Consider the following 121,896-nt stretch of genomic DNA (forward strand, 5'->3'; position numbering starts at 1 on the left):
AATATCCCCTAACTTCCAGGAAATCGAGCCGAAGTTGGTGAAAGTCACGATGTGCGCAAGGCGGTCTCGGCTACTCTATCAGTCTTAAAGTAAACTGGGGCTATATCTTGGCCCGGAAGCTCGAAGGTGAGCGTTCAAAAAGTTTTGCTCAGTCCATTTCGCTGCAAACCAAGGCCACCAGGACTTAGTTTAGAGTCCCCGGGACTGGAGAATATACCTTAAGTTCTGGAAATCAAGCCGAAGTTGGTGAAAATCACAATGCGCGCAAGGCGGTCTCGGCTACTATTTCAGTCTTAAAGTGAAGTGGGGCTATATTTCGGTCTAGAAGCTCGTAACCGAGCGTGCCACCGTTTTATCTGTGTCCATTTAACTGCAAACCAAGGCCATCAGGAGTTAGTTTAGAGTCCATGGGAGTGGAACATATCCCCCAAGTTCCGGGAAATCGAGCCGAAGTTGGTCCAAATCACGATGCACGCAAGGCGGTCTCGGCTACTCTTTCAGTCGTTAAGTGAGGTTGTGCTATATTTTGTCCCAGAAGCTTGAAACCCAGCCTGCGATCGTTTTACCTATGTCCATTTTACTCGAAACCAAGGCCATCAAAAGTTAGTTTAATTTCCCTGGCACTAGAAAATATTCCCGAAATTCCGGGATATGGAGCCAAAGTTGTTTAAAATCACGATGCAGGGAAGGAAGTCTCGACTACTCTATCAGTCTTGAAATGAAGTGGGACTATATTTCGGCCCAGAAGCTCGAAAGTGAGCGTTTAAAAAGTTTTGCTGTTTCCATTTCACTGCAAACCAAGGCCACCAGCACTTAGTTAAGAGTCACCCGGACTAGAAAATATCCTAAAAGTTCCGGGAAATACAGCCGAAGTTGGTCAAAATGACGAAGCGCGCAGGGCCCTCTCGCCTACTTTTTCAGTCTTAAAGTGAAGTGGGGCTATATTTCGGCCCAGAAGCTCTCAAGTAAACGTTCAAAAAGTTTTGCTGTGTCCATTTCACTGAAAACTAAGGCCATCAGGAGTTAGTTTAGGGTCCCTGGGTCTGGAAAATCTCTCCCAAGCTCCGCAAATCGAGCCAAAGTTGCTCAAAATCACGATCCGCGTAAGGCGGTCTCCGCTACTCTTTCAGTCTTAAAATGAAGTGGGGCTATATTTCGGCCAAGAAGCTCGACACCGAGCGTGCGCTCCTTTTTCTTGTGTCTGTTTCACTGAAAACTAAAGCCATCAGGTGTCAGTTTGGAGTCTCCGGGACTGGAAAATATCTCAGAAGTTCCGGCAAAATGGAGCCAAAGTTGCTCAATATAACGATGGGCGTAAGGCGGTCTCCACTACTCTTTCCGACTTAAAATGAAGTGGGGCTGTGTTTCGGCCTAGAAGCACGACACCGAGCGTGCGCTTCTTTTACCTGTGTCCATTTCACTGAAAACTAAGGCCATCAGGAATGAGTTTAGAGTCCCCGGGACTGGAAACTATCCCCAAAGCTCCGACAAATCGAGCCAAAGTTGCTCAAAATCACGATGCGCGTAAAACGGTCTCGGCTACTCTCTCAGTCTTAAAATGAAGTGGGGCTATATTTCGGCCTAGAAGCTCGAAATCGAGCGTGCACTCCTTTTGCCTGTCTCCATTTCACTGAAAACTAAGGCCATCAGGAGTTAGTTTAGAGTCCCCGGGACTGGAAAATTTCCCCCAAGCTCCAACAAAGGGAGCCAAAGTTGCTTAAAATCACCATACGCGAAAGGCGGTCGCGGCCAATCTTTCAGTCTTCAAATGAAGTGGGGTTTATTTCGGCCTAGAACCTCGAGTCCAAGGGTGCGCTCCTATTGCCTGTGTCCATTTTACTGAAAAATAAGGCCAGCAGTAGTTAGTATAGAGTTCCCAAGACTACAAAATTTTCCCCAAGTTCCGGCAAATTGAGCAAAAGTTTCTCAAAATCACGATGCGCGTAAGGCGGTCTCGGCTACTCTTTCAGCCTTAAAATAAAGTGGACCTATATTTCGGCCTAGAAGCTCGACACCAAGCGTGCACTCGTTTTGCCTGTGTCTACTTCACTAAAAACTAAGGCCATCAGGAGTTAGTTTACAGTCCCCGGGACTGGAAAATATCCCCCACGTTCCGGTAAATTGAGCCAAGGTTCCTCAAAATCACCATTCGCGTAAGGCGGTCTCGGCTACTCTTTAAGTGTTAAGATGAAGTAAGGGTATATTTCGGCCTACAAGCGCGAAAAGAGCGTGCGCTCCGTTTGCCTCTGTCCATTCCACTGAAAACTAACGCCATCAGGAGTTAGTTTAGAGTCCCCGAATCTGGAAAACATCTCCCAAGTTTCGGGAAATCGAGCCGAAGTTTCTCAAAATCACGATGCGCGTATGGCGGTCTAGGCCACTCTCTCAGTCTTAAAATGAAGTGGGGCTATTTTTCGGCCTAGACGCTCGACACCCAGCGTGCGCTCCTTTTGCCTGTTCCCGTTTCATTGAAAACTAAGGCCATCAGGAGTTAGTTTAGAGTCACCGAGCCCGGTGCACCATGCGCGCAAGACGGTTTTGGCTACTTTATGCGTCTTAAAGTGAAGTGGGGCTGTATTTCGGCCCAGAAGCTGCAAAGTGAGGGTTCAAAAAGTTTTGGTGTGTCCATATCACTGCAAACAAGGGCCATCAGGGGTTAGCTTAGAGTCCACGGGACTGGAAAATATCCCTCAAGTTCCTTTAAATCGAGCCAAGGTTGGTCAAAATCACGATGCGCGCAAAGCCATCTCGGCTACTCTATGAGTCTTAAAGTGAAGTGGGGCTATATTTCGGCCCAGAAGCTCGAAACCTAACGTTTAAACAATTTTTCTGTGGCCATTTTACTGGAAACTAAGGCCATCAGGAGTTAGTTTAGTATCCCGGCCACTGGAAAATATCCTCGAAGTTCCGGGAAATCATGCCGAAGTTAGTCAAAATCACGATGCGGGCAAGACGGTCTCGGCTACTCTTTGAGTCTTAAAGTTAAGTGGCACTAGATTTCGGCCCAGAAGCTCAAAAGTGAGCGTTCAAAAAGTAGTGCTGTGTCCATTTCACTGCAAACCAAGGCTATCAGTAGTCAGTTTGGAGTCCGCGGGAATGGAAAATATCCCCGAAGTTCCGGGTATTCGAGCCGAAGGTTTTCAAAATCACGATGGGCGCAAGGCAGTCTCGGCTAGTCTTTCAGTGTTAAAGTAAAAAGAAGGTATATTTCGGCCCAGAAGCTCGAATGTGAGCGTTCAAAAAGTTTTGCTGTGTCTATTTCACAGCATATCTAGGCCATCAGGAGTTAGTTTAGAGTCCCCGGGACTGCAAAATATCCCTCAAGTTCCGGGAAATCGAACAACGTTGGTTAAAATCACGATCCGCGCAAGGCGGTCTCGGCTACTCTATGAGTCTTAAAGTTAAGTTGGGCCATATCTCGGTCCAGAAGCTCGAAAAAGAACGTTTAAAAACTTTTGCTGTGTCCATTTCACTGCAAACCAAGGCCATCAGGAGCTAGTTTAGAGTTCCCGAGGCTGGAAATTATCCCCCAAGCTCCGGGAAATCGACCCAAAGTTGTTCAAAATCACGATCCGCGTGAGGCGCTCTCGACTACTCTATCAGTCTCAAATTGAAGTAGGGCTATATTTCGGCCCAAGAGCTCGAAAGTGAGCGCTCAAAAAGTTTTGCTTTCTCCATTTCACTGCAAGCCAAAGGCATCAGGCAGTTAGTTTAGAGTCCCCGACCCTGGAAAATATCCCCCAACTTCCGAGAAATGGAGCCGAAGTTGGTCAAAATCACGATGCGCGCAAGGCGGTCTCGGCTACTCTTTCAGTCTTTAAGTGAAGTTGGGCTCTATTTCGGCCTAGAAGCTCGGAACCGAGCGTGCGATCGTTTTACCTGTGTCCATTTCATTGCAAACCAAGGCCATCAAGAGTTAGTTTAGAGTCCCCGGGACTGGAAAATATCCCCCAAGTTTCGGGAAATCAAGCCAAAGTTGGCCAAAATCACTTTGCGGGTAAGGCGGTCCCGGCAACTCTATCAGTTTAAAAGTAAAGTTGGGATATATTTCGGCCCAGAAGCTTCAAAGTGAGCGTTCAAAAAGTTTTGCTGTGTCCATTTAACTGCAAACCCAGCCCATGAGGAGTTGGTTTAGAGTCCGCGGGACTGGAAAATATCGCCCAAGTTCCGGGAAATCGAGCCAAAGTGGTAAAAATAACGATGCGCGCTAGGCGGTCTCCGCTACTCTTTCAGTCTTAAAGTGAAGTGGGGCTATATTTCGGCCCAGAAGCTCGAAACCGAGATTGCGATCGTTTTCCCTCTGTCCATTGTATTGCAAATCAAGGCCATCAGGAGTTAGTTTAGAGTCCCCGGAACTACAAAATATACCCCAAGTCCCGAAAAATCGAGCCAAAGTTGGTCAAAATCACTATGCGCACAAGGCGCTCTCGACTACTCTATCAGTCTTAAAGTAAAGTGGCGCTATATTTCAGCCTAGAAGCTCGAAAGTGAGCGTTCAAAGAGTTTTGCTGTGTCCATTTCACTGCAAACCAATCCCATCAGGACTTAGTTAAGAGTCCCCGGGACTGGAAAATATCCCCCAAATTCCGGGAAATCGAGCCGAAGTTGCTCAAAAACACGATGCGCGCAAGGCGATCTCGGCTACTCTACGAGTCTTAAAGTGAAGTCGGGCTATATTTCAGTCTGGAAACTACAAAGCGAGCGTGCGATCGTTTTACCTGTGTCCATTTCACTGCAAACCGGGGCAATCAGGAGTTAGTTTACAGTTCTCGGGACTGGAAAATATCCCCCCAAGTTTCAGGCAATCGAGCCAAACTTCCTCAGAATCACGATGCGCGCAAGGCGGTCTAGGCTACTCTTTCAGTCTTAAAGTAAAGTAGGGCTATATTTCGTCCTAGAAGCTCCAAACCCAGCGTGCGATCATTTTTCCTGTAACCATTTCACTGCAAACCAAGCCTATCAGGAGTTAATTCAGAGTCCCCAGGACTGGACAATATCCCCCAAGTTCCGGCAAATCGACCCAAAGTTGCTCAAAATCACGATGCGCGTAAGGCGGTCTCGGCTACTCTTTAAGTCTTAAAATGAAGTCGGGCTATATTTCGGCCTAGAGGCTCGAGACCGAGCGTACGCTCCTTCTACCTCTGTCCATTTCACTGAAAACGAAGGCCATCAGGAGTTAGTTTAGAGTGCCCGTGACTTGAAAATATCCCCCAAGTTCCGCCAAATCGAGCGCAAGTTGTTCAAAATCACGATGGGCGTAAGGCAGTCTCGGCTACTCCTTCAGTCTTAAAATGAAGTGGGGCTTTATTTCGGCCTAAAAGCTCGACACCGACGTTCACTCCTTTTACCTGTGTCCATTTCACTGAAAACTAAGGCCATCAGGAGTTAGTTTGCTGTCCCCGGGACAGGAAAATACCCCGAAGTTCCTGCAAATCGAGCCAAAGTTTCTCAAAATCACGATGCACGTAAGGCGGTCTCGGCTACTCTTTCAGTCTTAAACTAAAGTGGGGCTATATTTCGGCCCAGAAGCTCGACACCGAGTGGGCGCTCCTTTTACCTGTGCTTATTTCACTTAAAATTAAGGCCATCAGGAGTTAATTTAGAGTCCCCAGGACTGAGAATTATTATTCAAGTTCCGGCAAGTCAAGCCAAAGTTTCCCAAAATCATGATGCGCGTAAGTCGGTCTCGGCTACTCTTTCAGTCTTAAAATGAAGTGGCGCTACATCTCGGCCTGAAAGCTCGACACCGAGCGAGCGCTCCTTTTGCCTCTGTCCATATTACTTAAAAATAAGGCCATTAGGAGTTAGTTTAGAGTCCCCGGGACTGGAAAATATCCCCCAAGTTCCGCCTAAGGCGATCTCGGCTACTCTTTCATTCTTAAAATAAAGTGGGGCTATATTTCGGCCTAGAAGCTCGACACCGAGCGTGCTCTTCTTTTGCCTCTGTCAATTTCACTTAAAACTAAGGCCATCAGGAGTTAGTTTAGAGTCCGTAGAACTGGAAAATATCCCCTAAGTTCCGGCAAATCGAGCCAAAGCTGCTCAAAATCACGATGCGCATAAGGCGCTCTCGGCTACTCTTTCAGTCTTAAAATGAAGTGGGTCTATATTTCTTCCTAGAAGCTCGAAACCGAGCGTGCGCTTCTTTTGCCTGTGTCCGTTTCACTAAAAACTAAGGCCATTAGGATTTACTTTAGAGTCCCCTGGACTGAAAAATATCCACTAAGCTCCGGCAAATCAAGTCAAAGTTGCTCAAAATTACCATCCGCGTAAGGGGGTCTCGGCTACTCTTTCAGTCTTAAAATGAAGTGGGGCTACATCTCGGCCTAGAACCTCGACACCGAGCGTGCGCTCCCTTTGCTTCTGTCCATATTACTGAAAGCTAAGGCCATTAGGAGTTACTTTGGAGTGCTCGAGACTGGAAAATATCTCCCAAGTTCCGCGTAAGGCGATCTCGGCTACTCTTTCATTCTTAAAATGAAGTAGGGCTATATTTCGGCCTAGAAGCTCAACACCGAGCGTGCGCTTTTTTTGCCTGTGTCCATTTCACTAAACACTAAGGCCATCAGAAGTTAGCTTAGAGTCTGTAGGACTGGAAAATATCCCCTAAGATCCGGCAAATCGAGTCAAAGTTGCTCAAAATCACGATGCGCGTAACGCGATCTCGACCACTGTTTCAGTCCTAAAATAAAGTGAGGCTATATTTCTGCCGAGAAGCTGGACACCAAATGTGCGCTGCTTTTGCCTGTGTCCATTTTACTGAAAGCTAAGACCAGCACGAGTTAGTTTAGAGTCCCCCGGACTGGAAAATATCCCCCAAGTTCCGGCAAATCGAGCCAAACCTGCTCAAAATCACGATGCGCGTAAGGCGGTCTCGGCTACTCTTTCAGTCTTAAAATAAAGTGGGGCAATATTTCGGCCTAGAACCTTGACACCGAGCGTGCGCTCCTTTTACCTGTGCTTATTTCACTTAAAACAAAGGCCATCAGGAATTATTTGAGTGTCTTCGGGACTGGAAAATATCCCCCAAGTTCAGGCAAATCGAGCCAAAGTTACTCAAAATTACGATGCACCTAGGGCGGTCTCGGCTACTCATTCAGTCTTAAAATTAAGTGAGGCTATATTTCTGCCTACAAGCTCGACACCGAGCGTGCGCTCCTTTTACTTGTGTCAATTTCACTGAAACCTAAGGCGATCAGGAGTTAGTTTAGAGTCTCCGGGACTTTAAAATATCCCCCAGGTTTCCGCAAATCCAGCCAAAGTTGCTCAAAATCACTATGCGCGTAAGGCGGTCTCGGCTACTCTTTCAGTCTTAAAATGAAGTGGGCCTATATTTCCGCCTTGAAGCTCGACACCGAGCGCGCGTTACTTTTGTCTGTGCCCATTTCACTAAAAAGTAAGGCCATCAGGAGTTATTTTAGTCCCTGGGACTGGAAAATATCCCCCAAATTGCGACAAATCGAGCCAAAGTTGCTCAAACTCTCGATGCGCGTAAGGAGGTGCGGGCCACTCTCTCAGTCTTAAAATGAAGTGGGGCTATATTTCGGCCTACAAGCTCGAAACCGAGCGTGCGCTCCCTTTGTCTGTGTCCATTTCACTGAAAACTAAGTCCATCAAGAGTTAGTTGAGAGTGCCCGGGACTGGAAAATATCTCCCAAGTTCCGGCAAATCGAGAAAAAGTTGCTCAAAATTACGGTGCGCGTAAGGCGGTCTCGGCTACTCTTTCAGTCTTAAAATGAAGTGGGGCTATATTTCGGCCTACAAGCTCGACACCAAGCGTGCGCTCCTTTTGCCTGTGTCCATTTCGCTAAAAACTAGCCTATCAGGAGTTAGTTTAGAGTCTCCGGGACTGGAAAATATCCCCCAAGTTCCGACAAAGCGACCTAAAGTTGGTCAAAATCACGATGCGTGCAAGGCGGTCTCGGCAACTCTAGCAGTCTTAAAGTGAAGTGGGGCTATATTTCGACCGAGAAGCTCGAAAGTGAGCGTTCAAAAAGTTTCGCTTTGTCCATTTTACTGCAAACCAAGACCATCAGGAGTTAGTTTAGACTCCCTGGGACTGGAAAATATTCCCCCAAGTTCCGGCAAATCGAGCCGAGTTTGGTCAAAATCACGATGCGCGTAAGCCGGTCTCGGCTACTTTATGAGTCTTAAAGTGAAGTGGGGCTGTATTTCGCCCCAGAAGCTCACAGTGAGCGTTCAAAAAGTTTTGCTGTGTCCATTTCACTGCAAACCAAGGCCATTAGGACAAAGTTAAGAGTCCCTGGGATTGGAAAATATCCCCGAAGTTCCGGGAAATTAAGCCCAACTTGGTCAAAATCACGACGATCGCAAGGCGGTCTCGGCTACTCTATGAGTGTTAAAGTGAAGTGGGGCTATATTTCGCCCAGAAGCTCGAAACCGACCGTCCAAAAAGTTTTCCTGTTTCCAATTCACTGGAAACCAAGGCCATCAAGAGTTAGTTTAGAGTGCCCGGGACTGGCAAATATCCCCCAAGTTGCGGGAAAGCGAGCCGAAGTTGGTCAAAATCACGATGCGCGCAAGGCGGTCTCGGCTACTTTACGAGTCTTAAAGTGAAGTGGCGCTATATTTCGGACCAGAAGCTCAAAACCAAGGGTGTAAAAAGTTTTGCTGTCCCATTCACTGCAAACCAAGGCCATCAGGAGTTAGTTTAGAGTCCCCGGGACTGAAAAATATCCCCCAAGTTCCAGCAAATCGAGCCGAAGTTGGTCAAAATCACGATGCGGGCAAGGCGGTCTCGACTACTCTATGAGTCTTAAAGTGCAGTGAGGCTATATTTCGGACCAGAAGCTCAAAACCAAGGGTCCAAAAAGTTTTGCTGTGTCCCATTCACTGCAAACCAAGGCCATCAGGAGTTAGTTTAGAGTCCCCGGGACTGGAAAATATCCCCCAAGTTTCGGGAAATGGAGCCAAAGTTGGTCAAAATCAGGATGCGCGAAAGGCGGTCTCGGCTACTCTATAAGTTTTAAAGTGAAGTTGGGGTATATCTCGGCCCAGAAGCTCGAAAGTGAACGGTAAAAGAGTTTTGCTGTGTCCATTTTACTGCAAACCAAGGCCATCAGGAGTTACTTTAGAGACTTTGGGACTAGAAATTATCCCCCAAATTCCGGGAAATCAAGCCGAAGTTTGTGGAAATCACGATACGCGAAAGGCCGTTTCGGCTACTCTATCAGTCTTAAAGAAAAGTAAGGCTATATTTCAGCCCAGAAGCTCGAAACCGAGCGTTCAAAAAGTTGCGCTGTGTCCATTTCACTGCAAACCAAGGCCATCAGGAGTTAGCTCAGAGACCCTGTGACTGAAAAATATCTCCCAAGTTCCGGGAAATCGAGCCGAAGTTGGTGAAAATCAAGATTCGCGCAGGGCGGTCTCGGCTACTCTATGAGTTTTAAAGTGACGTGGGGCTATATTTCAGCCCAGAAGCTCGAAAGTGAGCGTTCAAAAAGTTTTGCTGTGTCCCTTTCGAAGGAAGGAGGGGAGGCGCAGTGGCCTCATGGTTAGTGCGCTCGTCTCCGGTTCGAGCGGTCCGGGTTTGAGCCCTGGCCGGGGACATTGTGTTGTGTTCTTGGGCAAGACACTTTACTCTCACAATGCCTCTCTCCACCCAGGTGTATAAATGGGTACCGGCGAACTTAATGCTGGGGGTAACCCTGCGATGAACTAGCATCCCATCCAGGGGGGAGTGGAAATACTCTTAGTCGCTTCATGCTACAGAAACCGGGATAAGCTCCGGCCTGATGGGCCACTTGGCTCGCATGCAGACTAAGGTCATCAGGAGTTACTGTAGAGACTTCGGGACTAGAAAATATCCCCCAAATTCCGGGAAATCAAGCCAAAGTTGGTCGAAATCACGATCCGCGCCAGGCCGTTTCAGCTATTCTGTAAGTCTTAAAGTAAAGTAAGGCTATATTTCAGCCCAGAAGCTCGAAACCGAGCGTTTAAAAAGTTTTCCTGTGTCCATTTCACTGCAAACCAAGGCCATCAGGAGTTAGTTTAGAGTCCCTGGGACTGGAAAATATCCCCCAAGTTCCGGGAAATCGAGCCGAAGTTGGTGAAAATCATGATGCGCGCAAGGCGGTCTCGGCTACTCTCTGATTCTTAAAGTGAAGTGGGGGTATATTTCGGCCCAGAAGCTCGAAAGTGAGCGTTCAAAAAGTTTTGGTGTGTCCATTTCACTGCAAACCAAGTTCATCAGGCGTTAGTTTAGAGTCCACGAGACTGGAAAATATCCCCCAAGTTTCAGGAAATCGAGCCGAAGTTGGTGAAAATTACGATGCACGCAAGGCGGTCTCGGATACTCCTTTAGTCTTAATGTTAAGTAAGGCTATATTTCGGCGTAGAAGCTCGAAACGGAGCGTGCGATCGTTTTACCTGTGTCCATGTCACTGCAAACCAAGGCCATCAGGAGTTAGCTTAGAGTCCCCGGGACTGGAAAATATCCCCCAAGCTCCGGGAAATCGAGCCGAAGATGGTGAAAATCACAATGCGTGCAAGGCGGTTTTGGATACTCCTTTAGTCTTAATGTTAAGTAAGGCTATATTTCGGCCTAGAAGCTCGAAACGGAGCGTGCGATCGTTTTACCTGTGTCCATGTCACTGCAAACCAAGGCGATCATGAGTTACTTTAGAGTCCCCGGGACTGAAAAAATATCCCCCAAGTTTCGGCAAATCGAGCCAAAGTTGGTCAAAATCACGATGTGCGTAAGGCGGTGTCGGCTACTCTATCAGTCTTAGAGTGAAGTCGAGCTATATTTCGGCCCAGAAGCTTGAAAGTGAGCGTTCAAAAAGTTTTGCTGCGTCAACTTCATTGCAAACCAAGGCAATCAAAAGTAAGTTTAGAGTCCCCGGGACTGGAAAATATCCCCTAATCTCCGGGAAATCGAGCCGAAGTTCGTCAAAATCACAATGCGCGTAAGGCGGTCTGGGCTACTCTTTCAGTCTCAAAGTAAGGTGGGGCTATATTTTGGCCTAGAAGCTCAAAACCGAGCGTGCGATCGTTTTACCAGTGTCCATTTCACTGGAAACCAAAGCCACCAGGAGTTAGTTTAGAGTCCCTGGGACTGGAAAGTATCCCCCAATCTCCGGGAAATCGAGCCGAAGTTGGTCAAAATCACGATGCGCGCAAGGCGGTCTCGGCTAGTCTTTCAGTCTTAAAGTTAAGTGGGGCTATTAGTCCATGGGCCAGACCACTTTTCGGTACCAAACCTAAGGACAAAACCTACGTGTTTTCAGCTGATACTACTGCAAGAGCTGTTTTCAAATTTGTATGATAACGTTTCTGAATGAGTAGTTTTGCGTTAGATTTTTTAATTTAAAATTTCGCAAAAAAAATGGCTTCAGCATGGAAACGAGGCTCAGAAGAAGATCCTCTAAATATATGGTCACAATCGTTTTACAGTACTTTAGATATTTGAAAAAAAGGAAAACATTTGTATTTCTACTCGAAGTTGTTAGAAGTAGAAATTTGTGTCAGGATTACACGAAAAACTAAAAAACAACCAACGGTGTCATTCACATTGCATCATGGGTAAATCCAAGATGGCGGCATTCTTGACAGGTGTGTAGGGCTAATTTGTACTAAAATTTTGGTTCCTTATAGAAACAAGAAATGTTCTCAGGGGATAAATAAACAGTGAGCATTTAGGTAAACATTTAGAGAAATCAGTTAACTAAATATTAACCTGATAGTGTCGATTTTTGACAAGAAACTTACAGACCCTCGAAATATACGAAAGGTGTAGCAGTAGCTGACATAATGAGAGATTTTGAAAAATATGGAGTTTGAAATGCATCAAAAGGAAAATGATATTAAATAATAGTTTTTCTTTGATATGAGGGTCATTTCATACATTGCTAAAGATGATTTCATCCATATATAGTGACTAAGCTAATTTACAATGACCAGTGCGGATGGTCTTTTGTGCTGCTTTTGTTGTTTATATAAAATCATTTTTGGTGAAGAACGAACACCTGAATAATTAAATACAAACTACAGCGCTTAAATTAAACCGGTTTAAAAATGGCTTTTTGAAACCTTTAAGTCTTTTTATTGACGTAGAACCTTGCATGACTGAACAGTTGGCACAAAAGGAGGAAATGTGACGCCTGAAGAACAAAACATCGATCAAAAGTGATCACGGTCAGAACAGAGTAGTTGTGCATGAATTATTCACTGTACTGACGATGATACGGAACTAGTTAGACCAAAGGATGAGGAGTCCTGAACTACACTTGTAAGAGGTGAGCTGAGCTGCTGTTCGTAAACACAAACACCTTGATATTGCTGAGACATTAAATGAAGGAGAAATCCCAACATTTACTATCAAAGAAAATGCCGTAGCGTGTTTACCATGAAAAAGCTCTTGGAAACAATTTCAAAGCAGCAACCTGAACTGACGACCAACAACCAACGGCAGCTAAGAGGACCTCGATCCAACAGTCCCCTACCACCAGCACAACTTATGAGCATGTCTGCGTATTCTGTGAAAAGAGGTATCTTAAGGAACAAGAAATCGGGAACCCTTAGAACAACGCAGAGATTTGCGTGCAGATCACTCAATTAGAAAATCAGCCATGGAAAAGAAGGACCGCAGGATTCTCGCAATTGTGTCGCGTGAAATCGTAACAGCTGAAGCTTGTTACCACAGGATATGCTACAAGGGCTATACTAGGACTGAGGCAAGTCCCACTGGGGCTTCCGATGGCTCTGGTGAATCGCTGAGAAGATGAGTATGCTAATCTCAAGTCAGAAGCTTACCAGATGCTTACATCAGATGCTTACATCAGATGATTACATCAGATGATTACATCAGACCAAATGTTCTTGCAAACGAGAAAATAGTCAGATTGACTGAAATGACAGAACTACTTATATTGTGCGTATCTCACGTCTTTGGTTGTTGAAGAAATCAAGTTATCCACAAAGAAGAACACCAGACAGAATCTCCAGGCAGAATTTGGCAATGTCCTCTTCTTTGAAGATTTGTTAGAAACCACCAGTGTCTTCGTAGTTCTCGCCAATTTGACTCACTTCATGTAGTCAAATACATAACAACCCTTCTTCTGGAAAAACAGGACAATGCAAGCCAGTCTTCTCGGAGCTCAAATATACACCGGGCTGCTATTGACATTCGCGAAGCTATTCAAAGAACAGGAAACAAGATGTCATAGTCTCCACGCCCTTCAGATCTCGCTAAGATCGCAATGAATGTTCCCAAAGAGCAGGGTTCGTTCTTGCAAACATATCTGACTGAATAAAAAGAGTGCCGGGTCAGATAAAAACTGTCATCCAAGAGTGCAGAGGTTGATGAAATCCTTCGCCCAAGATCTGATGTTTGGAGTGAGCAGAGGAAAGATTAAGCCATCCAAACAGATCCCTCTTCCCTATGATGTGAACTCCCTGACAGATAACGTTGAACTCATCCAAATGCTTAATCGTTGCGGCCACGGAATCGCCTATTCCCAGCTTGAAGAAATCAACACTGTACTGTACTGCCTTAAGAAATTGACATCAACAAGTGAAATCCCATTGCCAGATAACATCCAGCCTCATGTTGTCACTACTTTGGCATGGGAAAACATTGACCGCCTAGATGAAACGTTATCGGGTGAAGGAACATCGCATAGAGTAAATGGAATAGCGGTGCAGGCGAAGCATTTCAGACCACAACTTCCCCCGGAACCATCAACGCAGATAATTCAGACCAAAAAGAGGAGTGTCGAGGCACTGGATGCAGAAAATCTTCCCATTTACAATGCAGAAGATGGTTGCGGTCCTCGTTCTAGAAGATTTGTAGAAGTTACCCGCCAAAAAGCTCTTGAAAACGCACGAAGAGAAAACCCTTTTTAAATGGGTCTTAGTGCGACTACATGGGGACGCATCCGAACACAAGGTGCAGCAGTGGAGAAAACTCCTTTTGAATCCAAAGAATAGAAAGGCCTTCACAGAGTTTGTGGTAAAGGGGTGGAGATGGGATTAATACAGAACAAAGTTGACAGGCAAAGTCACTTTTCGTGCGAAAGTGACTGTTGCGAGGTTACCTCACAAGCTGCCAATATAGTTGAAGAGCTCAACTCCACACAGGAAGAGGCTGATACCAGGCTTATTCTACATGCAGCTCATGCAGCTAAATCGGCTACAAGGCGGTGGCTGTGGCATCAGAAGATACAGACGTATTCTTGCTTTGCCTGGCGTTTAATTGCCTCATTCAGCATCCGTGTATGTAAAGTGTGGAGCACAGACAAGAACTAGATATGTCAGTATCTGCAGTGTGGTGGCAGCCGTAGGAGAAGAACTTTACAAATACCTAATTGGTATGCATGCTTTCACTGGTTGTGACACAGTGAGTGCCTTCGATGGAAGGAAAAAGATAACAGCCCTACGGCTTGTTAAGCAACAGACATCTTACCAAGAATTGTTTAAGTAGCTGGGGATGGAATGGGTTCTATCAGATATGTTTTTTCAGAGCCTTCAAGAGTTTAAATGTAAGCTCTACTGCTCTCAACCAAGAACTGATAACATTAATGAGCTGAAGTACAGGTTATTCTGCGCCAAGAAGGGTAACATCGACTCCACCCAATTACCACCTTGTGTTGACTGCTTGTTCAAGCATGCGGCTCGCGCAAACCTCCAAGCAGCCATTTGGAAGCGAAGTCTGCAAAGCTGCCAAGGGACACTACTCCCATTGGTTTTGGCTGGCGCGAAGACGGTGTTCACTTTGCCATTGACTGGATGAGCGGTGATCCAGCCCCTACAGCCGTGCTAGAACAACTGTCTTGCTCGTGTACAAGGTCATGTCAACTTCCTACCTGCAGTTGCCTGGCAAATGGTTTGAAGTTCACGGTTGTGTGCAAGCTATTAGACCACGACAACAGATGTGAAGATTCTATCGAGGAGTTTGTCTCAGATGACAGAGAAGAAGACGAAGAAATCTAACTTTAATTATCAATGTAACACATGTACGAGCATTTTCTTATATCCTGAATAATTATTCATGTTTAGCATTTGGCAAGTTTAGCCATGTAAACCATCCAGGAACCATTTCTTTAAGTTAAAACTACGTTGTTGACATAAGCTCTGAAAACGTTTGAGATTTTCAATAACTAAACACCAGTGTATGTAACATGATTGTATTTGCATTTGCTTGTATTTGACCAAAGTAATCACACTTGTACCAGTTCTATCTGTTCAGCCCAACCGAGTCGTTTGCAATTGATCACGTGACAAGCCTGGTATAGCTACTCATTTGACATGGTTATCATATACCAAACTAAGCAAGAGGAGTCAATGTAGTTTAGAACGAGCGTTCGAAAGTAACCAGTGCAATTTACACGAGCACTTTCTTTTTTTTTTCACATTTTCCGTCTTATTGTTCATATTTATAATTTTACAAGTGTTGCCATGGAAACAATTCAGGAATAATACCTATAAGTCATATATAAGTTATTGGAATTAGGTCTAAAAACTGCGTTTGAAGTTTGCAATAACCAAAAATCGATGTATGTAACATTTCAGGTTTGCATTTAACTGTTATTAGTCATCTTTTTACCAATTCTGCTTATTCAGCCAAACCGAGTGACGTCATTTAATCACGTGATAATCCTAGTAAAGCTACTCATTTGGCATGGTTATCATACACCAAAATAACCTAGAGGAATCAATGTTGTTAAAAATAAGTGCTAGAATTAGTCCCTCGTTTTGGTACCAAATGGCTCTTTCCAGGGTCCTGGCCCATGGACTATTAGCTAGACTAGGTGGTATAATTCAGCATCAGGTGTCCCCCTCCCGTAGGAATAATGTTCTGTCGCGCTTGGCAACCATAACAAACTTCAAAATGGCGCCGTAGCCCAACGTGTGAACACAGTTTCTAGAAGTTACGGAGCAGTCAATATGTCGAAATCTCGAAGAGGGAAAAGTGCATCAGCTAATGAACTAAGCAGATGGGAAACGGAGCTAATTCAAGCGCCTTTTAACGAGGTTAGTGCTATTTTAATAGCGAGTATTAACGCGGTAAAAACGTACTTGGAATAACTACTAACTAAATAAAAAAAATAAAACTACCAGCTTAACTTTGAAATTTGAGAAACCTTTTGAACGTGTAAGGCAATATTTCTGTTCACTTTTTACTGTGCAACTTTTGTGGCCTTGCAATATCTCGACTTATAACATCTAGAACAGTTCTTACACGTATCACTTTCTTTATCATCAGGAAACATGGAGATCCTGTGTTTACTTCATTGCGCCTAATAGGTTAGACGATAATGTCTTTATCGACATATTGTCAGAAGTGGTTGCTACTGGTCTCAGGAAACTGTTCAGCATCATTACATACGAAGGCCTTGTTAAAGATGTGAGTTCTCGTACTTGATAACGTGAAAATCACGTCATGTCCACTATTGAATCAAGTCGCGAATGGGGGCAGGACAGCAATTTTATGTTTTCAATAATATTAATATAAATCAGCTTAACTATTTTAATTCATGTTTTCCGAGACAGTTCTGGTCCCAACAGTGTGAAATAAATGGCCAAATAACAATTGACCAAGAAATTGCTAACGGGAATTCATAGGGGTAAGGTGTTTAAGTTGTTACATTTTTGTTTTACCTGTAGGTCAAAGAATTTGGAAAGGGGCCAGCCCCTGGAGGTAAGGGCAAAGGGGCTGCATCAGCTAAGCCTCCCCACTTCTATGAAGTCTGTGAGCAAGTCAAGCCATTAGTGGACCAGACTGAACCAATACCCCCTTCTCTGATGGCTAAACTTATCAAGTTTAAGTTGCTTCATATTAAACAGAAGGATTTGGACAGAAGAGAGGAAGAAAGAAAGGTACTTGTAATTACATTTAAAGATGACTCTAATTCTGGTGCAATGTGCAGCAGTGTACAGAAACTTCAAATTCAAGACCAAAACCACAATATTTTAGTAAAGTAATGGTACTCTTATTGTATGGCTGAACTCCTCTGTGATGAAAAGGTCAAATTTCTGTAATATAAGCGGATGAAAAAGAGCTGTTGGGCTCTCACTGTATTGGTCTCATTCTTTTTTTGCAGGTTAATCGATCTCCATAAACCTGCAAAAAAAAAAAACCTCAACCAATATTTCTCCAATTCAACCTCATGCTAGTTCAGTGACATATTTGTATTTATATACTTGTATCAATATATTCTCCCTCCCTTGACTGTGTATCTATAGATATGCATAGATGCAGTTTCTTTATAGTCACATTTTATCCTGTCAATAAAAAGCCATTAGAATAGTTATTGTCACATAGGAGCATTTTTTAGTTGAGTATGATTAAAAACCAAACCCATAGTATGTTATCATTCTAGCCAATCACAAAGGACACAGATAATCCAATGAACCAATCAAACCTTCAGGTAAATACATGTAGTTGATGCAAAGTGTGGGAAAATGTGCATAAGAAGAGCCATGTCAACCATCACCTTGCACCATATCATTGATGGTACTTAGAAAAACACTAATTTCTTAAATAAATGCATCTAATATGCAGTTAAACCAAACGAAATAGCATTTAAATTTGGCATTCAACAGTTTCCATTATTTCATTGTAAAACATGCCATTCTTCAATTGAATCTCTAGGCTGCTAAGGCAGCTGAAGCAGGGAAGAAAGATGAAAAAGGAAAGAAATCAGGAAGAAGTCCATCTGCTGGAAAACGGTCAAAGTCACCAGGAAAAAAGAAGGGTAAAAAGGAGGCAGACTTGCCACCATCTCCAAAGAAGGACACCAAACTGAAGAGAAGAGGAGATGTTGAGGATACCTTTAAGACTATTGGTAAGCTGAAGCAGACTAATCATAGATTTGGAATGGTTTTTTTTTCCCATGGACTAGGTATTTACATTTTAGTTATTCTCAGCCATTATATACATAGACCTTAGACCTTATCATGATGGTTAGGCAACACATGTCTGAATTGCAGTGCTTGTATAGGAATGTGATGGCAGATGATTTTCTTACAAGTTGAATTCTGAACAACTTATGAATGGCAAAGTTAAGATCCTAGACAAAATCAAATTTGACCAAAATTGGAGAGACTTGGCTGTGTTAGAAAGTATAGAGTTGCGTTTTAAAGTGGTGCAAACTTGTAAGCCATGTACAAGTTCACAGAAAATTAAAAACATGACCTTTAAATAATGTTTTGCTTTGGAAGATCTAGAACTTAAAATGAGTTTCATTGTGTACTTAATTCACATTGTGTGATTTTGTACAAAGTATGCCATATTTCAGGAATTATTTGATCAGATGCGATTTAAGGTTGATTATATAAAATCACACCATTACATAATATTACAAGCCCTGGTAAATTGACATTTATTCAATTTCCAGTTATGTACATTGCAATATTATTCTTGGTTACTAGTGCTAATTTAAAACACAAGTCTTCAGAGTGATTTTACAGACTGTACAATACTTGTCTCAGATGATGAACCAGATGTAGAGGGAAGCCCCCAACATTATGTTCTGATCCATGGCATCCTCACAGCACCAGTCATCTACCACCTAAATGAGATAGGTGTAAATGTGGATTCTATCATCTGCGTAAAGGCTCAGAATTATGATAGCTTCACACCAACTCCAGTTCAGGAGGATGAAAACAAAGATGGAGATAGTGAAAGTGCTAAAGTAAGTTTCCTCTTACTGGAAAAGTGCTAAAGGAGATATAATGTGAGCTTGTGTGGCCAAACTCAAATGTCCCTGTACAGGGCTGGAAGTTCAAACCCTTAATTGCGAATGAGTGTCAGACTGGTACTTGATTTCCTAGGCCTTGCAAATTCTTCTCTTTTTTTGTTGTTTTCTTCTCCAGCAATGACAAATACCTTGTCACTTCCAACCTGTGGCCTGTGTTCTTTAAATGTTCTCCAACTGTGGAAAGGCTCAATCCAGTTGTGTTGCAATGTTCCTTTAGCTGAACATTAAATAGTTAGACTGTTTCCCCAAAATAAAATTTTCCACAGTCTGCGCACTCTAATTTGTGACTTTGGCAATGCAAACTCACATGACAAATAAATTTCGGGTGTCTGGAAAACCCGAATAGTGAATAGTGAATAGTTCCGAATAGTGAACAGCGAATAGTCCCGAATAGCGAATAGCAAATAGTGCAAATAGTGGCGAACAGTCTCGAATAGTGGCGAATAGTGGCAAATAGTGGCAAATAATAACGAATAGGGTACCCAGTATCTCGCAGTTAACCTTGTAGCAACTTAGGATGGGATTTTTCCGCTAAAAAGCACAGATGCTTATCAGGACAAAAGGTGTTTCTAAACGTAATTTCTTCTGTTTTAACGGCTGCAAAAGCGTAAATAAGTCTTTATTAGGTTATCCTTGTGTTTTCTGTTTTCTTAGTGTCAGCGATGGACAGCCTACTAGCCTGAGTTCAGAGAAGAAAAATTAATGGTAATAAATCCACTGAAATTCTGTTGCTTATTTGGATAATTAATTAACGCCGGATATAAGATCCAAGGCGTTGACTATTGACGACTATTCGTCACTATTCACCATTTTTTGTGACTGTTCACCACTATTCGCACTATTCGAGACTATTCGCACTATTTGGGACCATTCGCTCTTCGTTATTTGTGACTATTCATTATTCGCTATTCGGGTTTTCCAGACACAAAGGTGCCATGATGGTGTCAAAAGCTAAGTGACAGCTCAAAAAACATGTACTCTGTTTCTGTACATTCTTTGTAGCACATTTGCCACATAGTCGGGCAACAGTATCTCTCCTTGATGAGTTTGAAATGCCCCCACCTCCATTAGTTCTGGAAGTAGTAGCTGGGGGCAAGCAATTATAACTATTTATAAATTAATTATGCAAATGGAATTGGACAACATGTGTCCAGGATAATCTCTTTAGGGTGCTTAAACAAAAGAGAGCTGGAAATATTATTTTTAAAGCTGACACAAGGGCCCCTTCTATTCCACTGTTTAACCAACTCAAGTGGCTCCCATTTTATGAAGATGCCAGAGTAAACAGATTGACAGTTGCTTATAAGAGGGTTTTCAGAAGCTTGCTCTCATATGTGAATGAACTCCTGAGATTAAATCATGGTTTACATGGTTGAAAAAAAAGTATTCTAACTACAATTTACTTTGTCTGGTATTTAAAAGAAAAACTGAGGGAGGAAGAACTTTTGTGGTCCAAACTTGTCAGACATGGAATGCCCTTCCACTTACACTGAGACAGAAGCCATCTGTAAATAGCTTTCCAGCCAGCCTATGGAAATATATTTTTAGCAAACGACAGTGTATCTCTGCTTTCTTAATTTAAAATGGCTTTTTTCACTTAAGACTTAACAATAAGTTTTTACAATTCTTATTTCAACAGCCTTTTCTTAATTTTTATTGGTAAATTTTTACATGTAATAATTTGTAGATCGTAAATATTTAGTGGGTCTTATTATTGCCATTTTGGAGGGCCAGGTGTTGTTAGCTTTTATTTGCTATTGAGTGTCACCTCCATTAAATTAAGTCTCTACTACTGCATACTACTAATAGTAATTTGTGGAAACAAGCACAAATCCAAGAGATGTGAGCTTGAATTCAAGTTTCAGTGAATGTAATGCCTCGGTTATACTACTAATATTGTAGCCTTTTGAGGAATTAAATAATAATTAGAAATATTGAGGATCCATCACCAGGATTGCTCATAATGAAATTGAATAAAGTGTTCTCTGGTAAAAGTTATTTGAAATATGAGCTCTCAGCCGCCAGTCTACTGTCTTCCTCGAATATAAATTTTTATCCATAAAAGACTGTAAGGCTGGCTGTCGAAAGCTCATATTTTTAATTGTGTTTTACCAGAGAATGCCTTATTCAATATTATTAGATAATTTATAACTGTTTTACTTCAATGTAAGCATTCTTGTGTTAATAGTGTTTACTGTCCATCTCTGCAGTACACTCCATGCTCCTTAACTAAAAACCTTACCTTAATTGAGAGCTGATCCGTAACATTTTAGGAAGATGATTCAGAGATGATGGACAGAGAATTACAAGAGTCTGAAGAGAGGGCTCAAAAATTAGAAGCAGAAGCTCTACTTGAAACATTTTGGTCTGAATCAGAGAACATTGTAATGAAAGCCCCGTCTGGTCACAAGCTTAAGGATGTAGCAAGATATGAAGTGAAAGTGAAGGAAAGCATTGTTCCAGAGGGTGATCTGCACGAATTAGATGCTGAGAAAAAGGTAGCTTTCAAGCTAAGTACAAGTTTCTGATGTTGAAGTATTAAATAACAAAATATAGATGATCTCCGTTGGGATTATACTCCAACCAAGTAACTAAGATCCTCTCTGCTTGTATTTTTATATAAAAAAAATTGTTTTATGAGAACATCCTAAAGTTTAGTGTTAGAGACACTAAGGATTTACTGTGGAAGGGAGTAAAATTCAGTGTTGTAGTTACAAAATATTTTAGGTTACCCTTGTCACATGTGTTAATATTATGCATGTATGAGAACGTTTTCATTTTAAATATCATGCAGTCCTATCCCAACACATTTCCTTGCCTTCTTTGTGTGGAGGTCAAAGGCAAGTTCCTGTCAGGCATTGAACAAACATTAAACATAAAATAATATAATTATTTTTATTTTGTTTATTTGTTTAAATGGATATTTATTCAGAGACATCCACTGTGGCTGATCCAATGAGTGACAAAAGGGTTGAGACACTTTGCAGTAAAATTTGATTTTTGAGCATCTTGGAAACATTTTCTCCCCTTCCCCCCAAACAATGTTTGTTTTCTACTTCTAATACTGCTCAGACCGCAGCACCTACACAATGTTGAATTGGAGGGGCGGGGTATCAGAGAGTTAATGCTAGATGCCAATATAATAGAATTTCAGAAGTTAAATATCGAAAAGTGTCATTTCCTAAAAGTGTCTCCTGATCAACTACTTTTGTCGTTCATTGTAAACTGTGATGATTTCCATTATATTTCCAAGCTCCAGCAAGTTTATTTTTGCAAAATCCACTAAATGTGTGGTTCAGAGTGATTTGTGACTATAAAACAAGTGACCAGTTTTTGTTTCTCAAGCAAATTCCAATACAAAGATGAAACCTGGTCTATCCCATTAATCAATTCACTCTATTTTGCCCTCAAGGTGGTGTTTATTGCCACTTTTTCACTTTTAAAGTGTTCAAAAAGTGTCTATCTCTCTTTCAATCAATGCAATTCTCACCATGACACAATGGCTACAAGTTTAAATTCTTTGTTCAGTTGTTACATTTTGATGAAAAACCAGAACTTGTTCCGTTCTACTGCAAAATTTTCATTATGTCTTACCTCAGAGCAATGGTTTACAACACATGAAATTTGATATCAACCGATGGTTTAAGTGCTTTTCAACTTTCCAACAGTTTCTCATTGGTAAATTCAATTTATTCTATTTTTAACAGTTTACCATTGGTAAAACATTGAGAACTCATGACATGAAGTTCAAAAGCACGATAAAACAAGTGGTCTTATGTAATTTTGTCTGTTGAACAGATTGGTGTTATCAGAATGGTTCAAACAGTCTGCATTGCACTGCAACACTACATGGACCACAGTGCCTACACAACATTGAATTGGGGGGCCAAGTGTATCAGAGAATTAGCACTAGATGCAAATAAAATAGAATAAGAGGTTAATCGAAAAGTGTCATTTTCTAAAAGTTGTCTGTGCTACTTTTTTTAGTCACTGTAGTTTAAATGGAGCCCTGAAATAATATAAATCTGACAAAAAAAACAGATAACCTAAAAGTACTTAATACGATATTTGACTGGTTCATTAATGAGTTTACTCAGGGTCATTGTTTCCCCAGGGTTTGATTGCCTTTGAGACACTCATGGCGATTTTTTAATGTTGTGAAGAAAATATTTTTTGCTAACACATTTATGGTGATATAATTAATATATCTTTATTATTTGAATATTTTAATTTTTTGTGATTTTTTTCTTACTTCATAAATACAAATATAGCTGTAGGTCATTTGAACCAAAAATACAAAGTTCAATTTCACTGACAATATGCATGAAAATATTAACAGTTGAGAAAAGCTACTTACATACACTATTTACAAAAGAAGAAACGTGACGATACAATGCAGGAGTTTTTTTGTTGTTAAGGGAGCTGTTTATTACATTACGTAAATTATAAAATATGCCTGTTTAAGATCAATTTTTGAACAACAGGGAACAATTGCTAACCCTCTCACGTTGCCACAAGGCGTTCCACAAGGATCAATCCTGGGTCCCGTGCTCTTTTCACTTTACATTAACAATCTACCTCTCTGCCTACGAACTTCTGACGTCGAAATCTATGCTGATGATACAACGTAATGGATTTCCGATCACTCCATTGATCATATCCAAAACAATTTGCAAGACAGCCTAAACAACACTAGCAGTTGGTTGAAGTTAAACAAAATGCTACCTAACACAAAGAAGACGAAACACCTGTTCATAGCTACACGACAGAAGTTGGAACATGCTAACAACCCAACCTTAGATCTTCACTTGAATGGCAACCGCATAGAAGAAGCCAAGGATGAAAAACTCTTAGGCGTCAAGATTGACAAGCACATTAGCTGGCACAAACACATTGAATATTTAATTGGGAAGCTGAACTCTAGAATTCATCTACTTAAAAGAGCGAAAGGCTACCTTAATCTCCACTGCGGAAAATTGTTATTTAACGCGCTTATCAAGCCTGTCTTTGAATATTGCTGTTCGGTTTTGGGGTAACACCCCTAACGATCAACTGCTGAGAATACTTAGAGTGCAGAAACGCTGTAGTAGGTTAACATTAGATGCTAATTTCCACAATAACTTGGTTCAACTGTTCAAGAAACTACAGTGGACGCCAATTGATGATGTAATACGCATGAAGAAATTGTGCATGATGTTTAAAATTGTTAATGGGGAGTGTCCGCATTATTTTACAAGTTATAGAACCTGTGTTAAAAACACCCATTCTTATAATACCCGAGCTTCTTTTCATGATCATCTGGCGGTGCTGAAATGTCGCTCCAACGCAGGCCTACGAACATTTCATGCAAGTGCCACTTACCTGTGGAACTGTCTAGACGACAAATTTAAAACTATCACACATGAAAGAAACTTTAAGAAACTTTTAGTGAACAACTTTTTACAAAGTAATTCAGACCGTGAACATCTTACCGTCTCTAGAGCGTTTTGAAAATGTCTTGTAATATATTTGAATACATTTTATGTGCATGTTGTATTATATTTTAACTTCTTCAATATTTTAACATTTTTTATCTAAATATTTTATATATATATATATATATATATATATATATATATATATATATATATATATATATATATATATATATATATATAGCCCATAATGTAAACTACTGGGTTACCAGTAATTGTGTCAGCTATTAAAGTGTTTTATTTATTTATTTAATTGTTTCAATTTTTTGGTATGAATTTCTAACTTTTTATTTCATTTGATTTATTATTATTTTTTGTAATATAACAGCGTGTGTTTGATATCACTTTGTATCATCAGACAGAGTTTGGAACAGCAATATTTGAAGATGTAGCTGATGTGTGCTACAATATGTTAGATCATCTGGAGCAGTACAAGCAATATCTGGAGTCAATGAAGTTAATTCACATTCCTTTGCATGTGAGAGCAACAGTTAGTACTTCATCAAATATCCCAACTACCACTGCTGATCAGCTTCCAGGATCACAATCTGCAACGGCTACTCAGGGTGAGTAAGAAACTTTCAGCACATGGTATGGTAATGGTAAAGTTAAGTAAAAATTGTAAAAGTTACAATTATATGTACATGTATATTAGAAGAAGTAACAAGGCTATTCTAGCCTATTTTTATATATAATTCTATTTCTCAGTCTGTGTTTTTCTTCAAGTTCAAACTGGAATTCGTATCAATTTGCTCTCTTGTTTGATGTTTTTCAGTATTAGATGTGGCACAAGCTAGTGTTCCAGTGTCAAGTGATATTGACAAACGTTACTATGATCACCTTATCAGTAGTGTCCCACCCGAGAGCCATAGTGTTCCACTCATCCTGCACTGTTTGTTAGAACAGGTTAGTGCCTGCAAACTGCAAGTGGTAAAAACCTTGAAGTCTAGAAAGAGGGTAACTCTCCTACCAGGGACAGACATTCTTGCTTTTGCAAAATAACGTCATTTTTATGTAGTTCACTTAGAAAACAAGGCAATTCGTTATTTTATTGTTTGAGATAATCACAAAAGGGGAACGGCTGAGGTTACTCCCTTCGAAGGAGTTCCTCCCAAATATCAATCAGCCAATAATAAGTTATCTTTTCCAAGTTGTTTGAAGACTATTACGAGGCTGAATTAGACGTTAGAATCACTTATGTGCATAATTCGGTTGGTTGGGAAACAGAACATTTTATTGGGATGTTCTATACATGCACATAAATGATAATGTTCTTAAAACCTTTAAAAATGTTGGATCTGACCTAAAAATTATGTAAGAGTATAAAAACTAAATTTTCGGCAACGTTCTGGAAAGCGCATACAAACCTGAGACAGGACCAGATCCTACTTTTGCTCTCCTTCGTGTTTAAAAACAGCTTTTCACGTTTGAAGGAACCTAATATCATCAAGTTTTCGGTTGTACCATGGGCTCACCCGTCAGTGCTGTCATCGCAGAGCTATCAATGGAGCAAGTGGAGCAAGAGGCCTTAGCCTGGTCTCCAGTGAAGCCGAGATGGTGGCGACGGTACGTCGACGACTCCAACGCCTGCCTAAAGAAGGATGACGTCGATCCCTTCCATAACCACCTCAAGTCTATAAATCACCACATTCAATTCACTTTGGAGATGCCGTCAACGTCCACCGGTAACCCAACAATTGCTTTTCTGGACACTAATACCGACCACAGTCATCCCCGATGGCTGAGCAGAAGTGTAAAGCGTAAGGCCACTCACACGAACAAGTACCTGTCATTTGACTCGCATAGCCCAGCACAGAGCAAGATAGCAGTGGTGAAAACTCTCATGGACCCAGCCAGGTGCCTACCATCGAGTACCGCAAAGGAGCGAACCGGTGAAGAACAACGCGTTGTTAGTGATCTGACAGCCGATGGATATCCAGCAAAAATTCATAGAGAGGGCATGCGAAGAGAAAGAGAGAGCAATAAGATCAGAAGTCTCCAGTGACACAACAAGCTTTCGCCTCAATCTCGTATATTAAAGAAAGAATTCTGCGTATCGTGGGCCAAGAGAATGTTAGGACCACTTTTCGTCCGATCAAAACACTTAGTGATGTGTTCAAGAAACCTAAAGAGCGCCCAAGCGAGAACCAAGTGACTGGAATTGTTTACAAAGTCGAGTGTGGATCGTGTTCGTTTGTACACATTGGCGAACGGCAAAAGATCTTGGAATTCTCGTGGAGCAGAGCACAAACCTGGCACAAGAGGAAACAATGAATCAGCGATTAAACAGCACGTGGAAACGGCTGGACATGATATTCATCCCAACTACGTAGAAATACTTGAGCGTGGCGTTAGCAATCGACAAAAACGCTTATTCTTAGAATCTTGGCTTTCCACGCTGAATACCGATGTTGTAAATGGGCGTCAGCCTCTCCCTAAGCCCTATTTGCCTTACCCCTTAGGGATCAAAACATGTCTTAAGACTCTTTTTTAATAATTCATCTAGTCATTTTACTCTGACGAAGGCAAACAGAACGTTTCATACTTTTACATAATTTTAAGGTCAGATTCAATATTTTTAAAGGTTTTAATCATGAACACTGACCGCCCAAACAGTATTGATAATGTTCTTATTGTATTTGTATCTCTACTAAGGTTGTTGCAACAGCTGATGACAAACATCCACTCGATCAGGTAGTTCCCCCGAGAGGAGATGGTCTAAATCATGATCTGGCCGCATATATTACCAGCAAAACCTCCAAATTAACTTTACTACAAAATAGCAAACAGGTAAACGTTTACTTTGCTCATAACAATTAACTTTGTTTGCCTAGCCCTTCGCCCTTTTTTGAAGATTAGCCGGCACCTTGTGAACTGTTTTTTTTTTTAGGTGGGTTATGCCATTGTGAACACACACGGCATTAGTTTTGACGATTGTAAAGTCCGATTTGTCAACTTCAATTATGGCATGGCAATTTGATTTATGCGCGGCAAACTGGGCGTGTTAGTTTTAAGTCCGATTTGTCAACTTCAATTATGGCATGGCAATTTGATTTATGCGCGGCAAACTGGGCGTGTTAGTTTTAAGGCTTACCATCTTGATTGTTTTAGGTTGTTACTGAACCTACCAAGATCAACAAGCGCCCAAAGCCTCAGCGATCACCACTGATACTTCATTACCATGATACGATGTCGTCACGCCTGCATCATCTCGAGCCAGCCAATGGTCTTAATCCCGAGCAGGCAGAACTGCGCATGCTTGATCTATTCCCGCAAAGTCGACCTAAAGAACTACCAGAACTTGACGAGCGGGACATGGTGGAGCGTGAGGCACGTGCAAATGAACTGCACCACTTTTGCAAATCCCTGATGAGTTCCTCCGACCTCCTGGAGCATGCGTTTAAGCAGTTGGCTTTTGAAGGGATGCCTCTGAAGGTTGCAAGCCAAGATGGGGAAATTGTGGATCTCAGAGATGTGGATGAATCGTTTAAGTTTTATTCAAATCCATGGGATCATCCATATAGCAAATTGAGCGAGTTTCAAGCGTCGAGATTCCCTAGTGACAACTTAGAGAAATTGGAACTTGCTAGTGATATCAACTCTTCTCCACTTACTTCGTATCGTAACCTCGATGGGTGGTGTTTTGTAGAACATTTTGATCGCAAAACCACGATTCAGGCAAGTATTAAAATAAAGTTAAAAGTTTATGTTAAATTCTTAAGATGTAAATTTTGTTGGCTTTACTTTGACGTATTTTACTGACTTGAGAGTTGACAAATACACACAAGGCGAAGGCTTGCAGAACTGCTTATACACTGTGCGACCACACGAACAGGTAATACGTGTAACAAAACTGAAATGACTACATCTACTAGTCCGGCAGACATAAAACGAACTTTTGTGTCCAAATATCCGAAAGCGTTCTTGGAAAACAAACTTCTTTGCTGGCCCACACTGAAGGCAGCTGCTTGCACACGTGATCTCCAAGTACTTACTTTGTTACTCAACTGTTTTCTTGTAAAACAGGTCCTAGAAGCAGCACGCCTCGCTAATCCGTATATGGACACTTACTACCACAAGCGTGACCACTCACTGTTGCTTGCATTACATAACCCTGTCGGGGCCAATGGTGTCAGCAAGTCATCTTGGAGTACAAAGCTTCACTCAAATGTGGGCTTTAGAAACTACCTTGAACATGTGGTCAGTTCAATTGGAGACTGGGTTCGAGAACAGGTATTTGCATCGTCGACGAGGAGCTTCGATTAGTGTTATATCTATGCAGTACTGTGTAGTAATGTGCTGGAACGACGTGTAACAGTAGATACAATGTACATCCAGTTGAAATCTCAGACCATACTTTGACAACAACTAGAGGTTGTTGATCTTGTTTCGGGTTACATAAGAGCAAATATTAAATAAGAGCAATTAGTATACACACACCCAGTGATCTTGGTGTTTCAAGCAATCTGATTGGATTGCTGTCTCTGGCTAATGAGCATTATTAAAAAATAGATTATTGGATAACACAATTCCAGAGTGTTCATTGGCTAAGCCATCATGGGTTATGAGCCATTCTCTACAAATGTAGTTAGTGTACGCGTGACTTTTATGGGCTTTTTTATTTTTTACTTTAGTCCAGTTTTCTATATTTTGGGGGTGTTTTTAATAAAACAATTATTCCACTCGCACTTGTTGGATATGAGGTGATTATAGCCATCTCATATCCAACGCGCCCGTGGAATAATTTTTGATTATTCACTCCCTACCGAGTGAATAATGCGTGATCCAAGCGTGATCCAATGCATGTTTCAAAGAATAATTGTTAAATATTACTTTTGTGGCTAAGAATAGCTTGCAGTAGCCGCAAGTATAGAGCAGAACCCAGTAAATTTGTTTCATTTCTAACATCAACACAACAGGAAAGACTTCGAGAACAAGCAGCCAGAACACCCACCCCTCCCCCACCTGCTCCCGAGCAGCCCAGTGTTCCACTCAAGATTGGCAGCCGTTACGGTCTAATGACCAGACAGGAAGTGGCGCTTATTAAGGCGGAAGAAGAAGAAAAGAGTAAAAAGAAAGGAAAAAAGAGTGCGCGCGGTAGCCGGAGTCCTAAGAGAAGTGCAAAGACCAGGGAAAAGAGCGCTTCACCGGATAAAAAAGAAGACAAAGGTATTGGTGTTGTTTTATTGATATATCGACCCTCCTAACCTCATTATAATCGGTACGTTGGGTTTGACTGTTTCATGTGTCTTGTCCATATTTCTAGACTAATAAAATAACGCTGACATAATACAGGTTTCACCGGTTTGAGAAGATAGCACTTTAATTTAGGTATTCATTTGATCACGAGGGAAAATAGAGAAGCTCTGAAGAGTCTAATGCAAGCGTCATTTTATTGTACCAGTGCACGCATTGAAAACAAAAACATCGTCAGTTTATGTGTAGTCACCAGTAGTAGTAGTAGTAGTAGTAGTGTACTTTATCTTGATAGCAAGAGAGATTTAAAATTGTACAACCGCTTACAACTTGGTGTTTTTTAAAAAGCAATCGCTCCTAATTTCATCACATGGATGTCAAAACATTACCAGCTCTTATCTCATCTTATCAAGGAAAAAAATTAAAATTGATTTTCTTCAGAAGCGTGCTCGTAGACCGTTGTTACAAATGATCCCTGTAAAACTGTTCGTTCATATTTCTATGTAATTTTTAGATAAGAAACGCGACGGATCAGCCTCCAGTCGGCAGAAATCGGCGACTGGTCGGAGTCCTTCAGCAAAAGGCTCCCGCTCCATTAAAAGTGCCACAAGCAAGGCTGACAAAAGAGGACTTCACAGCCGGTCGCGCTCCGGACAGTTTGAGGAACCTGAGATACTCCCAGTAGAAGAACCCGTCGAGGAATTTTACGATTTCATCGGATATGACATGGGTGATAATTTGATTCACGTTTCTGGGTCCTTGACAACAATGTTCCCGGCCGACGGGGGACAGATACAGGTTAACAAGTCACAATATGTGCAGGGAGCAAGAACCATCTCCACGTCTGTGCTCAAAGATGGCAACATGTTTGTGCTTCATTTCTTGGAACCTATTGATGAGATTTTGTCGAAAGAGGAATTGGAGGAATCGAACGGGAAGGCTGGTGTTGAAACTTTGTTAGACAAGATTAAACAAGAAGAAAACGTTGAAGAGGAAGGGAATAAAAGTGTAATTGAGGAATCCGAGAAAGAACAGAGACGTCATCCAAAACCGTTCTGTGATTTCAGCTCTTTTGTGGCTGAACTTAGTGATGGTATGGTGTTAGCTCTGAGTGGATATGGTCCCTCGGGGTCCCTTAAAGAGAAAGAACCAAAGGAATCAGAAGATACGGTTACAGGGTATTTGACAGCAGATGTTGGCCCTCCCCCTCAGCCAACGCCTAGCCCACAGCCTAAAGCAGGATCTCCTAAAGCGCGTAAGAGAGCAGAAGAAGAGGCCAAGAGAATGGAGGAGATTCAGCAGCAACAGGAGGAAGAACGCCTGAGACTTGAAGAGGAAGGTAATAGCAGGCTTGTAGAGGAAGGGAGGTCGTGGGTTCGATTCCTGACGGGGACTGAGATTTTTCCGTTGTCCCACGATCAGTTCACTTTTCACATTTCAATACCGAGCTTAAAATTCTCCATCTTTATTCATTATTATTATTATTATTATCATTATTATTGTTATTATTATTATTATTATTATTATTGATCAATAATGATTTCTTAAAACATAAGCAAGCGAATATTAAAGTTAATAGCCGACGTTCCGGTGTCATCGTGACATCATTCTCAAGGCAAAGTCAATAAATCAATGCGAAGATTTGATTTGTAAAGTATAGAAACCAAATATTCGCATTAATTTATTCAATTTTCCTTGAGAATGATGTCACGATAACGCCGAAACGTCGGCTATTAACTTTATTATTATCACTATCATTATCATTATCGTTATCGTTATCGTTATCTTTAACTGTTCGCGTCACTTTAATTTCGCGATTTTTTTTTAAATCGCTAAATTAACGAGTCGCGAAGATTTCATGTAATAAGGTAGTCCTATTACATATGCTAATTTTCTATTTTCCGGCTCCATATTTTGGTGACGAGCTAAATTAGAAATCTCTCAATAATAAGAGAAATGTCGGCAATAGTGTTGAGCAATTTCATCGTCACTTAGAGTATTTATACCGTTATTCATACATTATTCCTATTGCAGCACGGCGGAAAGCTGAGGAAGAAATGTTAAAGAAACCGTTCCAACACGTGTATATCACGTGCCCTGATGGCCAGCACGTGCAGTACTTAAATGATAACTGTTATCAGAGCAGAGAAAATAAGGGAGGAGTGATCGTGAGGCAGAGCTATCCCATCAAGCCACTAGGGCCTGCCAGAGGAAAACCAGCATCACAAGAAACCTCTCGTACTGTGATGACAGACGGAACAGTGATTAAAGTGAGTTAAAGCTTACCCAGGCTTCTGATTGCGCTCCTTTCCACGTTTTCCACGTTTCCTTTTCCTAAAATTTGAATTCTTTTGTAATTGCAAAGCCTTCTGCTGCTAAATGTTTTTCGAAAGTGTAAGAAAGAAGATCAACTAGAATCAACATAAAATCTCTCTTCCTTTGAGTTTCAGCCATACCAATCCGTACCAACGTATCTGGATAATAATTGGCGAAATCTGTGGAAAACGCGTGATCTCGCCATTTTCAGAAAACTTTATCAGAAGAAAGCAAACAAAAGAAAGAAACAAAACAAAAACAACATTGTCTACGGTCAGAGCCGAAAAAGAAATGATGGCTTTCTTCTCTGATAAATCGGCGTTTTATAATAATCCCTCATGAATAGTATCATGAAATAAGCCTAATAAATATCTCGTTCGGCCTGCCCTCGGTATGTACATGGATTAAACCTCCGTTCTTGGTACTCACCTCTTATTTTGTGTGGCTAAGGCAGTAGGCCCTTTGCAGCTGGGGTCACGTGACCAAATTTTTCCCTGAAAATTTTTATATTATGGGCTATAACTTAAAAAATGCCAGAAATGGAAAGAGCGCATCGAAAATACCAAAATGGTCAAGTTTGAGGCCCCTGGAATTAAAGAGTAAATTTATACGACAGTCCGAATTTTCGGAAAATTTAGAGGATTTGTATGTAAAATGTTGCTGGAGAGCAAGGTCTTGCTCTCCAGCAACTTTTTTCATACAAATCCTCTTATTCTTTTAAAAATTCGGACCGTCATAAAATCTCCTTCTTTAACGATTGGGGCCTCAAACTTGGCCATTTTGATATTTTCGACATGCTTTTTCCATTTCTGGCATTCGTTAAGTTATAGCCCATAATTTTGTGAAAAATAGGTCATGTGATGGCTTAGCTGCAGAGGGCCTATTATAACTAAAGCTATTTATTCATCTGTAGCTACTCACTGATGGAAGCGTCGAAGTCCTTTTTCCCGATGGTGCAGTAAGTAAGTGTCAATCTTATCCCATGAAAAGCACCCCTCCCACAAGTAAGCCAGGCAGTGCCATAGCCAGGCAAGACCCATCTATGACTGCAGTTAGAAAGAGCCTTCGTGGGCCAGGAATGAATTCAAAGCCCTCAGAGGAGCCTTCGGTGCCAGCGATTTCTCTACCTGAGAAAGTCCCTGAATGGTCAAGCACAGGTGCCGATGGGTACAGAGTTGTGAGTCTGCCTGAAGGAGGTCACGAGACTGTTGCTAGTGTACTCTGTTCTTTAGCCACTTGCCCTCAGAGTGGAAAGGTCAGTACTACTTTTTATTAATAAACTCTGAAATATGGATACTGAGGTATCCTTATATTAATAAAACAAAGGCAGTATTTGACATGTTGTACGTATCGTAACAGCGTTGTTAATGACATGATTGCCTCCGCGAAGCACACATTTTATTCATCAGTGATCCAGGAAAACTCAGGGAACTCTGGATGTCTTTTTAAGACAATAGAGAAGCTTCTGCACTCCAATCCAGTCCAGCGTTATCCATCTGGGCCTAATAACTGTTCTCTGTCCGAATCATTCGTTGAATATTTTAGTGACAAAATTGTTAAAATCCGCAATGATCTTGACAAAGTTAATGGAACTCTGAATGACGGTCAAGTTACTTCATGCAATGCTGAGTCTGAAAGCTGTCTAGCTGGTCAGCTGCTAAGTGAATTTAAACTGGTCACTGAGGAGGTCGTATCTGGTTTCGTGAATCACCTGTGTTCAAAGTCCTGTACACTTGATCCAATTCCATCTTCAGTGTTCAAAGGGTGCAGTCATTATCTGCTTCCAATGATCACTCGTATAGTTAACTTGTCTCTTACAAGTGGCCAAGTACCTGATAGATTCAAGGTTGCCATGTTGAAGCCGTTGTTGAAAAAGAGTGGAGCTGATCATGAACTATTTTCTAACTTTCGTCCTGTCTCGAATTTATATTTTCTATCCAAAGTTACGGAGAAAGCAGTTGCAGCACAATTAATGGACCACCTTAATGATAATGAAGGCTTATTAGAAGAATTTCAGTCGGCATATAAATCTCATCACAGTACAGAGACTGCGCTTGTGAGAGTTCAAAATGATATTTTGAAGGCTATTGACAATAACAGATCGGTTATATTACTATTGCTCGATTTATCGGCTGCGTTTGATACTGTCGATCATTCGATTTTGTTATCTAGACTACAGAATCGCTTTGGTATTAGGAACACTGCTCTTAATTGGTTTCATTCGTACCTTCACTCACGCGAACAGTTTGTTTCTGTTAATGGAATTGAATCGTCAAAGAAGAATTTACCCTACGGGGTACCACAGGGTTCTGTACTGGGACCCTTGTTGTATTCCCTTTATACAAGTCCGCTGGGTGACATAGCCAGAAAGCATAGCATACCGTTTCATCTCTATGCAGATGACACACAGTTGTACTTGTCGTTTACGTCCAACTGTCCTAATCATCTATCAAGCTCAAAGATGGCCGTAGAATTATGTGTTAAGGACATTGGGGACTGGATGCTGCGCAACAAACTTAAGTTAAATCGGGATAAGACTGAACTTTTGGTTATTAGTTCTAAATATCGTCCACGACCACCCCTCGACTATATACGAGTTGGTGATGAAGTAATCAAGTCTAGTAAACAGGCCAGGAATTTAGGAGTTGCATTCGATCAATGTTTGGATTTCAAAGAACACGTTAAAATAACCTGCAAGAGCGCATTTTTCCGCATTCGTAGTATAGCTAAAATTAGGCGATACCTATCCCAGAGTACTACTGAGACTATTGTTCACGCTTACATAACATCGCGTTTGGACTATTGTAACGCCCTACTGTATGGTCTCCCAAAGTATCTGATTAATAGACTTCAACTTGTACAGAACTCTGCAGCTCGCCTTGTTACCTTGACTAGAAGACAGGAACACATCACACCAATACTAAGGAGCTTACATTGGTTGCCAGTTCATTTTAGGATTATTTTCAAAATATTGTTGTTAACTTACAAAGCTCTGAATGGACTGGCCCCTGATTACATTAGAGACCTACTGCGATTTAACATTTCTGGTTGGACACTAAGATCTTCAAACAACAGGTTGCTTGATGAGCCTAGAGCAAATCTTAAAACGTATGGTGAAAGGGCTTTTTCCGTGGCGGCACCAAGGCTCTGGAATAAACTACCCCTCCAGATCAGACTCTCATCATCAGAGGCAGTTTTTAAGGCTAATCTTAAGACTTATCTTTTTAAGCGTGCATTTGATTTGTAGTTTTTACTTTTTATTTCTAGCCTAATTGTATTATATAGCGTATTTTATTCTTAGGATTTTAACTTTTAGGATTTAGGATTTTAGGTTTTTAAAGAATTAGGATTTTAATTTTAAAGTATTGTAAAGCGCCATGGACAATTAGTGGAAAATGGCGCTATATAAATGTATATTTATTTTATTTATCTATTCCTTCTTGGCTCTGAAATCATGCTAGTTATTTTGCAAGAAAGTGACGTCCTGGGCATAACAGAAATGAAAGTGGCCTGTTGCCCTTTCTGACGCATTTAGGCGTACATGAATTCAAGTCTGTTATGTTAAGCTACAGACATCACTTCAAATGCAAAAAAAAAAGAAAAAAAAAACTTGAACCAATCAGTTTTGATAACCAATCAGACTCCTCCCTGACTAGGGAAAAAGTTTGTAATTTTAAATTAGATGCTTAGAATAAACGGGATTAAACTGAAGTTGTACGTCTACTTTTATTAGGTTCTCAAAACGCGGGAAGACAACGTTGTCACGGTTGATTGCCCGGACGGAACACGAATTGTGGAACACGCGGACGGAACACGCATTACAACGTTCCACAAACAAGTTGTGTGCGAACTCCAGGCACCCGACAACGAGACAGGGGAACAAGCTGAATACCTTGAGATGACCAAAACCTATGTCAAAGTAGAGTGTACTGGGTTCGCTACGGTGATTTTCGATAGTGACTTGGGTTTGTGTGAGACTGTGTTTGGTAATGGCACGAGACTCGACACACAGGCTAATGGTGTGTCTGTTATGCACAGGCCAGATGGAACACAATTACAAATAGAAACTAAAGGTAGGAGAAAGTGAATTCATGACTTAGCACGCTTCAGTGCAAATGACCTAGCATGAAGTAGCGAGTAGTCATAGCCATAAGTAACCAAAGAAGTCACACTGAGGCACTGCATCACTTAAAAAGAGCTAGTTCACAGACTTTCAAAATTAACTTCACACTGTTATTTGCCAAGTATTATTTATATACACAAAAACTACTTAAGGAGGAAATAAACTTGAAAAAAATTCATTAGAAAGCTCACTTCTAAACTTCAAATCGAAAAGTTAGCTTAAGTTTCTAAGAATGCTGCTCTATGGCCTCCTCCCACCCTTGCCCCTCTTTAAATCAACACAGGAGGTGCTATGATATGCGATAAACAAACTACAGCATCCTTCTTTCTTTTTCGTTGCTTTGTTCTGTTTTGTGTTGCCCATATTAACAATATTAAGAAGTAAGTGAAATAATACAATACAGCCAGAGAAATCATACATTTCAAAATGCGGTTTAAGATGATTATAAGTACCGTTGTCGGCTAAAGTGCAAGAAATTAGATAAGTAGCATATTTGATAAGTGTAAACACCGTTTATTTGTATTGTTTACTAGGGCAACTGTATTGTAATTAGTGTAAGTGTAGGATACTGTAATTCAATCATTGTAAGTAGTGTTAGTTTTTTTTTCTTTTTTATTAGTGAATCTTGGTATGTTGTTACCATCCCAATGAAATTTTAAAAAAAAAACCTCAAGGGAAAACAAACAGAAAAAGAACTTTTAAGGCTTCAGAAATGTCCACAGATGGAAAACAAAAGTGTCATTATAAATTCAGGTTTAGTTGTGGTTCTATGGACATGCTCAAAAATCATTCTGTTGTTATGTGCAGTAGAGATTTCATCTCTTCCTTCAGCCTTAATTTTGTTTCCTTCGCACTCTTTGTGTTCCTATCTTTCTCTGACAGGTAGTGTGTCATACTATGGCCGTGACACTCAAACCATGAAAGAAAGCCATTGCTCCAAAACACCTGAGGGTGTTTATGTCATGCGCACTGCAAGCCAGTTTTGCTGTGAAATGACAGATGAGAGAGGAACCCACTTTACAGTGATGTCAAACGGTCACATGACAGTTGACAAGGGGGAAAGTGGATCTATAAATAAGGAGATTATTAGCAAAACAGAGGGTACTTTTGATGAAAAAGAGGAGCCGTCAGAACCGGGGCCCATACAGCAAGCATCTCTGAGCCCCATAGTGCCTCGCTTCTTCATCATTCGTGCTGATGGAACAGGCTCTGAGCTCTTACACAGTGTGGACGTGAAGGACTTCCTGCAACAGGCCGAGGAGGACCCCGCCACGGCGGTGTTAAAGAGCTCCTTGGAAGGACAAGACGATGTGACAGGGCTTACAGTCTTGAGGCCTTACTCTGGTAAGGATAATTAGAAGCGATTGTAGAACTAACATGGTTATTTTGGTTGATGATATTTGTAAAGATAGTTTAGAACAAAAGTCCAAAGGCCAGACAGTCATTTCCGATCAATTTCTGAACATATCCTAACCCTAACCCTTGGACAAGATCCCAATTCCATTTATTTCAAACCTAAGCCCCTGATTAAATTTGGCGAACCTGGTGTATTTTTCGAAGCTTCTTGATTGCCTGTATTCCTCTGAAAGGGGGTGAATCATGGAGTGTAGAAAGAAAGCGCAGGGCATCACAGCTTTCCTCAGTCTTCTCTCTTTCTCTTGTTTCCCGCAGTCTTAAAGCCTGAGTATTTATATCGCATCACGTCATGTGCAAAAAGTGTACTTACCTTAATAATGATAGTAATTGTAATTAACCATTTATATCAAAGCTAAATCCAGACAGTTGAACCAATCAGATTGTACCGTCTTTATCTTTACCAACAGGTGGGACAGGTAAGATTTGGTGCAAAGAGAAGGACGAGGAGCTCATCATTCCACAGGGGCTTAGAGAGAGGGACTTCAAAGTGATGCCTTCCAAAGAACTAAAGAAACCAGGACTTGTTTTTGGCACTAATGCTGGTAAAGAACTTCTCTGTGTGATCTTTTGGTTTGATGCGTAAAGGTTTGAATGTTCACGTTATCACCGTAACCCTGTTTTGTGTCATCCTTCTTTGATCATAAAATCATCCAAGTCGTCCATAGACGTTTCCTTTTACTGATTTGTTTTTTATAAGGTGACGGTCTTAACATTGGTTCCGCTGCGATGAAGCCTATTCCCCCACCTCACATCACATGTCCGCGGGTTCTAGAGTTCCGCCAACTAATTCAGTACAAGCCGCTGACCGCGGAACAACGACAACAGATCTCTAAGGCCATGCAGGCTTATGGGGAATACCTGGAAAAGAGGAAAACAGGATTAGACGACTTGCTGCCGCGAGATCCTCGAGATGAGAGCGAGAAGATCGTGGCCGAGGAACTGGACGCTAAAGTGAGTGTTCGTTTCTCCGTTGTAGGGGTTGTTGCTGTTGGCTCTGAATTGATTAGGTCTGTAAGTGGAAGATTGTAGAATAAGCACGGGAAACCAGAGTGAATACCATCGCGCGTATATGAATTTTCTCTGATTGATCGACACATAACACAACTTCTAAGGAATCACAGCAGAACTGAAAGTGAAAGACATTCCTTTTCAGTGGCAATCTAAACCTGAACTAACCTCAAGAATTTGCTTCTTAATCACAGGTCAGATCAGATACCGAGAAGGGAGTCACGTCACGTGAGGAACAAGGTGCAATGGCTCATTCTTCCCATTGTTTTGTTTTGTACCTATAGCTGAATGCGTTTTGTTTTACTTAAAATCAAGCGTATTTCGTGTTATGTAACAATACTTAAACTCAAACCTGTTTCGTTTTATGTAACAGGGTCTATGTTGAGAGACATACGAAACACGGTAGACAAGTTGTCTGGTAAGTTATTTAGTATAATTGTCTTGCATTCTTCAACGGTTATGAAATAATAACGTGAAGTCATTACATTTTCTCTAATGTTTGCTGCTGATTCTCGGATCCATGCTCTCCTCTCTCGTTCCGTTATTATGCCGTTCCTTTCCTGCTTACATTATTTCTTCGGTCTTTTTTCTCCCACTTAAGAACACCCTGCTGTCTTTTCCGCTATCTTCCAATATTTTGGTGTGAAGTTTCCCTGTTTCCTAATCTAGATCAAACGAAAAATGAAGACATAAGCTGTAAATACATCGATGAAATAACGCCCGATCCAGTTCCCCCGCCTCCTCCCCCGAAATGGAAAAGATCTGTGTCAGAGTGGGAGCGGGACCGAATAGAACTGGCCGAACTGGATTATGGGAAACATGCCTTGCGATACAAAGAAGTGCCGCCTTACTTTGAGACGACTCCAGGTATAAAGTGACTAGTTTAGCATTATCGTGTCCTTGTTTGCATCATTTTAACAATGTTAAGAAGTGGTTTTAAAACTATAGAAGGAGCTGATGTTAAAATATATCAGGCCACCAGGAATCTAGTTTCAATTGAATAATGAAATTGTAAAATTGTGATGCTATGAAATCATGTGAAGTAGAGTATTATTGCATTGTTAGGTCAAGAGTTTCTTAAAGGTATATATAGTCAGAAGGTCCCAGACATGGATACTTTAACGTCTGAATTAGCACAGCAAACTCGTCATCCATCCCCTGGGGAAAGTAGCCCTGCTGAGACACCAGAAATTGTTGTACATGAGGGAAGCGCTGCATCTAATCGGACAGGTAAGCTGTGGAGGCGATGTTCGAGCCGTGTGATCAATCGATTGACTTTTAACTTTCAACTGTCAGCTAGTCTGAGCTTTACAAATTATGATGGCTAACTATCTTAACCTGATGTATATAACAATTTTTTTAAGAAAAGTTAAAAGCTCTATTTATAAAAGGTTACACCCGTTCTCACTTGTGTGGTTTTCAGCAATCAACCGCAACTAAATTTTATTGTAAAATTGATTGCAACGACCTCAGGGTGAATTCAATAATTTTATTTCAAAGCAATAAGGCTTTATTTGTAAATTTTAGAAATACTTGTCAACTGGATCAGTAAGAAAATCTCTGCCGTTTGCATCGGGAAAAGATGTACTTAAGAGTAACAATAATTATTAATATTTTTTTATTGGAGAATCGAGAAGTGGTACTAAACACACGAAAAACGATTTGTCTTTCTCTCTCTCGCCTGCTTTTGGGAACGTAATAGCGTTAGTAATCTCATGTTCAATTCATTCTATTGCAGAGTGGGTTGCAAAACTACTCGAATTTCTTTTAATTTTCGCACCTCTCTGCGAACTTTGACAGAGACATTCATTATTATGTCCACCGCTGTGTACGACAGGAACGTCTGCCATGTTTTCTGTGAATGGTACACTCACAGCTCAGAAACAACTGTGCAAGAAAATAACTCTGTTCTCAACCAATAGCTTTTCAGAAATTTCTCAGCTTGTATCATAAGTGAGCTAAGAGCCAGTTTGTTTTACTCATTCCTTCCGTAGAGGGAGACAAAGTTCCAGCCAGCCCTGATGTTGCCCTCTCCACCACAAATGGAGAGACAACTTCCCTTCCTACTGGCGAGCCAAGCGCCACACCTAACGGCATGAGGCCTACTAACCCCACCCCGGCGCATGCCACTGGTAATGGTACCCCTACCCCAGTGCGTCCAACTAATCCTACTCCGTCTCAGGCCTCTACAGCTGTCAATCCTCGTCCCAGTAACCCTACACCAAGACAGGCTTCTGAGCTTCTTTCGCAAGAGTCACCCCTCCAGGGAGACTCCCCACAGTGGAGAACCAACTTGGAGTCTGTTCAAGAGGTAGACGTTCCCTCTTCCGTGGAGGAAGAAGTGAAGGGGCCAGTTGAGGCAGAAGACCCGGATGACGAAGAAAATGTCCCAATGTTCTCGGGTGAGAAAGTGACTTCTAATTTTGCCACAGCTCACAAAGTGTTCATGTATTTTTTGACAATTTTCTTAAAGCTCAGTTTAACCCAATCAATCACATTCTAAGATAACTTACTTCAACGGGTAATCGAACTTTAGCATCGTTCAACAGCAAACCCAAACTTTCTTTACATTTTGTTTTGTCAAAGGAAAAACTCATTACTTCTCCTGTAGATGTCAAAACGTTTTGCTTAACAAGTTTATCGAGTAGAAACTGTACGCCTCTAAAATTCAGTACATAAAGCTTTGTAGAAAAACAAGATACATGTAAAAACAGAGGAGGGGACGGGTAGTAGAGCTAATGTCAAGCGTGTTATACCGTCGCTACTTGACAACCTCTTGACAATTTATGCTCCAGTTTCTTTCATATTTTTTATGTTTACTTTACATTCTCTTACTTTCTGCTCACAGCTGATATGCCGCAAGTTGGTCCACGAAGTTTATATTTTGATGTAACTGGAGACGCTAGAGGAGAGAAAGTAAAACTGCCCAGTTGCATCAGGAGTTCTAAACCAGGAGCACTTCCCAACAGCCAGGTGTGTACTTTCCCTCGTCCCCCCATTTCCCACTTCCTAACACCCAGGTGTGTACCTTCCTTTGTCCCCCCATCCCCCACTTCCCAACACCTAGGTGTGTACCTTCCCTCGTCCCCCCATCCCCCACTTCCTAACATCCAGGTTTTTACCACCCCTCGTTCCCCACCTGCACACTTGTCATTCTGTTTTTGATCAGTTTAGCATCAGGTATTCCGTACTAAAGTTCCAATCTATGAGACAAGCTTTACTTCAGAATGAAGGAACTTGTGAGTTGGAATTTGGTATAAACGTATGGCTTCTGTTTCAATGTTATCTCATCTTAAATGTTATTGTTTTGGGGTCTTCAACGTTAACCTGTTGTAGGTTCTCAGGTTTATTATCTTTAAGTACTCGTTTAGTCGCAACTTGAGATTAGAACAATTGATTCTGTCCAGTCTCCAAGTGTAATATATATTTCAGTTCTTTGAAGTTGAAGATCCCGTACGGCGGCGTGTACATACAGTGTCGGTGACGGGAGGCGATCAACAACAAGTGGAGAGCCTCCGAGGCTTTGAGCTGTTCCCCGCGCAGGTGTCGTTTGGAGTTCTGAAGGAAGGCTGTACCTATGTTCACAGCGTGCTCTTTAAAAATGTCGGTATTGATAGCTGTCGCTACAAAATCAATCAACCGCCGCCATCAACAGGACTGCGTGTTCTTTATCAACCTGGTCCTGTAAGTTTACTTGTCATCATCATTAAATGTTGTTGTTGTTGGTGGTGGTGGTGGTGGTGGTGGTGCTGCTGCTGCTGTTGGAACGTGCAGACACCAACCGAAAAGACGTCAAAAGGGAAAAAAGTTTAGCCTTTTATGTCCTTGTTTTTTATTTATTTATCTATTTCTTCTTTTGTTCGCCTATTTTTGTTTGCTCGTTTATTAATTGAGTTTTGGGACATTCCTACAGTTTGCACATTATATTGCCCTGATGCGTGAAAGGCAGCGCCGTAAATGAATAGTGCTAAGTATAAAGACAGGCTGTTAAGGGCACAGCACGGTGTCAGCTGTAGTGCATATCATTGAACAAATTGAACATTACTTGGCGTACATCACACTTATGTTAATGTACTCAAATCTCTCTCCTCCAGGTGGCTGCTGGTATGAACACTGTCCTCGATGTGGAAATATTTGCCGTGGCAGTGGGCGTGGTCGGCGAGAGTGGTTTAGGTCACGTGGGCCATCATGTAGAGATAGTTACTGAGACTGACATACTTTACCTGCCAGTTACTGCAAATATCCTTTAAACGTTGTAATACCTAAATGTTAGCCTACCACTGTTAGGACAACATACAACGGGGGGGAGGGGGGGGGAGTTTTTTCTGATCAAAAAAGGCTGCTCGCATAATTCAATTCCTCCAGGAGCCCGTCACTCCTGATTCTTCAAATATCCAATCAGATACTTGTCCAAGTCAAGTAATTTCTTGCCGCGTAGACTTTGAAACATTTTTTCCGATTTCCTTGCGCTTGGATAGTTCTGTAAATCTTTTGATGTCTGTGAACGAAAAGAAGCATAGTCTGGGTTACGTTGATTGGTTAGGTAGCTGTTCCTGCGCCTGTGCGCTTAAAATGATTGGTGTGGTGCTGTTGTAGATCTTTCCTTGACTCAGGCTACCTATCATGACGGTATATGAGTACGAGGCCCGCTATGGGGATACCCTGGAGGGGCTCGCACAAGGAACACGGAGGGTGCCCAACAGGCCGCCATCTAGAGACCCTACACGGCCCCGTAAAGAAGAGGACTACGTACTATTAGACACATCTCAGTAGTGCGCTGTTCTGCCCGTGGTATAATTTATTCCAGTTGTGCGAGTGTGCTGCACGTGATTTCGGTATTCGTTTCTCGTTAGCGAGGGTTTAACAAGCACTAAATAACTACGTACACTGTTAAACGGGTGTTTGCTGCGTGTAAAAATGTAATTAAATTGTACATACGTGCCTCATATGTAGGGTGTGGTTTCTTATTATTTCCCTGTTGTTGTGACCGTAAGAGATGTGTATTGAGAACAAGATGTTGGGGCAATCTTTAACTCTTGCAGCGGAAAATTACGGGAAAACGGATTCTAAAGGGTTTATTACATAGATTATCGATTATTATTGTTAATGATACCTCTGTTCACGCCAAGCGATTACACTCATTTCTACAAATAACCCATTTATCCCAAGAACATCGTCTTCTCATGCCAAGGACAGGTTTTTTGTTCTGAAGAATGGTAAGAGGGAAGCCGCCATGAAGTATGAGGAATACAGATGTTTAACTGTAAAAAAACATTGTAATTGTTTTATGCTACTATAATCCCTTTCTATTGCAAGAAGTGCGTACCACGTTTATTTCACGAGTCCTGGCCTTACGTGTGAGTGAGAGGGTGCGAGCCACACGACCTTTCAATGATTGAAGTCGAACTGGCAAGTCTTCAGCGAGTTTTAACCATCTTTCAGTTTCACGCATCCCCACAGCCCTGGATCTTCCAACTGGAAGCCAACTTGTGGCCTACTACACAGCCATCACACGCGCACCTGATAAACCACAGAAGCTCGGGCAACGAAACTAACACTCGCAGAATGCGAGGAGTTTTTGCTACATCGGGGGCAAGTTTTATCGCCTACAGGGACCGCACATGGGGGAGGGGTGAGAGGGCTTTAGCTCCCCCTTTCAATATAATAAAAAACATAGGCACGCAAGGCGTGCAAGAGTTATTTTTTTGTGTGAAGTGTTGGAGATAGAAGCATTCATGGTACAGTAATGATTTGGTTGATTTGACAAGTTTTTTCGGTTGCGATGTTACATCGGTCATGGTAAGATAGCTAAATAGTAAGCCATAAAATGTTTGAATGAACAAACTACAGTAATCTGACACGTCTCCAGATTAATGTACATACCATCTTATTTTCTAACAGGCAATTGGATTCGTTCTTTGATACAACCCGCACTGTGATTGGTGTGACACGCGCACATGCATAACTCCCTCACTCACCGATCATAACCCTTCCAACCCCCAAGAGGAGTTTTTGCTCAAAAATACTCAAGTTAATTTAGAGACTTTTTCGCATTTTATACGAGTCGTAAGTTTACCTTTTTACACAACATAACACAACTTCACCGAAAATAGAAAGAAAGAGAAAAAAAACCTCTGACACGTTGAAAGTCTGATTTAATTAAAAAGCTCTTTGACTTGGTGCCACGCAGTCTTCAAAGAACATTTGAACAGTTTTCATACTTTTTACCTTTAAAAATATCGGACTGAAATGAATGTCATCAAATAAAACTATTAAACTGCTACTGCAGAGACGTAAAAACCGTCCAGAAACGAAACCTTTTTTGTTTAATATCCTGGAAACAATAGCCGATAACTTGTCAGCTCTAATTGAATTTACTCCCATATAAAAAACAAAAGTGTTAAGTTGCCATTTGTTACTAAAGATAGCAAACATCTCGTGGGAAAGAGTGGTGACGATTCATCCGCTCTAATTGAACTTACTCCCTTGTGAAAAACAAGAGTGTCTAATTACACTTTGTAACTAAAAAACAAAAATATCTCGTTATATTTGCATGCAACAAGAACAAAACAATCGTTACCCGCACTTACTATTGTAAACGTTAGAACTGTTTCAAATCTAAAGTCTCGTCCCCTCTAAAACATGTCCTGAGAACTAGACGCGACGATTCGTGACCTCTAATTGAATTTACTCCTTGTGAAAAACAAAAGTATCAAGTTACCTTTGTAACTAAAAATAAAAATATCTCGTTGCATTTGCATACTACTAACTCACGAACTGCTTCAAACCTCAAGGCGCATCTCGTTCATTTAACTAAACTCCTCAGCCTAACCCACAGAAAATGTCGAAGTAAACCCAATATATGAATACTTCCTCCTCTTTTATAGAAGAATAAATATGGCCGTTCTCAACTCTATCGGGATCAAATCTTCTCACATACCATTTACCTTTACAACAAAAAATTTGATTGGCTGTTTATAGTAGATCCAATCTGATTGGTGTGACATACATACATCTCTCACTGACTCACTCACTGACTCACTCACTCACTCACCCATTGACCCGTCCATAATATACCCGACACGCCGACTAAGAGGTATTTTTTTTACAAAAAAATAACTCAAAAATAAAAGAACGACACTCTCTTTTAGGAGAGTACTATTTGCCACCAAATGAATCACCAATCGGATATATGTTGCCGGATTATTCGTGGCAAGCGAAAGACGAACTCCTTTGACTTCTTTGGAGTGAGCACGGACTTTTTTTTTCGCAACGATAATTTATCAAAAGATTTACAGAAGAGAAGGTCAGCTTCTAGTGGTAATAACGAATATTTTTAACAGGATGAACCATCGGTGTATTAGACACAGTTATCAGAGGGGTCCTGTAAAAGAAACTATAGTGAAAATAAAGTAAAAAAAGGTAAAGAAGGTGAAAATGGGTAAAAAAAAAGGCGTACAAGATTAGTAAAAATGTTCACTTAAGCTTTTGCTTAACAGAAATCTCGAAGTTATGGATCTAAATTCGATTGGCAGTCCATTAACAATCTGGGCGCCTTGATAGTTAAAGTTCTTCCCAAATTCAAGGCGAACTTTAGGTAGTTTCACTGATAAACCTTTGTTCCTTGTGTTCTTTGAGTAAAGTGATCTTTCAAAGTAGGTCTTAAATGGGGTGCAAACATTATTTTGAAGACAGTCGAAAACGAACCGACTGCATTTTCTCTCCTGATGGTAGTTTTAGATTGCTGTGACCAATAATTTTCAAACTTCGTTGATCAATGTTCTTTATCAGACTCTTGGGTGTCTGACCAAGCAAGACCAAGTGATCCGCAGTATGTAAACGAATGAGTAAGCTTCAAATCATTGTATGATTTTCTTGAAGAGTAAAACATCACCCTTCCTCGACATGTTGCCAGACATAGCGCATACGCAGAGCCATCATAGCCGAGCGAACATATGAATCCATTGACGTAGTCAGTCTTAATGACCAGCAGATGTTTGTTAACTGCTTCTCAATTCGTGGGATTACCTCGGAGCGTTGTCTAGTGTTTTCTTTTTGTCGTTCAAATTGTTAATGAACAAGGTGATATTGAGAGTTGCCCACAGCAGAAAGGTACACGATGAACAAGGGAACCTAACTCCTACAGCAAGTATCGCATTTATTAATAGGACTACATTTGTCGATATTTTTCCTCACTCCCTAGCACGGGAATGATCACCAGCAATAAAATACTGCTGAAGAGTAACAGCGGATCAAATCCACACCGAGGCATTTTTCAAGTATTTTATTACGGCTTTCTTATATCGTATATATTAATTTTTTTCTGAAAAAATATCTCTCATTAATCAATATATTTGGAAACTATTGTTAGTTACATCGTAAGATACTTCGTATTAAATTATTAAGTACATTATTGTGACAGACGAATATGTTATAATATAGCGCGGTTTAGTTAACCGAAAGTAAAATATCAGACAGGTTGGAAACTTATGATTCAAGTAGGGTTGGACCATGACCATTAGATTACCGCTGGCTGGAGGGCTGGGGGCTCGCATGAAGAGTTAGCTGTTCAATTTTTTTCTTCCCCCAACCTGGAAATAATATGATATTTTGGGGGGGTTATTGAACCACCACAATCCATATGCTAATGGCCCAGCCCTAAAACCTGAACAAAAGGCACGTCTGATCAACCACATGATAAGCTCAGCGAACCAATCGAAACTCATGCTAAAGGAATTGGCGATTGGTTTTGGTTTTGCATCGTAAACTATTTGTGGTAAAATCAACACGGTTTTTTTCACCGGTTAGTTAGAGATTATAGATCACAGCAAACGCAAATTCATATATGTGAAACAAACACTGTATCCATTCTTACCATTACTCACCACAGACAACAAACAAACTTACTTCAATTATGATATCCAATAAACCCCAACCCTAAACGATTTGTCATTTCTATGGCAACCCCACAAGGGGCACCCAACGGATCGCATAATCTCCTCCGATTTTCCTAGAATTGTCCCCTCGAACTTTCGTCAGAGTGTTTACGTGATATGAGAAATTTAATGCCTTTTTATTTTCAGATTGATATAAACGTCGTTTTGGGCACTAAAAAAGGTCAGCTATGATTTAGTCCTAACGTTTTCTGGAAACGGACAAAGAACCGTAACAAATTCGAGAAAACCAAAGTTACCCTTAGAAAGACCAGATATAAACTTTAAACCGCAGCCTAAGCTTGCCTTAAGGAGCTTCAAAGGCACTCCATATAGCTTAAATCAGCGTTTTCAAGCATTTTAGAGAAAACCGTCGTTAGGTGCCCCTTCCACGCTTACCACAGCAAAACACTCGGAGGATCAAGGGTTCAGAAGGCTCAACGCACATAACGAGTGTTCGTTAAAAATGTCGTTTGGGTTATTTTCTCGAAGCTGGTTTTCACTCTCCACGGAGTCTTAGTCGTAAGTCGTAAGAGTGCTTGATACAACCCAGTGAAAATCACAAATCGGATTCGGGGTTGGAATAATCAAAATGAATGAATGAATGAATGAATGAATGAATGAATGCATGAATTTAAGACTTTATTTCAGGATCAGAACGCTTCCATTTGGTCCGATTCCGCTAACGATTCCGTCACTTTTTACGATCCAGTGAAAACTGGATTATCGGAGTCGAAATAAGAGGCGGAAAAAGCATCCGATTACAAAGCTAAAATTTCTGCTGTGGATTTGATTCCGTTTTCAATAGATTATAAGCGACGGAGTCATAAGTGGAATTGGTGTTCTAGTCGGCCATCGCTTTGATTTCCACTGGATCGTGTCGCTCTCGTAACTGGTGAAAACCAGCCTTCGAGATTCAACAATGCCAAAACCCTGGTCTCACAGCAACATTAACACACGTTATTTGGACTTTACTGAACTAGAGTCGAACCTTGTCGCTGTAACATATTCTTAAGACTCAGTCAAAAGGAATGAAATTTCCATTTTGAATGCTTAAAAAGCATGCTTCTAAAAGGTTTCGAGAAGTCATCTAGCTCGCAATCAACTGATAAATCAAATCTGCAACACACATGTTGTTCTAACTAATTTCGGAGTATAATCAACCCTTACACTTGTGAGGGCTCATTAGGGGTTCTCGGGATACGAGATAATCAGGCAAAAAAATTAACGGCATACAGGATATTTAGGGGAAACAATGGGATATTTAGAACAGATATCCCGGGGGCAACAAGAAGGAAAATTGCTAATATTTGAAATTGGAATTAATGGAGTACGAGAAAGTTGGGTCAAAAATTAACAGGGTATGGGATACTCAGACCTCCTCTCCCCCCCCCCCGCCCCCCCGCCCCCCTCTAATGGGGCCTCACTTAAAGAGTACTGTCTAGCATGCATCAATCAAAAGTTTCAACTCTGCCGACAAATTCACGCAGAGTTTCCATTGCCATGGTGCTATGTATTACTTACTTCTCTAAAGAAGTTCTTTATTGTTTTTTAAAATAATGAATCTGCCCTCTCTTGGAGTGAAAAGGTTCATTTCGGGAATTTCAGAAAGCTGCTTAACCCAGTAGAAACTCAATAACCTGATATACTGACTTAGCTAAGTAATCAGCACATAAGCCTGGTAACCACCTTGCCAGAGAAATGTTACTGAGCAACAACAATTAGTCGATTTATGAACAAGTCTTTTTCGATCAATATTTCAAGAGAACTATGGTATAGCGTTTTTAGCGCCCAATGTTAGTTGTTGTTTAAAAAGTACTTATGTTTATTTGTAACATGACGTGAGCATAAGTCACAGTTAACATGAATAAACGCAAGATATCACGTTCAGGATTCTCACTGGTGCAATAATCCTGCTATGTATTGATTGCCTTTCTTACCTTTCGCAGTGTATAAAGGAGATGCAAATGTAGAAATTGAAATCAGCATGGAGTCAAAAATGTCAATACAAAAATCAATAAATTATGTAAATAAAATCTCTGAATAAAAATAGTATGTTAAAATTGTGTTCATTTTCTGCTCTTCTCCTCACAAGATGATCGCAGAGAATTCCGCGCCTGAGAAACAGGAAGAAATGACATGATTACAAAACAATGCTAACTATAGCTGAATTTGATCGCAGCCATTACAATTTACAGCGTTGATTACAAGTATAATGAACAGTGACAATGACGCAGTTATAAAAACGGGCGACAAGGCAACTTTGGGCTTAATTTACCGTTAGAAATGGCTGGAAATAACCCATGCGTTGACCAAAGTTGATTTTGTCACAGTATTTAAAAAAAAAAAAAAAAAAGATTACCTGAATTTGAAATTTACTTTGAATCTAGCTGACAAATCTTCCGACAGCTAATCTTCAGTAATGTTTAGAAACTTATGAAAACCATTTCAATTGCCTTCACCAGTCTTCAATGTCATTGAGAAATAGTCCAAACAGAAAACAAAACGTTATTGGACTCAGCTAAGTTAGGTTTGGACAAACGTCGGATCCATGTTTTTCTTTTTGGAGATCTGATGATACCAGGTGATAATAGCGTTAATAATAGTGACTAAGTCAGTAAAATATGAGTTAGAAATTAGCAACATTACTATAGTTTGAAGAAAGTTACCACGAGCAAACAAGTTTAATGTCAAAAATTAAATCTTTATTGTCACAACAGCAGTCATCAATCATTATTACCAGTTTATGATTAAGGTATACACGATCAACATACGACATACCACAAGTCACTAAGCTACACATGACCAATGAACACCTTCAATGTTAATAGTTTTAATTGTGTAAAAATGAAAAAATCGTGTACTGATTTGCTAGAGGGGGTCCTAGTATGACACATGTCTGTTAACATTACTTTAACCCTACAGATCTAGGTGTGACTGAACCATATTATTATCCTAAATATTATATTAAATCTGTTACTCTGATCCAAGAAAGATGTCCCACATATATTATCACACTGCACAGCACTCAAACACCATATCATTTTATCTTGATGTATGGAAATGGACATGAGCTGTGGTCAACATGGAATACAAATTAAATCACTAAACTTTTTAAAGGACACTGTGTAACCCTTTCAGCAACATTTAAAAAAAAAAAACACCAATGATCTTCTACGCACAGCGAACTCTTTCTAACTCAATTTGTAGCTTTTTAAGCAAGGTGGGAAGACTTTCATGGCTTCATATCCCAAAGAAATTTCCTCTCTAATTTATTAATTATTGGGGTTTGAAATTTGAAAAACAAAACGGGCGATCAGTCGAACCTCCACAAACGGCCACCTCCCTTCAAAATAACCTCTATAAAACGGCCAGTTAATCAATGACTGACGAACAGTGCAAACAGAACCCTATTTTTATTGTAAACGTTGACGAAAATTGATCCATACCGCGTGTCGTTGGTCTCTGTTTCTGTTTGGTGACTGTTTATCCATATATTTTGATTGTGTTACGTATTTACATGCTACAATGAGCATTTTTCAAGATAAAAATGTTGCACCCCCGAAAACATTCAGGTGTCATAATACACCCCTGCCTCCCCATAATGGCCACCTCTCTACAACGCCCACTTTCTTGTCCCCAAGGTGGTCGTGGTGGAGAGGTTCGACTGTTTATTCTCTAAAAGATTACCAAAACAAACGTTATGTAGTTCAATATTTTCTGCTGGGATAATCGAACTAAAAAGAAACGTCAGTAAAAAAAAATGCATATTCAGGGTAACATTCACCTAAGCAAGAGCACGGTCGTTTGCACCAAAATAATAAATTCGTTTTCTTTGCATTAAAAATGTCAACAAGAACAGTAGTTTTGAATCATTGACTATTCAGTAATATTCAAGGACTCTTCCCTCAGCATCGCAAGTAACATTTGTTTACCTGGGCAGGGACACTAAATACCGAATATTCAAGACTCCATTGAACGTAAGATTACTTACACTGTTGGGTACTTCACATACTAATCACAAAACTCCTGTTTCGTCAACTTCAATTTGTTGCTTTCCTTGACGTAAAGTACTACTCGAGTATTCAAGGACTTGTCAACACGGAAATGCCGGTAACAATTCAAGGAGTTTTCAGAGAAAAACGAAATCATTTGAAAAGACTTTTTCAAAGAATTTTTGAAAGATTACTTCAAGGCCTATACAAACCATGATCCACTTTCTTTTCTAAATTAACAAAAATATAAATTTCTTAAGTGATCTGCCAATATTTTAAACTATCAAAACACCAAACTCCACGTTAAATAGTACGGCTATGTGCTACTATTAGAAGTGCTTAGTTTCTTAACAAACTGATCTTGAAATGAGACCACAAACATGTAGAATATGAAACTTAGGTATGACTAAAATGACCAGCAGATTATATACATTGCTTTTCACCTGAAAATATGCATTTTATGAGGCTGCATGTTTTAAGGGTTCTTCTGGACACATGAAAAGGCCATTTTATCAAGCCTTCTGGAGGCAGGAGTTCACCACACACTGCATTGTTTTATCAAAGTAATCTTGGACAATTGAAATGAAACGTTAAGGCCACCCCTGCCCCAATTTCAATGAAGGAAGAAAATTGGTATGTTTTTGTTTGAACGTGAATTCATCATTGATTCGGGGGGAGGAATTCTTCTTTTTTTCCATCCAAGATTGTTGTTTCCAGTGACCACATACACTGGCATTACACAATATTTACAGGTAGAGTGGTGTACGTTTATATTCGGTGTTGGTTGTAATTTCTTTGGAGATTATTATTCCTCATGCATGTATCTAAGGTTTTCATTTGGTTTCTTTTTCAGACAAAGTTTTCCTTTATCCAAGTCTTTTACCTCATTGCTTTTTATTCTTGAACTTTGCTATTTTGCAGAAATATCAATTCGACACCTAGCATATTGCTGAAAGGGCCACTCAACAGAACACATATGCACACCAACAACAAAAAAACACCTAAAATAGATTTCAAAATATATTACAGTATTATTAAATCTGATTGTTGATAATTTGTTTTCAAACATACAGAAATATATTAAGATCATTTGTTACAAAACTCATATTTTTTTAGTAACAGGAACTAAATGTTTAGTCCACAGTTGTGAGTGGGCTTGTAAAAGATGCAAAAGAAATCAGTTTCTTCAGACTTTGTATTTAGCCTGACAATTAGTCGGTCTTCTTCAGAGTTAGTGTTACCCATTGTCAGTCTAGTGAGAAAGAGAAGTTATGTGTTAGTATAAATTACATTAAGTTACTTGCTTCTTAGCTGCATAGCTGTAACTGAGCACTTTTATTAACACAATTTGTTTTGATTAATAGCCCTTTACAGTTTATTTGCCATTTTTAATTAACAGCAAGCAATTCCTTTGTGCATGGTTACATTTGCTCCATTGTTCTTTAAAAAATGACTGATTTCATGAGGGTTGTCTTCTGATACTGAAATAACAATCTTTGCCCCTTATGCAGATCATAAATTAATATACTTCGTGATATTTTGTATGGACCAGTGAGTCAGCAAGGTGTATTACAGCTGTAAGTGCAGTTATGGACATTAGTGACTTCAGAGCCGTGTAACAGAATTTGCTTTCATTGAGGAATAAATTTTTGCCACCTGTCTGGCATATCTCATCATCATTAACTCTAAGCACGAGTCCCCTGGGTGAAAGCAATAAAGTTAACCACTGTTGCATTGTATGCATCACATCACACTGCAGGATTCAATGGAAGTTCATCAGGCAAGTGTTTCAGTTACCATAACATTGCTAAAGTGCATGTACATGTAACTAGAACTGTGTTGACTGTATGATTAAGAAAAAATGCCAATCAATTGCACCAAGCAGGCTCAATCCCTCCTCCCTCCCCCCTAAGTCAAGACTGGTTTTCGTTAAGGCTGTGAACGCAAACAGATTTTCACTTGTTGTTTCATTCTTGCATACTGCTGAAAATGATGTCTCCAAAAACAAGGCAAGGAAATTATTACCATGAAATTTGTGAGCTTTTGCCAAGAAAAATAAAAAGCCATTTTACAATGAGGGTTAGCTGATGGTTTTAGCATATATACCTTCAAGGGTGCCACCTGGGAAAATCCAACCTGGTTTCCAGGCTCTCTCCTCTGCCTCCCTTAGTCATTGGAAGAAAGACCCTGGTTGCGGCTGGTCATGTGACCACCCAGAATCTCGGTGGTTAAAGAAATATGTTGGGCAGGAGGGGTGGCAGAGTGTTTTGATTGTTGTTGTGAGAAACTCTGTGGGTGTCAAAACCTCTAGTAGTCGCTAAAAACTACTCGCTTTATCTGGGTTTGAAGTCAAATTTTTGCCAATGAATAATGCTACATTATTTCTGCTGTCTCCCAAATAGAGAAGACTTTCATTACAAAAAATTGGCAGGCGAATGGACCAGAAACTTTTCGAAAATTAACACACATAGAACGTCACGTACCGAATCAAAGTGAAACCAGTGGATCAGTCTCTTAGATCTCTGAATTCGGAGATAATTTATTTTCTTGTTCGTGCGGTGATTTGGATGTTAAAAAGTACTTCTGTGACACAGCCGTTAAGCCGAGTATTCCGACTTGCATTTGAATTCATATGTAGCAGTGTAAATTGATTCACTGTTTTGTTGACAAAAGCCCACACTTATATTTCATCTGCATCAGGTTTATGCATGTTTATATTTAGGCAGATGTTTAAATACGGGTCAAGAATTATAGTTTGCGAAATGGTAAATGAAACATCTATAGCGCACAATGTGCCATGAAGTTAATTCAGGCAACAAGAAACAGTGAAACAGTTTTACTTCTTATTAATTCGACTGGCTGGAATTGATATCAGAGTGCTACTTCAACACACTGGATATAGATAAATATATTTCGCTTCATCTGTGTGAAGCTCAGAACAGGACTGAAGAATTTCAAAGGTATATTTGTGCTCGTGTGTGATTTAATATGATGACCAGCCATGATCGACAAAATTATTCGTTGACTCTATCCAGTGCTAAAGTTTGTGTCACAAGTGGTCAGGTGACCAGCCGCAACCAGAGTCTTTCTTCCAATGACCAAGGGAGGCAGAGGAGAGAGAGCCTGGGAACGAGGTTGGGGAAAATCTAGCTTCCTGTACAAGTTTCTTTAAAAATAAACCAAGTTGAACTTTTAACATGGCAAAACAAATAACCTGTAGAATCTAGAAATATATACTTTGCTACTTTTATTTTGCTAGGTTTGAACAAGCCTTTAATCCACAGTGTCTGATAATTAATACTTAATAATGTTCTTCCAACTTACCTACCTGCACCAAACAAGGTTATACTTAAGGTTCCACTTGAAACAAGTGCACTAAAAAACCGGCTTACTGCCCTGTTGCTCACCTTATCTCTGATATGGGTGTTCCCTGATAGGTCTCCGTGGTTTAACTGCACCTTAAGAGAAAGTAAGGGAACGTTTACCACCTAAATTGTGTCAGAGGTTTGGATGCCTAAACATGATTATTTTTCACACTTACCAATGATGGAAGGCTCTAGTCCATAGTCGAAAATAGATCCTGGTCTTGTTGCATATGGTGCAACAAGTCCAGCTGGGTATGCACTGGGAACTGAAGAAAACAAAATCATCTTTAGTTTTAACATTTCAGGGATAATTCTTTGGTTCCTAACAAATGTTCCTGTAACCACAGACTTACTATGGACAACACAAGGTACTACCAAGGGTTCTGTCAGCCATGTGAGAGACCAATATTATGTGGTTTAGACACAAAAGTCACAGGGATTGAGGCTGCATGCCTGTTTTGAAAATGATTAAGTACAAAAGTAACAACACCAACAAAACACAGCTTCTAGTAATTTTTGTCTCAAAAAGAGGAACAAAGTGCTCTATGAGCAAACCCATGGATTTCCCAGTAACTGATGACTGACATGACCTAACCTCAACGTAATATTGAAGTACTCTTTTCATAAAAAAATAGGTCCACATTGCAGACATGTGTAGCTTAGATTATTCTAGTTTATAAATGAGTTACTTTATTGACTTCTGGTAATACTCATTGCAACAGCAGTCTTCTCTTAAAAACAAAAGAGGAAAACCAAGTGAATCATTCCTTATTTTCACTTTTTTTGCATCTCAATCTCAAATGACTTTCTTTACTCAAAACAAGATGCACAAGAAAAAGAAAGTGCATTGCTCCGATGGATTTACACATTTTTGATTGAGTCAGTCTACCTTGTTAAGTTCTCGTTGCCTAATGGAAACCAATAAAGGTTGCTGAACATGTTTTTCTTGTCGCCTGAATACGAAAAGCTAGTCTGCTTTATGCACCTCAGATCACAAAATGCACTGCCACTAATGTAAGGCTGAAAACATTCCCAATGCGTATTACAAAAGCCAATATTTGGTCTTATTTGCAGTTAACCATTAATTTAAAATTGGAATTGTAATAGAAATGTCAAATGAACTATACCCAGACAGGAAACAAAACAAGTTGCCATTTTTATTGCAACAATCGCAGTCACATAATACCTTGACCTAGAAATGTAAAACAATGTATGTGCCTGCAATGTCAACTTATACAGTGATTTCATGAGCTTTATCTACTGGTCAGCAGAATTACTTCAAAAACTTTACAGATGACGGATGAACATCATTTGCATATCACTAGCATAATCTGCATCATAACTTAAACTCTGTAGATTGCTTTTGCAATCCCCAGGTTAAAAATGTAATCATAATGTTGAAAAACTGTAATTTACAACTTAAGGCACAGGTTGCCAAAAATAATAATACAGGTAGCAGCCCGGAGCTGCAAGAACCTGGTTGTATTACTTCCAAACATAAATTACTTTGGGCTCAAGAAGCTGGCTGCAACTACAAGTGTTCAAAAGGTAATAATATTATTGGTTTAGCTGCCATTTTGAAAGTAGTTACCCTTCAGGTGTTCTGTTATGTTCTAACTACACAGTATAGCTCTAATCTCTTATCCAGTTACGTTAGCTGGAACCTTTGAATCTTTTGCATTCAACATGCATGAGATGTACAACCGCTATGTAGCTAGTCAGTTTCAAGATGACACAAAATAATTATGCATCAACAGTACATGCTTTCGAACAAAATTGTTTTCAATGGCATGTCTAAAAGATAGATTGGCGCAACAACTTTCAGCAGCCAAAGTGGTGTCTAATATAGTGAAAGTCATGTCAGGGTTTTGCTCCACAACTTTTAGCAACAACTTTTTTTTTGAAGATGTACCTGGAGGTCGAGCTGCAAATGGATATCCAGCTAATGCAGGTGCAAGTGGCATTCCCAGGAGACCATTGTGTAGAAGAGTGGCATTGCCTAGGTGGAAGAAGAAAGTCCATTTCAGCATTATTCCTAACAAAGCCATTATCAGCACAGCAGGAAGGTGGCTGTTGAAACTGGTGAAGCTACAAGTCTGGTGATTCTCAGGCATTCTTCAATATGGCTACCTTGTTTGCCTTCGTTTTATTGTCAATGGAAAAAAGACAAACTGAAATGCTGGTATTGATTGCTGTGATTTCCTTGTGGAAAATAAGCAACAACATACGACCAACCCTGCCAAAAAGAGCTCTTACTTTGACAGGTACAGTGTATCAGCTCTCGCAAAATGGGGAATACAGTAAAAAATTGTAAATGAACAAATAGCAAATTTTGCTGTTCAATTTTCATGCTCTTTAATTTTCATTCAAGGATCAGGTTACAAGGATCTATGATATTATTTTGTTTCCTGTTGAATTTTCAAGAAGTCTAGATAGCTACTGGTACTACAAGTGGTTGCTGCCCAGGAGTTATTTCCACTAAATATTTATGATAAAATGTCTAGTTAATCAATTGATTGATCAATCAATAAGAGTACAAAAAGGAAGATAATAAAGTGGAGGAAAACAAACAGACTGACATTTTGTTGAATTGTTATATTGTCTACTTTGGAGAGTAAAAAAGTTTGAACAGGATGAAATTTTCATTAACACCATTTTCATCAGTCCAGACATGTGTACATACCTGCTTGTTCCCTCAAAGTGCCATTCATTAATGCTAGGTCTTTTAACTGTTTCTTTTTAAGTTCATCTTCTCCCTCATTCTAAATTTAAGTATGTGTTGTGAGTAAGAAAAGAAGATACTATTCTTGTTTGCATTATCTTGATGTACCATGTAACGAGGGTTTAGATAAAGTTTTGAATAACTAGTAGATTTATGCTAAAACAATTCTGATAGATTACTCTAGATTTCTATGAGTGCCGCCATCGAACCATTGGGAAATGGTGCTCTATAAATTTTAATATTATAATAATAATAATAATAATAATAATTATTATTATTATTATTATTACTTCTAGACTACCCTACATGTACTAGTACATTGGGTATGCATATTTACCAACTTACGTTGTAGCTTTCCACAGACAGGCTGAATGAAAGAAAAGACACAAAACAGTTCTTTCTCTATCTTGTCTTTTTGGACATGTGATAAACTTACCACAGGTTGAAGAAGGTCTTTCACTTTTTCAACACCCTTTGCAAGTCTTAATTTTGCCCTGTCCTCTGTGTCTTCCACCGATATTAACACATGAAGATCCTCATCTAGATGTTCATAGTTTTGTTGGCCTCGCTTTTCTTCCTCCTGTAATGTGTTGCAAATAAGATGTGTCATATAGAAGAGAAACCAGGGTTCCAAAAACATTAAATATTTAAAGTCTGAAAGCACTTTGAAAATATGCACAGCATGAAAATGACTTGACTTTTTTGGCTCTTGGTAACTGCAACACAGGGTCAACATTTTCTGATAGATCCTGATTGCATTCACATAGTGTAATGAAATCCTAATTCAGTCTGTATCAAGATTTTTTCAGACTGATTTGTTCGCCGATTTGGTCTCCCACAGCAAGGGCAAATTACATTATATGAGCGCATGCACACAGTCATGTATTCTGCTATTCGCCAAGAGTGTATGATTTCTGCAAAGCTGCGTGTATTTTGACTCGCTAGCCTTCAACAACAAGTTACTAAAGCCTGTGTCATCGGGAAAGAATGTTTTGTAGCTCGGCAACAGCAAATGGCCATAAGTTGTGGTGAGAAAACAAATCTTCCGTGTAGCTCAGCAAATGGCCCTGATGACCATCAGATCTGTGGTCAGAAAATAAATTTTCCAATTTGTAGCTCAGCATATTCAATGTGGCCATAATTGACTGTCAGAAAACAAACTTTCTGTGTTGTGTAACTTGCCAAAAGGCCATGTTTTGTGATCAGAATGATTAATTCACCTTTTTCATTACTGAACTGAACAAGATGTAAATTCAAGCAATGTAAACCAATACAGACACAAAATTTAAAAACATTTGGCGACGCACTGTCTTACAGGGTCACTGGTCAGAACTTTGTTGACTTGTCTCAAGAAATATTTGTGACAAGTGTTGGCGATCTGAAATTGAATTCTAAGTGTCGCAAACAGTTTAAATGCCTCTCCTGGAAAATATTTTGTCCAGTACAAGTTAAAACTTAATTTTACAAATAAAAATATGTGGTTGCACTCCTTTAATCTCTGATTACTACTAGTACAGAACAGCTTTATCTAAAAGCTGCTAACAGACTCTTGCTGAAATTTAAGCTAGTTGAAGTTTTGAAGGACAAGTGCTGTAAAGGTAGCAAACGAGCGGTTCCGAATGGAAAATGCAAAGTCAGCAAGCTTCACTTATTTACAAATAGGAGAATGCCATAAAGATCGTATTTGTGAAAATGGATAACATATATAAGCGTTCTGAAAAAGTATATTTGTGTTATCCAAATGATTGGAAGGAAGGCAGCAATCTCCTCAGCAGCAACAAGGGCACCAATTTAGAGAGTTACATGTAGTTAGTGTGTGGCATTTTATTTTTTTGAGATGTTAGTCATTCTGAAAAACTTTGTATATATATTTACATAATTTATAGTAATCCAGCTTAAGGCCACCTCTAGTCATCTGTCAGTATTAAAGCACTGAAACAATATGTGGGATTAACACCTACCCAGGAATATGAACCCCAAGCTAAGTGATCTAGCGATACAGAACAGGGCAAAAGCATGTGGCAATACCTCTGGAAAATCCACACATTAATGATAGAACTGCCCATCATTGGCTTACACACTCTAATTACAAATTTGTTTAATAATGATAAATTTCATTTATTAAAACTTACCAATTTTTTGTCTTTCATTGATCCTTTTCCTCTGACTAAAAGTTTGCATCCAGTGGTAGACTCTACTTCTCGTAATGTCATACCTCGAGGGCCAATTACTCTACCAACAAAATTGAACTGAAATGCGAAACACAAAACAACCTGAATTAACCTTCAGTTAGTCTTTTATTCCAAGGGTATGCAAAGTGGGAGTGTCCTGGATACATATTGGCTGTCAATGAGTTCATTGTCAGAATCACTAGCTGGCATGAGCCTGGAAAAACAACTTACAGTCTTCTGCAAATAATTGTAGGGAAAGCAGCTACTGTACATCAATTGCTGGTTGACTGTATTTCTGTTAGTTAGTTAGTTAGTTTGTTTGTTTGTATATTAATAACTCAATATTTACAAGTATGTAGAAGTAACTGCACAAACAAAAATGGTCCAAACGAGTTTTTTAAATCTATTTATTATAATTCCTTATTGTTTGAGCCTCTAAGTCTGTGCTATAAATAGAAAGTATAGGATAAAACGATTAGCAACTAGTTGATCTTTAATTTATTTGACTGCATCTTTAGATAGGTCATAACACCATCGTGGAATTTTGCTCCCCAGCAGGAATCTCTACAAGAATGTTAGCAGGATCCTGCCAAGCACGAAAATCCTGGTGAGGAAAATCTTGGCAGGATCCAGACAAGATTCTCCTCTAGAGCTCAGCAAGATTCCCCTTTGGGGCACAACAAGATTCCCCTTAAGAGTGCAGCAAGATTCCCCTCATTAATCTTGCAGCTATTTTTACAATGGTACCTCCACGTGGTACAATTCTGTTTCCTACAAATACATTGCTCAAGGTTTATACTCTTTTGAGCTTTTGAAATTCCATGACTTTCCATGACCTTTTCCATGATCTTTCCGAGTTTTCCATGACCAAAGTTAAGCAGTTGTTCTCAAAGTATTGTCAAAACATTATACTATTTAAGGTATTTTCCCACATTATGACACATAAAATGCGTGCTAGTGTTTATTTTTATACTGGAGTTAACTGGTTTGCTGACTTGTCTGTTGTTTTTTTCAACTTTTTATTTTTTTTTTTCCTGTTCATTCTCAAAAGTTTATTGCTTTTCCATGACTTTCCATTACCCACACTTCAATTCTAGGATGTTCCAGGCCTGAAAAATGAAATTATGAAATTCCATGACTTTCCAGGTTTTCCATGACCTGTACGAAACCTGTTGCTTACTCATACTACAGAATATATTTTTCTTTTAAGCATTAAACTCCAGTGATCATGTTCCATGCATGTATGATAGCAGCCTTACCTTGGGGTATTCTTTAACTGGTGCATAAACCTTTTCACTCAATTTAACTCTTGGCCCTGATGGTGTTGGTAACTGCAGCTCTGCGAACATTCCATCTACTTCTGCATTTTTTACCACTCCATGGAAAAGTTCATTTCTTACTCGGTTGATTTCTGTATAAAAAACGAAATTTACTGTAACATAACTGTACAATCTCTCCACCACCATCACTTCCTAGACAGGCCAACAAGTTTCAAGTTGTAAAGAACAAAAATTCACAAAATTTAAAAATACCAGTAATGAGTATGAAGGTTGCCATTTGGTTGGTAAAGAGAATTGTCCAGCTTCAATCCCAACAAGTGACAAGACTTGCCTTTAAGTCAACAACTACAACTGACTAGGACAAAACTAGTATACATGTAGTAGTTGTGTATGTCAAAGTTTGTTGAAAGTAAATGAAAATGAGAATTTTCCTTCTTAATATGATGACAATCCTTGAATACCTATCTATTAAGGTCAGACTGTTAAGAATAGCTAAATTGACCTTAACGTGTCCACAGTCAGTTTTTTTTTTCATTAGAGACCTTTAGATCCACGTTAACCGTTCGCCATTCAGACGTAAACAGATTTAGATTGAAGTCAATTGGAGCAAATAGAAATCATCTTGTCAATACAGTAGAAATTGTCAAAATAACACTGAATTTGAAAAAAGTTTTCTAGTATGTGCAGTTTTCTAAAGAACTAAAGCATCATAAAACACACATTCGACTTAAGCCGTTGCCATATTGGATTTCCACTTAGGATAGGTGCCTTTCTTCAAATAACAACAAAAGGCTAGGTAATTGCTTCTTTGCCTGAAACATTCATCCGTTTTGTAGAAAACGGGTAATTTTATTCGATTTCAGTATTTGTACGTGGCATAGTATACAATTCAAGGCAATAAAGCTTGTGGTAAATGACTTACGTGAAAACCTACTTCTTGATGTTCTGAACGCGAGTCAAAAACCTCAAACGTGATGTCTGGCTTCAGTCATGTGATCCCTAGTGGTTAGCCGTTCGCCGGAAACGTGAATCTAAAAGTCACATCGCTCTAAAAGACTTGTGTGAAAACACTTCTTGAATTAAACAAAACAATTTTACAAAAACTTTCAAATTTGCAGCCATTTGGCTCAGCATTCGCCTTCGTCTTGTCTCAGCTCTCCCCTATATCAAAGGAGCTTTCATGTAGATTTAGGGACAAATTGCTTCAGACTGCCAGTAAACAAATTGTATTCTAAGATAATTTCTTTGAGTTTAGTAGCAAATTTGGAATAAAATACTAGAAAGATGCATTGCAAGGAAAGCAAGATGAGAACACTCATTAATTTCCTTTGTTTTTTAACTGCAATGTGACTACTATTTCAATGTGGGTTCTTTAATCTACATGAGCCTGTTCACCATCTTGATCAGTGGTGTGGGTGTACATGTACCATAAATACAAGCACTTTCATTTGAATTGTTCCAGTCACAAAACAGTTTCTCAGGAGTTCTTTAAGTATTGTGAGTAGCAGAAATCAATACCAATCTATAAAAATTGGTATTGATAAAAATTGGTATTGATCAAGTGATTTTTAGTGGCTGATAATCGGCTCTTTGCAACTGCTTAATTACTGAGCTGAAAGCTATCAAATTCACATTTCTACAGAGGGGGTGAAAGGATGAATTTCTTAATAAAGGTGTTTGGATGTTAGAAAGAACCTTTCAAATAAGTTGTAATGATTCCTGAGGGGGATTTGAATGATTCTGGAATAATTCCAAAGGCATGGTGCTATTCAGAAAGGCAAATATTACATGTGACATAATAAAATGTAATTTGTGATCATCGGTATTGACATCAAGTAATATTTTGCCGAGACAGAACAGAGAACTGGGTGCAAACCTAATACACAAAGGCTCATGGGTAGTACGTTTGTAAAAAGAGACAGTTGAAAAACTCGTGACATTCTAAGGTCAGCCTTGCCACTAGTACTTTCGCATAAGGTTTATTTTTATTGCGTAATTAGCATTATCTGATTTGTTCTTTATTCTGTTGTTTATAGATCAACCTGAAAACCCCAAAGGTGGTGCCACTACATTTGGCCAGGGGTACACGGTCCCTATTTTTCCTAACAAGAGGTTTTTGGGTTTAAGGTGTCCAGCTTTGGTGCATGTAGGACGTTACTTGATGTATCCCTTATCCACTTTGTTGTAAGCTTTTTGTCACAATTAAAACATATCTTGGGCCTGGCTGACCAATGTGCCCATACCTCAACCTTTGCGTGTGTTCAGTTGTGTAGTGAAGGCAAAATCATTTTTTATAGTGATAATAAAGAGTTCTTATAGGCACATTTAAAAATCCCAACATGCTTACAATAGTTTACCTGAGGAAAAAAAATAAACAATGGTAAAAATGGTTATTAAGGGTGTCAAGAAACATTACGTTATAAGGAAAAAGTCTGTACAATAACAGCTCATTAAAAGTGGCCTTTCTTAAAGCCACTTCCAATTTTCCCCATTTGTGTCAAAAGGGGACTTAGGATAAGTCTACTTAAAATAGCTAAAAAGATCTATTCAAAGAAGAAATTTCAAACAAAAAATATTACAAGCAAGAATAAAATCTCTTTTTGCAACATAAAGGACATCAATTATGTCAGTTGATTTCCATGAAAATAAAATTATGATGCAAGATCAAAATTACAAGTGGATAAGATAAACCAATTTGCTCCCTAAAAAATATACATTTATAAAATTAAGTTGCTGGGGTGAATAAAAGCCAACTTAAATTAAATCAAATTTGTAATTCATGGTAACTGCATAAGACAGCAGTGTGCTATTCCTCCAAATAGCATTATAAAAACATAACTGCTGTGACAAGATGGTAGAGAGTTTAAAATGGATATTTTTAGCTTGCAGATTGCAAATCACGTCAAAATCGTGAAGTAGAATCCAGTATTTGTAATTAAAAATGCTGTATTTACAATGAACCAATTTAATTTAGGGCAAAGGCGAATAGGCGATGGGAAAATAAAGAGATTTCAAATCTGTTGACAGAAAGTAAAAGGGCAGGAAAGGAGTCAATAATGAATTGTCAGTTTATTTGTTTCTCCACAAAAATAGTTTGACAGAAATGATAAGAAAAATGCTACATATACAAGCTATCAGGAATGAAAAAAAAAAAACACACTGAACATTTTGCTTGAAAGCTGATAAATGTCTCAGTCTCAGAATCACACCCCCAGCCAAAAAAAACCCACATCACATAGGAAGGACTTAACCCACAATTTTTACCTAGAGATCTTTCCTTAATTTGTGGTTATACGAGCTTGATTAGCAATTTATGCATTCTATTTGTGATACATTCTCTGTTTGGCTAGATACGTGTCATAGGGCGCATCTGCCTCTTATCAAGCCTCTGGTCATTATTACATGCACATTCCAAGAATTAAACCTCCTAAGAGTGAATTTTTCACTAACCATCAACCTAAAACGAACAGCTTTAGAGAACCCCTGCAACACGACTTTTTGATTCCATTTCAACAAGTAATCTGATGGGACGTGTTGATCTGATGAATAAATCTGAGCTCAATCAGAACACATCAAATTTTCACAGTGATTTGACCCGGACAAATAATGAAAAGATTGAATTCCAAGCGTGACGATTCTGTTTCACCGACAACATGTAATTTCATGGACCGTCAAGCGTTTCAAATACTGAAAATACTTAACAAAGGACTTTCCAAGTAAAAGCTAATGTTTTAGTTTGTTTACACACAAGAACAAAAACAAAACGTCGTCGAGACAAGGAAACTCGCAAAAAGAAGCATCGCTTAACAGGCATCCGCGATGCAGCGAGTTCGGTAAATTTCGAAACGATGTGAGCTTATATACAAGACTTGTTTTATTTCGGTACATGCATTATTATCCACTACTATTTGAAGTCTAAATAGTGAAAGAAAAGCAACCATCGCACAAGTCAGCCTTGTGTAACTGGGATCGAAACTGTGGATAAAATATTCATGTATCCCACTGGGTCGAAAGAAATCCCGTTGAATGTAATAAGAATACGGGTTAATGAAACAGAAAATCACAACAACCGTGTTCACAATACAACCAACCGAGTCTCGGGGTACATCATTTTCACGCTAATCTGCAAAATTTAAAGGGGTTGTCGATATATTGTTACCCCAAAAATCTTCTGAAACATCCGAAAGCGTAGAACATCGGCACCACAAAAGAGGCACACAACAGTCTTGCAGGCAACTATATGGAGCGTGCGATGAAGACACCCAGTGTTCTTTTCCCATACAACTAAAAACTAACACTAAGCAAAATGTCATTTTATCCAACAAACCTGAAGATGATCTCTTGTACTCCCTGGTGTTTCAGTGATGCTACACTAAAACACAATCGTTGTTGGGTAAACACAGGACACGGTGTCCGGATGTAGGGCAAACAAATAGAAGGTTGTTCATGGTCCATGTTCGCTGGCCGTCGCGATCGATTACGATTTTTCGTCGACGCAACTTAAGCTTAAATCGCGTTAGAACAAACTCGACCTCTGAAAATAATTAGATATTACCTCGCAAAGTTATGTTCTCTCTGCTGGGAATTATTTACGCTGATTTACCGATTATTTATCATAACTGCAGTTATTATTATATTAAATTTGAAGTTAACTCGGCGCACACAGTACCTTGATCCAGCAACCTTTCGGCGTGAAGAAATATCTTGGGCATTTTCGATACTGTTGTTTTGTCGCTCAGTAGTTCGTTAAGGTATTCAGAGGAAGCGACAGAACAAGACATTGTTGCTGTTATGGGTTAGTAGAACGTAAAAAGAAAACACATAAAAAAGCAATAAGCGGTTGTTCTACGCCTGAGCAAGTCTTGTGAACTTCGACATGTGCAACCAATGAGGGCTCCGTCAGGGAACTGGAGCGATCAAAGCATATGAGCCTGTTATCTTTGCCAATGCGGTATTCTTGCTAATTCAAGATGGCGGCTGCAGCGACAAGCTCCGGAAACGATGAAGTTGACGACTTATTTTCACGATTTATGTCCGAGGTAACAAAATTATTCCCCTAATAAATGATATGATCCCTTTAGCTTTGTTGAACGTGAGGAATTTGATCAAATATCGTTTTCACACTGCTATAGACTCTGGTTGAATTATGTAAGCGCTGGCTAGAAGCAGCTAGAAGTCCAGCAGCCGGGCGGCGTTTTTAAAATATTTCGCTCCGGCAGTCAGAAAATGTTTTTTTGCATCGTGGTACCATTACAGTTTTTGAGAACTAGCCGTTAACAGGCTAAGCGTGTCGCCATTCAAGCTAATCTCTGTGCTTTTCAGGCTAACCGGAGGCTGTTTCATTAATGCTTACCAGACACAGAGTATATCATAAGCTTAAATAAAGTGTAATACTCGAGCTCCGTGTCCTGTTAGCCTAAATAGCACTCCAGTCAGCCTGGAAAGCGCTACGGGAGTTAGCCAGAATGGGGCATCAGTTGGCCTGTTTTACGGTTAGTTCACAATGATTGTATCGATAACACTATAAATATTTACAACGTAGTCCTAAGAAGAAAATTTTCTGACTGCTACATGGAGTATTTTAAACACGCTGGTCAGGCCGGTTACCGTCAGGCCAGACATCTATTAAGTCCATTAAGCTTGTTAATTCATACATGCAATTTATCTCATAATAATATTTTGATGTCTCCATCGTTTGCTTAATTAGATGGCAAAAAAATGTAACTACATTTGGAGTACAATGTTATGATTAGACAAGGTCCGAAATTGCGCTTTCCTGGTCGCCAATGCAACTAAAAATTTTGCACTGGCAATCAGAATTTCACAGCTGGTCGCCAGCAGGTGATTAACTATTTCATGTCACAATAAGTGCACAAACAATAACTTTGATTTTCAGCCAAATCAATCAAAATAAAATTCAAAGCCGCCCGCCAATTGGTCACTTCCTTTTTACCTTTCCCCTGCTTTTGAAGTATAAAACCAATTTTCCGGTTATTATAAATCTACCACAACATTTTACACCTACGATCATTGTGAAGCTTCGCCGCCATGTTTTTCAGCAGTTTCCCATAACGTACATATTGTGGGCGTAAGAGGTCCCATGCATTATTTGGCCGTGAATATTTTTATTCAGGCGATGTGGTGTCCAAAGATGTTCCGAAATCTTTCCGTAATTTATTGCAAAGTGGAGACGGAACATCCGGGAAGAAATTAGATGAAGATTTAGATATTCTCTGGGCGTCAAAAGGTGGAAATGTAGATCTGCCAAAGTGTTCAAAAGATGATTTCAGCACTGGTTTGATTCCTAATTACATCGATTGCAAATCATATTTTGCCGGCAAGCTGGCGGCAACCAAAAATTTTGGTTTGTGTTTCACTGCGAAGGAAAAATTTTATTGACACTTTTTGGCGACCACATTTTTCCATATGGTGACTGAAAAAAAATTTCAGTCACCAGTTGGCGCCTGCCGAAAAAAGTTAATTTCATACCCTGTTAGATGCAGCTTGTTGCAAAGCTTGTATATATCTGTATTTATTTTTCCTATATCATTTTAAATCATCTTACATTAAGTTGTTTTTCTGTAAATAGTGTGCGATAATGAAAACTGAAAAAACTGAAAAACTGCGTTTAAAACAAGTTATGGGGGAGGTTCAGAGCCACTTTAAAACTAAGGTGGCCCTTAACCCCCTCCACAGAATTTGTCAAACTTCTGCAGCAAGTCACATCTTAGCATGCTTATCTCAATTTGACGATAAAAGACCCCAAACACAAGTATTACACAGGCTAATGGGGATAATAAGCTTTTCAATGATTCCGCCAGGGAGCAACTAGACAATCTCTGGTTACTCTGCAGTGGGTCATCAATCAATAAGCACTTTATACCTACACGTAACTGTGATGAATTTATAAATGGTTTTTTCATGATTAAGTCATAAGTGGCACCTTGGCAAAGTGTTACAGTTCCAGCCAGGTGAGCTGAACTTGGCAGGTTGAGGTCAGCAGTTTGAATCCTGGTATGAGACATTTTTCCCTTCAAAATTTAGGGGTGAAAAGCCGCCCTCAAAGGGGTTGATGGATCGAATTATACACTCACCTTTGTTGTGTATCAAAAAGTCATTAATTTGGGAGCACTTACAGTGTATTCAATTCCAAACATGCAAGAGCAGTTCATTGCTTTGGTAGCCATTTTGTTCACAAGGGTCAGGCGAACGCCCCCTCTCTTGCAAAATAGCCTGGTCAATGGACTTACCACTAAAAAATAGTGCATGACGCATTGACTGACAGAGCAAGTGAATTATTTCTTCCCGACTAACTGCTATAAGTCATTGTAGCTGCACTATCACTTGTTAAAAAGGATGACCTGATGTCTTTACCAATGACTGGGTGTTTGTTTGAAACCATTATTGTAGGATTATTTGATAAAGAGTAGCAGTATTGATCTACCAAAGTATAAGTGATATAAAAACCTGGAAAACTGTTGTCAGCCACCCTAACATACTTATTTTGGCCTGTTCATCTAGCTAATAGACAGTGTGCCTGTATGTAACAAATAATAATAATATTATTATTCTTTTCAACCTTAAGGTTAAGGAGATTGAGAAAAGAGATTCTGTTCTGACAGGACCCCAGCAGATAGAGAGGTTAACAAGGCCTGGATCAACATACTTCAATCTAAATCCTTATGAGGTTAATATTTTAGTTTATTTTTTCCTAAGAGGGCACAGTAATGAATCCTGCAATCTGATTGGTTCTTAGCGCAGTCCGGATTTTCCTATCTCTGACCACGGTCACAGTAATTGTGGGAAACAGTGTCGGTGAAATTGTCTTGTTGGTCAATTTTCACGAGAGTACTAGTGGTAATGGTCAACCTTTGCCATTTTTACACTTCCATCGACAATAATATTAATCAACGCAAGTTTATCTCTATTCACTTTTAAATGGCAAGGAAAGTCACTGTAAGTAAATTCAATTGAGTATTTTGAAGTTGTGAGAGTTTGTTTGGCTGTTTGTAGCTTGGCGCTGCAATGGCGTGTAATCCTGTGTCTTCTGTGTTTCTCTTGCCACACAATTTTAAGCAAAACAGAAGTCAGTTGCAGTCAAGTTTACCTCTCCAATCGTTGCCGTATTTAAGAGAATTTCTGTGGAATACACTTAACGGATTTCCTCGCTTTCTGCCACTCAATTTACGGTAGAAAAGTCTGATTTCGAGTGAGTTGCAACGACTGATTAGTGATAGGAATTGTTCTTGTAGTGCAACTTCAAACTTTGCATGAAATTTCACACCGGAAAAACAATTTTGGAGAATTTAACTGGTGAACTAGATGCAACTAATATAAAGTATATCGAAATACACCTGTTCTTTAACCCTTTACTCCCTAAGGCGAACGGCAGTTTTTCCCAAATCAGCAAATAAAGACACTCTGCCTGTGTACAATATGCCATTTGAAAACCACTAATCAGCTTATCTAGTATCTGAGTTATTCGTTTGTTTGCTCGTTAGCTTTTTTACAATGGTTTGTAGACGGTACGTAAGCCAGTTCACCAACAAAGTTGCGTAAACAAACCCACCTCAGGCTTGAAAATGCTGCCTGAGGCCGCAGTTTTTTACTATATGGACCGACCCTAAGCTGGCAAATAACATATATAGCATTTAAGGTCAACTCCTAGGGTCCAGAGGATGGAGACCTGTGAGGATAATAATATCCTCACACGCTGATATCAAAGAGCTAATAATATTAATATCTGTGTAGACCCTTGGGGCACGTTCCATTTATCCAAAAAATAGCAAAAAGTTCAAAATGGGGACAAATGGTATGGAAATTTCCAGGGAAAGTTTCAGAATAATCTGGAAATTGTTGAATTTCTGAAAAGCAAACCATTCAACTGACAACTACGGAAATTCCTGGAGGAAAATCAAATGGAACGGAAATCCCTAGTAAAAAATTTACAAAAATTTGGATATGCCTCACGACGTTGTCCTCTTTTTCAGAAATTCAGGAAAATGCTCTTTCCTCTGTCACTGGATATTTCCAGAAATTCAAACCACAATTTTTATCAAATGTAAAGTGCTCCAAGTTTGTTCTGTTGGAAATCCACAAGCCTGATAATAAGTTCTCTAGTCCTTGTCTATTTACTGATAGAGCATGTTCATGCACACATTTCCTTGATAGAGTCTTGAAAGAGGAAAGAATATTTTTTTCTATTTAACTTCAAATTTATTTAATTTCAATCTAAAAATATATTGTCTTCTGACTACCACCCTTAATATTATTCTTTGAGTTTTAGTTTGTTTTAATTATCAAGTTATTGACTGTACTAACTCACAACACTACATTCACAACATTTCTTCTTAACTCAAAAATTTTCAAGCCTGCCTGCTACCTTTTATATATCTTTCAGGTTCTTCAACTTTCTACTGATGTCAAAGAGGATGAAATAAAAAAGCAATACCGGAAGGTAGTTACAAGCCTAGGCACTTCAAAATTAAATGTTGTACATATAGTACCAGATTTATGTCAACCCTGAATACTTGTAAAACAACTGACACTGTTACTGATATCAATCCTGAATACTTGCAAGACAGCTGACACTGCTATTGATATCAACCCTGAATACTTGTAACACAACTGACACTGCTATTGATACTGTATCAACCCTGAATACTTGTAAGACAACTGACACTGCTATTGATATCAACCCTGAATACTTGTAAGACAACTGACACTGCTATTGATACGGTATCAACCCTGAATACTTGTAAGACAACTTACACTGCTATTGATATCAACCCTGAATACTTGGAAAACAGCTGACACTGCTATTGATATCAACCCTCCATAAAGTAAAAACCTTTGTGTAAGAAGCTAGGGGTTTAAGAACCTGCTGGTAGAAATTTGCCAACATTTTAAAACCCTAAAATATAAAGACCTGTTTGGCTAAGCAAGATCAAGCAGGTTCTCACATGTAGGTTACAGTTAAATAATGAACCCAAGTTATATAGGAAATGCCACATAATAATTGTGCTCTAATCCTGTTTGTTTGTTATGCAGCTTTCATTTCTTGTCCATCCTGACAAGAACCGGGATGATTCTGAAAGAGCTCAAAAAGCATTTGAAGGTGAGCCAACAATGTTGGGTTTAGCTGGCCAATTTTTGTCACTGTTCTGAGCAATCATCCTTGCTGTGTATAATTCCTTACATCATTAGCATGTGCACCAGTGTGTGCACATACAGACCAGTAATAACAATAATTAAAATATTTAAACACGGTGCTCACTTCACGATAAGATGCTTTTCAGTGGGGCACTGCAATAGTATGTTGTATCATGATTTAAACATAGGTTAAAAGTTTTGCTTTCAATTGAGATAGTTTTATTTGAATGCTGCAAAAAAAAAAAAACATGTCTTAAAGAAATACTATAGTATTTACGCAATCGTAATCTTCCTAGTTTCCTTTTCAAATTATAACGCGGTATTTGTTGTCAGACCAAAGCCTGTTTTGTGGAACAGCTCAGATATTTGATGTAAAAACTGACTTTTTCAGATCAAAAGTTTGCATGCAGCAAAAGACTAGAATCTATTAAAAGCAGTGTTATTGTAACCCACTGACCAACCATCAGGTAAACAGGTCATCTGATTGGCTACACCAGGTAGATATTTGTGAAATAGTTATTTAGACAGCTAGAAATCTCAAGCTTTCTTTCTAATTGTTTAACATGTCTCAGTTGTTCTGTGAAATTTTGGTCAACTAGCCTCATTTTTGTTATGGAAAATACTTTCACTCCTGATGCCTAGTCTCAAAAAAAGAAGAATACTGTTTGCAAAATTTCAATTGAGTTGTTTGTTTACAATTCAATACCAGAACACATGACATTGGATACAAAGAGCATTTTGATCAAGAGATGGGAATATATGATAGATAGTAATGAATTAATAAAGAAACCATTGGAAGGCTGCGTCCTAGACCCTATACAAGGCAAGTCAACATTAATCACAACAACTCACAATTGTTACTGAACAGCAGCTCTAGATAGTGGTCAGATGGGATTATAAAACCTAGTTTCAATTCCATTGCCTGACAAGTCGTCGAGACAAGTCGCTGATATGCTGGCCAAGTGGCCTCTATTTGTGTCGTCTTTCTTGATTCATTTGATGTTTTATTTCAGCTGTCAGTAATGCCCACAAGCTGCTTCTAGATGAGGACAAAGTTAAAAAGGTTAAGGAAATCCTAGAAGAAGCACGAGCAATGGTCAAAGCAAATGTAAGTTTTCCATTGATTCACTTCACTGAGTAACATAGAAACTCTCCTTTGCATATTTAATTTTGTTGTACATTTTTAATAAATGAAGAAGAGAAGATGCAGATGTATTACTAACACCAAAAAGTGACCAGGTACCAGATGATAATTATATTATTGGAACATCATACATGTGGAAAACAAGCTTGTAAAAATGTGACCTATTGACTCTTGATCAAACGTTAGGTAGCTTCATCTTGTTTCATTTTCCATCGTATTTAAAGAAATGAATAATTCCTTTGCTCACCCTTGGAGAACAGTTCTTGAACAACATAGTATATGATGTGGTTTTGTTGGTGCAAAAATTGTCTGGTTCTTTCATATTACCTATGTCAGCTCAAAGAAAAGAAAAAGCAGGCAAAGAAAGAGGGGAAAGACAAAATTGAAGAAGAAGAAGACCCAGATAAGGTAGAGCTCGAAGCAAATTTATAATGCCCTCCAGGATCATGTTCATTTGTTTCCAACTGTTTAATTAAGTGAAGTCAAGTGAAAGTTAGGTACCATAACTTGATTGAAGGCAATCCACAACAAGGGAAGGTGTTGCTTATGTCACGAAGCGTTGGGAAATGTCAATTCGTGCTTTACCAGTTAGTGTTTTGCAGCGTTAAAACAAAACCCGTATTATTTCTTCAAGTAACAGGAACCTACTATAGGAAACTTTGATTCAAATTAATATCATTTTCGACTGAAGCATATTATAAGAAAGGTTTCTTCAAATTTAAATTGCAAACTCGACCAGCGCACTAAGATACTGTTACAGCAGACTAATGTGACTAATGTAGCAGTGCGTCATGAAGTAGAAACAGTTTAGGTATCTGACAAGCTTTCCTGCCGACCACTAACAACACGATCTAGACATGAAGAGCCCACCCATATGGCAGCAGCATAGATTTAACAAGATTTAAACAGGAATGAAGAATTGTATCATGTTTTAAGAACCGTTTTTTTTACCAATTTCTGTGTATTTACTTCGTAAAAGAGCTCATTCGTATCAACTTATATAACGTTTTTTGCTCCCTGAAAGTAACAACCCCGCGAAAGTAACTTGTAATATTTCGATATATAATTCTATATCATCTTCAGACTGAGGTGATATATAGGTAGCAGAAATTTAAATACCGCAAGATGGTACATTAGCATTAGCACGTGAAAATACAAAACAGAGACCATACTATCGAGAGAATAGGCATACATTCCCTACTGGTTGTTAAACCAGTGTTCAAATATATGGCGCTGAACGCTTGGTAAGCTTCTGTATATAGGAATAGATTCCAATTATCGTCACTCTCTGATATAGAATTATATCGAAATATTACAAGTACCTCAACGATTCCTTGCATTTGTTGCCTGTATTATAGACACAATGCATTTACTCGGTATCACATTTATTCTCTATTTCTTAAAATTATCAGCAGGTAATGGGTTTCAGAAATAATTTAATATACCTTTTCACTCTTGATTGAGCTGCCATTGTATCTCTTGTTATTTTGTTCCCATTGACGTCCCGGTGTTTGGGAGGTCATGGGTTCGATTCCTGTCGGGGACTCAGATTTTGTCTTTGTCCCACACTCGTGTCATGTTGATCAATTCATCTTTCAGTCACGTTTGTTTCCATAGTTAGGAAAATTAGTCCATTCCACGACTGTTAAACTATTTGCTGATTATGAACTCAAGAGAAGAGCACAAGAAGAAAAAGATGCGGAAACAAGGTAAAGGAAATCTCACTCACCTGCTGGCATGCTGCATGTCTGTTCTGGGTTAGCTTCTGAATGGTTCTCTAGTTGTGCTTAAGGGTCTTCAGGTTCCCCCTCCCCCACACCCCCAACAGCTCTTCGCCGGGTGTTTTGGGGTCCTCCTCTATTTCTGGTGTCCAATAGAGTCACCGCCGTGATGTTGTCGGGTCCTCTTCTAAGCGCGTGCCAGATACATCTCTATTGCCTTCTCATGAGTGCTTTCCATGCTTTCTTAATGACACTGAGCGAGTAGTTCCTCATTTGAAATGGTGTTTGACCAGACTAATCCTTCAATTTTAACTCTTTCTCGGCGTAGTTCTCAATTAATTTCAAACAACGGTTTGCAATCATTTAGATAACAGATAGACAGACAGACTTTCTCAGTTACACAGTAAATAAAAAGGTACATAAATAGAATAATTCAAAAAAGAGCTGGAGATTAGGCCAAAGACTGGATCAACTATCACCTCACATTAATGTAATTGATTTAACAGAATTCTAATTTTTTTTTCAAATCATTATTTTCAATTAATTTCTTACATTTCAAGTGGTATTAAATTTAACCCCTCAACGAGATCGTGAGCAGACCGAATTGTCATATTATAGCTGCCACTTGTGTGCATAACTTTGCTCAACAATAATAACTTTGAGTTGCGTAATGGTGAATGTTCTTCTTTTAGCCTTCTTAGGAACTGAAATATCCAGTCCGATAGTTCCACTAATTAATCATATTGCAGCAATTGCATTATATTACTTGTAGGATTCCACTTATAGCGAATAGTAAGTGTAGTTGCCATAGAAACGAGAGCGAGTAGGATAGGAATGCTTGTCAAAGCAAGAACATTTTGTGATAGGATTAATGAACATTATTCATGCAAGGTTTGGCTGTCGGCAAATGTAGCCAATCCACTCCCAGTTTTCATTGTTTTGACGAAATATAGCAAACTTGACTTAGAGTAACTACACTTTCAAAAAAACAAGGTGTTTCCACGTGTGAATTTTATCTTGTTTGCAGAAAACGGATGCGTGAGCAAGAGATAGCTGACGAAGAAGCAGCAAAAAAGAAGAAAGAATGGGAAAAAGAGTGGGAGGTCAGTAGCTTAGGAAACAACAACAACAACAACAACTTTATTTGTACTCAGCTAGAAATTAAACGCAACACAACAAGTACCTTGGAAATGCAAAGTTGGACAAAAGACCCCGAGGATCTTTTATAAAAAGAACGGGACGTATTAAAATCCAATGTTAGAGAAATTCCGTGCGTATACTCCCATTTTGAAAAGGTGGGGATTGCTCGACGGAGTATAAATCAAGGATTCTGGTCTCACTTACGGTGCTCATGACGAAACGCCACATTCTTTAGCTGTCAAAGTATCTTTTAATGTGCACTAGAAGAAATAATAATGAAAATCGCTCTTATTTCCGTTTTTAGGTTCGATTTCCGCCGGTCTCTCGAGTCCGGTTTACTAGCACAGGGTCCTTTCCTGGACAGCGGGTCAAATGAAGCTTGATCCAGCCCCAGATTGATCTCCTTAAGGGGCTTTATTCAAATTTTCCGAGGAGCATTATCGACTTTTTCATATTTCTCCCCCCCCCCCCCCCGTGGAAGAAATCGTTTCCACGAAAGCACTCCCCCCATCACCTTCTGTTGGAATGCTTGTTGCCAGACAACCTTTCTCAATACAGTTTTGTAATCTTTCATTGGACTGACAAAACATTCGCCTCAAGACGTTTGGCTCTAACTCACTGTTTTTTGGTTTTTTTTTTCTTTTCAAAAGGAGAGTCGAACAAATCGCGTGGATAGCTGGAGAACGTTTCAAGCTGGAGGGAAAAAGAAAAAAGAAAAGAAAGGTCGCACTGCGTTCAAACCACCCGCTCTTAGGCCAGAGAAACGCTGAGCCAGTGAGCGTGACACAAACTGTCATTCATTTAAAGTACTGGAAGGTCGCTCATAATGCGTGTGTTTGGAAATGTTTGTGTGCGTGTGGAAAAGCAAAGTGCCGACATGACTCCTCTGTGAATTGTAAATATTACCGTTATTTTATATCCTCGAAACAAGTTTCCAAGCTTATTAAAGTGCAACGTGATGTATCGCTCTGTTTGTTTGTGTCGTCCCCGGGGGGGAGGGGGAACTCCCAAATAAAGGTGACGGGAAAGATCGATGGAAATCTCGAAAGAGCTAGATGCAGTCTCATTCTGTGGGACTGGCGCTAGAGGTACCAAACTTCACATTCTCTTACCTAGACTGTTCACAACCCTCCATTTTCTGGTATTTTTATTCGATCGTTGAACACGGCTACACTATTTTTCGTTTGGCTCGCTTCGCTCGCCTTCCAATCCGCACCCGCGTGTGCTTCGCGCTCACTTCGCTCGGCTTTTTCTTTCGCGTGCGTAGAAAAATAGCGTGGCTGTGAATAGTCTTTCTCTTCCCAGTGACTTGTCACTTTTCAGAACAAGTTCCAGATCACTTCTAATGGTAGACGTTTGAGATTTTAATTCTAAGAGATATGCGCGAGTTGCATGTAATTCATACTTCCTTTGCACTATTCCGATTGTTTCTTTGTAAAGCGTCGGAACATCTCGGAAATATTTCGGAAATATTCACATGGTTTTCGGGCCCTGTTCGGACGATCTTGTGCGGAGATCTTCGGGAATCCCACGCCGTTTATTGTACACGGTTTATTTAATTCCAGGCACTGCTAAATTCACCAACTCCCAACTTTCGCTGTTTTAACAAAGTAAGCTTCATGCCGCATGATCGAAGGAAGCTAAGCTTTATCTGCACGGCAAAATGGGCATGGATTTGGTCAGCATCTATGTAGCCTGCGTAGCAGGCGTATAAAGGGGAGGAAGTGGAGGAGGAGGAAGAGAATTCGGGAAAGAGAATTTCCCCTCCCTCCCCCCGCCCCACTCCTCTGTTTTTTTTCCCGAATTCTCTTCCTCAGGACCTATGGGGCATGCAAAGCGCAACACCACAATACTGCGAAACAGGAAGCTCGATCGTTGACTGTGGTGTTCTCTGTGATTTCATCAAGGCTTGGTCACTCAGCTCTTGGATTTGACTTTAAAACATGACCACTGAAAACATGTTCCGAGACATATTTTTTCCCTGTATTTCATATTATCGGAGGTGAAGAATGCTCAACTCTTAGCTGTTGTACAGTTTTAACATCGCAGCCTTAAAAAATCTAAATCTGACGTTTAATTCAGGATTGAAAGTGGTCTTTCTTTGCCTATGGCGAGTTTGTATGGTATGTATGTGAATTGCTAGCTTGTCAAGTACTTCGGGGCACGCACACGAAACTGGAGACGATATAATTTGAACACACGGCAGAGCGAAGGACAAGTGGTCAGGACATGGAGGGACATAATATTTCAACTTTTATCAGGAATCGAGAAGTAAAGGTAAATTAAAGTTTATGTTGTGAATTGCGAACAATACATACACTCTGCTGGAGCACCACAATTTACATTTCTTCATTTGTGGATTGTCTTCTTGTAGTCGTCCATCACGCGAGCGTTTCAGAGAAGATTTCAACTTCATTCGCCGTTTGTCGAAAGACTTGGATTAGAAAGGGAGCTCGAGGTAAAATGAAAACTTTTGGATACTCAGATGCATGATTTAGTATAGTTCTAACTTGTTGTTAATGACTATGTATGCGGCTCTTTCTTGCCAAACTGTAAGCTTACATGTCTTTGAGTGTTTACTTTCGGTCTGTGTGGATCGGTTATGTTGTGGGATTCAATCAACTGTCAAGTGTCCGTCGTTTGATTGTCACGTCTTTCATTACGCGTATACAAGATGCAAAGCAACTGGGGATTTCACGGAAATCTAAATCCAGGCTTTTAGTCTGCATTTACATGTAGCTAATTTCATGCAGACCGCGCCAATGTTCGCCATTTGTCAATGCAAAAATAGTTATTTGGGATAAACAGGAATGTTAAAGAACGTAATTAGCTATATAACACTATTTTGTAAACCCTTTATATAATCCAAAAATCCATCAGGAGATATAAAATTATTCTTTGAAACATACGTGTCAGAAACTATAGTTGTATGTCCGAGATTTTTCAGGAAAAATATTTTAACACTCCCAAAATGCGTTATGGATATTGCTCGCGAGTTCTCAGCTATGCGATATAGAAAGTGGCTATTAAATCTAATTTTAACTTGACCATGCATATAGAACAGCGGAAGCAAGGAAGACTCGAGAATTTTCGTTTATCGTTATTATTTGGAGATGCAGTAAATTAACCCTTCTTTTGAAAAAGTGCATTGAAACTTTTAAAATGTGCATAATTACATACAGTATAAATTATATGGCGATTTTAATGGTCTAATTAACAATTATTGGATGAGGTTGAGCATGATAGCCTTGAAGGCCGAGGTTTGTGTTAGCTGCAGAAGGCTGGATAACACAAGCTAAGGCCTTGATAACCGAGGCAAAACTTGATGCCAAATCCTCCATTGCAAAATTGCCCAAAGTGCTGGTAAGCCTGTTGGGTGAAGTCGCTTCTGCATGTGACTATTGTCCATAGGTATGACTTCACTTTTGTTTTAAAACTATTGTCTGTAGGTATGATGTTATGAAACAGTACCAGCATCAATTAGCTAGGTGCTTTGAACCAATCAAACTGAAAGTGACATAATAATACATGTGATTAAATTTATCTCTCAATTGTCATGTGATGTCCATTGAGTGCTTGAAAGGCATTTGACCACTTGGAAATTCTGTGTACTATAATGAACTAGTCCATGGAAAGTCCTAGTCTCCCAGATCCCAGTCAGACAGGGGATAGCAGGACCATAAACTTAGGGGGTGATAAGCCTGTCAGCCAAAGTGAGCTGAGAATCAAAATAGTGCCTGTTACACATCATTATGCATTGCACTGCATCATGACCAAACCAACAACCACATATTGCAGCTACTCTGATCAGTCTTCTTCAGCTGGAAAATCTCTGGGGATTAATTGCTTTGTCAGTCTTAGAAGTGGTCAGTGCACCAATAATCTTCTCTTGACGATACTCCATCTCACCCCTCTTTGAGGGTACTGGAGCTGTTTCTTGAGGCCATTCTGATTCGGGTAGTTGGAGAAACTCTGGTCCGTTACACCATCTCTTGCTTAAATCTTGCACAGCTGTCCCATGGGAAACATCATCTGCTACAATGAATTCTCCTGGAACACTGACTTGGATTGGAGTTACTCTGTATCTCACCAACTCTTGTGTATACAAATGGTTTAAAGCTTCCAGACGTACTTTGAATCCATGTTAACACAATCTGGGAAGAACATGACATTCTTGAATTTAATTCTTGACTCTTCTTGAATGATCTTTGCTTCGCAAGATGCAAGTACGGCAGCTTGGAGCTCTAGGCGTGGGATGGTTAACTGTTTCAGTGGTGACACTCTAGACTTGGCTGTTATGAGCTTGACCTCATACATGTCATACCTTCCTCTTTGTCAGATATTAGGCGCAGGCTCTGAAGGCTTATTGTGAAGTGTCAGAAAACATGCACAGTGTTGCTTGCTCAGTGGCGCCAATTGTTAACAGGCCTCTCAGGAAAGACACATGATCGAGTTCCAATATTTCTTGGAACAGTCTCGTCCACTGATCTCGAATTGTGGGCAGTAGCTCCTCATCCCAGCCAATTCCTAATTGCCACAGGTGTTGAATACCAATCTTTGCTCTGATCAGGAATGCAGAGGCGAGCCCGATAGGACGTAGACACAAGTGACTTAATACTCATTATTATATAAACACCAGTGAAATACCAGGATTTTTCCGTTTACCAAAAAATCATATCTTCATTGTGTGCAGTGAAGATACTATGTTTATCTTTTACACTGTGAAGATATCATTCCTTTTTGATAACATTTTTCTTTTGTCCCTTTAACTACACTTAAATTTGTTGATGTATGATTGAAACATCTTCGGATCTTCTTCGGTCGTCTTCGGCAATCTTCAGTAATCTTCGGGAAATGTTTGGAAATGTTTGGAAAATGTGCGGAAGCGTCTGTCTGGCCTTCAGAACAATTTTGGAAATTCTTCGGAAATCTTCGGAAAGTGGTCAGAAAGCTTCGGAAAATCATTGAAAACGTTGTCATTAGTATGTTCATTTATTATATGGTTGTGTCTCACAAGGACTGGGAACTACCGAATTCACGAATTTGATTGGCTGAAATCGATATTGACCGCAGTCTAGATTTTCCCATCTAGACCGGCACCTAGACCGGTTTCATTTTGCGTTGAAAAAGTAGCAAACTAAAATAAAAATGTTTACTATTTTCTTTTATTTTCTTTTCAATCATTTATGGACGTGCCAAAAAGCCTGATGACAAAAAAAAAAGTAAAGAGAACAAGCAAATTTCGGCAGGTTTAAGTTAAGTTCATCGCCCTTCGGAGGCAAAATGTCAGCAAACCAGTTACATCAAAGTTTTTTTCTTTGCCATAAAATAAACATCTTATTAGCTGAGCTAAGTCAATCTGTATGGGAGAATCTTGACCTCGGTCTTGTGTACAGACCTCACTGTGTTTGGTCTGTACTCACGACCTTGGTCAAGATTCTCCCATACAGACCTCCAGCTCGGTTAATAAGAGCTAAATAATAAACAGAACATTACATGCCTGCTTGTGGATATGAATTTTATCTTCTCTTGTTCAAGTCAATATCTCACTCATTCGCTGCGCTCATTCATGAGATATTGAGTTTAACACTCAAAGATAACATTTGTATCCACACGCAGACATGTGATATCCTCTATGTATCACCTGCTTGGTCAACATAACTTGGCCTTGATCTGTAAGGTCTAGGGTTTTAAATGAGTCTGCGTTGACTTTAAAAAGAAGTTCATCAGTCCTGGGATTCCATACAACCCCTAGAACCTTGTCGTCGTCTTCTCCTTCAAACACTTCTGTAACATCTGAAATCTTCTGCCTATCGGTGTTTATTAGATCCTTGTTTGAAATCCAACCTTTGAAACTGAATCCACCTTCCTTCAACACACTATCAATATCTTTACTGAGCCTTTGTGCTTCTTCAACAGTGTCCACAGAGTCACAAATGTCATCCATGTAGAAGTTATTAGTGAGGACCTTTGCCACGTCAGGATTTGTAGCTTGACTTTCTTGCACTGTTTTGCGAAGAGCAATTTTTGCCTTTGCTGGGGATGGCTTTTCACCAAAAGTTAAAACTGTTTTAACATACATGTATGGTTCTCAGCTGGTACCTAAATTCCTCCACAGGAAAGTGTGAACGTGTTGATCATGCGGGGTATCAAAATGCGGTGATACATCTTGGAACTATCACCCAGTAAGGCCACTTTCTTCTCTCTAATATGCAGAACAACTCCGAAGAGACTGTTTAGCATGTCTGGGCCTTTCAACCAATAGTCATTAAGCCGATGACTTTGAAACATAGACAATGAGTTAAACACTATCTGGACAGGTGTTCTTTTCTTCTCAGGCCTGACGACCACATGGTGAGGTATGTAATGAACTGGGCCTTGATAACTTCAACTTCCTGCTTTGTCAACTTTCTGCAAAATTTCATTTCTTGCATCTCTTTCATCTGGGCATCATAGGCCTTTGCATGGTCTGGGCTGGATTTAAGCAGAGGTTCTGTTGATACTAATCACTTCAGTGCCAGTGAGTTGTTGTCAGGAAGAAAGTTAAGATTTTTTTTCCATGGATACGGTATCATCCACTGTTTACCGACTTTTTTGCATGACTTTTCGTTGACTTGCAGCTCTTCCGTTTCAATTTGAGTAAGTTTATCAGCTTGGCATATGCACGGCTTAACAGCAACGTCCATCTTTTAAATTATTTAACTTACTTACAAATTATAATCATTATGATAATAATGTTACTATGGTTTGGATCAGGGTTCGTATGGGTTTGAAAAAATAAGCAATTTAATCACTTTGCTTGACTGTGTTAATAATTGTAAAATCATTTTTTTTCCACCAGGGTCACTCTGGCTGTGTCAATTGCTTGGAATGGAATGAAAATGGAAAGTTAGTGTTACTTCATTTTATCGTTTGACATAGCAAGTAATTGGTTCTACTTATTCTTATATCTTTTGGTATCCTTTTGCCACCAAATAAAATACTTCAATCTGTGCAAGGAATGCACCAAGGGACAAATAATGTATTGATCCTCACCTGCTTTTAAACAGACTGCTTTTGTGTTTGGTTATATCTAGATATGCCTGAAAGTTCAGATAAACCTTTTAAAATTGCATCCATACTAAGGGTGCCAAATGGTAAATGCATGTTTTTCTTTGTGAGGCCAAGGTATTTTGATTTTTTTTTAAAAAAATTGCAAGACTGAGGCTATCTGGAACTGGAAATTCAATATTTCACGATGTTTTTATATCGTAGAACATGTTATTTTTTTCCTAGTGCCAAAATGATGTGGGGGTATGTTTTGTGGAATTCAGACAATTTAGGATTAAGCTTTTCTCTGAAATTTTAAAGTTTCATTATTAAAATTCAATATATCAAGGGACTTTAGACTTCTTTATCCTTGCAAAAAATAGAGACCTAGATACAGCCTTGTAAAAGAAGACACTGCAAGAAGCCCATATTCACTAAAAAAACAAGACTGTGAGATATTAATTATTAGTATCACCCAACTAGTGGACTAATACAAATCCTGCATTTTGATTGGCTACGCTACCAGGGGACTATCAGTAATAGTCATCGAGTAGCGAAATTGGTGCCATTGAGCGTGACGCTTTCTTTCGTTTTATTCCCAAATAAATATTTCTTCAACTTGCATTTGCTAACTTTATTATTGCCTTTTCTGTCCGACTAGTTGGGTGATACTAAAACAATTAGACCCTTCGCCCTCAAGGGCCACGGGTCTAATTGTTAATTATCCATTGTTGTTTCTATTGGTGATCCTGACCAATTTTTTAACCCTCTCTATTTGAAACCACTTTTCTTTTCCCCTGAGAGTTCAAAACAGAATTTTAACTATTTTCTGTATTTTCTTAAGCTTGGTTTTCTTGACAACCTACTATGCCAAACAAAATCATTGCACGGTCACACTATACCCACTATCGGAAACAATTTTTCTTTTTCTGTGAGAGTTTGAGATAGTGAGAATCCCTTTTTTATGATTCAACATGTTCTTTTTTCATAGCCTCCTTGTGTCTGGGTCAGATGATCTTAATGCAATATTGTGGGATCCACTCCAATGTCAGAAAAAGTGTTGCATCAAAACAGGACACTCTGGAAACATCTTCTCTGTCAAGGTATCACATTTAGCATTGTGAATATCAATTCAAGTAATGGAGCTAGGGCTATGCCATAGCCTGTGTTAAGGACTGGTACTAGGGTTAGGGTTACCAACATGGCAGCGGTTATTAATATGTATTTTTCTTTTCATTTATTGATGTTTGCCACACCAAAAAGATTAGTTAGTTATGATTTAAACTAAATCATGGTGAGAAACTACCGGTAGTGGTGAAGCTGAAAGAAACTGCAAAGCTTATGACTGTGTGATTCCTTCTTCCCAGTTAATGTAGACAAACGTAAGATACATGTAGATACAACATACATACTAAATCAGTTCATTTACATGATGTATTTAGTAGGTGAGTAATAATAAGAGTGACAGTTAGAGAGTAATTCAGCAAGAAAATTTTGCTTGGGTGCCAAAATGGCCTTTGAAACCTGTTTAGGGTCCAGATGTTTTAGAAGAGGAAGTGGTGAGACTTTTTAGCATTCTGACTTCCTTTTATCAACAATGAGACACCTTTGGAAGTCTTGGGACTGAAGTCACTCCACTCACATCCTCCATATTAACAACAAAATAACAATAGCCACAAATATTTTAACAGGATGGCCAATCAGTGTATTAAACACGGATCTGCTAAATCTGCGAGCCAGCGAGCCATGCAAGCCACGGTGCGAGCCATGCCAGCCATGCCAGCCATTTTTGCGAGTACTTTTTTTTTCTTCGATCGGTCTGGGAGGTCGTCCATCATTTCACCAAGAAACATCTAGCGCCCGACTATCACTAAATTAAACTACCGCTATAAACCGCCCGCTCGCCATCTTGAAAGCAGAGATGACCCTGGGGACGAGTATAAACAGTACAACCTCGCTCCTAGGGTACTCTCTCTTTCCCTGGGAAATTAATTTTAAATTTATCTACAAAAGTGCCTAAAATTGAAATATTCCCAGAAAAAGTCCTAATCTCGCTTCGGTTGCCAGAACTATTGTTAGTGCGTCAAATATGAAAAATGCTCTAAACATCTGTACATCGTGCCAAGTCTTGCGTCATAGTAATGGTTGCCCTGAGTTGGACGAATTTTTTTCTTTGTTTCATATTTTTGTTATGTGTAGAACTTAGAACGTAGTTTCTGTTTCTGAGATTTCGGCTGTGAATTTGATCGTTGGGTGAAAACTGTTTGCCATTAGAAGGAAATCTCTTATTTTGTCTTTACTTGTGTTCCACATAGATATGACGTCATCGATGAATCTTTTCCAAAAGATGGGTTTCGTGTTGCTTTGTCTGAGTATTTCTATTTCTATTTTGGCCATAAATATGTTAGCAAAAGCTACGGCCATTTTCGTTCTCATGGCTGTTCCATGAGTTTGGAGGTAATCTTTTCCACTGAATTGGAACGAGTTTTCTTGTAAAATCAGAGTGAGCATTTCTCTTAAATACCTAGGAATTGGAGGGTTCTCGTGATAAAACTCTTCGTATGCTTTGCATACTGTGGTAATACCCTCTTCCTGTGGTATGTTTGTGTAGAGGCTGGTGACGTCCATTGAGACAAGAATGGTGTTCTTAGGCAGTTTAGTCTTCTCGATGAAGTTAAGAAAGTCTGCTGTATCTTTAAGATACGAGGCTTGTCTTTGTGCTATCGGCTGAAGAAGGTGGTCAGCAAAAGATGAGATCCTTTCTGTAGGGCCGTCACACCCTGATATAATAGGTCTACCGACAGGTGTCGGTTTGTGAATCTTTGTAAGTGTGTAAAACACTGGTATTCGCGGAGGGTCGGGCATAAGGGAGAGCCATTTGGCCGTCATTTCGTCCATGTGGCCTTCTTGAAGTAGTGATCGAATCAATCGATGAACTTTTTTGCCCGTGGTGTCAACCATAGGTTTGTCGAAGGATCGGTATGTATATCATCAAGTTGGACTTGACCCTCATTGAATTTATCTGTTCTGTTCATTATGACAGTTGTGGTACCCTTATCGGCTTTCCATGCATTGTGAGGCATTTGTAGCTATTTGATTTTTTTAGCTTGGCTTCTGATTGGGCGATTCAAAAAACGTCTTGGTGACGGTTTGTGTAGTCGCTGCAAGAATTTAATACATGTATTGCGATCTTATTCATCTTGTCCCGTTGCTCTTGTTCTTGTTCTGATTGGCTAATTCAAAAAACGCCCCTAGTGACGGTTTGTGTAGTCGCTGCAAGAATTTAATATTGCGATCTTATTCATCTTGTTCCGTTGCTCTTGCTCTTGTTCTCATGCGAATATAAATGTAACATAAAAATTCTTAACATTTGTACTGTGGCTCGCATGACTCGCATGACTCACATGGCTCGCATGGCTCGCATGGCTCACCCCTTGGCTCGCATGGCTCGCTGGCTCGCAGGTTTATAAAACTCATTAAACACTGTTATCAGAGGGGTTCTGTAAAATAAACTATAGTGAAAATAAAGTAAAAATGGGTGAAAAAAGGCGTTCAAAATTAGTAAAAATGTTCACTTAAGCTTTTGCTTAATATAAATCTTGAAGTTATGGATCTAAATTCAATTGGTAGTTCATTACAAATCTTGGCTCCTTGATAGTGAAAGCTCTTCTTCCCAAATTCAAGGTGAACTTTAGGTAGTTCACTGATAAACCATGATTGTTCCTCGTATTGACTCAGTGCAGCTGTGTTTCAAGACATGACGTTCTTTGTAGCACCACCAAACTCAAATCAGGAACAAAAACACTATTGAGATAGAGCTCTCAATGTTAACTTCATCTTGATAGACAGGAACTTTAGTTTTACTGAGTGTAGTAATGATGGCTAAATTCACTTCTTCTCTCACTACTTTGCCCTGACCTTGTCAAGGTGGAAGAGATATCATTATTTATTCAAGAAGTGATTTTATTTTGTAGCAATGTTAAATCTTATTCTTGGATCACTTAGAGGATTGATAGCATGCAATATCAAAATCTTTTGTGAAAACAGTCTTACTCTTACTCACTGTCTCAATATTCATGCAAGTTTTGAACTGACCATAAAGAGTTTTCTGCTGTTAAAGTTGAAATGCTTCTACAGTAGTTGTGTTCCTTGATACGCACATTATCATGTTGAAGCTGAAGGAGGTCAAATCAACTTGCTATATGTCGGATCTTCCCTTCAACATCTTCTTGAGAGGTCAAAGGATTTGACCTCATAAATTGAGGACATATAAAATGGAATGGCCAATTTCCCTCTGAGATGTGCCTGCAGGGAATCTTGGCATGTATTCTTGGACTGGATGTTTGTTTTGATGAATATAACTACCATGATTCCCTGAAGGTGCATCTCATTGAGAGAATTGGCCATTGCTCTGTGGGGGATAATATTTTGAAATACAGAGAATGTTAATTGCGTTCATGAAGTGTAGCACAATCCTAATCCAGTCTGTATAGAGAGTTTTTGGAACGGATTTGTTTGCTGACTTGGGCTCGTCATCAAGATTGAACATTTTGTAGCTTGAGGCAAATGGCCAAGAACTGTGGTCAGAAAACAAATATTTCGGGTTGTGTAGCTTGGCAAATGGCCAGGATATGTGGTTAGAAAATGAAATTTTCCCAGTTGTAGCTCAGACTAGCTTAGCAAGTGACCATGATTTGTTGTCAGAAAACAAACTTATAATTTATTTATCGCTTGTTCAACTTCATAATAATAATAATAATAATAATAATAATCTTTAGTGAGGGAATCCAACTCACCAAAGGCGGTTTTCAGTGGAGCCCTTCTAAATAAAAATCACCTAAAAATGACGTAAATAAGAATTACCTAATAAATTAGCTATCATTCGATCAAAGTTTGTTGACCTAATATGCAAAGTACATGCGTGAACGCACTGCTCTAATCTTTGATTACTACTTGTATTGAAATTGTACATTAACATGTTTTTGTATTATTTGCTAAATCAGAAATCTATATGAGATTGTGATGAAACTGAAAACTAAAATGACTAATAGTTTTTCTTGGCTGAGTTATTAGCCATTTAAAACATGAAATTTCACTGGTTTGGCTTTTCTTTTCACCATGTTTCTGCCATTTTTGACCTAAGTTAACTCAATGTAATGTATAAAGAACTTCTTTATTTGTATGTGAAGTTTCTACAAATTATGTAGGTTGGGTTTTTTCCCTTAAGACAAGCTTAGTAGAAAAACTTTTGAACCGAAATAAAATGAAAAATTATTGATTAACAAATGGAGGCAGCATAATGGTTACTTCCCAACTTCCACCACCTGTTCAAGACTAATCAATGTTTTTTGATTAGCCTCTAGCATTTAAAATAAACTTTAACAACTTATTGTTATGAATTCAAAATTAACCATCCTACCCACATTTTTCATAGTTTTTGCCACAGATTGGAGACAGAATCATTGCAACAGCTGCTGCGGATGCTAAAGTTCAGATCCATACAGTAGAAACACAGGAGACATCGCAAGTATATAAATGTCATATTGGGCGTGTGAAAAGACTTGCTACAGCTCCGGACACTCCATACATGCTGTGGAGTGCATCTGAGGATGGAACTATAAGGTAAGGAGAAAGGCAAGTGCACCAGCCATGTTCCTTGGTATCCTGGGTATGGCTTGGGTGATGGGGCTTGTTGTGATGGACCAGTGAATGTGGCACAAATGACTGTTATTCCTTCCTTGTGCATCTACTTTACCGAACAAAATTAAGGAATATTTGGTGCCTTATTCTTGTAGCAAACAGTTTGTTTTTAATAATAGTTATTAATAATTTTATATTGATTCAACTAAAGTGTAATTTCTTATTTCTCACAGGCAATTTGATCTACGACAACCACATACTTGCAACACAAGCAGTAAAAACTGTAAGAATGTTCTTATAAACCTAAATATTTATGTTGGTGCCATGGCAGAGGCAAAGTGTCTTGCAATAAATCCTCTACAGCCTGAACTTCTTGCAGTTGGGTGCAATGACCCTTTTGTACGACTGTATGATCACAGAATGTTAGCATCACATAGTTTCTCAGAGGTGAAGAAGCCTTTTAGCAACAGTAGCAACAGTCCTGAAGATGCAAAACTACCTCCTGGATGTGTTCAGTACTTTGCTCCAGGCCATTTGCCACCACAGTTAAGCAAAAATTCACGGAGGCGATTTCGAGCTTATGTTGCTACCTATGTAAACTTCTCCCCTAGTGGACAAGAGCTGATTGCGAATTTAGGTGGTGAACAAATATACCTGTTTGATATTAAACAGCGTCGAAAAGTAATGAAGTACCAGGGAGTAAATGGGTTTACTTCATCACTTACTTCAAATGGTGTGGTCAAAAGTGTTGTAGATAATTGTGGTTTTTCTGCAAATAAAAATGGTTTTTCATCATCTGCTAATGGAGCTACAAATGGTTACAAAATCTCAAATTTAAATGGGAAGAGAACTGTCACAGACAAAACACCTTCCAAGTCCATCTGTAGCAGCAATCATTCAAGTAACATCTCTCAGGAGTTGCCACCCAGAGCTCTTGAACTTAAGGCTAAAGGAAATGATGCCTTTTGCCAACAACAGTTTTGGACAGCTGTCAACCTTTATAATGAAGCGATATCTCATGCCTCTGATTCTGCTGTCCTGTATGCCAACAGAGCTGCTGCATTTATCAAGAGGGCATGGTATGTAACAATGCTGATGTGTCTCTTGTGGATGTATTCCCTCCTAGCATAGTGATACTTTAATTAAAAGTAATTGAAACAAAAATCTCAGATAGGAAATCAAGCAATTTCAGTTTTTAGCAGACAAAAACCTTTTACCAGTCAAGAATAATTTATAAAGATAGCTGCCTTAAATAACACCCAAAACAGCAACCTATGGTAACTTCAGAAAAAAAAGATAATTTTCAAAGTTTAGAGAAATATTATTGTGCAAAAACACAGGTAGAATTTCATGATCAGTTCCACCAGCACTTTCAAGTGTTTCATATGAACTTAAAAATTGGTTTTGACATTTAGAAGTGATTTCTTTTGAGATGATATTTAAAACAGTCTTACTGAAGTTTGCAATACAATTTAAGTACTAATCTTTTTGTCCACTTGTTACTTGAGCTTCTGGTGGATTCCTTCTTAAATGTGTGTTAAACTTTTTGTCTCTCCAGGTAGACAATTTTAGCACAGTATACAGAGTACTGTGTGACCCCAATTTCCTATATAGACACACATCCTGGGATCAGGGTTTTTTTGGGAGGGGGAGGTGGGGAATCTATGTTATAGGGGAAGGGTTGCTCATCTCATTTAGGGGTGTAAATTGCAGATTACATGGATATGTTGGATATTCTTGCATTTTGATTGGTTGATACTCATGATTAATTGGAGGACAGATATTTAGATGACATCATTACAATTTTTTTGTTTCTGTATTATATATAAAAAGTAAATTTCATGTTGTAATGCATCTGTTCAGTAATATTTATTGATTGTAGATGACTTCAAAATGTGAATTTCTTGACAGGGATGGGGACATCTATGCAGCACTGCGGGACTGTCACAGGGCACTTCATCTGGATCCTAATCACACCAAGGCACATTTTCGGCAGGCTCGCTGTTTGTATGAACTGCACTGGTTCCAGGAGGCTCTTTCCTGTCTAAACCACTTCAAGTTAAAATTTCCAGAACAAGCTGAGGGAAGTGCAGCAAAGACTCTAGAGAGAGACATCAGAGCAGCTGCATTTGCTGAGACTGAAGGTGGGTAGCACCTCCTGTGGGCAGGGGACACTTGACCCATGTTTGGGTATAGAAGTATCCCTAGGGTCACCCTGACCTTTGAAACCCTGACCCTGTTTAGGACCCTGTTTAAATACCTATCCTGTTAGAGTTCATATAAGAGAGTGCCCAGCACCTTTGTTATCTTAGGCTTCCAACCTCTCAGGCAAGGAGGGTGGATGTTGTGCAACTTTGATCATGGTTTAAGCAAGCATTTGAAATGTGGACATCCAAACTTTCTCTTGGTCTAGGGTGCCACCCTCCTAGAAGTGGGGGGGGGGGGATATTTGTAGTCATAATTTGCTAAAGAGTATACTACATCAGAGATGATAACAGTCATTGAAACTTAAGCTGAGCTATCAAGCTAAGTGGGGTCTTCTCAATTTCCAAGCAGCTCATAAAATGCCCAAAGATAGAAGACAAGCAAGAGATAATATGTAGCATCATTTACCTGGAATGTGAAGAAAAGATTTTGTACATTGCAGATCATTGCTGTTATGAAGTTCACATATATTTCATAATTATAATCCCTCAATTGTCTTCATGTACTCTTCACTTGCAGACAATGATGACGAGGAGACAAGTGGTCACACAGATGCTGTTTCTAGTCAACGCAGGAGACGTCTTAGCATTGTGTCTGATCAAGAGAAAGCCTTCCGTGCTGAAGCGCTTGATTATGAGCAGCGGTTCTGTGGACACTGTAACACTACTACTGACATAAAAGAAGCAAATTTCTTTGGTAGCAATGGACAGTATATTGTGGCAGGCAGTGATGATGGTTCATTTTTTATGTGGGACAAGGAAACAACAAATCTTGTACGAGTATTAAAAGGAGATGATTCTATTGTAAACTGCTTGCAGCCACATCCAAGTACTTGTCTTTTGGCCACAAGTGGAATTGACCCTGTGATCAGGCTTTGGAGTCCATGTCCACAGGAAGGGGAAACACAGGACAGGCATATAGACGAAGTGGAAGCTGCAGCCAAGGCAAATCAACGAAGAATGAATGCTGACCCTTTAGAGGTGATGCTAATGAATATGGGATACAGATCAAGATTCACCATGGCAGAAGGCAGTGATGAAGATGATACAGAAACTCCGATACAATGTCGCACTAGTTAGACAATAAATTATGATGCACTTTTGGTGTGTAACTTACAACTCGCTTCCAGGTGACAGATGATGTTTTAGTTACCTTGAGCAAAATATTTTGGTAATTAATGTCTAATGTACGCTGCACTAAATGTTTGTTAAATGAAAATTATGGTGAAGTTTTGAGATGTAAAATCATTGTTGGTATGAATGAGAGTGCCCTGAATTTTACTGTCTAGTTTATTGATAATTTAGAGTTTAAAGTAACTTCCAATAGATGGTCAATTGTTCATTTGTGTTCTTTGATGGACTTTAACCCTCAAACATGCACCATTCATGTCAGTTCTTCTTTTTTCTTTTTGCAACAAATTAATACAATACTGTCTAAGAATGAAGGATCTGATAAGCTAAGGAGGAAGGTGTTCATTTAAAACTAGATTCTCTTAGAGAAAATTCAAGATGAAATGAAAATAACTAACTAAAGGTGAATTTTGCTTCTGATTATCTTAGAATTCAAAGGTTATTGAGCAAACATATGATTATTCTACAGATGAAGTTAGATGGTTCGCAGTAAAATGATGTTTACTTTATGCACATTTATCAGCAAGAAATGTCAAATCATTGCTGCTGTACCTGTTAACTTGCATAAGGAAAGTATTTTTGTGGGGAAAATAAGCAGTAATTTCAAAATAATATCAAGGGTTATGCTGCATGACTGAGTGCAAGGTTCTATACATTGCAGTGAAAATCCTCCAGATGCCAAAGAGGATTTGATTCGTGGCTCAAGAAATAGAAAGAGGATTGGGAAATTAAAATAATACTATGGCAATATTACTTAAATTCTGTTTTGTTAGTTAAAGATAAATTTTTTCCCTTGACTTATTCAAACTAGTTTGAATTTGTAGATTGTCTTAAAGAGAACAAATTCTCAATATATTTGAAAGGACGTGTTAGGAGTCACACTTAAACCTTAGCATCCATGCCATGAATGTCAATCAATACCGCTAGTCCCCAGGTGGTTGACAGATGTAAGTGTAACACTCCAGAACCCGAGCACTTTGGTTGAAAATACTGTTTAAAAAATATCACTTGCAAAGTTGGGTACAGAGTAGTATTTGACATTTCTAAAAGTAATGGGTTAAGTCAGCATGAAGCATTCAATAATCACTCCTCTATTGATTACAATTTAGCAGACTTGTTCCCAGGAAAATGCACTTTGCTCTTTAAGGCATTGTAGAATATAATAATTATTAGTGTTTTTCTTAGCCTTACTAAAAACACATAATGTACCATTCTAGGTTTTTTTAAATAGTTTAAATTATTGGACAGAAGTTTACCTGTTTGGTTTTAAGCAGCAAAAGTAACAATTTTAAGTTATGGGTAATTGATAACTGATAAGTGAACTTGTAAGTATTGTTCAAATACAAACGCCTATTGTTAAGAAAGAATGTTTAAGAATCATCTTAACTAAGGAGAGCTTCGTAAATTTAGCCCCTGGTTGACAAGATGTACTGTTTGAGGTTGAGATGCTCTTAACATTACCAACAAGGAACAGATGTGAGATGCTGACCAAAATAATCTATACTGGTGTTTTAGCATTTATTACATTTCTAGGATTGCTTCACTTCCAATGACACATTTAACTCTAAAAAGTGTAATGTTATTCGGATGTTGTGTCTTGTCCGCAGTGGAATGAATACATTAAAAGGAGACAACACTGTCTGTGCTGCTCTGAAATTAACAATACAGGGTTAACCTATCTGCTGCATTTTGTAAGTAATTTTAAATAAATAAAAGAAAAGGACAGGCAAAGTTTAATTTTACAGCTTCAATGCAAATGCAGTATAGAGTATCACACACTCGTCATTTTTCTCTAACACAGCCCTTAAGATTGACTCTTTGAGTGATTAACAAACTTTTATCACTTTGTTTATCACAGTATGCAAACGTTGAGGTAAGAATGCTCTCTGTAACCTGATGGGCACAAGTATTCTCCTGTGATCAAGGGTCCTATTTTTATGGCGGGGAAAACTGATTTCAAAACATACCAACTCCCTGTATATTCCCAATTAGGTTCCAATAGACCATTTTACAGTTGTCTGCTCAGTGACCTGGCCTTTGGATGGCAGCGAGGCTGGAGTTGAGCTTGTTTTGATACAGACCTCACTGCTTTTGTCATGTAAATGCACCTAGTTAGCATCAGAACAACTTGTTTTACACAACAAAAGCAGTGAGGTCTGTATCAAAACAAGGTCAACTCCAGCCTTGCTGCCATCCAAAGGCCAGGTCACTGAGCAGACAACTGTAAAATGGTCTGTTCTCAAACTGCAACATTTTGGGAACATTCCTCATAAAACTCTGCAACCTCAAGGTACCAGCCACTCCCCCCCCCCCCCCCCACCTCCCTCTTGAAAAATCTTGATTCTGCCCTGTTTAGTTTTTGTTTAAAAACACTTTCAATATTTTATTACCATTTCTGATGTTCATTGATCACTACCAACTTAATACTAAGTGTTCAAATTGCTGTTTATTACATATTTGAGACCTGCAAAGACAGTAATTTTTGTAAGTTTGATATGTTGAGCCATTTACAAAGCTGAATGGAATTTAAGACGACTATTCTTAATAGTTGTATAAACAACTACAAATTAAACAGTTCTGGTCAGTTATTACTTATGAAAATATCATCCATTTTCTAAGATTTAACAATTTTATCCAAATATAAATACTTCCGCCTACAACATGAAAATGACATTTTAAGAACTTATCCCAATCCAGAAGATGTAAAGTCTTCCTTTTTTGACACCCATAAATTATCGTGTACATCTGTCTATATAAATAAGTCATACTTGTTGTTCCTCATTTCTCACAACACTTAAAATCATAGATATCTGCAATTTTCTTCAAGCAATTCTCTTGACTTTCACAGAGAGAGACCTGACATTCTAGTAAAAAACATTCCATGTTGTGGGTAAATACACATTTATACAAAGAATGAAGTGTGTGTACATAACACTGAATTTTTCTGTCCTTTCATAGCTAGAGATGCATTATCATTCCTATTAAATGCTAGTAGCTGGTGATTTTCTTCAGAGCTTCAAAACATCTCCACTTGTCTGGCAGGTAAAATGGCTCAAAGATATGGGGGAAGGGTGTGTCCCAGCCACACACACGCTGGATAGGAGCTTCAAGAGACAAGAAACAGTGTTCCTGTGATAAAGAGAAAACGCTGTTAGAATGCACACTACTGTTGTGGAGAGCAATTGTAAATACTAAGTTTCTGGTAATTTCTAGAATGTTTACCCATGCAAATGTTTGTACGGGTCTGAACCATCTACTGTCATGCTCACACTACAGGACAGTTTAGAACATTCTACCAAATGATGTAATTAATAGAAGTAGAAGTAATTAATTATTATATTAATTACCATGTAATGCTACATAAATAGTTTTGTTAAAAGCTCCAAGAATGTTCCAAAAATTGACTAATTGTATATAAGGACTCTGTAAGCTAGCATTGGTTGTTGTTGTCGGCAGAGAAAACTAAAGAAGCTATCAAGCTACCAAGAGAATCATTGAGAGCTATTGAGGAACCTCATTTAAAGTCAAGGGACAGTGACATTTACTGTGGGTTTGTGTCAGTGGTGACTGAAGTTTTAGTTGTAGGCTTAAGTTTGTTCAAATGATGATAGATTGCATTGTTTAGAAGTTGCTCCTTTGTAGGACTTCACTAGGTATCACTAAATAAATAAGTTGGGTTTGTAAAAGAGTTTTGCAGTGTATCTTTTCTGTCAGTTGAGTGGTACCATAATACTACACACAGTAACACCACTTTAAAAAATTACATTGACATGAAAAGAGTCTTTCAGAATAATTTTATGAAGTTCATATTATCAACAAATTTAACGAATAGCTGATATCTGTGGGTCAAATAACTTTTTTCCAGTTCAAAGTCAAGGTCGAGCTTGAACCTGTCCAACATCAGGAAAACCATGTTGACTCCCAACAATAGTTGTGGAAGGTAAATCAAAATTACCTGTACAGTACTGCTAATCTCTGCTGCAAATCCTCCTGTCAAAGGAGCTTCATGTGCTATCAATAGCCTCCCTGTTTTGAGTACAGACTAGCAAAGGAAAAATGGAGTTTAGTTGCTTGATGTACGCAACGTGAATTCCAGACAGCTAAAATCACTTGATATACCCAGTTTCACTATCCTCAGTTACAACCTAATTCTGAGTTATACATACATGTAGTTGTGTGTATTGGACATTGTTAAAGGCTGTTTACTGTCAAACTGATATTAAGAACCAACTACCTTGATTACAGTCTCTTCATCCCAAGGAAGAATTGTTCGAAGATCGATTAGTTCACAGTTGACTCCCAGCTGATCTTTGGCCATTTTACAGACATCACGCAAAACATGGATCTGTGTACCCCACCCAACCAGAGTCACGTCAGAACCTACAATTGTGAATAAATTAACAAAAAAAGAGCAAAATGTTATTTGCTGGGTACAAGCCAGTAAAAAGGGCCAGTTAACCAAGTTAATACCTTAACATACAGTATACCTTCTTCTAGTATTTCTGCCTCAGAGAGTGGTATTTCATAATCTCCTACAGGCACTTCTTCTATGGCTTGTCTGTACAAGATCTTGGGTTCAAGGAAAATGACTGGGTTTTTGTCTCTGATAGAAGAAAGAAGAAGTCCTTTGGCTTGAATAGGCCCTCTGGGTATAACAACCTACGAGGAATTATTAAATGAAATGATTTTTCAGTTTTAGTGGTAATGTCTGTTTCCTAACTGGAATGATTTGGCTTTACCTTAAATTACTAGTTATCACTGTTGGGTAATGATATTGATTAGTATAAGAAACGATTCTATAATAAATGCTTTGGTCTCTTGTCATTTTTAGCAGACAAACCATAATGAAAGTTTATTAAAAATTTATAAAAAAAAATTAAAAAAACGTTCACTGGCTATATAAAGTTAAAACTTTCAGAGCTTTCGGCTGTCAGACTACAGCCTTCGATGGATAAAAAATGGAAAAGATAACAACTACAAATATATACAAAAATAGGTGGAACTATAAAAAGAATATATTAAAATGGAAAAATATAAGTGTTAATAAACTAATTGTTCTTTTTTAAAAGAATAGAGTATTGATTGGGGAGCGGCCTTGAATTGTTATCTGCATGATCTATCGAAGCGGTGTGCCAAGATTCTAGCGTCTTACGAATACGTGAAGAACCCTTGTCAATCACTACGGAAATTTTAAAGTCAATAGAGTGATTTGAAGACCAAGCGTGCTTAGCGATGTTGGAACCTCTTGCATAAGACATCACATTCCTCAAGTGTTCTTTTTTTCTCGTTTCAAAGCATCTGCCAGTCTCGCCTACATAACTCCATGGGCAGTCGGCACAAGATATTTTATAAAACACATTTGGTTGAAGTTCAATCGGTGGTCGAGATTTAGGAGAGGGAAACTCCTGTTGTAATGTCTTGACTGGCTTGCTGACGACTCGAATATCATGTTTTTGAAGAGGTCTATTTAGAGGCTGAGAAATTCCATTAATGTAGGGGAGGACTGCATAACTAGAGGAATCGGAGGGTGTGGCCCATTTGAAAAACATACAAACAAGTTCCTCAGGTGCTGGGATGGAGTTTGTGTGCCAAGTAGAAGATTTCTTAATTAGAATGTTGGAGATGACATTTTGGGGGTAACTGCTAGAATGAAGAGCATCGGTGACATGATTAAGTTCAGCCTCTTTTCCTTGTTTTGTGCTCGGCAGTTTAGTTGCACGATGTAATAAAGTGTCAGCTGTACTGATCTTGTGTCGTTTGTCATGGTGGGAGAAGAAATCCAAATACCTATCGGTATGGGTTGGTTTTCGATATACATCAATAATAAGAGCATTATCCTTGCGAGTAACCAAGGTTATTAACACTTATATTTTTCCATTTTAATATATCCTTTTTATAGTTCCACCTATTTTTGCATATATTTGTAGTTGTTATCTTTTCCATTTTTTATCCATCGAAGGCTGTAGTCTGACAGCCGAAAGCTCTGAAAGTTTTTTATAATGAAAATTGTTGAAACCTGGTGGAGACTCAAAAGAAGCGGAACCAAATTTCTACTCTGTCTGAAATGATAAATTCCACTAGCACATTTTGTTGTGAGTTGTTACCTTCAGTCCCGGCACATGGGCAAAGAAACTTTCTACTGATTGTGAATGATAATGAGCTCCATGTCCAACAGCTCCACATGGTGCTCGCACAGTCAGGCTCCCACAGTTGAAAAGATTTCCTGACCGATACCGGAATTTTGCACCTTCATTAACAAGCTAGATCAAAATGACAACAACGTAAGGGTTTAGAATAATCACACAGTTAAATACCCATAACCCAGAAGCTGACAATCACAATCCAATTGGCAGCCTTCCAAAAGCTAATTCTATTTATCAGTAGTACGTCCTGACTTAGTTTACATTTTCAGGCATCATCACTAAAAAGTTTTATTATTAATAGCAAGTTAAGTAGATTAGCTGGAATTGATTATGCTGAAGCTTGTAGTGAAAATGTTATTTTTAAATAAAACCATTTCTTGGAGACTGATCAGTAACACTTCACTACTTACTACAATCTCCCAAGAACTTTACCCATTGGGTAAGTGACGGACAGAATCTGCAGCCCAACTGGACTGCACTAGCCTGACTCGATGAGTACTTGATAGGATAGGCCACAAAATGTTTGGTCATCAATTAGTCATTGATCATCGCCAATAATCAATGACAAATCAGTTGATTACCCATTGATTGCCCATTGATTACTCTTTGGATATAGGTATTTACTAATAGGCATTTTAAAGTACTACTAGCTGAATTAACTAACCTGATCAAATGCAGGGAAAATATAATCAGCAAATTGAATTTCTGCAATGGCTGTGGCACCTGCTGCAGCCATTCCAATTCCAAAACCAACAATTCCTTGTTCACTGAGAGGTGTATTGAATACTCTGTCTTTACCTAGTGCAAAATAAAACTGAGTCTTACCACCAATAAAAACAGGGAATAATGCTTTTACAAATGTTTGGTAATTAACTATTCAGGGTGTTTGTGTACAAAATCAAAGCCCTACTAGGAGGATATTGGTGGCCCTCAGTCTTCTCTCTATGGACCTTGCTGTGGCCTCCTGTCCCGGGAAGCAGGGCTACTCCCAAAAAAATTGGGTGGGGGTGTGCAGCCCGCTTCCCAAAATCCTTACCCTATTTATGACCAAAATCTATGATTTTCACATAGTGGACTGAAAAATATATTTAGTAACAAAGCATCTTCAGCTTCTTTGTGTCAAGGTAGTTTATTCAGTTTGATTTGTGTCTCACTGTATTGTTTGCTTGATGAAAATAGCATTTACTTTTGCTATAAGTGGTGATCTCAACATTATTCAACCTGAAGAATTTACGGTTTGGTGCTTTCGATAGTGGGTCAGGTGACTGATAATTTCTATATTGAAATCTTCTAGATCTAACAGATTTAAGACTGACTATACCGGTCACCACACTTTTCTTCTCAATGCGATAAGATGCATGATCATATTAACCTACCATATTTGTCTTTAAGACCAACGGTACATCTAAATACTCCACCAAAAGCAACATCTTCTCCAAATATAACTAAAAAAAGGGTTACATAATAAATGAAACTCTAATACAAGAAACTGAGTTAAAGGGACACAGTCAGCTTTGGGACCGCACTCACCTGGACACTAGTTTTCTAACTACATCCAGAAATCTGCTTCAATCTTTGCAGTGTTTTGCTTGATTTCCAATCGTTTACTGAAAACCCTGTTTTTGAGTGGGCTTTTGCTCATCGTATGATATTATTTTTGTCATATTTGATTGAAAACAGTGTGGATCGCATCTCTGTGATATGCAAATTAACTATGAAATGGTATCTAATGCGCATGTGCTCCAGCTGACTGTGTCCCTTTAATAACCAACATATTTACTGTATGGGAAAAGTGAACTTATCAACATGACACGAGCGTGGGACAAAAAAAACTTAGTCCCTGACAGTACTGATCCCAGCAGTATGCAAGACGCCTTTCACATATGAACTCAGTTAAATGACCTTACTCTCCATGAGTTGTCGTAGCTCAATGGATAGAGTGCCCATCGGTGTTTGGGAGGTCATGGGTTCAATTCCTATCGGGGACTCAGATTTTTCTTTGTCCCAGGCTCATGTCATGTTGATCAGTTCACTTTTCACATTTCATTGCTGAGCTTAAAATTCACCATCTTTATTCAGTTATATTTTACTGCATATCTCTAGCTGGCCCTTTGATACAAGAACATACATTTCTCTTCATTAGCAACCCCCATTATATTACATTTACCTTATTCACTCACTGATTAACAGAAACAATCGAGGGAGCAGAAAACAATCAAAATACCAAAAAGTTATTCCAGAGCCTTCTTAGCTTGAAAATTTTCCATGGTTCAAGTGATGCATTTGTGCAACGTTCAAGTTATTAAAATAATGAAAGCAGTAAACCTGCAGTTGGGTCTGAGTCAAGAATGATATCCATTGCATTGGTTAGGGACTGGAACAAGTTCAACTTTTGAGTTTCTCCTGTGGAGGAAAGTTCAGAAGTTATAAACAATATCTGTGTCCATAAGAAATATACTGTTGATTTATTAACAGTTCAAATTATGCTGGAAGATTTATTCACTACCTATTTTATCATCATAAGATAGACATATCAGTGTGGTACATTTACCAGCCAAAAGGTCCTTATTTGGGATAAACTGTGCCTGAGGTCTTGATTGTAGCCCAAGCCAAGGCTGCAAGTCCACTTTTCACTGGCAAGTTATCCATCAATTACTACAGACATTTATACATCAGTCAGTTCCAGCAGTGCCCATATCCCCCCCCCAGGCAACTGCGGGGCATTTGCTCACGTTGTCAGTCCCAGGAGTGGGGCAATTTTATCGCGGGGGCGGGGCAATTTTATCGCGGCCTGGGGGCTGGGCATTTGCGTACCCCGGGGGGACCCCCGAGCATTCAACACACGTGTTTTGGAAAGTGCCATGGATGAGTTCATCAGGAAAGACGAGGTGTTTGTCGACCAATGGCCAACTGCTGGAATTGACTGATGCATTACAATTTACCTTTTTCCCTAAATACAGTATATATGTGAACAGTGACTAATGATGGCTGCTAACAAAATCCTGATTCACGATAAAAAAAATCTAGCCAGAAAAATAACTTATCGTTCACCAATAAACCATCCTCAAATAACGGGAGGTGTGTTAGAGGTGTGTCACTTCATTGCCTTAAAAGGAATTGAATACCCCACCTCTACCCTGAAAGGAAAGCAACTTCTTATAATATCCTCGGAGAATCTTCATAGAAAACAAGCTTTCTAAAAATATTTGAGTTATTCATTGAGCTCATTAAACTTCATACGTTAATTAAAGTAATTTAAGCTTGAGTTCTTAGCTATTAGAGGCTTACCATCAAAAGGCGAAGGAGAATCTGCTACAAATGAGAACGTCGAAGCACATCTGCAAAATCTTTGGAGTGTATTGCTCGATTCTATTGTTCCTAAACGTTGTATTTTCCTTGTAAAATGCAATAAATTCGAGTCCCAAAGGTTCCTTAACCCACGAACACCCGCCATGTTGAAATTCTTGAATATACTTGTCTCCAGAGCCGTCCGTCCCTTTTAGCCGGTGGGGCCTTGGCACGAGAAAGAAAACGGTTTCCCAGGACCAGCGTGTGGATGATTTGATTGGCTGGGACCGTTTGATTCCATCACCGTAAAACAATTTCACCGTAACATATTCTAACAAAAGGAGTGAAATAATGAATTTGTATACTAAGCGGACGGACGTTATTATTTTTTTCGGACATTTCCAAAAAAATCCTAACTATCAATAAATTTCTTTTAATGTTAAAAAAAATTCTTGGGAAAGCTATGGATTGCCCACCGAAAAAAATCATGCACAACCTAAAGGTGAGAAAAAACGTTCCCTAGAAAATTGCCTCTCGAAAACCCACCGACAGATAAACGAACAGAAGCCCTCGATGTTGACATTATGTGAGCTATCACCCAACTAAGAAACCAAACCTGTTTGAGAACAGAAGACTGCGTATTGCACGGAGCTCCGCCCTTCTGCTTCTTTTGATCACTTGGCCATGTGTCGGGTTGTTACATATATGGTCGCTGCGAATGGGTCTCCCATAGCACCTTACTAGTTACTGGTAGTGACTACAATAAATAGTCCAAAATATAACAAGTGCAATGACGGCACAGTTATTTTAGAAATACAGTGGAGCCCGTTGGTGACCTATAAACGGGGTTCCACTGTAAACCTAGTTGGAAGCGAAGAACTTTCAATTTTCTCACTTTTTCCCGAGAGATAGCCGGGATTGCATGGGAGAAGACAACTACAGCGGGCAACTGCAATTGAGGCCAGCTCAAGTGATGGCACGAGTATTCAGGCAAAACATTACATTACATTTTTACAACCGTTTTTTACAATCTCGACTTTTCCGAAAACTAAGCCAACTACTGAATGGAGCTTTTGAAACGTTGATAATTTCAAAGGAAGATGAGACAAAAATGATTCTTGTTGGTTCCAGAATATTCAACTGGACTGATACAATAATCAAAAGAAGTTTCAGAAACAAAGGAAGCATTAAAATTGTTCTTTGTGCAGCAAAATACGCAATTTGTATAAACAGACATTTGGTCGGTGTGGGAGTATTGTGGGTGGATGACGTCACACAAGCGTGTCAACAATTAGATTATGGCAAATGAATTGACAAAAAAATTTAAAAAATTCAACAATTGTCATACAAGATAATAATAGTAGATTTAACATCTTACTGCATTGTCGTATAGGAAAAAAAAAACGTTTTCAAGCCATTTCAAAGGAAAACAAGGATGAAATTTCAAAACAACACTATCTATGAAACGGTGACTTTACCATCCAGCCTGACCGTCAGAATCATAAACGACCGGATTATTTTTATTGTCACAGGAAATGATCCATAAAACTGAGTTGAACTGTAAACAAGTGGGATGCATCATTCCGGGTCTATATCCTTCCCAGTTCAGTTTTTTTCAGTTTCAAAAAGAAGATCATTTTTGATTGATAATTTCAAGGTTGCAAAAGTATTTCGATACGAAATGAATTCTTGAAAATGCCATATTCAAATAACTTTTCTGCTCTGCAGTATTATATTGAAATTTTAGTTAGATGGGGAGAAATGTTCCAAAAGCAAGGGAGAAAAACAAGGGAGGTGGATAATAACCGCACTAAGCCAGTCCAATTTCTCGCCGGCTGCCGTGTCTCCGTGTTTTCAAATCCAGGGCGATCATTCTCACTTCCCCTCTCCACTAAACACTGACAAACTAAACGTGCGAATATCGAAAATTTATCAGTTTTAGATCTTAAGTGTGAGATCAGCTATTCTTGTCCTGAAGTGAAAGGTGAGAGAAGATTCTCCAGGTCACGGAATCGATATTATAATGGGTCATGGTCAAATGATCTAGAAGGATCAAGTTGAAAAAATCAGGGTGCGAGAACAAAGCGAAGCTGGTTGACCCATGCCTAGTACTGTGGAACCTCGATTAAACGGAAATATCTCATGAAGTCCTCGAACGATATTCTTCGTCTCACTAATAGTGAAATATGTTGAAAAGAACCCCAATATAACGAAACTTCGATATGGCCACGAGCATATTTTGTCAGTCTCTTGGCCCTTCGTTATATCAAGGTTCCAATGTATCTTAATCTGCTATCGTTTAGACCGTAGTTTTATCTTTTTGCCGACCAAATGTATCGAATGGAAGACTGAAATCATCAGCGAAACTATGAAGGCCCCAACCTGACCACTTTTTTGTCTACCCAAACCACCAATGGGCTACTATATACTAAGTGGCATCCCAGCTTATCAACGAAAAGTATAGTTCAGCGAAGCTTTTACATAAACAGTAGACAGTTAAAACAACAGGACTTACCAAAGTTTCTGATAGACTTACTCATTTGCATTGCATTGTTAAGGTTACTCAAGCCGGTGTAGAGCGGAACGGCATGCACTACACATATCAGCCGATTAACCTCGAGTTGCGACGAAACATTTCCAGTTGTACTGCTTCTTCAAAACATGCACCTCAATATATGGGAGTTGGGCTAAGCAACTTTAGTCCCCCACCCCACAACAGCCCCATTGCTTTATTTTCCGTTCGTTCTCCAAGAAAACTGTAAACTGTTGGAGCAGTCTACCGATATGAGAGCAGTGGCTCTACAGTGTCTACTTCACAGTTGTCTCAGTAAATGTCTCATGGTGTTGCTAACATGAAACAAAACACTAGACCGAAGTTATTTTTGCTCTGGGTATTCTAGGCGAGCCAAACGATAAGATGGAAATATGGAAATGAAAAGCGATATCAACATGACGTGATATGTTCAGTGTCTTTCCGTGAAAATAACAATTTAGAACATTATTAGAACTCATCAGCATACTATTTTCTTCTGCAAAATTTTAAATGTGAAATCCTTTGTTTTCTATGTACCCCGGCGGGCTGGATAATATGAGTAACCTTTTATTAAAACATATTCAGTTGACACACCTGCCAGAAACAAGTGATTGCCCAGATATTTGTTGGTTTAATGATACAAAGCTTGCTGTTTAAGCAGCGGTCTTGTTTTGAGAGAAGGCATCATTTGCCGGCCTTACTTGTATTGCAAACTGTCTACATTATATTTGTTCTCTCCACGACTAAGTCAGTATTGCCCTGGACTGTTTCTGGGGTTGTTTCGGAGCAAGAAGTCCACTTTCATTTCCAAGTGTCATTATAGCAAGTACATCCCCTTTGAGGTGCTTGAAAAACCTTGAGTAAGATATTCGAGGAACACTTGTTTTCTATTGACCCGATCAACGCGGCTCGACTCGCTCCACTGGTGCAAAAAATCTTCGTTACTACCGCCACTGATTGATCGATATTTTTTTGTGATTATTATTTCTTACTCGCCAAAACAAAGTTCAACGCTGACTAGGCCCTAAAAGCTTGGGTTTTTTTTAATATCTCACATGAAGACAGCGTCAGGGATGCCACTTAAAAATTGCTCAAAAAGGTCATTTGCATATTTATAGCAAAGCTATATGTTGCCAACCGCCCTCCCAAGGCTCTCCTTCTTGAAGACAGTGGTCGGGTGGACATGCGCTATATTGCCTTTCAACATGAATTATCTTCACAGTTGCCCGGGAGCGATTCCATGGTCCAGGAATTTTCGGGTGAAATTCACACGCAGGAAAATTTGAAGGAAAATTTTAAGGCAATCGGGATTCTTGGTCTCTTAAATGTTATTTTTTAAAAGGTAAAATTATCCAACAGAGACCTTGGAACAAAGCGAGAAACGATACTGGTCTGTAAGGGAAGAAAAGTTTCCAATTGTCTTCCTTTAACGCCCACTCGAGGAGTGCTGCCGAACGTTCAAAACACAAACGGAATAAGAATTTATAATTGGAATGCGATCGCAGCGGGAATAAAAATCGCTACGACTGGAAACTTTAGAACAGCGTTTTTTGAGTCAGTGACAAGTTTTGTCCTGTTGAAAGAGTTAATATCTACTGTCAAGATACGGGTTGCCGCACACTCTGTCAAGCAAGGCTCAAATGGTTCCGGCCACGGTGAACAAAAAATGTCTTCTTAAGCCAAAACCCCGAGGAAAGATTATTTATACCTACAGCTAGCTTGGTCTAAAATGTTTCCTTTCCATTAGAAAAACCATTCTTTGTTTTTTGTTTTAACCGATTTTCGATTTCAATTTACAGGGAAATTTTCTTTCACCGATAAATTGATCGGAAATGCAAATGTTTGCTCTACACTCGAGACACACTTGAGTTGAAAGGTAGAGCGCTTCCTATTGGTTCACAGGTTGATCGACCCTCCTCTGATTGGCTGATGGAATTAAGATCATCAAACCATTTGGTGATGCCAGAATTAAAAGAGATTTTTGAACCGCAGCGCCAATTTCATGAGTAAAATTTCTTGACATGTCTACCCCATCCATGGTTTGCAAAGACTGACATAAAAATATTGAAAAATGGAAATATCAAAATTGTGCGAGCCAGAAAGTAAAACACACAGGGTTGCGTAATTTAGTTCCGCCCGACCATCACACAACATAAACAGAAATCTAAAAAATATATTTTTCATTTATTTCAAACACAACCATATATAATTTTAGGATGAAACGTAAGTACGACGTTCATATATATACTCTGCCTATTTACGTGATAAAGCTCGTCACAGCAAGCGTCCACGGCATTGTTCGTCGTCGTATGTCAGTCCATATTTCAAAGCAAATCCAACACTTCTTTTGTGAATTGCGAAATGATACATATTTGGCGTGAAAACCTAGCCGATACATTTGATCGTTCCAAAGGACACGTTACAATAATTCTCGGGCTAAGGAACATATTTTTTTTGTTCGCTTTCGTTTAACGGCAAACTAGTAGATTCATAAACTCCCTTACAAATTTATACAATGACAAACAAATTAGGCAAGTCTCTACTGTACCTAAAGCTACATGTATTTGATGTTACGAGTTTGAAATGAAACAACTTCAATCGCTCGCTATAAAAATATAACCGCGCTGTCGACGCTCGGTATACATAATGACGAATGCGACGAGTGTCTTCTATGGGATGTCGTGTTTCGGCATTTCATTACACTGACCTTCTTGAATCGCTTGTTAAAAACAAGGAACTAAGTTGTTGTACGGATACGGGTTGTAGTTCTGGCTGCTCTCCGACACAGGCACCATATAACCACTACCAGGAACCAAAGAGTAAGTGTTATGGCCGTACATCATCACTGGCATGTAGCTCACAAAGCTGTGCTGTTTGGCCAAACAGTCTATAAGTCGAAGGGTTTGTTTTCGTTCGTGTCCCATGAGGCAAACCGTCGAAGAAGCAACAATCTGATAGAGAACCATCAAATATTCATATTGACCTCGCTCGTCTCCGATGAAATGATTCGCTAAGTAGCTCTGCAACTTCTGCTGCTGCTGCTGAAGATCGTTGAAGTCGATGAAGAAACGACTGCACATGTATCTCTCTAGGACCTTGATCTCTTCGAAGTTTTCTGGCACATAATTCCGGACCAAGAGATTGCAGTACTTAAGCAGACCGCCTCCTCGTATTTCCTCTGGGTTACGGGTAGCTATCAGTTTGTTGTCTAAATGATGAAGGGCAACTTTAATGTCACCGTAAACCGACTCAGCAACAACGGTGGGGAAGAAATTCGGCTTCATTGGCACCGGTGACAGCTTGTAGAAGCCAAAGAGTGAATCGAGAATGATCTGAAACGAATCCACCGAGAACTCAAACTGCCTACGCATCGAGTCGACGAACTTGAGTTCGACATTTTTCCCCTCGTTGTTCCAGAGAGAAATTAGCGACCACCGATCGTTGTCAGTCGACACTTTTACCATCTTTTGTACGTAAGCTTCCTTCAAAGTACAGCTATTCATTCTATCCTTCGACACTCCGATGGGAAAAAAGTTGAGAAGGGAGTTCAACACGACACACTTGATCTGTTGTAAGTGCGAATTAGAGCGAATCTCCACTCCGAAGATCAAGTCAATGTCATTGTAGGCACAGTTGCTCTCGGTGCTAAGAATATTACTGGCAGTACTTCCATTCAATCTCAGGTCTCGAACTTTCAATCCTTCGTCCTTCAGGCCCGCTGTCACCGTTTCTATCAAGTCTTTCAGGGGAACTTCGAGCGTAGGAAAATTTCCTCGGCCGTGGATGAAGACGGTTTGGCTCAAGACACTGTGAAGGCGATTAACCTGGTCGAACGTAAGGACTTGGCAGTTATTTTTCAGCTCCATATCTTCAGTTATGATGAATCGTCGTAAAATGTTTTGAATCGATGAAAACTTTGTAGTTCAGCTGATCAAGAAAATCACTGACAGCGAATTCTCCGATGAAGTGAAGCCAAATTTTGCCTACGACAAGTAGATATCATGTCTCAGTCATAATTTATACGATCTGATTGGCTTAGAAAACAATACAACACAATCACTTGGCAACAGCACGAAGGGTAGGGGTGACAGGTTATTATAACCAATGACATGATAGGTTTTTTATCAACCCACAACCCGCCCACAATTCACAAACAGACATTAGACAAAATTTCTTGTTTCAGCTATAAGAGCTTGACTGACTTCCTGTATTTTTGTCTCTTTTGAGCTTTTTTTACTAGGCCAAAAAAAAGAAAAAAACAACTCTGACACAAAAAAAATTCCCTCAGAACACAAGTTCCCCTGGGAATTTAGTTTATTTCGAGAAGATTAGCGGCTTGGAGGTCATTAGGGAACATTCGTCAACAATTTGAGAAGGCGAAAAATACCTTTATTTGTCCTCGTGCTTGGCATCATTCATGAATAGAAAAGCTTTTTTAGATTTGAAAGTGACGTCAAAGATTGTAAGAGATCTGTTTTCTTGTAAATTTAGTGGGAATCTATTCAGACTTGAGAATTAATTGCTCGGGCCACTGTTCAATAAAAAACCCCTACTAATTATTTATACATAAGGACTGAAACGATTGCAAAGAAAAAGCATCCACTTTTACGTCTGACAATTTCTGCGAGATCACGCAGAGTCTACTCTGTACATGTGTAATAGCCGCCCGAAAGAAAGGATCGGATAGAAAAAGCCTTGAACGTCATTATCAACGGTATCTCAATTTTGTTTCTTTCAGTGAGAGCGGCTAAAACAGAGGCAAGCCGAATCGCACGACGAACACGCACATACCACACGGTGCGAAAATCTCTTAGGTGAAGCCAAGGAGAAAACAGGAATTCGCTTAGAGTCAGTTTCAACTGGTGGAAATTGATTTTCCGCCGGATATACTCATCGTAACTAGTTCGTACTTTTAGTCGTTTTAAAATATCTCGGTCTCCAGCGGTCTAGTAAACACCACCGAGTTCTAATACTAGACAGAATATGCTAAGAAGTACATCATGTGAGGCAGAAACCGGCTTGGAATATCCATTCCAAAAGCAAGTGAATCTAATATCAGTTTGTACAAGCGATCTTTTTAAGTCATATGTACAAACGGGAAGAGAATCTTTCTGGGACAATTTTTTTTCCGACCTTTCCCTCACGTCATGCGGTATAATTTACATTTGAATCTAAGTCACTATTTTCTAAATAAACTTCATCACTTAGTTTAGCTGAATGTGTTGCGTTGGCACAGCGATTTTTATTAACAAGAAACGTTCTTTTCCTGGTCAGATAGCATCGCTAACACCTACTCCTATTGTGAAACGACGAAAGTGAGCCATTGAAATTGACGCGATATGTATGAACACACCTGCCATTTTAAAGCGCGCCCGTAAGTGGAAGAATAAATTCCAAGTAAATAGTATTCCTGTCTTTCATTTTTCAAGCTTCTCGAGAGATCGATCTTAAAGTTGCGTTAAAATAAGACTGATAAGAGACGGGCATTCACCGCGAAGCGCGTTCTAGCGACCTAATTTAAGAAATGATGTGGAACTGATGCCGGCATACAACAAAAAAGGGAATTCTCATTATTCTCACTACCGACAAGGGAAAAGGTTAAATTACTCATAATAAAACAACACAGGAACTTCCCGCAAGCGCTAGCCAGTATGTCTCGATTTATAAAAATAGCTTTATTGCTCTTTATATATTTATAGTACAGTTCCTTGTCGTCTTTTTCTGTGGAAATTTCTTACGCTACAAGCACTGCATACAACTACAACTACATTCTGTAACTGAACTATGGATCATTTATAGAAAACGGAAATTCAGTACACACTAAACTATATTTAGAGAGAGTCAATGGACGAAAACGATCAAACTTCTTTACGATTCTTACTCCGAACAAATACAATAATTATTAGTGTCTCAACACCTTGAACCTGTTGAAAATAACATCCGCCAATGTTCACTTGTTTTTTTTTTTAATCAAGCTTTAATAAATGGTATGTCAACGTTTTCCTCGCAATACTGCATTAACCTGACATCAATTGCATGTGGTTAAACAAAACATTTAACACACAAATTAAGCAAAGAAACAGGCAAAACTGAAAAAATCTCGACTTAGAAATGAACTCAACATTTCGGCTCTCAATGTTTGGGAGGAAATTCCCATTTTGTTTTTCTGTATTAACATGTTTAATTTGCACTACGACTAATAGACTGTATTTCCTAAAAAATTAAAACAAGTTCTATCAACTCCAAATCTCCCATTTGAAAATTCCATTGATATTTAAGGGAGAATAACAGATAGTTACCATTCAGTTAACCATCAACTGAATAAATACTGATATTTTGTGTTTCAGGTAGCACTGTGCTGCAACTTGTCTTCCAAACAACCATTCAAACAATCGCCAACAGTCACAGGTAGATTTGCCACTTAATATCTTTTAACGTTTCCTTATAGACTTCCTGTGCGGTACGTACTGGCTGGAGTGTGGTAATTATTGCCATTTTCCTAATGGTAAAAATAACAGACAATGATCGACTGACTACATGATTCGTAACACAGAAATAAAATTTGATTGTATTGCTCAGTAGCATTGGTTAAACAGGTATTTACCTTCATGTCATACTCCAAAACAAAAGCCGGTATTTCCAGTTGATCTGGGTCAATCCAGTCATACAGGTATTGAATGCCAGACAGAAAGTGTACTTTCTCTTTAATAGACGAAGCAGTGAAAGTCGTGAAGAACCATGTGACAATTCTCGCCCAGAGGGTGGGGTGCACTATATAGAATGCCTTCAGGTTACGTCGATACCTATGTTCAAATGACAAGTGTTAGCGCCATTCAGCCCCTGGTTTATCAAAGTGAGCGATATCGAGACTATTCTTACAGCTTAGTTTTCTCCCACATGGTTGAATTTTAATCAAATTCACTACAATGACAGGAACCTAAAAAATATAACGATAAGACTAACTTGTTATCCACCAGGTGATATATGTCCTTCAAGAAAGACAGAGGAGGCTGATTTTCCTCGGAACTTAGCGTATGCAAGTACACGATAACGTAATCTCTGTTAACAATCTTGTCCAACACATAGATAAAATATGCCACTGCCTGCCAAAATACAAACAACAGCTTGCATAAGGTATACAAACATCAACTTTTAAAAGCTACCCCACAGACAAACGATGAAAGTTTGTGATTCACTTTAGTATGGCTCTGCAGCACTGAGTCAGTTAATGTAATATACCACAAATTTGTTATATGAGGCCTTCTCCCCTCAAAACAAACCTCTTCATTGAACACAGAAAAACCCTCCCATAAAACAGTGACTTTTTTATGCTTTTTAAACATTTCCCTACGACCAGTGAGCATGCAGTATCCAAAATAATGTCGAACCGATTGCATGCTCTCATAATCCATAAATAAAACCAACAAGAGAGATTTTGAAGTCCACGGCTTCTTATCAGAATTCATTTTTATGTCGAGGAAAAGGTTGTTGTTATTCATCGTGGTAGATGCAATAATAAAGTGTATTATCGTTTGTCTCACGATGTAGTCACTTGAGATGTAGATCGCGACGTTTCGACTACTTACTGCTGTACCACTGTTTTGGCTACAAAAATAACACCACAATAACATACTTGAATTGATGCAAATACAATTCAAGTGGACCACCCAGCATTACTATTACTTCCCACTTTTTCACGAAGCCTGTCTAAAGGTCAAAGGACAGTAGGACACGCCACAATTTGCACGGGTGTTAAGCATCTTGTGAATTTGTACCATACAAAAACTGCAATGTAAATTGTCACTTTCTGACTTTTAGAATAAGAATCGTGACAAACTTTTGGCTACCTGTTCTACTAATTTAGTTGTTCCTGACCTTGATTTCTGAAAATAGTGCTCTCTTGAAAGGACATACGTACCACCCCTCCCCTTGCGAAAGAAGGTCACTGACACAAATATGGAAACACACCTTGTTCAAGTCGACATTTCTTGCTTGAAAATGCCGACCAACAAATACTACAACAGGTCTGCCTAGGAAATCTACACCTGTAAGATTAAGAATTCAGAGATATCAGCTTTATATAACACCTTTCTCATTAGTGTGCCTGTAAGTGAGTGGAAAGGAACTGCTGCAAATTAATTACAGAACTACCTACCATGCTGTGATTGACTGGAAGACGTGCTTTTGAAATAAGACTGCTCAAACGAAATGAGCAAAAATGTCAGTACTGACTGGTAATTTACTATAGCAAACAGACCTGACTGGTATACCATCTTAAGTCTGACAAGACTTGACAAGTCCTCTGTCCTAGCTCGTCGTAACCATCTCTGATACCTGATAAAGAAATGAATATATGAACTTTAAACAGATGAAAACAGTAAATACAATTTGCAATTTTCCATGCACTTTGTCTTGAAACTTCTAAACAGTAAGAAAACTTACATGAAACACTTCAATGCTAAACATATCATACAATGCAACAGTGGTTAAACACACAGTATGTACACGGTGAACTCTGTCACACTGCTGTACGATGTGCAACACATTGACTGGTATGAAATATAGCAACAACCAGGTTCCATAATTATTATAACCACTCGATCTTTTTGAGTCTTTTTTTTATCTAATGGAAATTTCAAACTTCTCTCCGACAACAGTGGAAAATGAGCTGCTATCTTTCACAGAAGTGGACACAACTAAGCTGAAGCATAATATTATTTGTGACAAAATCACTGTCAAACAGTTATGGATATGAGAAGACCATTATTTATAATAAAATTATTGTAGTCATTTGGAGATCATATGGCAGGCAATCAGAAACAAAATAGTGGCACCCATTTATTTCAATATCTTAGAATTTTTCCATAAAATGGCTTATCAAATACTTTTAATTAATGACCCCATATACCTCATGAACCTGTCTTCAGAGTTTGATAATTTGGTTAACTAAGTTTGCCTTACACTCTCTCATGCTGAACGGCATGCAGTTCATTGGGGGATCTTTGTAATCGTTGTCTTGTTAGCTGGTCATGATCTCCTGCCATTGCTGTGAAGGAATGTTTTCCAATAGTAGATGAATCCAACATGTGAACAGCACCAGCTTCTTCAGCTTCTTCTACTTCATCATCTGCACACACACACACACAAAAGAGAGAGAGAGAAAGGCAACAAACTCACCATGAGAGTTAATTTACCTTTACCAACTTAAAACTGATACAAAGCAAGTTGCCTATCATAATCATTAAAATAAATCAGAGCTCAATAACATTACAGCCAAAAAATTGAAAGAGGGTGAGAGCAAGGCCTCTTAGATTAAAACGACTTTTTAAAAAGGTTTTAGTTTGAAAGGAGGTTTGACTTATAGTCAAGATCTTTTCACAACTAGATCATGAACTTAAATATCTTTATTGACATGCTGCAAGGGTTTGGCTTGTGGTGTCACAGTCTATTTTAAAAAGACATTCTTATGTTTTGTAACTTTGTAAATTGGTTATTGACTTTTGTCAAAGTAGTGAATCTAAAATGAGATGTTAGATATGAGATGGTCTTAGTGATGTTCAACAATAAATTATCAATGGCTTTTTAATGGTGTCCTTACTTTTACACAACAAACCTCTCTACATTGTACTTAACATGTATTTATGGCTGCAAACACCAATTTTGATGAGACACCACCACCTCATTTCATTTTGCAAAATCAACAATAACCAAGCTATCATGATCAGGATGCACATACAAATCAAAAACCAAATAATTTAAGTTGATCAGGGAGCATTATGTTAAACTGCACATGCCACTAACTTCTCACACCTTACACTAGCCATGAATGTGTATGACATAATGATGTACTAAAGCATACCATTGTCAAAGTCTCTTTGTCCCAGTGGTTTATCCATGATCCTGATTTGTCTTTCAGCAATTACTGGCTCACCATTCTCATTTCCTTCAATTACAGGAGAAGACAGTGATCAACTTTGACTTTTGACACACATACAATTGTTAATGCTGTATGTGTAATTTAAACAACTACTGTAAATTATCATAATACTCTCTTAACATTATTTGAGTGAGCTGAATATAACTGACTTGACTTGACAACTAGAAAATAGAAAGGCTTTATTTTTTCTAGTAGCTATTAAACAAGCTAATTTTTCCACGAGAAAAATAACAAAAGCAATAAAAATAATACACTGTAAAATACAGATTACAATTCTGTACAATATTTACAATTAACAGCTAAAATGAAATAAATCTGTATACTGAGTATTTTAAAATACTATATTTATTAGGTCGAATAATTAGGTTTTAACAAATTAACAGCCACTTGTGAGTATGCTATAAATAAACCACATTATTCTCATTATCATTGTCATCATCATTATTTTTTCCCAACAAGCCAGAATAGAACATTTGTTGCCATGAAAAGAAAGTTTCCTCTAGGTACAGCTATGCACCAAAATTATGAATAAATTAAATGGTAAATTCAAGCCATATCACTAAGTTCATTTTCTTCAATGGCATTATCATCATGTTCCTCGTCAGCATTCAGTTGCTTGAGTGCATCATTTGAACAGATATCAAATTATAACATGGTGTTGTAACAAGTCAAAACAAATTCAGTGAATGGTACTTAATTTTTTACTGTTAATGTAATTTTCCAACCAAGCTCTTGATTTCACTGTTGCCAGTATTTTTCAAAGCCAAATGTTTGAGATATGTTTGAGAATAATTATGAATTCAGTCATTGTGAGACAGGTTAAATCAAACATTGCTTAAGGTAACAGAGCAAACAGTTTGAGTGAAAATTTCACCAACTGACAGAGCCAGAGACAGAGAATGGTTTACATGTAGTTTGAACTGTTTCTTCCCACGAGAACATAACCTCAGTCCACACTACAACACATATAAAGCAGACTGACAAATTTATCTCACCAATATCATCAGGGAGTTCATTCAGTGCGAAGTCCTCCTCCTCCTTGTTTCTAGGAAAGTAGAGAGGCATGACCTTCCTGTAAATGGCCTGAAAACAATTAAATATGAATCAAATTTAATACCCCTGACTGTAATAATAGCTAGTACTTGACTAAGACCAAAATCACTTCATTGACCATCACCTCATCAGCATTTTCAACAGCAAAAACAACAAGTTCGATATCTGCAAACTTTTCTAGAAATCGTCGGACAGTCCCTGTTAAAAGAGGATACAAAAAAATAAGGAAAAAAATTGTTTCTGTTATTAACGCAAACCAAGGTAGCAATAAAAATAAATCGTCTGATAGCAATTCTGTTACCAATTGTTTGGTGCAAAGCCATCAAAAGTGAAAAGAAACAAGAAAAAAGTGGTGACCAGTGATCGCTTTTGGCCCATAATTTTAATGTACTAATAGAAATTGTTGCATCTAAAATGTAAATTACTTACGCAAAGCAATGTGAGCACCATCCTCAGGGGGATACCCTCGTCTTGAAGTGTTTATTACACAAAGACCAACTGATGCAATTCGTGACTCCCTAAAAGATAAAATGCACATGTGGTTTAAAACACATCAATCAGCTCAGTATATCCTTAAAGTATTGAGATATATATCCTTAGAGTATTGCAGTGGAAGTGCCAATCTACAAACCCTTTCATGGAAGGTTTTGCCTCATTTTATAAAACCTGTACAAAAAAGTCAATTGAAAATAAAAATCAAAGTGGCTATGAGCCACTCAAGTTGGAAAATGGATCGTCTGTAAACAGTGACAATTTTGATGCCACTGACTTGAGGTTTTAATCCACAGGTTAAGTTAAAGTTAAAGCCCATAGTGCAAAACGCAACCGCAAGAGAATATACAAGGAGATGTAACACTGTTGAAAACATTCATGAGGTTTTCAGTCCGAGAGACCGAGACAATTATAAAGAAAGAATGGGGGCATCAGGATTTTCAGTTTTGTGGTTTGGGCTATTTTTTAGCTCGGTTTTTCGGTTTTAGTGACAAAAGACTTGATTTTTTTGGTTTTGGTGTTCATTGCGGTTGGCGGATTTTTTGTTTTTTAGCATCTGGTTTTCGGTTTTCATAAAAAAATACAAGTGGTTTTTCGGTCTTGGTATCCGATGAGGTTTTTGGTTTTTCCTTTATTGTCCTATTTGGGCTCTGGTTTCTCTTCGATTTGAGTTGCAATTGATCTTGAATAGCTGTGAAACACCGAAGTTATTGAGAGGAATGCATGACAAACTAAATGTCACGGTAGGGGATCACACGTCTTGAATGACGCCCGAGACTTTGACCTTGCAGACCAGGGCAATCATTTGGTCAATTGCCACCGTTCCCCCCTGCGCCAGCAACGGAAGAAGCAATTGTGGATTGCGTTGTGTTTTTTTACGAGGAGGGGAAAGGTGGCGAGAATTTTCAAAAGAAAAACACATTTAGATGTAAAGTGAAAAGGGAAGAGAGAAGCCTGCAGAAGCTAAGATACTAAAAGATACGTAGGCTTCAGACAAGCCCATAACATTCACAAATACTTTGATAAAATCAGTGTTAGTGTAATTTGCCCTGTATGCCAAACTTGTCACCATTGTATTGGTTTTTGATGGTTTTGTATACGGTTTTCCGTTTTGGGCGGATTTTTTTGCGGTTTTGCAGTTTTGGATGATTTTTTCTTTGGTTTTGTGGTTTCTAATATACCCCAATGCCCCCCTCAGAAAGTACCGCTTCTTGTCCGATCACCAAAGCAAATAATAATTCTCATTTTCATTCCTCTCATTTTTTTCGTTCCTTATTTTCCCAGCCAGTATCAGTTATTGTTTTTCTATCTTTGTTACCTTTTCTCATCTTAGAAATTAAAAAAAGTGCGTTCAGCATAGAGTCACTATACCACAAGGACAGCACCACGTCTCATCCACTCAACAAAGTTAAGCCCTGTTTGGCGGGGTTAATACTTGGATGGGTGACCAAATACGAAACTGAAAACCCCGTGTTGTAATAACTTCTTTTTTCCCCCTTCCCTTTTCAAGGCAATATTAAAGACTGCAGAACTCCCAGCCTTGTGTAATGTTGGTCCTTCGACATTTATTTATCAACTACTTTGTTCCTCATTTCGCCATGTCTGTATTTACATGTTTAATTAAAACATTGTATAAATAAACAGAACACGTTGTTCCAATTCTCCTCAATTCTCGCCTGTTGATCTCCTAAAACATTTAATCACGGCTTGAATCATTTGAAAATTCATACAGCTCATCAATTTTGTGACTTTCAATGTCTTCTTTTTTTGGCAATCGAGTATGGTGAAATCTGCATGAGCGGGCACATTCGGGAAATGAGCTATTTATATAATAATTACAGGTAGCTTCTATTTAAAAAAACGTTTGTGCGAAAGTTCATTCAATGTAGAGCATTTTTTCAGTAAGATATTGAGTACTTGCATCAGAAATTCAAAGAATACCTTACTTGACACAGTGCAAGCGACCGTAAAACGGCCTTAAATGGTGGATGTTCCAAACCTGGGGGGAACTCCTATATGAAAAGATTGGGGATGCTCATCGTCTTGGGTACAAATCAAGTATTCTGGTCTCACTTAAGGTGTTGACGACAAAATGTCACCATTTGTAGCTGTGAAAGTAACCTTTAGGGTGCACTCGAAGAAATGATAATTAAAAGAAACACTCTCATTTAATTTCTGTTTTTAGGCTTGATTTCCACTGATCTCTCGAGTATGCTACTCTGGTCTACAAGTGTGTGAGGGATACTTCCTTGAACAGTGGCAAGTAATCGAACCTATTCTGTTTTAAGTGGTATCTTTTAGGGGTCTAATGAAGCTTGAGCAACTCCCGTATTAGGCTCCTTTAGGAGTAAAATTCAAATTTTCCAAAAAGCATCCCTGACCTTTTCATATTGGAGTTCTCCCCAAGGTTTCAAATGTCTAACAGGAAGTGAAGGAGTGAAGGAGTGATGGGATGAAATCGCTTCAACACTACAACTTGGAAAATAATATTTTCCAAGTTTAAAAAGCCAACACGACTCACACTTTGAGTGATTTAACACACCTCACAATCTTCATAACACTCCTGTAAGAAGAGTAGAGAGCACTTTCTGCTGCAGTCTTGTATTTGACATTGTATCGAGGACCAACAGTATGAATAACATATCTGCAAATACAAAACAAAAATAGCACGTGCATTATTCTTTCTTTGATATACAACTCTCAATCCCAGGAACTTTGAGGAACAAAAAGTGCAATCAACAGCCAACACAACAACTACAATGTTGCAAATAATCAAAGTGATGTGAATAATTGTCAGTGATCTGTATCATTTGCCACCTACCTTGCTGGCAGATTGTAGCCTTTTGATATTTTAGCTTCTCCAGTCCTACAACCTACCCAGGGCAAAACATTGATTTATGTCATCTTATTTTATACCAACTGAGAGCAAAGGAGGCAGATAGCTTAAACTATGTTTATGCTGTGCCTTAAAGGAGGTCACTCAATTCTTGACATACTCTCTCTATTACAGAATATCCCTAGGTACAAACAATAGAGAACATGGAATTTCCTGAGTGTACATGACTGTATATGAGCATTATGACAATTTCTTGAATTAAACAGTAGGCAGCATGGCTGAGTGGTTTAAGGCACTGGTGTTGTAATACGAGGTCCTGGGTTCAATGCCTCCACCCTGCCACTAGCAGGATTTGTTTCTTGGTAGTCCCGAGTTCAAATCCTTGGTCATGCTTTGTAAATAGCCAACTGATCTGCCTCCTGCCAGTTGGGATTTTTGTTACGCTTATTTGAAATATTTGTTTCCTTTCTTTCAATGACCACTATAAATAAGATTTACATTCTTACATTTACATAACAAAACATAACTTTCCCAGTCAACACAATTTTCCCCCACCCCAGGAATTGCATGATGAACAAAAATATGTTTAGGAAACAAACAAACCTAGACCACCAGTAGATGGAAAGATGACTGTATCAGCAGTAAACTGCTGCACTTGTTTATCGTGATTACCGATAATGGGTAGAAATGCTATCCAGGAACAGCAATTTCATACACTCTGCAATGACTGCAAGTTACTGGCATTATGCCACAGCCTTGGTACGAACAACTACAGGAAAAGCACTCTCGGTGATTGTAATCACTAAGAATGGCCAGGTTTGACAGCAAAATGTGTTGCAACACCCATGGATTAAAAAAACAGAAATCCTGGAGTTGGATTTAGCCATATGTACAAATGAGTCTGGCTTCATTTCGACGTCGTTCTAGCCACATTGGAGTACAAGCGCGCATGGCACGAAATCGAGCAGCGAAGTCACGAGATGAGAAAGTGAGCCTGCCCTGATCTCCACAAATTTTTCATTTCCACCCCGGAAACTGCAGAAAAATAAGCCAACTAATTTTCACCGGAAGTATGAACTTTGGCAGCTCAGATTTCTCGGGATTTCATAACAACATGCAGGTGCGATATACATTGTTGATAAAGTTTTGCCAAAGAGAAACTGTCAATGCTTATGTCTAGCAAGGACACACACTTGATTTCAAGTGACCTTGCTCAATTGGCAGTCTGCACTCTGATGATGCTGGTAAACATGCAAATGCCTTCGTATTGTTTTGTTGCCCACTTACAATCACATATGCTTGTAATATTTAACTCTTCTCATATGCAGCTGGCAACATGACAAGTACGTCTTGATACATTAACAACTTTCAACTGCTATTTCCTGCTTCCTCTTTAGTTTGAAATTTAACCAGAAATAGACTGGGACTTTGTTAAAACATCAGTAATATCGGCACTCAACTCTTCCTCTGACTCCAAATGTGGATGACTTATTTCTTATTGAGAGAACGTGCGGTAAATTACCGACTCTGTGGGGATCTAATCGCTCCTCATCAAAAATAATAGATTGACAGTTTTCTCATCTTTCCTGCATTTCGACCAATGGTATTTCACTTCACTCAGGCAAAGCAGAAATGAAAAAAAATACAGAGATCAAGGCAAGCTCACTTTCTTGGCCTCTTCACCAGACTCCTTCCCGCCAAATTGCTTTGCTCTCCGCCACTCACGCGTGACTCAAAGGTGAGCCTGCTTGCAGGCTAACGTTGTTCAAGAGAGGGCCACTGTAGCTCATTAAGGAGATGGGTCACAGACCCCAGTGTTTGATCGTAACAGTGTTTAACAAAACAAGCGACTCGCAACTAGTACTATAACTGCATACCTCTGAAACACTTTGATCCAACAAATGCACTTCAGGTGCCACATTTATACATATGGCAGAAAGAATGTCACCTTAACACCACTAACATACTTGATATCTACAAATAAGCTTAAGCTTTCACTCAGCCAATCTAGCATTCACCCTAAACCCAGGGGTTTTGTTAACATTCTCAGCAGGAGAGCAACTGGTTTTTACTGGCACGAAAAACTACTTGAACTGAACTTCTAATACAAGAAAAATCTTCCCCTAAATCAAACCAGGTGGACAAAATTGCCCTCACTACCAGTCAATTTGCTTGGTGCCTACCAACTACGCAGAGAAAACCTTCTGCCAAGGAGCGATGTTTCGTCGAAAACTGTGACTTCCCAGGGCATTGTATTAAACTTCAGGGCAACTGGCATAGGTAAGATGCTATAAGCATGATAAACAAAGCTACTGCCCTCAACAAAAAGCCCTTGAAAGTTTTGGGGAATTTGCCAATTGGCCATTGTAATCAATGACTAGCCCCAAGGGAAACAGTGAGTTTTGTTTCCCCGAGACCCTCAGTGTTCCCCGAGGCAAAGCCAAGGGGAACATTGAGGGTCAAGGGGAAACAAAACTCTCTGTTTCCCGAGGGGCCAGTCATTAAGTGTTGTGTTATACCTCCTGACTCAAAAATAGAAAAACACTGCGAAATTATTTGCTTGACGCCTACCGTGGCTGTGCTCGCAGTACGAGTGACAGTCAAACCGAGCTGTCCTACCGAAACAACATGATAACAGTCTTTTTCTTCGCAGCTAACAAAAATAAAGACAATTAATACTTGAGTTGCTTTGCCTTCTTCTAATGCTTAACTCAAGAATTCTGGTTTGGTTTGACAAGGAACAACATATTTTGTCGTAAATTAATGGCACAACTTTTTTCCTACCTGGCGAGTGGCGACAGTGATCAAAGAGTGAGTTGCCGAACGCGGTTGACCCATTTTAAAAGCTTGAAGACACAAAATGTTCAAATTTTCCCCTTTGTTAATCTGATATGTTTTTGCCGAATTATAAACCCCTTTTCTTGAATAATGAATACCTTCTCCGGTGAGAAACGCTGCCCGACTTCAATGGCTTTTTGACATCAGGCCGACTGGCACACAAATTTGCCGCCATTTCAAGGTGCAGGACCTGATCAAGTGTGAGTTCGAAAGTTCAAGTTGTTGTTTCCCTAGGGAGTTAGTGAGTTTTGTTCGCCCTAGGGAGTTAGTGAGTTTTGACCCATGGCATGTGACACGTAATCCTCCAATTGGAAAACGTATTTGAGTTGGGAGGTATAACAAGCCCAATTATCCCTCTTCTCCTCAGTGAGTTGTCATATAATTGTAACAAACAAGGCACCTTACCAAGTAATTGTGTTTTACATTCCTGTAACAGTTCCGGGCCAGCTAAACGATGGATTCTTTCACTTAACACTCCTCTGTTACTAAGAGATTCATTTGTTGTGTTTACTATTGCAATTGTATTCAGTTTAGTAATATCACCGGACCTACAAGATAAATAACAGAATTTAGCATTGACTTCATAAGGAGTGATTATGGTAATATCTATCAATTATGGTGCAATATATTAAACATTACCAACTTCGTATAAATTGACAACTGGAAACTTGAAATCCTATTCGAAAATGCTTCACAAAATGTCACACCACGACGACTCTCAAAACAGTTCGGCCTACAATTTTCGTAGATCTCAAAGTCACCCACACTTCCTATCTGTAAAATATTGAATCGATCATGAAATTTAAAAAATATATATTTGACCGAATTTGAACCCCTAATTATTTCTTTAAGGGATTAATTAGCTTTTGGAAATTCTTCGCTGGAAACCAATGGGCCAAGCTAAGGAGATACAGACGATTGCTGCATGAACACTGATATTTTTCAGAAAACAACATATCTCTGCACTGGCATATCTTTTACACCTAATTAAAATGAAAAAATCTTGTTGAAAAACACAAATAAACGTCAATAAATACACACCAAAGAGCTACTTTAGAGTTTAAGTCTTGGCGAATAGGAAATGGATTCTGTGTTCTTGCGCTACTCGCTGGCGATCCTGCGTTTTCATAAGCCGGAACCGGAGTGGAACTCCATCTTGGAAGAGAAAGAGCGTCCACAATAGGTGCTGTCACTCCAAGAGGGTCCATGGCACTGTCACAAACACTAGCTCAAATACATAAACTTAGCTTAACCTCGTGCAGCGAAGTAAAAACGTAACTCAAAATGTAGTAGGTTTTCGTGTTTCTCGGATGTATTTCGAAAGAGGCAAATGTGCAGAAACGCACACATCACTGGTCAGCGAGACCCGTGCTTCATATAACAAGCCTTTGTGTGTACCTCCTCACCAACCAATCACGTGTACCGAGTGTACAGCCACCTTCACAATAAGTACATTACTTGCAAAAAATTTCTCACAAAAAAGTGTCCAAAAATGAAACCGTCCGAAGTTTTAAGGATCCGAAATTTCAAGCATCCGAAAAGTTTACAGTACAGTATAAAACTTTTATAAGTACAATACGAACCTCCTTGGGAGAAGCCATCACACATGTGTTCAAGGCCAATATACATGATGGAGCTAGAACTCGGATTAAGCTTTGCTAGTTCTTTTTATCACTTTATGGAGCAAACTCTAGTTGAGACATCGCTTAAGATACGTAACGGCTTGTTAGAATTTGAGGTATCTACTCGTCGGTGTATCTGTAAAACCTTGAGGATGGAGTAGAACTATCCTTTTCCCAGGCCCCGCCCGCACTACCCCGGAGAAATTTGAAAACGCAGATTTACTAATTTCTACGTTAGGCGTACCACACTAATCCGTTACGAAGCTTTTTGA

The 121,896-nt window shown here is 39.1% G+C and overlaps 7 protein-coding genes across 10 annotated transcripts; 3 read left to right on the forward strand and 4 right to left on the reverse strand.

Annotated features, from left to right (window-relative positions):
• The first annotated feature begins 15,523 nt into the window (after positions 1-15,523).
• LOC145480556 (sperm-associated antigen 17-like) lies at positions 15,524-43,197 on the forward strand. The gene is made up of 28 exons (XM_081458793.1): positions 15,524-15,993; positions 16,226-16,366; positions 16,627-16,839; positions 17,615-17,807; positions 18,454-18,656; positions 20,996-21,220; positions 24,555-24,762; positions 24,972-25,102; positions 26,852-26,986; positions 27,308-27,874; positions 28,223-28,429; positions 29,116-29,365; positions 29,907-30,731; positions 31,427-31,662; positions 32,622-32,963; positions 35,442-35,781; positions 36,714-37,175; positions 37,655-37,789; positions 37,945-38,198; positions 38,450-38,495; positions 38,629-38,673; positions 38,925-39,122; positions 39,321-39,485; positions 40,250-40,657; positions 41,104-41,228; positions 41,688-41,939; positions 42,350-42,494; positions 42,874-43,197. The coding sequence occupies exons 1-28, from the start codon at positions 15,907-15,909 to the stop codon at positions 43,026-43,028; spliced, it is 6,693 nt and encodes a 2,230-aa protein (XP_081314919.1). The 5' UTR covers positions 15,524-15,906; the 3' UTR covers positions 43,029-43,197.
• A 3,327-nt stretch (positions 43,198-46,524) lies between these two features.
• On the reverse strand, positions 46,525-65,592 carry LOC145480557 (KH domain-containing RNA-binding protein QKI-like). Of its 4 annotated transcripts, none has more exons than XM_081458795.1 (9): positions 65,391-65,592; positions 60,701-60,852; positions 59,403-59,519; positions 57,707-57,850; positions 57,232-57,310; positions 56,461-56,547; positions 54,725-54,814; positions 54,591-54,641; positions 46,525-49,305 (listed from the first exon to the last, which is right to left on the reverse strand). In XM_081458795.1, the coding sequence occupies exons 1-8, from the start codon at positions 65,500-65,502 to the stop codon at positions 54,592-54,594; spliced, it is 831 nt and encodes a 276-aa protein (XP_081314921.1). In that variant the 5' UTR covers positions 65,503-65,592; the 3' UTR covers positions 46,525-49,305; position 54,591. The 4 variants fall into 4 exon arrangements, with proteins under 4 accessions (XP_081314921.1, XP_081314922.1, XP_081314920.1 ...); XM_081458796.1 differs by lacking the exon at positions 46,525-49,305 and adding an exon at positions 49,312-52,435; XM_081458794.1 differs by lacking the exons at positions 46,525-49,305; positions 54,591-54,641; positions 54,725-54,814 and having other exon boundaries at positions 54,822-56,547.
• Positions 65,593-65,669: 77 nt separating this feature from the next.
• Positions 65,670-75,852, forward strand: LOC145480558 (dnaJ homolog subfamily C member 8-like). The gene is made up of 9 exons (XM_081458798.1): positions 65,670-65,760; positions 68,307-68,408; positions 70,122-70,178; positions 70,772-70,838; positions 71,887-71,981; positions 72,354-72,425; positions 73,635-73,726; positions 74,766-74,841; positions 75,529-75,852. The coding sequence occupies exons 1-9, from the start codon at positions 65,692-65,694 to the stop codon at positions 75,646-75,648; spliced, it is 750 nt and encodes a 249-aa protein (XP_081314924.1). The 5' UTR covers positions 65,670-65,691; the 3' UTR covers positions 75,649-75,852.
• A 470-nt stretch (positions 75,853-76,322) lies between these two features.
• LOC145480559 (WD and tetratricopeptide repeats protein 1-like) lies at positions 76,323-93,201 on the forward strand. The gene is made up of 8 exons (XM_081458799.1): positions 76,323-77,155; positions 77,253-77,336; positions 81,720-81,766; positions 82,899-83,010; positions 87,342-87,529; positions 87,781-88,626; positions 89,459-89,691; positions 90,272-93,201. The coding sequence occupies exons 1-8, from the start codon at positions 77,108-77,110 to the stop codon at positions 90,829-90,831; spliced, it is 2,118 nt and encodes a 705-aa protein (XP_081314925.1). The 5' UTR covers positions 76,323-77,107; the 3' UTR covers positions 90,832-93,201.
• On the reverse strand, positions 93,195-101,043 carry LOC145480560 (2-oxoisovalerate dehydrogenase subunit beta, mitochondrial-like). Its single transcript, XM_081458800.1, has 9 exons — positions 100,314-101,043; positions 99,351-99,428; positions 98,402-98,470; positions 97,690-97,823; positions 96,987-97,142; positions 95,370-95,541; positions 95,117-95,262; positions 94,838-94,924; positions 93,195-94,011 (listed from the first exon to the last, which is right to left on the reverse strand). Exons 1-9 carry the CDS (start codon positions 100,477-100,479, stop codon positions 93,871-93,873), a joined length of 1,149 nt encoding a protein of 382 aa, XP_081314926.1. The 5' UTR covers positions 100,480-101,043; the 3' UTR covers positions 93,195-93,870.
• Positions 101,044-102,082: 1,039 nt separating this feature from the next.
• On the reverse strand, positions 102,083-108,424 carry LOC145480563 (terminal nucleotidyltransferase 5C-like). The gene has a single exon (XM_081458802.1). The coding sequence runs from the start codon at positions 106,710-106,712 to the stop codon at positions 105,570-105,572; it is 1,143 nt and encodes a 380-aa protein (XP_081314928.1). The 5' UTR covers positions 106,713-108,424; the 3' UTR covers positions 102,083-105,569.
• A 78-nt stretch (positions 108,425-108,502) lies between these two features.
• LOC145480562 (protein GDAP2 homolog) lies at positions 108,503-121,435 on the reverse strand. The gene is made up of 14 exons (XM_081458801.1): positions 121,044-121,435; positions 120,408-120,550; positions 117,150-117,201; positions 116,871-116,972; positions 114,266-114,354; positions 113,961-114,034; positions 113,779-113,866; positions 112,706-112,789; positions 111,808-111,973; positions 111,104-111,180; positions 110,815-110,891; positions 109,810-109,949; positions 109,451-109,649; positions 108,503-109,345 (listed from the first exon to the last, which is right to left on the reverse strand). The coding sequence occupies exons 1-14, from the start codon at positions 121,208-121,210 to the stop codon at positions 109,289-109,291; spliced, it is 1,515 nt and encodes a 504-aa protein (XP_081314927.1). The 5' UTR covers positions 121,211-121,435; the 3' UTR covers positions 108,503-109,288.
• Positions 121,436-121,896: the final 461 nt, after the last annotated feature.

Source organism: Orbicella franksi, chromosome 3 (assembly GCF_964199315.1).
Source record: "Orbicella franksi chromosome 3, jaOrbFran1.1, whole genome shotgun sequence".
Lineage (NCBI taxonomy): Eukaryota > Metazoa > Cnidaria > Anthozoa > Scleractinia > Merulinidae > Orbicella > Orbicella franksi.

Excerpts from the sequence above, each read along its gene's own strand:
- LOC145480560 (XM_081458800.1), bottom strand. The coding sequence starts at position 100,479 with ATGGCGGGTGTTCGTGGGTTAAGGAACCTTTGGGACTCGAATTTATTG. Across the intron at positions 95,542-96,986 it reads CCCATGTGCCGGGACTGAAG|GTTGTTATACCCAGAGGGCC; the intron begins GTAACAACTCAC and ends AATTCCTCGTAG. Across the intron at positions 95,263-95,369 it reads GGCAGAAATACTAGAAGAAG|GTTCTGACGTGACTCTGGTT; the intron begins GTATACTGTATG and ends TCACAATTGTAG.
- LOC145480556 (XM_081458793.1), top strand. The coding sequence starts at position 15,907 with ATGTCGAAATCTCGAAGAGGGAAAAGTGCATCAGCTAATGAACTAAGC. Across the intron at positions 24,763-24,971 it reads ATCTGCAACGGCTACTCAGG|TATTAGATGTGGCACAAGCT; the intron begins GTGAGTAAGAAA and ends GATGTTTTTCAG. Across the intron at positions 37,176-37,654 it reads AGTCTTGAGGCCTTACTCTG|GTGGGACAGGTAAGATTTGG; the intron begins GTAAGGATAATT and ends CTTTACCAACAG.
- LOC145480559 (XM_081458799.1), top strand. The coding sequence starts at position 77,108 with ATGGAGGGACATAATATTTCAACTTTTATCAGGAATCGAGAAGTAAAG. Across the intron at positions 77,156-77,252 it reads TCAGGAATCGAGAAGTAAAG|TCGTCCATCACGCGAGCGTT; the intron begins GTAAATTAAAGT and ends GTCTTCTTGTAG. Across the intron at positions 87,530-87,780 it reads TCTGAGGATGGAACTATAAG|GCAATTTGATCTACGACAAC; the intron begins GTAAGGAGAAAG and ends TATTTCTCACAG.
- LOC145480562 (XM_081458801.1), bottom strand. The coding sequence starts at position 121,210 with ATGGACCCTCTTGGAGTGACAGCACCTATTGTGGACGCTCTTTCTCTT. Across the intron at positions 112,790-113,778 it reads TGAACTCCCTGATGATATTG|GAAATGAGAATGGTGAGCCA; the intron begins GTGAGATAAATT and ends CTGTAATTGAAG. Across the intron at positions 111,974-112,705 it reads ACAAAGAGACTTTGACAATG|ATGATGAAGTAGAAGAAGCT; the intron begins GTATGCTTTAGT and ends GTGTGTGTGCAG.
- LOC145480557 (XM_081458794.1), bottom strand. The coding sequence starts at position 65,502 with ATGTCTTGTTCTGTCGCTTCCTCTGAATACCTTAACGAACTACTGAGC. Across the intron at positions 60,853-65,390 it reads CGAAAGGTTGCTGGATCAAG|AAATCAACCGAGTAAGAAAT; the intron begins GTACTGTGTGCG and ends TTTTTTATACAG. Across the intron at positions 59,520-60,700 it reads CAGTTAAAGAATACCCCAAG|TTCAATTTTGTTGGTAGAGT; the intron begins GTAAGGCTGCTA and ends TTCGCATTTCAG.
- LOC145480558 (XM_081458798.1), top strand. The coding sequence starts at position 65,692 with ATGGCGGCTGCAGCGACAAGCTCCGGAAACGATGAAGTTGACGACTTA. Across the intron at positions 65,761-68,306 it reads TTTCACGATTTATGTCCGAG|GTTAAGGAGATTGAGAAAAG; the intron begins GTAACAAAATTA and ends TTCAACCTTAAG. Across the intron at positions 71,982-72,353 it reads GAGCAATGGTCAAAGCAAAT|CTCAAAGAAAAGAAAAAGCA; the intron begins GTAAGTTTTCCA and ends TACCTATGTCAG.
- LOC145480563 (XM_081458802.1), bottom strand. The coding sequence starts at position 106,712 with ATGGAGCTGAAAAATAACTGCCAAGTCCTTACGTTCGACCAGGTTAAT.